Genomic DNA, 115,526 nt, shown 5'->3' with positions numbered 1-115,526 from the left:
GCATACCCTGACCCTCAGAAGAATGTCACACCTACAGAACCAGAATTGAGGGAAACCAGGTATGATAGCTCCCAGGGAACTGACTTTGAATCAAATGGATTCCCAACTACCTCATAAGGAACTCTGCACTCATTCAGGAAGACTGATGAAAGCACCAAGGAGCACATCCCTTTAAAAGCAGAGACTTTGGCGGGGAGGTGTAGGAGCATGTGGATATAATAGTAATGAGGATAAAGACTCAGGGGAGATATAGAGTCTTAGTGACTGTGTTAAACCAGCCATCCTCAACCTTCTTGACCTCACAACAGGCTTTGATGTGTGTAGCCACACCATCCTCCTCCAAACTTCTCCTCCCATTTCAGTGAGTCATCACTGATTCCACTCTTGTCTGCCCAATTGTAGCCAAGACACCTCCAGTATTGCCTTCTCTTCCCTCCTGCATCTTTAGTTTGCTAATTGACTAACAGAAGGCCTAACTGCTTTAGATTCCGGCCCAGGACCCAGGAGATAGGTTTGTTCTGTCCCTCCTGTGCCTCAAATTAGAAAGCTAAGAAGATTAAAATCGGCACCTGTTGGTGTGGAATTTACAATGATTACTGCCCTAGATAGTTAGGAAAAGAACTGCCATATACAAAAATTGATAATAGCATCGTTTTAGTATGAGCTACCAGCTTTTTAATTAGTTTCTACGAACCATGAGCTAGCAACATAACAATTGTAAGAATCCCTGTTATGCTGCTGTTATTCATTTGTTTTATTACTGGATAATACATTTGTTTGGCAGTTAAAGCTCAGAACAAGATCTACCGTGATGATTTTCTGCTGCTTTGAGCAATAAGCAGCATCTGTGCAGAATGGAATGGGACCAGAAATCAAAGTAGTCTGACAGAAAAAAAAGATTCACAGCTTGTTATTCTAGGCACGTCCCCTGCCATTTTCCCTTGAGATCAGGACAAGTGAATACACTGTCTGATATATGAGATAGGAGGGGAAAACATAATGCAGAAACCAAAAATCTTTAGCATGAAAGAACACCAATCAGAATTTAAATTAGCTATGTTGCCAGCTGTGTTCAAAGGGTTAATTTTTTATATTTAAAGTTGTCTCTATTTGAATTGAAAATTATTTTATCCAACATGGCAGCGAAAGTGAAAGGTAAGAGGTCGCATATATATAGGATCAAATCATACCTTCACAATATGTTTCATGGACAGTGAGTTATGTGCAACACATGGTCATGGAGCTAACTCACTACCTTGGCATTAATGGCAATGTGCTCAAACCAACTGAGTTAACCAGTCCTTCATTATAATGTAAGGGGTTAATAGATGGGATATGCTAATGTATGAAGTAGATGATGGTGTACCACTGATATCAGTCAGTCATGTGTTAGACTCTCAAGAAAGAGAGAGGTTGGAACTATGCCTAGGAGCAATGTGCCTACTCTGTAATATGTTCAGATGTAGTACCAATAAAAGGGTATTCAGCAGATACCAGAGTATGTCTACAGTCTACTAACCAAGTCCCACGCCCAGAGCCCAAGAAAGAAGGACCATCTCAGAATATTCATGATACAACATGTTCCCTGACCTAGAATACAAACCTGGATATGGTGGTGAAAACACTGAATCCTAACTATTCGACCATCAGGGAATCACTCTCGTGTAAAGACTGAGCCTAACACATTCTTACAGGCTGCCACATTGAGAGGTTGCTATGGACACTACACCCATACCTGCTTGTTTGGTACCCAATCCACCCCCCCCTCCAAGAATCTCACCTGAAGGAAATCATCATTAAATCCCTCAGTACTGTGCAAGAGTGTTGGCCATATTATATGCCTAAGTCTCTGGAGTGGGGCTTGAACCACAACCCTCTGACTCAAGCGAGAGTGTTACCACTGAACTTTGGCTGGACAGTATATAATAAAGTATAAGGCCTCTAATGTTGAAATTTTAATTACACATCAGGTCACAATCTTTTGAAAAAGCCTAATCCAATCATTTATAGGATATCTAGTAGCCTTGCTAAAGTTTGAATAATGTTTCCATAGAGAAAGCTACAGATGCAATTAAGATAATGCCCTTAGTCCAATTCACTTTAATCAATCCCTTCAGGATAACCTGGTTAAGAGGGATTGATACACATGCAATGAGTAATGGTTCTCATCACATTGGTCACCAGCAATATTTCATGTTCATGGATTCCAGAAAATAGCAATAAAACTCTATCTGCTCAAAGCTGGGCAACTCATAGAGCTTATCTCAAACATTAATGCTCTCTTACTGCAAGGGATTTGAAAAGGCAATTTATTGAAAGTCAGATAACCATATTTCTGCTGTTCTTTCTCTCTCTCTCTCTTTTGATAACTGATAAAGTACAGCTGGACAGATAAGCCATAGATATTTTCTGGTTCCTGAACTGTAGACAAGACAATATTTATTGTCCATTCCTCACTGCCCAAGCTGCATTCAAATGAAGGGATAAAGGAGAACTTGCATTTATATAGCACCTTCAATCAATGATATCAATGGTTTGGTTGAGTGGCTGGAAAAGTGGCAGATGGAATTCATTCCAGAGGAGTGTGAGATAATGCATTTTGGGAGGGCAAACAAAGCAAGGGAGTACACAATAAATGGGAGAATATTGAGAGGGGTAGAGGAAGTGAGAGATTTTGGAGTGTATGTCCACAGGTCCCTGGAGGTGGCAGGACAGTTGGATAAGGTGGTAAAGAAGGCATGTGGAATGCTTTCCTTTATTGGGCGAGGTATAGAATACAAAAGCAGGGATGTAATGATGGAAGTGTATAAAACACTGGTTAGGCCACAGCTGGAATTTTGTGCACAGTTCACATTACAGGAAGGACATAATTACTCTGGAGAGAGTACAGAGGAGATTTACATGAATGTTGCCAGTGCTTGAAAATTGCAACTATGAACAAAGATTAGATAGGTGTTGTTTTCCTTGGAACTGAGGAGGCTGAGGGGTGACCTGATTGAGGTGTACAAGATTATGAGGGGCCTAGGTAGAGTAGACAGGGATGCTCTGTTTCACCTCGCAGAGAGGGCAATTACCAGGGGCACAGATTTAAGGTGATTGGTGGAAGGATTAGAGGGGACATGAGGACAAGTTTCTTCACCCAGAGGGTGGTAGGTGCCTGGAATTCACTGCCTGGTTTGGTGGTTGAGGCTGAGACACTCAACTCATGCAAATGTCACCCGGATCTGCATCTGAAGCGCTGTAACCTGCAAGGCTACAGACCAGGTGCTGGAAGGTGGGATTAGAATGCACAGCTAGTTTTTTATTTTTTATTTTTCACAATGGGCTGAAGGACTCTTTCTGTAACTTTTCTATGGTTTTATGGTTCTACCTTTCACAACCTCAAGATGTCCCAAAGCACTGTATTGCCAATGAAGTTCTTTGAAGTGTAGTCATCATTGTAATATTGAAGACGCAGCAATCAATCTGTGCACAGCAAGATTCCACAAATAACAATGTGATAATGACCAAATAATCTGTTTTTACCAATGTTGTGTGAGAGATAAATATTGGCCAGAACACTGGGGTGCTCCTTTACTCTTTTTCAAAATAGTGACACAGAATCTTTTACTCTGAAGAAGAGTCATACGGACTCGAAACGTTAACTCTGTTTCTCTCTCCACAGATGCTGTCAGACCTGCTGAGTTTTTCCAGCATTTTCTGTTCTTATTTCAAATTCTTTTGCCTCCACCTTAGGAGGGCAAACAGGGCCAGTTCTGTTGAAGGGTCATGAGGACTCGAAACGTCGACTCTTTTCTTCTCCGCCGATGCTGCCAGACCTGCTGAGTTTTTCCAGATAATTCTGTTTTTGTTTTCCACGTTTTAATGCCTAATTTGAAAGACGACACCTGCAACAGTGCAGCACTCTGTCAATACCTCACTGGCGTGTCAATCCCGAGATTTCATGCTCGTGTGCCTGGGATGAGACAAGATCTCACGATACAATGCAGGACTTCAAGTAGGAGGTAGCAGTTTCCCCTTCCTGAAAGACATCGGTGTGGTAAAGTGGAGTACCATGTACCTTTAAGAGAATGCAAGTGGACTAAGCATATGACAGTACTGACCAAACAATGTACAGCGCGGGCTGTTGGTTAACTGTAAGTCTAGAGCTGGAGCTGGTTGTGGGAGCACGCAAGGATTTAGTGCTCTGCCTTATGGTGCAATAAGCAATCACAGTTTGTTCTTATATTGGTTCTTCTCCGTTATTGATAGCAAGCATCAACTAACAGGTGTGTATGAAGATGTGCAATTCGAGTTTACTCGACTAGTGAACTCATAGACTCAAGACATAAAACTGGCGACGAGAATTAAACTAGCAAAATTGTAAGACCCATGAGTGAGAATCCACAAGACAGGTGAGCAAAACATTAGAAAGAGAATCTGTACTTAAGTTGTCAAATAGGCGGCAATCAGAGCAGAAAGCAGTGCTGCAGTCTTAACTTTGAGAAAAAAACCCTGCAGAACCGTGATCATGGGGATTCCACCAAAACTCAAAAGGAGCGCGAAACCCAGCTCAGAAAAGCCGACAGCTGCGGAGACGGAGTTAAAAAAAGCAGTGACTGCTTTTAACGCGGCAATACATTTAAAGGCGTACATGCAAGAAAAATGGCTATGGACAGAAAATTATAAGAGAACCCAGAGAGAGGGCAGCTCTGCAGAAGGCAAAACACGAATCGATCGACGGCAATCAAGAAAACCACAGTAAACCTAACACCTGAATTCACCATTAACTGGGAAGCCTATCAGAAGCGCAGTCCCCTTGCAGTCGTTCACGATGCCGCAGTTCGGACGTGTCAATCCATTCAACCCCATTTCAGATGACTGGTCTCAGTATGTCGAAGGCCTAGCATTCCTTTTTATCACTAACGACATCGCAGGGGAGGAAAAGAAAAGGGCAATTCTTTTGCCCTCATGTGGGAGCAAAATGTAGGGGCTGATCCGCAGCCTCACGTCACCTAATACCCCCAACTCAAAGACTTTCGACGAGTTAATAAAAATTATACAAAACCACCTGAGACCACAGCCCTCAGTCACTTTGCAGCACCTCAAATTCAATTCAAGTAATAGGCTTCCAGAGGAGACAATAGCTGACTATGTGGCCGTTTTAAAGGCATTAACTGAGCATTGCGAATTCGGAACGTCCATTAGTGATATGTTGAGAGACTGACTGATCTGCGGGATTGGAGATGATGCTATTCAAAGGCGTTTGCTAGCCAAACTAATATAGACTTCAATAAGGCATTAGAATTTGCCACAGCCATGGAGAGTGCTGTTAGAAATTCAGAAGTTATAAAAGATGCACAAAATGGCGCCGTCCATCTGGTAGGGCGGGACATAGAAACATAGAAACATAGAAACTAGGAACAGAAGTAGGCCATTCGGCCCTTCAAGCCTGCTCTGCCATTCATTATGATCATGTTTGATCATCCAACTCAATAGCCTGCTCCTGCTTTCTCCCCATATCCTTTGATCCCTTTCGCCCCAAAAGCTATATCAAACTCCTTCTTGAAAACATACAATGTTTTGGTCTCAACTACTTTCTGTGGTAACGAATTCCACAGGCTCACCACTCTCTGGGTGAAGAAATTTCTTCTCATCTCAGTCCTAAATGGTCTACCCCATATCGCAGACTGTGACCCCTGGTTCTGGACTCCCCCACCATCGGGAACATCCTTCCTGCATCTACCCTGTCTAGTCCTGTTAGAATTTTATAGGTTTCTATGAGATCCCCCCTCATTCTTCTGAACTCCAGTGAATATAATCCTAATCGACTCAATCGCTTCTCATATGTCAGTCCCGCCATCCCAGGAATCAGTCAGGTAAACCTTCGCTGCACTCCCTCTATAGCAAGTACATCCTTCCTCAGATAAGGAGACCAAAACTGCACACAATATTCCAGGTGTGGTCTCACCAAGGCCCTGTACAATTGCAGCAAGACATCCCTTGGTGAGGAACCTTGGTGAGGCCACAGCTGGAGTACTGTGTGCAGCTCTGGTCGCCACATTATAGGAAGGATGTGATTGCACTGGAGGGGGTGCAGAGGAGATTCTCCAGGATGTTACCTGGGATGAAACATTTAAGTTATGAAGAGAGGTTGGATAGACTTGGGTTGTTTTCGTTGGAGCAGAGAAGACTGAGGGGCGACCTGATCGAGGTGTACAAGATTATGAGGGGCATGGACAGGGTGGATAGGGAGCAGCTGTTCCCCTTAGTTGAAGGGTCAGTCACAAGGGGGCACAAGTTCAAGGTGAGGGGCAGGAGGTTTAGGGGGGATGTGAGGAAAAACGTTTTTACCCAGAAGGTGGTGACGGTCTGGAATGCACAGCCTGGGAGGGTGGTGGAGGCGGGTTGCCTCACATCCTTTAAAAAGGGCCTGAATGAGCACTTGGCACCTCATAACATTCAAGGCTAAGGGCCAAGTGCTGGTAAATGGGATTAGGTAGGTAGGTCAGGTGTTTCTCATGTGTCGGTGCAGACTCAATGGGCCGAAGGGCCTCTTCTAAACTGTGATTCTGTGATCCCTGTTCCTGTACTCGAATCCCCAGGCTATGAAGGCCAACATACCATTTGCCTTCTTTAGTGCAGACCGGTAACAAAAGGCGTGAAAACATCAGACCCCACAGAAAGGCGGGAAACGCCCCTATGTACAGATCAGTAAAAAACAGCAGTACTACAGCGAAAACCCACAAAATGAATGAGTGAAATGCATCCAGGCATCCAGTGGGTGATCGACAATTCAAACAAGTCCAATGCTTTTTCTGCCACCGCTATGGTCACATAAGGCGGCACTGTAGTGATAGGCTGGGACAGCATTTCAAAGACAAAGGGAGAAATCGTGACATATGTCTCACGGAAGAACCAGAAGAAATAGAATCAGACATCCATTCATTGGTAGAACCGAGCCAATCCAAGTAGTCATTATAGTCAATGGACAACCCATTAAGATGGAAGTTGATACTAGAGCGTCGATGTCCGTCATTGGAAAACTTACGTTCAGATACTTGATTTAAAAAACCCATTCTTTAAGATTGGAAGTTTTTGACACTAAACTGAGAACATACATGGATCAAGAAATAAGACCAAAAGGGATATATCAAGTCAAGGTGTAGTATGAGGAACAGTCTGCAAAATTACCCCTATTTGTAATGTCAGGTGTGGGACCGAGTCTCCTTGGAAGGAACTGGCTGGGAGAGATAAACCTTGAGGGCCCGCTAAGTTCCCAATTGGAAATCAAAAGGTTTGCTGCAAGAGAAAATGAATACGCAAAGACCCAATGGGAGAAGCCTGTAGAAGTGTTTCACCGAGACAGAGTTCAAGCTGAAGTCAGCATTCTTTGAAAAGAAAAGGAAAACCTATTAAAGGACTTTTGAGTGCTACAAAATTCAATCAGCTCCCAATTTGCACGACTGAAAAGATATGAAGAAGAAAAGAAAGTGTTAAGCCTGTCTCTGGCCAAGTTAAGGAATGAATTAGGTGAGAAGGGGCAATGATATAAGATTGTCCCAGAAATTATTAATGAGAATAGGGAAGAATTGAAAGAGCTGAAGCAACAGCTGCGTAAAAGCCCTGAAATTTTAAAACTAGGAAGCCCTGAGTTCTCAGAAGAGCTGTCGGAAAACCCAACTATTGAGCTCACTCATGTTCAGCTCACACCTGAGTCTAGTCCAGCCAATAGCAAAATTAAAGAGAAGACCGAGATATGGTTCAATGCTACCAAGAAAAGGACTCACAGGGAGAAAAAGCGGAATTATTGACAATCCTCGAAAAGAGAAACAATTTTTTTTTCTCCTCTCTGTGTTGCTTTGTGCTTGTTGCCCTTTATCTGTTTCAGCTTGGAGGGGAGGGGCAGAGGAGTGAACATGACCGCTCCCAGAAGATGGTGAAATCATCCACAGGGGAATCTAGTGGACAACTGTCCCCTGAAGAGGCGGTCCCAGAAAAACCAGCTGAGGTTGTTGAACTGTGACGCTTAAAATGTCCGAGAAAACCTCCTGAGAGACTTGATTTGTAAATAGTTATTAGTGTAAATAGTTCACATGTTATTAAGTTTGTCAACTGTATTTTTTAAGGAAAGGGGGAGGGATGTGGTAAAGTGGCAGTACTGACCAATCAATGTACAGCGTGGGCAACTGGTTAACTGGAAGCCTAGACCTGGAGGTGGTTGTGGGAGCATGCAATGATTTAGTACTCTGCCTTATGTTGCAATAAACAATCACAGTTTGTTCTTATGTCGGTGTCTCTCCACTACTGATGGCGAGCATCAACTAACAATTGTATATGAAGGCGTGCAATTTGAGTTTACTTGACTAGTGAACTCATAAACCCAAGACAACAAAATCGGTGAACTAGCTGGGTGTTTATAACAATTACGGTAGCTTTCATAACCTTCTGCCACTTCACAAACAACTAGATTTATTGAATTCAACTTGCCATGGTGAGATTTAAATTCACAGGGTGAGAAATTAGGCTCAGTAGCTCCTGCTAACTATGTACTGTTAAGGATTCAAAATGGTGTACTTTGCACAAGGCATTTCTGAGACGAAACATGGCCTTTTTGGTGGAGGAGTTCACATAAACACAAATAGCGTCTGCTAGAGGTGTGCAGAACAGCCAGTTCATGACATCAATCTGTTAGCAATGTTGATTTGGTACCAGAGATGCCATTTTGGAACTCAACTCTTCAGCCAACAGCCTCTCGTAACCTCACAAAGCGGAGCCCCTGGTAACGGGAATGGAGACAGCGTTTGACAGCCAGGGAGCTTCCCAGGGCTGGCCTGCCGCCTGGGGTGTAGATTGGGCAGTCAATTGGATCAGTTAAGGCCTGAATTAGGGGCAAGTTGCAACACCGCTTCCATTTTGATGGTGGTGGAACTGACCCACCCGTGCCAACCCCCGCTCACCCCTCCCCCCTCCCCCCCCACATCCAACAATCGCTGTGTGGAGGGGCTGCTCACTCCATGGAGGTGGCCTTCCTGCGGCATTCTGGGGGCAAGTGAATAAGAGGCTCCATCCCCCAAAGAGGTGCCCCATGGGCAGGAAAGGACAAACCTGCTGCCACGACAGGAGGGATTTCCTCTGCGATATGAGGGCCCTGCCGCCTCCGCCCACTAAAATATTTCATTAATTTTAAGCTTCCATTTTTAGGCATCCTTGCATTGTCAGATTTGCCTCAGCACCATCCACCTCACCCAGTGGGCCTGCCTAGGCCACAGAGCTGTGATTGGGCAGCTTCAGGAGCTGCCATTCTTAACAGGACGAGTGTGGAGGTGGCCAATCAGGAGGCTGCCGCCAGGAAAATAGTTCCGCTGCACAGATCCTGGCAAGTGTGGGCTCAGAGCCCCCATTTGGTCCTGTTGTTGAGGTTCTGAAGTAGTGGGAAAACCCTGCCCATGTTCAGCAGTCTGAAAGACAACAGCCCCATCAGTGCTACTTAGAGAGATCATCATATACTTCCAGCTTGACGGTTGGTTGATTCCTTCTACTTGTTGCGATGATTCTATACAGCGGTAAGCTGTGGAGGACGAGCATAAGGATGAGGATGAGGAAACAGAGGAGGAGGAGGTGGGGGGTGGTGGGGGGACAAATGGAGGCAGTTAGACAACCTCCTTCTGCTTGGGCTGTACTTAAAGAGCTCATTCAAATGTGATCCCAGCAAACACAACCCCAATTACCCCATTCACCAACAGTCCTACACATTCTCTAACCACCAACCATCACAACTCCCATAATGCAAGAATAAAAACCATCACAAAATATCAATCTGAACCAAGTTTACCAATGAAAGTGTGTCATATTGAATGTAAATGTAAACCAATCATCCTTGTGTATTCCCTTAGTGCCCGTTTTCCCTGTCTTAGGCCTGGATTTGTGCCATGTTAGAGAGCCTCTCCTTCTTGGCAAAACTGATGGACAATCCTGGAAATCGGAAGCCCCGCCCCCAAACACAGCACTTCCTAATTCCGTGGGGCTGGGTTTCTCGCAAACGCAGTTTACAGAGGCAGCTGGCCAGTCAAACCATCAGCTGCCTCCACTGAGGTGGGACTTTGCTAGGCCAGGAATGTGAAACCTGCAGTGTGCAGATCAGACCAGGTAAGAGCTGATCTCAATTCGGTGGGTTTGTTTGGATAGCCAGGGTGCCCATTTGGAGAGGTGAGGTACCCGTTTGGATAGGGTCCCGGGATACCTTTTGGGGAGGTCAGGTGCCCTTTGGAATTGTTAAAAGTAGGAATAAATGTGCATAGAAAATGCAGAAACTCAATATTGTCAAGCTCATTGGAACTATCAACAGACCTGTCAAATCAACTGTCAAAACTGTCAAGAGGACTTGTCAAAAGCAACTGTCAAAAGGAACAGGCAAGGCATTTAAAAACACTGCAACTCCTTTCCTAACAGCACTGTGGGTGTACCTACACCACATGGACTGCAGCGGTTCAGGAAGGCAGCTCACCACCACCTGTTGTGGTGGGCCAGCTCTTTAATTTTAAAAAAATGCCTGTAGTGTAAAAAAGATTGTTTGCTATGGGTACAGGCCATAAGTTGGCAAGGACTTGGAAATATATCACCGTTCCTTCACTGTCGCTGGGTCAAAATCCCGGAACTCCCTCAGCACAGTGGGTGTACCTACACCAGATGGACTGCAGCGGTTCAAGACGACAGCTCACCACCACCTTCTTAAGGGCAACTAGGGATGGGCAATAAATGCTGGCCCAGCCAGTGACACCCACATCCCATGAATGAATAAAAAAAATGAAGGGCATGGGAGGTCCATGGAGGGTGCGTACAGGGTCATAGGTTGTCATGGGTTGGCATGGATTGTGTGGGTGGTTGCGGGGTGAGGGCTGGACGGATGTTTTTTTGTTTTTTTTTCAATCCTTCACAAAGTGAAGCACAGAGGCAGCCCGATTCCACACCCGACAGCCTCCCCATTCGTTCCAGGAGCAGTGGGCCTGGCCCAAATCCAGCCTGCCCCCCTTCCTCAGAACAAAAATACCAACTTCAGGGCCTCTTTTTCCTGGATTGGGTTCGCAGAGCCAGGAAATGTCCCAACTCTGCACACCTGACCTGGGAGCGAAAATCCAGGCCTTAGTGTTCCTGCACAGCACTACTCCAGTGGCTGCAGCAGGGCTGCAGGAAGGCTATTGGCTTTAAGTGTAGGAGACTGCACATGACCTTGAATGATGCCTGTGAAGGAATGGCGATATATTTCCAAGTCAGGATGTGAGTGACTTGGAGGGGAACTTCCAGGTGGTGGTGTTCCCATCTATCTGCTGCCCTTGTCCTTCTAGATGATGGAGGTCACAAGTTTGGAAGGTGCTGTCTAAGGAGCCTTGGTGAGTTCCTGCAGTGCATCTTGTAGCTGGTGTACACTGCTGCTACTGTGCGTTGGTGGTGGAGGGTGTGAATGTTGAAGGTGGTGGATGGGGTGCCAATCGAGTGAATGGTGTAAAATATTTTGCCCTGGACGGTGTTGGACTTCTTAAGTGTTGTGGAGCTGCACTCAACCAGGCAAGTGGAAAGTATTCCATCACACTCCTGACTTGTGCCTTGCAGATGGTGGACAGGTTTTGGGAGTCAGGAGGTGAGTTACTCACTGCAGGATTCCCAGCCTCTGACCTGCTCTTGTAGCCACAGTATTTACATGGCTAGTCCAGTTCAGTTTCTGGTCAATGATAACCCCGAGAATGTTGATGCAGGTTTCAAGGGCCATCAGCCAATCCGTTTGTGGAATTTTTGGAAGGCTGTGTTGGCACAGCTGATTCAGTGCTGGATCTCCACTCCAATGATCACCTATTGAGAAAGGTAGCTGGTGAGATAGAAGTGTTCAATGGCTTCTAAAGTCCCCCCATCAGTAACAATAGCTGGAGATGTAGGTGCTTATGTGGAGGGGGATTTTGGCCTTGCTCCTGCTGAGTGACAGACCAACCCTTTTGTATGCGGAGCTGAAAAATTTGAGGGTCACAGTCATTGGCATATGTTGAGAGGTGGACGTGCTGGAGGATCACCTTCATCTCGGCACTCAGCCGGTTGAGATTGAAAAGCTTTCTATCAAGTCACAACTCAAGCATGAGCCCTTGTGGAAGTTGGTCACGAATGAGTTCCATGACCAGGCTGAGGTAGATAGTGAAGAGAGCGGACACAATCACACAGCCTTGCATTACGCCCGTCCAGGTATGAAAGGTCTCAGTCTCCAATCCATTGCAAAGCACGGTTGTGTCATACTATCATGCAGGAGTTGCAGGATTGTAATAAATTTTACTGGACACCCAAGTCTCTGGAAGACTTTCCAAAGAGCTTTACAGTTGATGGAGTCAAAGGCCTTTGACTGATCAATGAAGATCATGTTGAGCCCTCTGCGCTGTTCTAGACACGTTTCTTGTCAAGCGCCAAAGGTCATATCTGTGGTTTCCGTGGATTGCTGGAAAGCACATTGGATCCCTGGAAGGATGTCTTCACTGATGGCTACAAGGCAGTTCAAGAGGATTTGTGTGAGAATCTTCCACATAGCAGACAGGAGAGATATTGTTCCCACAAATTGATTTGTCACCCTTGAAAAGTGAAACAATGATGGCATTGTGGAAGTCAGGAGGTAATATCTCTTCTTCCCAGATTTTTGTAAAAAAGCCTGAGAGGCTGAGTGAGAGTTCACGACCAGCAGCTTTACAGATCTCTGCAGGGATGTTGTCCAGACCGCAAGCCTTACTATTCTTCATCTGTTGGATAGCCTTTACCTCAGCAAATGTTGGCTGCAGGCTTATCTCTTAAGCTGTTGAGGGATTGTTTTGATGGTTTTGTCTGATACAGTTGACTCCTGATTGAGAAGGGTCTGGTATTGTTCTTTCCAACAGCTTCCTGCCTCACGAGGCTGACCTTCCGCAGGGCTTCGGGTTTCACTGAGAGCAGCAACATTGATGTTATACCTCACAAGCTCCTGAGAAACTGGTGCTTCTCCTTTCAGGGCATTCACTGCTTTGATTGTCCACAAGGGAGCGCACATCCCACGTGCAGAAAATTGTGTGTTTTATTACTTTTGTGTGTTTTCAACTTCGAGGGTTGTGATCCCACTGGGATCCCATCTGCTCAGGACAGTTTGGGACAGCCTATGTTTGGGGCACCAATTCTAGCCCCTTCCTCAAGGTGGGTGAGCTGAGGGGAACCTAGTAAGAGCTATTCAGGGAACTCTTTATGTCCAAATCCAAGACCCCAGCGACCATCAGGCATCCACCGCCCATGTGCAGATTTGTGACCAGAGACCTCCGAGTTCACAGCTCTGTCTCTGACGCCACACATTCATCGCCGTAGGGTTTTTCAGTGTCCCTGGCAGATGAGTGCACATGTCATCTTTTAATGTGAGGAAGTCAGTACGCAGTTGACAACTGCACAATCTAGATGGGATGGCAATCTTTACCCAATGGCATGGCAAGCCATGACAACTTGAGAGTGCCAATCCCACTGCCATCTTCATCCCTCTTCACAGCCATTGATGTGCACATGTGCCTCATTCTGCCTGTTGAGGACTTGAAGCATATGTTTTAATAGGGGTTCACCCCTCTGGATCAGCCTAGCAGGCTCACCTTGTGCAGGCCTTAGCAAGGACTGTCTTGGTGGAAAGACAAGCTGTGCAGAGTGCAAGAAACAGTCCATCTCCGTGGGAGCTGAGGACCAGTATCAGAGGGATGGTATTACTCTGCAGAGCCCTGGAGCCCCAGCCCTGTTTGTACCAATAAGGAGTCCTTTATTTTCTTCCTGGTTAACTTTCTGCATGCCAAATGCACCATCAGTGATGAAAAGGTGTGCCAGTGTCTTGTTCCCCAGCACTGCCACACACTCAAACACAGTGGGTGGAATTTAATAGTCCCGGTGATGTGCCTGTCATTGGCTGGAGAGCCAGTGGAAACGCTACCCTGGCCATTCCGGCTTCCCGGCCCAACTTAGTGCCAATCAGGCTCTTGGTTGGCGATGGGGTCCTTGGCATCTTCAGGGTGGATGTGCTGCCTCCGAGGGCTGCCAGCCTATCGGAGGCCGGCAGCTCTCCAGTACCGGCAGTGGCACCAGGAGCGGTGGCCACTGCCGGAGCTGCAGGAGGGCCCAGGCTGCAGGATCACCGTGTGGATTTCCTGCAGTACCCCATGTGGTTGGTACACTGACACATTGTTGCTTTACAACTGCCTGCAGTGCAATAGTGAAAGGTGCTGTATAAATGCAAGTGGTCTTTCTTCTAAACTCTAAGTTTCCTTATCAGAAGATAATCAAATAAAACCTGAACTCAGGAATTTGCATGATCTGTGCTAATATAAAACCAACCCAAAGATATCCGGATTCCTGTATTGAGAGGATCAATTGAACTAATTACCACAGGGCAATTACTTTTACAAGATAGTTCCACGGTCTCACCAAAAAAGTTGATTTTTATTTCAGTTACCTTCAAAACTTTGCAAGATGTCAAGCACCAGTAAATTAATGATTGGAAGGCAGATATAAATCAGCCTGAAGTTAGAGACTGGAGTTGGTCAGAAACCTGTGCTCTCATCCCGGTTACCTGTTGTAGGGTGGCCGAGTTGTACTATTAGTGATAAAGTTGATCCGCAGACACTTCTTGAGTGGAAATATTCAGTTTATTTGCAACATGCTCAGCAGCAACTACACGTGTGCTTTCAACTCCAACTCCATCTCTACACTGACGCTGAGGTAGCCTGCGCTATTCTCCTATTGGTTACTACAGATCATGTGATCTCGCCTAACAAGTATTATTCTTAAAGGTACATTTCACAATAAATAAAACCATAATTACTACATTCCTCCCCCTTTAACTCGGCCATACATATTATATTTAAAAATACATATTTTTCAAGACAGCATAATATTTACACCGGGTAAGGAGTTTACCAGTTCAGTCTTTCAGGTGGTTTCTTGGTACATGTGGAATGTTTCAGCTCCACAACTTCAGATTCTTTGTCAGGAACCTCCTTTTCCAGAGTTGCCTGAACATCAGATGCTTCGGTGGGCACTTGCAGTTCTGTACCCTCAACTCTTACAGGAATATCAGACATGTCAGTCCTGGTTGTGTATCCTCAACAGGAAACGCAGACCCGGTCGTGGTCACTGGTGGAGTCAAATCTTGGTGATTTGTCTTTCTCTTCCTTGAATGGTCCACGTGTTTATGGATGATCCGGCCTTCCACCTCCACATGGTAAGCTAGAGGTCCAGTCACTGCACTTATTTCATCCGGTAACCACTTTGGTCCTTCCCTGAAGTTTTTCACGTATACCTGTTCTCCCACGGTAAATTTCCTACCACTACTATGCCAGTCGTGCCTAGTTTTCTGGCTTCCCTGACTCCTTTCCACCTTCCCCTCTAAATTTGGGATTATTAAGCTTGATCTCGTCCTGAGACGGCGTTTCAACAATAACTCCGCAGGTGTGACACTTGTTGTGTGAGGGGTAGGTCTGTAATGAAAAAGAAAGCGTGCTAGCTTGGTTGCCAAGGAATCGCCTGTTAGCTTTTTCATGCCTGTCTTGAACGTTTGAACTGCCCTTTCGGCCAGTCCATTTGAGGAAAGGTGGTACAGTGCAGCTTTCACATGAGTCTGATAAGCCGTTTCAACTCAGCACTTGTAAATGCTGTGCTGTTATCAGAAACAACTACTTCTGGTAATCCGTGAATGGCAAAACTCTGACGTAGTTTCTCAATTGTAGTGGCTGACATTGGTGACTTCACCTCATGTACATCCAACCATTTTGAATGGGTATCGACAATGAGCAAAAACATTGCTCCCAGGAAAGGTCCAATGTGGTTAATGTGTAACTGCACCCAGGGTCTACCTGGCCACTCCCATGAATGTAATGGAGCTGTCACTGGCAACTTTTACAGTTGCTGATATTGCATACAGTGCTTTTACTAAACTCTATTTCGCCATCCATCCTAGGCCACCATAGATAGCTGCGTGCTGTTATTCCTGGATGGGCACTGTGTAGTTCAATTAAAAGTGGCTCTCTTCCCTTTGGAGGAACTATCACTCGTGCTCCCCACAATAAGATGCCATCCTGACTGGTTATTTCATGTCTCCTGTTGAAGTACGGTTTCATTTTGTCAGATACGGGCTCCTGTGACCAACCATGTAGTACTTGTTCTTGTATCGGAGATAGGATTGGATCCTGACTTGTCCAGTCTCTGATCTGTTGAGCACATACTGGCGAGGAACCTAAGAAATTTAACAATAAAACAAGTTCCTGTGGAACTAGGACGTGCTCAACATTTTCTTGTAAAGGGAAGCGGCTAAGGTCATCGGCACTTGCAATGTGATTACCAAGCCCATTTACGAAAATGTATTCGTATGCTGCCAGATTTAAAGTCCATCGTTGTATTCTTGCCGAGGCTATGGGTGGTATAGCCTTGTCCTTATTAAACAATCCTAGCAATGGCTTGTGGTCTGAAACGATTGTAAAATGGCGGCCGTGTATGTACTGGTGAAATTTCTTGACACCAAAGATGATGGACAGGCCTTTTTCTATCTGCGAGTATCCCTTTTCCACTGTGGTGAGCGTTCTTGATACGTAACCTATTGGCTGTTCCGTGCCGTCGTCCATCGATGAGAGAGAGCACTGCTCCCACTCTGTCAGGAGATGTGTCACATGTCAGCACCAATTTCTTCGTCTGGTCATAATGCACTAATAGATTGTCGAGTGCAACAATTGTTTCACCTTTATGAAAGCTTCTTTCTGGGGCACCTCCAAAGACGTTGGTTCTTTTTGAGTAGACAATGCAGGGGGGCCAGCACTGTAGACAAATTGGGTAAGAACCGCCCATAATAGTTGATCATTCCTAGGAATGATTTGAGCTCTGAGGCGTTCTTTGGCTCAGGTGCTTCTCTTATGGCTCTCACTTTCTCCTCAACTGGGTGGAGACTCTGTGAATCTACCTGGTGACCCCTAAATGATTACCTCCCTCGCTTGGAAGCACTCCAGCTTGCAAGAAACGTTTTAAGACTTCTTCTAAGTTTACCAAATGCTCTTTTTCAGTGAATCCTGTCACCCATACAGTGTCTAAATAGACTATAGCCTGGGGCAGTTGCTGCAGTAAGCTTTCCATTGTTCTCTGAAAGATGGCACAAGTGGAGGAGACACCAAAAGGCAATTGTGTATTTTGTACAGCCCTTTGTGAGTATTAATTGTGACAAATTCCAGGAGGCATTATCCAACTTTAGTTGTTGATAAGCATGACTCATGTCAAGCTTTGTACATTGTCCCTCCTGCCAGTTTGGTGTACAGGACTTCAATTTTTAGTTTGGGGTGCCTGCCTAGCTTAGCTACTTTATTAACCGTCAGTTTGTAGTCTCCACAAATTTGGACGCTTTGGTTGGGTTTAAGGACTGGAACTATGGGTGCTGCCCATTCTGAGAACTGAACAGTATAATGCCCAGTTTCTCTAGTCTGCACAGTTCAATGTTGACTTTTTCCTCATAGGGCATATGGCACCAGTCTCACCGTCATGAAGCTTCAGGACCCACGTGAATCTTGGCCTGTAGGCTCTGGATTTTCCCCAGTTCATCCTTAAAGACTGGCATACTTTCTAAGTAGCTCTGGTAGCCCACTTGCTCTCAACTGGAAAATTTCAGACCATTCCAACTGAATCTCCTTTAACCAATTTCACCTCTGGAGGCTTGGCCCTTCACCTGCTACCACCATCAAGGGTAGCTTTGCCGATTGGCTTCCATAATGGACATTTACTCTGCTTATGCCTTTTACCTGAATCTCGTCACCCATATACATTTTTAGCTTGGCGGCTGTTTCTTCTAAATTTAATCGATGTTTACCATTATTCAAATATCCGAAGGTATGTTCCCCAATTATTGTAGTGGACGCTCCCATGTCCACTTCCATTCTAACAGGTGAGCCATTTACTTTCACTGTGACAAATATTGGTTCTGTCTTTCCAACTTTCAGATTAAACAATGAGGTAAATGTCTGAATTTGTTGTTTCAGGTTCTTCTACACTGTAGATTTCATTGGGCTTCTTCTATTGTTTACAAGCCTGCTTGAATCTTTCCTCGCACTGCCTCATCATATGTCCATTTCTGTGACAATAATAGCATTCAATTTTTTTAAACTGCCAATTGCTAAAAGACTGATTGTTTCCACCTCTATCAAAATTATTCTTCAACTTTGCTGCTAAGTTATTTTTCTTTATTCCGCATCTAGTGGGGGCTGTTTCCCGCTTCTCGGTGGAGTCTCGCTTTTTCGCACCTCTTTCGGTTGAGGTTTGCCGCCTGATGTGGAGGACGGAGCCATTTTGTGCACCCTGTATTGATTTTGAATCTCTTACTGTGCTTTCCATGGCCAGCGTTTTCTCTAGTGCCTTCTTGAAATCCAGGTTCACTTTGGACAATAATCTTTTCTGAATAGTGTCCTCTTTCACACCACACATTAAACAATCTCTGAGCATGTAATTCAGAGTCGTGCTGAGCTCACAATGTTCCATTAGCTGCTTCAAATTTTCCATGTAGCATGAAATTGTCTCATCCAGGGCTCAATTTCGTGAATTAAATCTGAATCTCTGCATTGTGACTTAGGGCTTGGGTTAAAAATGATCCTTCACGAGGCCCACCAATTCATCGAAATTCTTCGAATCTGGGGCACTGGGTGCTGTCAAACTTCAAATCAGATTGTAGGTTTTGCTTCCACAAGTACTCAAGAGCATCGCTCACCTCTTCTCTTCCCCTCGATCGCTTGAAAAAAGAATGTGAGGTGTTCTATGTATTGAGACCAATCATCTGTGGCTTGCTCAAAAGGATCAATTCTCCAAAATTGTGGCATTTTGAGAGGGGATAACTTCTTCAATTCTAACAGAGCTTGCTACTTACAATCACTGAGCGAGGTACAGTGCCGATTTCTTTGTTAACTTGATTTCTTATGTTCAATTCTGTTTTATCCTCATCGCTAGTTTGTTGTAGAGTAGCCAAGTGTACTATTAAGGATAGAGTTGATCCGCAGACAGTCATTGGGTGGAAACTTTAAGTTTATTCACAATATACTCAGCATCAACTACACGTGTGCTTTCAACACCAACTCTACCTCTATCTCTACACTCACTGCTGAGGTAGCCCACGCTACTCTCCTATTGGTTACTACAGATCATGTGATTTTGCCTAACAAGTATTATTCTTAAAGGTAAATTACACACTAAATAAAACCATAATTACTACATTACCTCAACACATTCAGCTGGTCCTCAGATAAATAATACACTGGCCTGTGAAACTAGATCACTAGAGCCTGCCAAGCCCAATAGAGTCATCGTATTTGGGTCTTCTCATTGGGAAAATGTTCTAGTGCTGCTGGTGAGAATATAAGCTCTATCTAACTTACTGTTGCCCTCACCTATGCATGTCATATTCAATTGAGCTCTAGCAGATATGCTGCATTGACTACAACAGTAATCAGGGCAGTCGATGGGGGAAGATTTTTAAGGTTAAAGTTAGACTGGTATTTAAAGAAGGATATATTTGCATTGGAGGCAATACAGCGAAGGTTCACTAGATTGGTCTCTGGGATGAGGTGTTGTGAGCCTCTATGATGAGAGGCTGAGTAAACTACTTGGATTTCAGCACGGCTTTTGATAAGGTGGGCGACTGATAATGAAGGTAAGAGCCCATGGGACCCAAGGCAATTTGGCAAATTAGATCCAGAATTGGCTGAGTGGCAGGAAGCAGAGGGTGATGGTCGAGGGGTGTTTTTGTGACTTGGTGCCTGTGTCCAGTGGGGTTCCATAGGGATCGGTGTTGGGTCCCTTGCTGTTTGTGGTATATATAAACGATTTAGACTTGAATGTAGGAGAGTTGATCAGTAAGATCGCGGATTACATGAAAATTGGTGGGGTGGTAAATAGTGAGGAGGATAGCCTTAGATTACAGGAGGATTTAAACAGGCTGGTCAGATGGGCTGATCAGTGGCAAATGGAATTTAATCCAGATAAGTTGAGGTGATGCACTTGGGCAGGACAAACAAGGCACGGGAATAAACGATGAATGGCAGGACCCTGGGAAGTACTGCAGATCAGAGGGACCTTGGTGTCCTTGTCCACCGGTCCCTTAAGGTAGCGGGACAGGTAGATAAGGTGGTTAAGAAGGCATATGGGATACCTCCCTTTATTAGCCGAGGCATAGAATATAAGAGCAAGGAGGTTATGCTGGAACTGTACAAAATGCTGGCTAGGCCACAGCTAGAGCATTGCATGCAGTTCTGAAATCTGCATTATAGGAAGGATGTGATTGCACAAGAGGAGATTTACTAGGATGTTGCCTGGGCTGGAGAGTTTTAGTTATGAGGAGAGATTGGATAGACTGGGGTTATTTCCCTTGGAGCAGAGGAGATTGAGGGGAGACATGATTGAGGTGTATAAAATTGAGGGGCAGAGATAGGGTAGACAGGAAGGAACTTTTCCCCTTGGTGGAGGGATCAATAACCAGGGGGCATAGATTTAAGGTAAGGGGCAGGAGGTTTAGAGGGGATGCGAGAGAGAATTTTTTCACCCAGAGGATGGTGGGAATCTGGAACTCACTGCCTGAAAGGGTGGTAGAGGCAGAAACCCTCATAACATTTAAGTAATATTTGGATGTGTACTTGCAATGCCATGGCATACAAGGGCTATGGGCCTAGTGCTGGAAAATGGGATTAGAATAGTTAGGTATTTGTTTGACCGGCGCAGACTCGATAGGCCGAAGGGCCTTTTTCTGTGCTGTGGACCTCTATGACTCTATGGCTCTATAAACTGGGCTTATATTCTCTGGAGTTTAGAAGAATGAGAGGTGATCTCACTGAAAATAATTCAAGGTTCTGAAGGGGTTGATAGGGCGGACGCTGAGAGATTGTTTCTGCTGGTCGGGGGATCTAGAAAAAGAGGGCACAGTCTCAGGATAAGGGGCCAATCATTTAAGACTGAGATGAGGAGAAATTTCTTCAATCATAGGGTTATGAATCATTGGAATTCTCCATCCAGAGGGGGTGGATGCTCCATCGTTGAATACATTTCATGCTGGGATAGACAGATTTTCGGTCTCTCGGGGATTTAAGGGATTATGGGGAGCGGACTGGAAAAAGGATTCTTGGCATCCACACTATTACATCATGTATTAATACACACTCGGTAACCTTTACTCTTATTTAGAAAATAAACCTTGTAATGTTTTTGAAATGTAGCTTGTGACTTGTGACAAGTGTAACCAGATCAAAGTAAAAACTCCAGCCCAGGCCGTGGCCTTTGCTGTGTGCCTTACTGGGGGAGGTTCATCAGCCAAAATTTATCCACCAGCACTGCCCGCCTGCCCCCATCCCCATCAGCTCCCCTCTTGCTTCATAGACCTGTGGAACCACATTTATTTGGCTCTTTTAATGTAAGATATGTTAAGGCCATTGGTCTTTGATCTCAACGTCGTCTTCATAGTCGAACCTCTGGTGGCCTCTGGGATTGACCTCTCCAGGGTCAGTGCAAGGACCCTCAATTTAATTAAGCAGGTTTTTTCCTGTTCCACTAGGAGCACATCTCAGGTTCTGCTCTTGGAGCCAATGGAATATTATAGAATAAGATGCCTCATCTGGGAACCAATGGGTGTTGGTGAAGGGTGAATTTTGAGGAGAGAAGCTTCATGTCCCTAATTGATTTCCATTGTAATGTGGACAAAAGAAAGTGCAGAAGTGTTTAAAATCATTGGGAATCCATATCATGACTTCCCAGTTGGCCCAATATCTGGTGATCAGCACCTGGACATACACAATGTGCCAGTCAGTCGATGCTGTAGCAGGCCAGGGATGCGGAACCTCTCCTTGCACCTCGATGGGCCCCCTGCTCTAGGCTGTGTGAGGATCTCCTCCAGTGAGGCACACAGGAAAGACCAAGACCTGGGACAGTGTTACAGCGGGAGGATATTGATAGGCCTATGGATTATTCTGTGTCATTGTTCTTCTGGAAGACATCAGGGATAGTGATAGAAAGTCAGCATTCTGTTTTACATCTCTGCTCACTTTCCTTCCCATGGGAATGGAAAAAATTGCAGAAATGGCGAAGGATGAAGGCAAAGTCTGTTAATTTGGAAGATGAGGATAAAGTCCTGGGAGGGCAGAAAGAGGTAAGGATGGAAATGAGGGTAATGAGACAGGCATAGTCAAGAGGCCTCTCAACCAGGCTGGAGAAGAATCCTCGGCTGAGGTTAAAGGGTGACATGTCAGAAGCTGTGGACACTAACCCTGAACCACAACATGCCACAGGCGGAGGGATGAATTTAGGAACATAACCTGTGAGCAGCATTTAATAGCAAAATATTGGAAAACTGTGTGCAGCACACCATGAATGGCAGGTTATTTGGAACTCAGATCCTGCATTCTTTCTCACATTCACAGAGATGCCCCAGAGGTCATTCTCAATATACCAGCTGCCAGAGTAACAGGGGTCTGGGTGGCAGGTCAGGCATTGAACTAGATATCTGTGTCCCCTCTCAATGACACACATTCAACAAAGTGTCAGCTCATCTACTACAGCAGGATTAATATAATTGTATTTATGTTATAAACAGAAGCAAAATATTGTAGATGCTGGAAATCTGAAATGAAAGAAGCATTGCTGGAAAACACACAGCAGGCCAGGCAGCATTTGTGGAGAGAGGAAGAGTTTCAGATCAATGACCTTTCATCCAGACTGGAAGATGTTGAAGGTGAGCAGTATGCAGCGATGAGGTAAAAGATGGGGATGGGGGATGGGTGCGGAAGATGAGAGGGACCCTGTTGAGGATGTTGTTAATCTTGGTGGAGAGGAATCTTCGGTTGAGGAAAAGGGAAGACATTTTTTAAATTCATTCATGAAATGTGGGTGTCATTAGCAAGGCCAGCATTGCTAGCCTTTCCCTAACTGCTCGTCAACAGGCTAGGCATTAGGAAACCAGATGGGTTTTTAAAGACAAACAGTTACTGAGACTAGTTTTTAATTCCATCAGCTACTATGATGGGATTTGAACCCACACCCCAGCACATTAGCCTAAATCACTGGATTACTAGTCCAAGGATGTTACCACTATGTCACCATCTCCCCATATGTGCATAATGGAATATATACCAGCTGTTCTGCTGTAGAAGGTGGTACTCTTGGAACTCAATCACCCTTAAGCCAAGTGACTGACCCTGATTCAATGAAGAGTGTAGGAAAGCATATTGGGTGTAGCATCCAGTGTATTAAACATTGCATATGGGGGGGATCCAGTTAGTATTGCTCTGTCCATTGTTTTAGTATGCATGTGCATAGTGTGTTAGACTTGGCAGTGTTAGCATTCTGGGATCAAGCTCCACTAACAAATTTAAGAACACATTTTAGGATGGGCCTGCAGCGCAGTATTGAGGAATTGCTGATGCTGCCTTTTTTGGATGAGAATGTAAGCCTCTGCCTGCTCTGCTGGGAATAAAAGATTCCTTGACCATATTTGTAGAAGAGCAGGGGTGTCCTCCCAGGGCCTGACACAACATTCATCCCTCAGCCAACTCCACCAAAAGCAGATTAAGTGGTCATTAACCTCATTTGTTCTCAGTGGGATCTTGCTGTGTACACATTGACTGCTGTGCTTGCCTACAAAATAACAGTTTTTACATTTGAAAAAAAACCCACCAGCCGTGAAAGACCCTGGGAGGTCCTATTTATGTGATAAATACACGTTCCTTTCATTCTTTGAAGAAGTAATGAAAAACGAGGATAAAGGGGAACCTGTAGATTTGGATTTCCAAAAGGCATTTGATAAGGTGCCACATCAAAGACTACCACACAAGATAATAGCTTATGGTGTTGGGGGTGATATATTAGCATGAATAAAGGATTGGCTAACTAATAGGAAACAGAGAGTCAGGATAAATGGGTAATTTTTAGGTTTGCAAACTGTAACCAGTGGAGTGCCACAGGGATCAGTGTTGGGTCCTTGACTATTTACAATCTATTTCAATGACCTTGATAAAGGGACCGAATGTATGATTGCTAAATTTACTGATGACACAAAAATAGGTAGGAGAGTAAGCGGTGAAGAGGATATAAGGAGTCTGCAAAGGGATATAGATAGATTAAATACATGGGCAAAAATTTGGCAGATGGAGTAAGATGTGGGAAAATGTGAGGTTGTCCACTTGGCAGCAAGAATAAAACAATAGTATATTATTTAAATGAAGAGAGACTACAGAACTGCACGGTATGGAGGGATCTGGGTGTCCTGGTACATGGATTACAAAAAGTTAGCATGCAGGTACAGCAAGCGATTAGGAAGGAAAATGGAATGTTGGTGTTTATTGCAAGGGGAATGGAGTTTAAAAGTAGGGAAGTTTTACTACAGTTGTACAGGGTATTGGTGAGACCACATCTTGAGTAATTTTGGCCTCCTTACTTAAGAAAGGATATAATTGCATTAGAAGCAGTTCAGAGAAGGTTCACTTGACTGATACCTGGGATGGGGGTATTATCTTATGAAGAAAGGTTGGACAGGTTGGGCCTGTGACCATTGGAGATTAGAAGATTGAGGGGCAATCTTATTGAAACATATAAGATCCTGAGAGGACTTGACAAGGTGGATGCTGAGAGAATGTTTCCCCTTGTGGGAGAGGCGAGAACTTGAGGAAACAGTTTAAAAATAGGGAGTCTCCCATTTAAGACGGGATGAGATTTTTTTCTTTAAAAGCTCATGAGTCTGTGGAATTTTCTACCCCAGAGAGAGGTGGAGGCAGGGTCATTGAATGTTTTTAAGGCTGAGTTAGATAGATTCTTGGTTGAGAAAGGAGTCAAAGGGTATAGGTGGTAGACAGGCAAGTAGAGTTGAGGCCACAATCAGATCAGCCATGATCTTATCAATCGGTGGAACAGGTTTGAGGGGCCAAATGGCCTATTTCTGCTCCTAATTTGCATGTTCACTATTGTAGTCAAACCAGCAACATACCAATATTTGTGTAGAGACTTTCAAGGGTGGATTATTTTGACCGGTGTCTGAAAATGCCTCTTGCCAGACTCCCTTTAAGAATAGCTTTAATGTAAGGTAAGTAAAACAAACGCAGTGATCAAATCTCGGAGTATCTTTCCCTTCAGAAAACAGAAAGAGCCTGTATTAATTGCTGCGGTATGCAGAGTTCTGGATAGATGAAATGAATTTCAATGGAGCTTTAGCATTACGTTATCAAACATGTAGAGGCAGTGCATTTACAGAGTAGCTTATCCATTGCCTCCATCGTGTGGAGTAAAGAGGGACTGCAGCAGCAATGGATGCTGAGGATGGACATGAACTTCAGGAGTATGTGTCGGCCTGTGGGGTTTAGTTAGAGTTTCCTATGCCCAATGACACATGAGGTAATCGATTCCTACCAGTCTGTCCAGAACAATTATTTAACTCCAATCGTTTACCAGTCTGTAACAGATCCACTTCCATAAAAAATGCCATTTTTACATGGACAGGACATTAGTTTGACTCCTTCATCCCTTCTAGGACCCTTTGGTCTGGTATCTCTTGTTTGACTTGTCTGGCTTATGTGTCCCTACCAGGAGTTGTACTCCTGCCAGCATAGCTCCCAGGGTTGTAAGAGCATGTAGAATTCTCATTGTGCAAAGGTGCAGTTCCTCTGGAAATCTGTGGGGAAAGTCAGCTGAGTGAAGTTTCTGCCTTATAGGTTTTGGATGTTTAGATTAATTTGGCATGGCACTTCATTGTTCATTTTATGTTTTTCAGATATATCTTAGCAGGTGGTGATGGTGGCGCAGTGGTAATGTCACTGGCCTAGTATCAGAGTCCCAGGCTAATGCTCTGGCGTTCAGGTTCCAAACCCAACATGGTAGCTGGCAGGGCTTAAATTCTATTAATAAATCTGGAATTACAAGCTAGTCTCAGTAATGGTTTCCAAGAAACAATCATTGGTTGTTATGAAAACCCATCTGGTTCACTAATATCCTTTTGGGAAGGAAATCTGTCATCCTTACCTGGTGTGGCCCAGATGTGACTCCAGACCCACAGCAATGGGATTGACTCTTAAGCCTTGCAAGCTGCTCAGTTCAAGGGTGATTAAGGATGGACAACAAATGCTGGCTTTGTCAGTGTCGCCCACATCCCATGAAAGAATAAATTTTTTAAAAAAGTGTAAGCATCAAATTATGTCACCAGCTATATGATTTTCCCCTCCTCTACATGAGACGTTAATGTCCCTACGGTAACTTAAAAATAAAATCAGGATTGCAATATATTCAAATATATCACTGCGATCATATTGTTCACCTATTTTGTATTTTGAAAATCTTTTCTCCCTTTTTATGAGACTCCCCCATGGTTTTATTCATGCATCATCACCATATCAGGGGGGGATGTTGGTGTAGTGGTAATGTCACTGGACTAGTAACCCAGAGATCCAAGTTACTAACCTGGAGGCTTGGGTTTAAATCCCTGTCTGGGAGCTGGTAGAATTTAAGTTCAATTATGTATTTGGAATGTGAAGCTAATCTCAGTGATAGCAACCATGTTGTTATAAATCTGGAATTACGAGATAGTCTCAGTATTGGTGACCATGAAACAATCATTGATTGTTGTGAAGACCCATCTGGCTTGCTAATATCCTTTAGGGAAGGAAATCTGACATCCTTACCTGATTTAGCCTACATGCGACTCCAGGCCCACAGCAATGTGGTTGACCCTGAAGTGACCCAGCAAGCTACTCAGTTCAAGGTTTAAGAGCTGTTGCATGGGCCAGCTCTGGACTGGGCTTGTGTCATCAAACATGCAAATTTAGTCCCTCCTTATAAAATTGCAAAAGACTCCCAGCATCTGGAGGACAAACACATGAAATCCATAAAAAAATGTGAAGGGAATATGTAAAAAATATCCAAATCCGAATGCATGCATTTTCAGTGATGTAGGCTGTTGGTTACACTTCAGTAGGCCTAAAGAAGTCTTTGTAGGTTAACTGTAAGTCTTTATTGACACGTAGAACTATTTACAAATATAAAGTGAAAGGCACAAGCTAGAAGCTGTCTCCATGCTCACTCAGTCCAACACCACACTGACCCTGGATTTTAATCATGTGCTCTCTGACATCACTGCGTGGGCGGTACTGTACTCAATCCCATATTAACCCAATATGTGTTGCACCGTTATACTTTATCTAATGTATTTTAAGTGATTATATTTACCTTATGTCTTGCATTGTTTTTACTATCCTACATTTACATTTTTATTGCTACATTATCACTTCCCTATTTCCTGCCTCCACGTCTTTCAATTCAGAGATTCAGGAAGTCTGGAGGCCTTATAACCCTTCCATACCTCGCTCGCACTACTGTCAGAGGAGTGGTAGGCTATGTCGCTGCTGGTTCTTCCCATAAGTTTGGAGGTTGCTCTGGCCCTGAGTTTGTTTTCATCCTTTTCTTTCATGTTGAACCGCCCTTGGTCAGTTTGGCTGGTCATTGGTTGCAAACCTAATGCATTTCTTGCAGGGCTGGACAAACATTGTTGTCGTCTCCTTGTCGTTTCTTTCACTTCTTCTGTCATCGTTTGGGTTGCGGTGACAAATGTGGAAGTTTACATTTCAAAAACGGAATGCTCATTTCCACATGTTTCACAATTTTACCCAAAGTTTTGAGTACTTTCTTCTTTTTCAGTTGTTTTTTGAGCTTATGGCCTGAATTTTCGGCTCAGTGAGAGGGCGTGATCTGTGGGCCCAGGAAAGGTCAGGAAATGGACCACTGACCACAATCGGCCCCTGACCGCGATTTTATGCTGGCTGGACAATTAATAGCCAGCCAGCGTGAAGCGTGCGCTGAAAAGCTCAGCGCTGCCAAGGTGGGGGCGGCAGGAGGGCGGGTGATGACGTCAACACGGGTACGGGCGGGCACTGGCAGAAAGCTCCCTGAAGGCAGAGAGCTGCCTCGGGGAGCTGGAGACCCAAAACCCAGGAAATTAAGTTTTTAAAACCAGGAAAGAAATGCCCAAGCATCACAATCAGGCAGCTGAACATATAGATTATAAACATGGTGTCCACACATTTCTATTTTTATTTTATTTAATAACAGAAACCTCATCCTGTCCTTGGATGAGTTTTGCTGAAAAATGTAAAGGCTGCTTGGCCAATTCGCCCGTCCGCCAACCATAAGGTCGGATGGGCTACGTAAAATGACAGACAACGGCATCGTTAGGGCTTAATTGCCCTCTTAATTGTTGGTGGGCGAGCTTCTGACTTTTGTGCACGCCCGCCGACCGAAACATCGCGTGAGCGACGGGATGCGTCAGGATGCTTGCCCGATCAGGTCGGGTGCGTGCCCGCCCAATCAGCATAAAACTCAGCCCACAAGAATCTTTTCATTTAGCTCAGCAACTATGCTGGTAAGTTGAGTTGTCTTTGTTTCAGAGTTATCGGTAGAACTCTATATAAGTTTGACAACGTCACCTGGCTATTCAGCTCTGTTTGGAATCTTTCTTCCGTGCTCACTGACTGCTCCTTGGACTCTTTCAATTCACTCATTAGATCATCATTCTGTTTCATAGAATTTCTCCTATCTGCTTTCAAGTCTGGATTTGCTCTTTCATATTGTATTTCTTAACCTTCACATTGCTCATATTAGATCGATGTTCAAGACGTTTTATCAGTTTTGGTTGTTAATTCTGCTTTCAAGCAACTGTTCTGATGCATCAGCAATTCTTCCTCCTATTCCAGACATTTTGCGCCTTGCTTATTAAATGCTTCGGATGCTTAAGTTCATTGAGTTTTAATTGAAGATCTATCCTTGTTGAACTTGCTTCTGCAAGTTTGTCATTTATCTGTTTCAAGTCCTCTTTCAAGTGTTCTACTTCCTGTGAGCGACATTCCAGTGTTCTCATCAATTCTCTTTTTTCCTTTACAGACTCTCCTTTCGTATGTGAAAGTTGGTTCTCTATACTGATCATCTTTTTTTTAACAGAGCATAATTCCTCTGCACTATCCTTTAAGCTCACGTTCTGGAATCGCACTTCTGCCAATTGTTTCTGAGACTCTTCAAGCTTTACTTGCCCTTGCCATTCTAGGTTCTTAATTATCATCTCTTCAGATATATCTTCGGATATGTAATGTTTTCCCAAGTTTTCATCAAATGTCCAACCATTTTTTCAGCTCTGTGGTCTCTTTCTTGTACCTCTTGGCTTCCTGCTGGAATATAGAATATTCCTGAGTCTTCTCTGCCAGCTGGTTCTTCAGTTCTTTCAAAGTGGAATTAAATTCATTTTGTTTCACTTTGTAATTTTCCAGAGGAACAAAGTTTAACCTGAGGGATCCTTATAGTGTATGAAGGTTCTTCAACAGGTTCTCCTATTCATTGCAAAGCTTAATTATTTTGTCTTGAGTTTCCTTGTAATTTAGTAGAGTCTCATCAAGTTTGTTCTACTCTTCCAACATTCTTCTATTCAAGGTAGTCTTTATTCATCATGCTGCTAAAGGTTTATGTGCTGTTTTTGAGTTTGATCCTGAAAGATAACTAACTGTTCTTTCAACAGTTTATTTTCTTGTTCAGCTCTTGCCTTCTCACTCTGTGCTTCAGGGTATTGCTTTGTCACTACTGATAGTTCAATCACTGCTTTTTCTGAAATAGCATTCAATTTCTTTTTTAAATCCCCAGGTTTCTCCAGGGGCATGCATTGTTTCTTAAAAGAGCCTTTCAAGGCTGCAGTTTCTTTGAGTACCTTTTCTGCCTGCAGTTGTGCCCGGCTGTACATCTGGTTGAGTCTTCCCAACTCCCGTTTCGATTCATCTACCATGGAATGCATGGCTGTTGTTTTCACCCAGGGTGGAGGGGAGGGTGGTGGAAGGGACTTTTATGCTTCTTTGTAAGCGTTGTGCACTCCACAACTTGAAGATTAAAATATTTGTCAAAAGCTTTTAATATTTCATTGAGGCTGGTTGAGGACTCATCAACGCATTGCATTAGGATTACTTCATCAGCAAGTTCACCAAACGAATATAAAAACGTATTAATATGGACCTTTTCTGACTTTCTACTTAAACCTGATGTACTCCAGTAATTCAAAAATTCTCTTCTCTAGGATGCCTAATTTTGTGATTGACCTGGGTCTTGGATAAGTCCAAATTGATTGGGAAGTGTGGAATTCTGATCCATTATCCAATTTTTAAAAGTGTAGTTTTGGCTTTAAGAGCTTTCTGAATTTCAAAATAGTGTTGCCATTCACTTGGAGACAAGGGAATTCCCGCACTTTCCAGTTTTGGTGCACTCTGCTACAATGACAATCACGCTCAGCTGGGAAAAACTTTCAACAAAAGCTGCCTGGATTGACTGCCTACAGAGTTCTCTTGCTCAGTGTTTTACTTTAAAGTCACAAATGTGTAAAATCCTGGCTCTAGCTTTCTATTAACTGAGTTTAGAAGTCGCAATTCTCCCAGATTATTTATTTAATTTTTTTTTACGTTTCGGAATGTACACCACAATGACTTGGGTTTTAGTGATGGTCTTTTTCAAACTGTACTTCCGACTGAATTATTTAAAGGTTTCTCAGGACTTGCTGTATCCTGGTGTTTAAAAGATTTAGCTCACCCCTGCTGACTCTGCACTCTGGAATTTGAAGCTGGACTTCCTAAGGAGATGCAATGCAGTCTTCTGCTGGAATAAATAATTTTAAATTTCTGCCTTCAGCTTCCAAGCCTTTCTTTGGGTCTTGTTCCTGGTGGTTTTTTCTCTGCACTGATGCTTCTGGGGCTTCTTGTCAGGTCAGACTGCTTTGCTGAGGTTTTTCTCACTCTTCCAGCATTTTAGTTTTTCTCTGCATTTTCAGCAAGGTCTTGGGATTTTCCACAAGCTGCCACCATGTTGTGGAGTGTTGGTTGCAGTTCAGTAGGTCTGAAGAAGTCTTCGCAGTTATACGTAGATTAACTGTAAAACTTTAATGACTCTTAGAACTATTTGCAAATATACAGTAAAGGGTAGAAGCTAGGAACTGTCCCCATTCTTGCTGGTACACGTGGCCTTGTCCAACACTCAACTGACCCTGGGTGTAGGTCGTGTGCTCTCTTACATTACTGTGTGGGTGGTACTGCATGCAGTCCCATGTTGACCCCATATGTGCCAGACCCTTAGACTACTTTCAGGAACCCAGCACACTGGCTTATTAATTGATCCAAAGCAATCAATTTAATAGTTCTTCATTAACATAGCCCCTCTGTCACAAGGAAGCTGATGCTAATTAACAACACAGGCAGCCTTTGGTATGTTTGTTTTCCACCATGAATTATGGCTCACAGTGACTGATGTTCACACCCCTAACCTCAATCCTACTTGCAGGAATCAAGGAATTTGACTCCATTAGAGTTTAGAGGATGTAATGATTGGGATTTAAAAATTGACAATTGGTTATCAAGCTAACAAGAGTTCAGACTCAGTTACCGATGAAAAGCCCATTTGACAGGATTTCTGACTTCAACAACTGGATCAATTTGTGCAAAAAGAGGCAAACATTAAAACTACTACTTTATTCTGCAGCCGTAGATGAGCTGACATGTTGGGTGGAATTTTACAGCACCCGTTGTGGGGGTCATAAAATGTGGCTAACTATTCAAAAATCCATTGACTGGCAGGACTGTAAAATCCCACCGGCGTAAAATTCCTCCTGTTGTTACTGAGTATGTGTAGTTGAGATAAGAAATAGCTATCAAGTTGATGCCTAACCTGCCACCCAGAACTCTGTCACCTTGGCAGCTATCATATTGAAAATGATAGGGGCATCTCCTTGAATCTGAGAAATAATACTATCTGAGTTCCAAATTACCTGCTATGTGTGCAGCTGCACACAGTTTTCCAATGTTATGCTTTTGATGTGTTATCTCTCTTCTAAGCTCATCTCCCTCTCTCCACGGTGTCGGCAGTGGCTCAGTGGTAGCACTCTTGCCCCTGAGTTAGAAAGTCATACACTATTGAACTTCCAAACTCTGCCTGAGAGACTTGAACAATCTAGGCTGCAATATTGAGAGACTGCTCAACTGTCGGAGGTGCTGCTTTCAGTTGAGATGTTAAGCCGAGGTCTCGTCTGCCCTCTGAGGTGAACCTGAAAGACCCCATGGTCTTGTGTTGTTAATAATGATATAAAGGCACCAATCACTCATAACGGATTGTGCGAACCCGTTGTGCGTTCATTTATTTAGACGTATGAACATTTATACAAAGGTAAAAAGCTTGAAGACATCAACAGCAGGGCTGTGTGTGCTGTGCTCTGCTCAACAGGCCAAAGTGAAACTGAAACTGAATTACATGACACACTTCCCTTTTAGTGATGGCATGCTGCTATCCCTTAAAGGCATATTACAGCCGGTATCTTTCAAAGAAGAGCAGGTAACTTTCTCTCCAATGCCCTGGTCAATATTAAACCTTCAAACAACATCACAAAAACAAATTATCTGATCATTATTGTGATTTGTGTGACTTTGCTGTGTATAAATTGGCTGCTACATTTTCTACAAGGATTGCACTTCACAAAGTATTTTATTGACTGTAATGCATTTTATGGGAAGAATTATCCCCCCATCGGGGAGGAAGTTCAGGAGCGGGCACGGGCGGGCGGGGGCAGGCACGCCTCCGATCAGTGCCCCTGATTGGGGGCGTGCCACCATTTTGCATGGGCGGGCCAATTAAGGCTTGCCCAGCGTGACGTCTGCAGGAAGCGCTATGCGCTCCCTGTGCCGGGGTGGGATTCCCTCAGCCGTGAGTGTGCTCTTTTGTACATGCGCATGAAAGAGCGCACTCATCTCCCTGAGGCTAAGTGCTGCCTCAGGGAGATCGGCTCCAAATTTAAAAAATGTTAAAGAGACAAAAGCAAAATTTCCCTGACGTGCCCTCATGTGACACTGTCACATGAGTTGGGACATGTCCATCACTTTTAAATCAAACTTGTATTAAATATTTAAAAATCCTCATGAAACCTCATCCTGCCCATGGATGAGGTTAGATGCTTTTTCTGAAGCCCCCCACGGCTCCTGGCCTGCCCGCCAGCCTTAAGGTTGAACGGGTAGGTCCATTCATTCTGTTAAGTACTTTTTTAATAGCCTCAAGGATGGCGGGTGCACAGCTGATCCGGCTGCGCCCCCCACTGGTCTGAATATGGAAATGAGGCGGGGTGACATTGGGAGTTCGGGAGTTCCGCAACCCACCCCCCCCCGCTCACTGACCTAAAGATCCTGCCCTATGTCCTGAGGTTGTGAAGGCTGCTACAGAAATGCAATTTCTTTCCTCATTTTCTTTCTCCCAAAGAGTGTAATGGGCCAGTGTTTGTCAAATCATCCATCCTAAAGCCTTTGGGACTCTCGACTCCTGATAGTGACCCTGGGAGATGTGCGGCAATAATCGGTAATAGCTTCTTCTCTTCTGTCACCTCAGTCTAAAGAAAAAGCTTCCTGAGGTTTGGTGCCTTCCCCAGGAGACTGTGATCAGAGTGTCAAATTTGCCTTAACAGCATCAGAAATATGAGCAGATAGAAGCCATTCAGCCCTTGAATATAATCTTGGCTGGGCTTTCACCTCAACCCAGCCTCCCACAGTATCCTCATGACCCTTGATTGCCTCAGTATCCAGAGGTCTATAGATCTATTGATCTTGAATATGCTCAATGACCGAGCATCCACAACTTGGTGGGGTAGAAAATTCCAAAGATTCACAACTGTTTGAACGAAGAAATTTCTCCTCATCTCAGTCCTATATGGCCTTCCCTTATTCGCTTGGAGTGTGCACACATGCCTCAGAAGCAGCTGATGGTCCACCTGAAGAGGAGGTAAGTGTCCCTGCATGTTTGGGCCCCAGCCTGGGCTGCTGCCATTCAAGATCACACCCTCTAAAATAGGGAACTGCCCCACCCCTTCAGACATGCCACCTTCTAGCCCAGGGGTCAGCCTGATGTGCTGAATGCTTATGAGGGTCAGCCCTCAACTCAGACCAGGTCTTCTGCCAGGAATATTGGCTAATGGACCAGGAATTCCAACTGGGAGTATTGAGTGATTGACCAGGAATTTCAGCTGGACTGTCAAATGACAGACTGGGAATCCTGCCTGGAATATCAAGTGATGGACCAGGAATCCCTCCAGAGCTGGGAATTCTCCAAATATTCCAAGCAATGCTCCTTTCTCAATCAATATCACCAGAAACAAAGGAAGATGGCTTTGGCTGTTGGAGGCCAATCATTGTTGCCACCAGTCCTTTCTGCAGGAGTTCCTCTGCCCAAGCATCTTCTGGTGCTTCATGAAGGATCTCTCCATCAGTCAAGCTATTCACATATGATGAACTCCATTTATAACTTCTCAAATGGTGAAGCAGCTGTTCCAGGACCTGGACAACACCCAATTCAGGCTGTCAAGTGGCAGCTAACATACTTGTCACATAATATCCAGAAAACTGAATCTCCAACTGGAAAAGGCTTCAACATCTCATCCTGCAGTCCCACTATCAACACCCTGAGAATCAACATTGGTCAGGAGTTTAACTGGTTCAGCCACATCAATATGGTGGCTACAGGACAGAGAGTGGGGAATCTCCGATGAATGGTTCACCTCCAGCCATTCAAAGCCTCTTTGCCAACTACAAGGCTCAAGTCAGCGGTGCGATGGAGCATTCACCACTCACCCAGATGGTGCACCCACAACAACTCTAAAGAAACCTCACTGCATCCAAGATAGAGCAGTTCATTTCATTGGCACCTCTGTCACTGGACTCGATACTCGCTGGTACATTATGATTGCATTATGTCCTATCCACAGGGTGCATACAGGAACTGAGCAGGGTCATTTTGAGTGTTCCGCTTTCCCTGTGATCACTGAACAGAATTAAACAGCAATGTTGTCGGAAGAGATCCCTCCAAGATCCTTTTCAAGTCACACACTATCCTGTCTTGGACATTTATCGTGATTCCTTCATTGTCATGTGTCAGCATTCAACAATTCTCTATTTAACATCAGTGTGAGAGACCCTGCACCATTGGTATGAGAGACCCTACGCTATCAGTGTGAGACACCCTACACCATTGGTGTGAGAGGCCCTGCACCATCAGTGTTGGACGCCCCACACCATCACTTCTTTGGAGTCTGTCTCTATTTAACTAATAGGCTGCCTTTTGATTCTTCCTACCAAAGCGCATGACCTCACACTTTCCTACATTAAACTCCATCTGCCAATTTTTTGCCCACTCACTCAACCTGTCTATATCCTCTTGCAGATTTCTTATGTCCTCATCACAACATGCCCTCCCACCTATTTTTGTATCATCAGCGAATTTGGATACATTACACTCTGCCCCCTCCTCCAAGTCATTAATATAGATAGTAAATAATTGAGGCCCTAGGACTGATCCTTGTGGCGCTCCATCTTTCCAACTGAAAAAGACCCATTAATCCCGACTCTCTGTCTTCTACATGTTAACCAACCCTCAATCCATGCTAATACATTTCCCCAATACTGTGAGCTCCTACCTTGTGCAATAACCTTTTACGTGGAACCTTACCAAAAGCCTTCTGGAAATCCAAATAAATTACATCTACTGGTTCCCCTCTATCAACTCTGCTTGTTATATCCTCAAAGAACTCTAGCAAATTTTTAAACATGATTTCCCTTTCACAAAACCATGTTGACTCTGTTTGATTGCGTTAAGCTTTTCTAAATGTCCTGACATTTCTTCCTTAATGATGGATGATGGTCATTGAAGATTTTTAAGGCAGGGGTAGATAGATTCTTGTTAGGGGAGGAAATCAAAGATTATCAGGGAAGGAATATGGAATTTGAAACACGAACAGATCAGCCATGACCTTATTGAATGGCGAAGCAGGCTCAGGGGGCTGAATGGCCTAATTCTGCTCCTATTTGTTATGTTTGCATATTTGTATATATGTAAGTTCTGACCCCACAAGTCTTTGTACAGTGGAGGTCCAATTGGAAGGGAGCTTGTGGGGGCTGGAGGGAAGCACTCCTGTTCCTCCTGGCCCACAAGCAGTACTGTAAAGGCACTTACCATCTCTCCAAGCTGTCCTCGCCTCCATTCACCTGCTGGGTTTCACAAGAGCTCAGAAACCCAGCTACCCACTGTAAAACAGCAAAGCAGCTTAAGTAAGAGGCTGACAGCCTCGTTAAAATATTTTAATTGCCAACTCACCTCCTGGGAGCTGGAAGATGGCTGCCTATCTGTTTTCCCAAGCGAGGGTCAGGTTTCAGATTTTTAAAATTTTATCATCTTACTGGAACATAAGCTGCATGTTTTAAGTGTTAGGACTCACTCCATGCTGTGATGTTTGTGAGAGGTGTGATAAACTGCGAGGGCCCATTGAAAGCTCACTCATTTCCTATGTGCATAAAGAAATAAACAGACTTTGATAAAGTTTTTTTTAAATTTAAAAACAAGCCACATAATTTCTCATGGCTGTGAACACTAAGATAAGAAATTGGAGACTTTTAACATGGTGATAAAGAGCAGTGGTCATTCTAAGGAAGGAAATTGTACAATGAGTTGTACTGGCATTCAAAGTGCTCCCTCATTTTGTACTGGAGATTGTTGCTATGTTGGAGATGCTGACATTGAGTATTGAAGAAACCATACTCTCCTGCACTTTCCTTCATCCTTCAGTAGTTCAGTAGCCTTGGTTTCGAGGATGTCCCTCCTTTGTGTGAGTATTGTTGTCAGCTCGACTTTAAATGGAAGATTGTTGTCTGATGTTGAGGAGGTCCAATTCCCATGCCTATGCTCACTGTTTTGATGCCTTGTCAGGGTGGAAAGGATTGTCATGTCCCTTGTTAATCTTTGATCTATTTTAAAAACAAAACCCAGCAGTTATGTATAGTTAGCAGAGAAGGGAATACTGTAGCCCCACATATTGAGTTAAATATAAAGATGTGAACGTCAATTTTAAACATTTCAACCAAGAACAAATGGTTAAATTTGATACCAACCCCCCCACACCCCTTCACCCTGCCCTGATTTGGTGTCCAGGTTTGGTGTGTTCCTATCCTGTGCCTGTTCATTAACATACAGGTAACACCAAAAATCCATGTTGCCTGCTTACTTCAATATCCGGTGCTATTGATCATCTGGATGTATCGGCATGGGACCAACACCAACACCATGAGTGGATAGCACCACTAAAAGCAAGTCTACTCTGCTTAAAGCTAGCTTAAAGGGGTGGTGCATTGTAGTCAAAGCGGGTGCTGGGAGATAGTGGTGTAGTGGTAATGTCACTGGGCTATAGGCCCAGGCTAATGCTCTGGGGTCATGGATTTAAATCCCACCACAGCAGCTACTGGAATTTAAATCCGATTAATAAAATCTGGACTATAAAGCTAGTCTCAGTAATGGTGACCATGAAACTATCATTGATTGTTGCAAAAACCCATCTGGTTCCCTAATGTCTTTTAGGGAAGGAAATCTGCTATCCTTACCTGGTCTGGCCTACATATGACTCCAGACCCACAGCAATGTGTTTGACCCTGAAATGGCCAAGTAAAGCCTCTCAGTTTAAGGGAAATTAAGAATGGGCAACATATGCTGGCCTTGTCAGTGACACCTACATCCCATGAAAGAATAAAAAATGAAAGAGAATATGAGCTGGGCAAGAGTGAGGAATGGTACAATATAGGAGAAGATGCTGCACCACTGGTCTTAGGTCTTAGCGGAGTGCATGGAAAGGAGGAGAGATGTCCTGTATCTGCATGTGGCTAGGAGGACCCTCCAGGCCCATGCTCGAAAGGCAACTGGAGCTGATAGCTGCAGAGATTGACACCAAGAGTCAAGTTCTGAGGATCTGGATGTAGTGGTACAAGATGCTCAATGAACTCACATGAATGGTTAATGTTGTCCTCAAATGTCATGTCTGACAAACTATACCACAAGACTCCACCATTGTTCAATTCACCACAAACCCATCACTCACCTGTCAATCAGGGCTCATTTCTGATATTCAAAGCTTTACCTCATCCTCACACATTTAACATTTCTACATGTCTCAAACCCACAGCTTGCATGCACTGCCAGCAATTCAAACACAGTTCTGTCACCCAAAGAGATTGCAACACACTCACTGATGCACTTTACCCTCTCTTGCACAACGCGGTAATAGACAACTGGAGCTGGCAGGAACTAACTGCTGGGAGACAGGCACACCTACATTTCGTAACCCCCATGGAGGTGCTGCTCATCATTGGGATGATCATTGGAGAGGCCGTGGTCAGTGGTGGGGCCAAAACAATTGAAGACTATGGTATCCACATAATCCTCAATTCTTCTCACATCCCGCTTCCCCCTCAACCCACGCTATCTTCTGATTTGCAAGCTGCAGATGCATTCACAGGCACCTGTTACTCCACCCCCCTCACCATTATGTTACCCTTGTATAAGGGTGAATAAGGGCAATTATGAGGGCATGAAAGCTGAGCTAGCTAAAGCGAATTGGCAAATTAGGTTAAGCGATAGGTCAATAGAGATGCAGCGGATCACATTTAAGGGGATATTTCAGAATGCACAGAATACATACATTCCAATGAGTAAGAAAAAGTCTAAGGGGTGGACAGACCATCTGTGGTTAACTAGAAAGGTTAAAGATAGTATCAAACTAGCATATAATTGTGCAAAGACAGGTGGCAGGTCAGAAGATTGGACTGAATATAAGGAACAGCAAAGAATGACTGAAAGACAAATAAGGAGGGAAAAATTAGAGTATGAGAGAAAGCTAGCCAGAAATATAAAAACAGATAGTAAGAGTTTTTATAAATATTTATCAAAGAAAAGAATTAACAAAGTGAGCGTTGGTCCTATAGAAAGTGAGTCTGGAGAATTGATCATGGAAAACAAGGAGATGACAGATGAATTGAACAGGTATTTTGCATCAGTTCTCACTGTAGATGCTACAGTAACATCCCAGAAGCAGCTATAAACCAGGAAATGGAAGTGGGGGAGGAAGTCAGGAAAATTACAATCACCAGAGAAATGATACTGAGTAAATTGTTGGAGTTGCGGGCTGACAAGAGGCCGGGTCCTGATGGATTTCATCCTAGGGTCTTATAAGAAGTGGTAAGGTAGTTGATGCATTGGTTTTAATTTTCCAAAACCCCCTAGATTCGGGGAAGGTCCCATTAGATTGGAAAATAGCAAATGTAACTCCATTATTCAAAAAGGGAGAGAGACAGAAAGCAGGAAAGTACAGGCCAGTTAGCTTAACATCTGTCATAGGGAAAATGTTAGAAGCTATTATTAAAGAAGTTATAGCAGGGCAATTTGATAAGCTCAAGGTCATCAGGCAGAGTCAACATGGTTTTGTGAAAGGGAAATCATGTTTAACCAACTTATTGGAGTTCTTTGAGAAAGTGACGTGCTGTGGATAAAGGAGAACCGGTGGATGTACTGTACTTAGATTTCCAGAAGGCATTTGATAAAGTGCCACATCAAAGGTTATTGTGGGAAATAAAAGTTTATGGTATAGGGGGTAATATATTGGCATGGATAGAAGATTGGCTGGCTAACAGGAAGCAGAGAGTAGGCATCAATGGGTCTTTTTCAGGTTGGCGAGACGTAATGAGTGGTGTGCCACAGGAATCAGTGCTGGGACTCCAACTGTTTGCAATTTATATAAATGACTTGGATGAAGGGATTGAAGGGAAACTTGCTGATGACACAAAAATAGACAGGAAAGTAAGTGTGCAGAGGACAGAAGGAGGCTACAAACAGATAAAGATAGGTTAAGTGAGTGGGCAAAGATCTGGCAAATGGAGTATAATGTGGGCAAATGTGAAATTGTCCATTTTGACAGGAAGAATAAAAGAGAAGCACATTACCTAAATGGTGAGAGATTGCAGAGCTCTGAGGTGCAGAGGGATCTGGGTGTCCTGGTGCATGAATCACAAAAGACTATTATGCAGGTACAGCAAGTAATTAGGAAATCTAATGGAATGTTATCATTTATTGCAAAGGGAATTAAATACAAAAGTAGCAAGGTTATGCTTCAGTTGTACAGGACACTAGTGAGATCACATTTGCAATACTATGTACAGTATTGGCCGCCTTATTTAAGGAAGGATGTAAATGCATTTGAAGCAGTTCATAGGAGGTTTACCAGACTAATACCTGGAATGGGTGGGTTGTCTTATGAGGAAAGGTTGGACAGACTGGAGTTTAGAAGAGTAAGAGGCAACTTGATTGAAACATATAAGATCCTGAGAGGGTCTTGACAGGGTGGATGTGGAGAGGGTGTTTCCTTTTGTGGAAGAATCTAAAACTAGGGGTCACTGTTTAAAAATTAGGGGTCGCCCATTTAAAACAGAGATGAGGTGAAACTTTTTTCTCTCAGAGGGTTGTGAGTCTTTGGAACTCTCTTCCTGAAAAGGTGGTGGAAGCAGAGTCTCTGAATATTTTTAAGGCAGAGGTGGATAGATTCTTGGTAAGCAAGAGGGTGATGGGTTATCGGGGGTAGGTGGGATGCTGATTTCAGGTTACTATCAGATCAGCCATGATCTTATTAAATGGTGGAGCAGGCTTGAGGGGCTGAATGGCCTACTCCTGCTCCTTGTTTGTATGTTCATTTGTAACTTGTCCATTTCAGATACCCCAAGAAGAGCAACTTGCCAGGTATTGTAAGAAAACAATGATGATGAAGATTCACTGTCATTCAGTTTCACACTCATAGCCATCAGCTCAGATACTGACATTGCAGAATTTCATGGATAATATAGAGGCAGGGTCTGTACCCGGTGAGACACCGGGCATGAGTGACCTGCAGCCAAGGCAAGGGATAAGGATGGTGCAGGTGCCAGCTCACTGGAGGGCAAGGTCACACAAGGCGTCCGCTGCAGAGGATTCAGACAAGCACGTCGGTGGGTAGCCTACAGTTGAAGCCTGATGGGCTTACACAAAACGCTTGCTGCATTGGGAAACCTGCCAGAAAGCCTGTATTCAATGTCAAGGAGCATGGAGGAGTCAGAGAACCAACTTGGATTCCATCCAGCCACGAGTCAGCCTCTGACAGTTAATGTCTCAGCTTCCATTGGAACATAAGGAGCAGTGACCCAATGCCCAGTGTTGAAGTGAAAGCTCAGACTGTCACCATGGCTGGGATTTTATCTGCAGTCGCTGGTCCTGCCCACCAGCCAGGAAGTTGGGGCAGCCCCTCCTCCGCTGTCCCTAGGAGCTACGACTGGATTTTGCAGTCTTCAGTTTAATTACCTTCAGCAAGGCCTTTGCCCCTTTGAAGGAGCATTATCACCTCCAAGAGCTACCAACCAATCAGAGGGCCAGCAGCACATTTACTCAGACTAGTGGCCAGTGCTGGGACTGCGACAGGCTCCGGTGCAGCGACCATTGAGAGAAGATGGTGGGGTCAGGGATTTGGCATGATCCAGGGAGGGGGGTTGGTGAGGAGGGGGTTGGGGGGTGGATGGGAAAGATATTTTAGTGGGGGCAGTCCTTGCTGCTGTGGTGGGGGCCTTCTATGGGCTACAGGTTGTCCAATCAGGTGGGGCTAACCCCCCCAAGCCCACAGGGAGGCTGCCAGCTTTTAGTAGGCAGCCTCCTCAGGTAGCAAAGTGCTTCACCCTCCTCTGGTATTAACCCCCACCCCCCGCAGCGGCAAGGGGGGGCTCACCATGTGGGGAGCACAGCAAGCAAACCATAGGAGCAGGAGTAGGCCATTTGGCCCTTCGAGCCTGCTCTGCCATTCATTAAGATCATGGCTGATCTGGTTGTGGTTTCAACACCACTTTCCTGTCTACCCCCATAACCCTTGACTCCCTTGTCTATCAAAAATCTGTCTAATTCAGCCTTGAATAAATCCAATGATCCAGCCTCCACTACTCACTCGGGAAGGGAATTCCACAGACTAACAACCCTCTGAGAGAAAAAAATTCGCCTCATCTCCTGATCTTAAAAGGGAGACTACTTATTCTTAAACTGTGTCCCCTAGTTCTAGTCTCCCTCACAAGTGGAAACATCCTCCCAGTGTCCACCCTATAATGCCCCCTCAGGGTCTTATATGTTTCAATAAGATCACTTCTCATTCTTCTAAACTTCAACAGGCCCATCCTGTTCAACCTTTCGAAGGTAAACCCTTCATTCCAGGAATGAGTCGAGTAAACCTTCTCTGAGCTGCTCCTAATGTAATTATATCCTTTTTCAAATAAGGAGACCAAAAATGTGCATAGTATTCCAGGTGTGGTCTCATCAATGCCCTGTACAGCTGCAGTGAAACTTCGCCACTCTTATATTCCATTTCCCTTGCAATAAACGCCAGCGGACTGCGGGTGGATGAACTTCTATGGCTCTGGTTCTTTCCAGACTGTAGCTGGAGAAATTTGCAACATCATGCAGTATGCAATCCACTGATGCGTTAGGTTGTTCACTGTAACTCTTTACTCAACGAGAGATGACTTCATTTAATTATCTCTTTTCTGAGAGAAGCAGCTGGCGCCAGCCTGTTGCTTCGCTAAGCGTGAAGGCTTCCTCATTGGACTGGATGCCATTGGCTGTGCATACATCACTTTCTGACTGCCACATGTCAATATTGTCCTGACCAATACGGCATCCTGCATGAAGCACCCACAAGTGCATGTGTGTCTGGTATTTCGCAGACATCATTTTGGAGCTCTAAGGGCACTTGTATTGCTCAAAAAAAAGGCATAAACAATCACATTTTCTTGCCCTTGGTTTTCCAAATGTAAATTGAGTTAAATGAAATGGGTCTTTTATTGCATTTGATGATCTTGGGAGGCTGCGCAATGACTATTCTTCATCTAATCTTCACTCACTTCTGCTGGTATTGATGTAGATGATTCTCCTTCAACATTCTTGAACTTCTTCTGTTTGTAGTAGTTTCGTTTGGGAAGCATATGAAGCATTACCAAGTCACACACAATAGTTGCCTTTAAAGAAGAAGATAGTTCATTTAAAAAGGATTCACCTTCTCAGTGCTAAAATACCTTATCAGGTTTCAATGGATGGCATCCTCATCTGTTTTATTTAGCAGGACCTAGTGTCACACCAGCGTCTTGAGCTAATTATTTACGGAAAGTGTAGGTAGTTTCCTGTTGCCTTCCTTATTGTATTTAAGCTCAGAGGACATTCTCCCAGGTGGGCTGGAGCCAAAGAAAAGCTCCACTTACACTTTACAATGTGGGGTGACACCCACCCCCATCAGATGTCCTGTTGGATTCAATCCAGCGTTCAGAGCCACTTGCCAGGACTGTGCGAGTTTGGCCTCAGACACAACCCTTTTGCCAGTGGACATTGTCTGTCTGAGCACGAGTCCCCACAGAATGTTAACCCAGTATTTAGTGACCATAATCTAGCCACCGATTGTTTGGACTGTTGGGAGACTGAGGGCTCAAACCCTCCCCTTTTGACTCAGGGGGTGGGAACGATACAACTGAGGCAAAGGCTCACTCCCTCCGTGCTTGTAAGGTCCATCGGAATATTTGTTATTGTTGCCCATTTGATGATTAGTTGTCTAAAAAAAATTCATTTTTAATTAAGCAAAGAATTGAGGCAGCCCTGTGATTCCAAGCTCCCAGCAAGAAGCCTCCTGTTGCTGCTTCTGGGTGGCCAGGACTGCAGCATTAAGCCCACTATATACTGTTTCCAATTTCAGCAGAGGAGCTCCTGAGGAAGCAGGAGAGTAGCTTTGGATAAACTGAAGAACAGAGGGAGATGAAGAAGGATAGAGAATTGCTCTGCTTTGAGAACTTAAAATCATTATAAAAAATGGACTCTACAATTGGAAAAGACAAAGAGGATCATTGTAATTCTGCATAATATTAATTTGGATGTGCAGTATATGTCCCAACCCATTTTCATTTTTAATAACTTTGATGGAAGTGTCATTTGGATAGATGGTATGATAGCCATCTATTTCAAGATTGTTCATTTTACACTATGTCCTAAAGTTTACATTACCCTCAGTCACAGTTGTCATGCGTTATATGTTCATTAGGTCTCATGAAGATGTTGCGTCTTATATGGCTGAATATTAAGGGCAGAATCTTGCCCTTGTCGGGTGGGCTCAGCGGGAGCAGGCGGGGGCGGGAGGGAAGCTAACTGCCGCCCGCGATTGAGGCCGGAAGGCGATTTCACGTTGACGGGCCAATCAAGGCCCGCCCGGCCTGAAACGCGAGGGCGGAGGGTGGAGTGAGCGTGACCATCACGCATGCGCGCCAGTGAGCGCTTCATAATCTTCCTGAGGCACAGAGAGCACATGAAGCATTTTCAATAAATAAATAAATAATGAGCAGGGACAAGTTATTAATTCAGTTTCGAATTTTTTATTTTATTTTTATTTGCTATTGGAAACCTCATCCTGCCCATGGGTGTGGTTTCCTAAAAAGTGCAAAGGCCGCTTTGGCCTTTTCGCCTGTCCGCCAACCATAAGGTTGGACGAGCAGCAACTAATTTAATTTAATAACCTTGTTAATGGCCTTAATAGGCCTTTTAATTGTCAGTGGGCGCGCTGCCAACTCTGGCGAATGCCTGCCAAACAAAATATCACACGATTATGGTGTACAAGATTATGAGGGTCATGGACAGGGTGGATAGGGAGCAGCTGTTCCCCTTAGTTGAAGGGTCAGTCACGAGGGGGCATAAGTTCAAGGTGAGGGGCAGGAGGTTTAGGGGGGATGTGAGGAAAATATTTTTTACCCAGAGGGTGGTGACGTCTAGAATGCGCTGCCTGGGAGGGTGGTGGAGGCGGGTTAGCTCACGTCCTTTAAAAAGTACCTGGATGAGCACTTGGTACGTCATAACATTCAAGGCTATGGGCCAAGTGCTGGTAAATGGGTTTAGGTAGGTAGGTCAGGTGTTTCTCACGTGTCGGTGCAGACTCGATGGGCCAAAGGGCCTCTTCTGCACTGTGTGATTCTGTGACTGCACACTGACTTCAAGATGCTCGCCCAACGTCAACGCGTGTCATTTTACGCTTGAGCGGGTCGGGTGCCCACCCGCCGAGCTAAACGTTTTGCCCTAAATGTTTATTGATAACATATAATGATGTGCATATATACAGGGTATAACTCAAGCAATGAGCTAACTCCATGCTTGCTTCTACACAAGTCTCTGTCCAGTCCACAAGTGATCCTATCCAGTCCACAAGTGATCCTAACCTCTGGTCATCACACTGTGGGTGGTATTGTTTCCAAGTCCCTGCATTAACCCTTGCTATACCAGATACCCTTATACCACAAATGTATTAATGAAATAAAAATCATCTCTTTTCAGAACTTTACAATTAAGTTTTTTCTCTTCCTTCCTGACCATAGGAAGGGGAGGGATTCATTCAGCCCCTCGAGCCTGGTTCACCATTCAATTCAATCATGGCTGATCTGCACCTCAACTCCATTTAACCACCTTTGCTCCTAAGTATTAATATCCCTTCCCAATAAAAACCTACTGACCTTTGTCTTGAAAGGTCCCCCAGCACTGGTAGCCTTTGAGGGGAGTGAGATCGAGATTTTCACTACCCTTTGTGTGAGAAATTACTGCCTGATTTCCCTCAGAAATGGCCTGGCTCTAATTTTGAGATTAACTAGTGCTTTTACTCACCACCCCAAACACGCCAATGCCAGAGCCAATAGTTGTCATGGTTGGAATAATGTCAAATTTACCAGCCTGGTAAAACAAAATAAGACAATTAAACAAAGTGAGTAAGAAACTATATGCTCTAGCACACAAATGCACTAGGATACATTATAATGGAGGCTGTTTAATTACTTTGAGCAAAGGATTTTAAAAGTTATTCAGAATAAATGTAAAATGCACCCAAGCATATTTAAGCAAAATTAAGAGGCTGATTTTTAACACTACCTGACCAGCTAAAATCCAATCACCAGGGCAAGAGAAGACATGTTTAATTGAAGGATGCCTTTGTTGGATGGTTTGACTGCTAGCATTATACCTGGATGGGTGTCTGTTTAGTGGGCAATTTAAAGCACTTGGCATGGATCAAAGAGTCAAGCCATCCCAGTTAAAGTAATCAATGTCCTTTGTTTGACAGCCTTTTTCTGGGGTAAAGATGTGCCTCTGATCTGAGAGATCAGCGTGGCTAATGGTTTCTCCAGCTCCTTTAAGTGAAAGCTCAGCTCTCAGCTTGAAACCAGAAGAGACGTGGAGCTATGTGACTAATGCATTGGTAATATTCTTTTCACATAAGAAGTGATCAGCCCTGTTTCAAAAATCAGTTTATATTAAGAGGTAATGTGGGACAATTACCTCTGTCGGTTTGGCATTATGAGAGAGTGTACAGTTTGTGAATTACAATAAAGACCCCATTTGTACTGAATACTATTCACTAACCTGTAAACATATTTGACTTATAGTCTGAGTATCAATCGCATAGAGTCTATATGTATCACCAGTGGAAGAGGGAGGGAATACATTACAGAACACAGTAAGCTGAGTACAGTAACAGGCCTTCTCTGTTTGATCCCAGGTCTCATTATGCTCCCCTAAACATTGGGCAGAAAAAGGCTTGCCCTTGTTTGCGAGAGATAGAAGACTCACGTATAGGAGCGGTTTGCAACACTGAATCCAAGGAAATTTCGAGCAGAAAAACACTCCAAAACCTAACAGTTCATATAGGATTTTTTGTTTTAACTTTCCTATACTGATGAATGAATCTGAAACAAATAATTTTCTCAAGTGAAAATTGTAGATTCAAAGCCTTTGATGCAATTACACCATGCTGATCTTCCTGGGATCTAGATTTGACTCCAGACCTGGCTAATGAGATGAAAATCATTGGTTGGCTCTTGGAGCGCCCCCAGCTAACTAGCAGAAAACTCACCACAATTTGGTAAAAAGTGGAAAACTTGTTCATAAGAAATGACTGAACTGATCAGTGGAAAATTCAGCACGAGATTTTGTGAAGGGAAAAATAAAGGTATATCATTACACCAATGTAGAAAATTATTTATGCTATCTCTGGTTATCCTATCCTTGCCAGGTGGTGCCTGATTTAAATTCAATTCCCAACATTGATACCCTTCATCTGATAACCATCACGTAAAAATACAGGCATCTTACCTTGCCATTGACCATAATATCTAATCGAATTCCAAAGACCTTGTAAAGATCTCTCACATCTGTGCCATTTTCCTTATAGTATTTAGCATACCTTTGAAATAAAACATAGGGGATGTTATTGAACTCAGGCTGATCTTGTAAGAGAGACTTGCATTTATACAGCGCCTATCATAACCTCAAGACTCCAAAAGCGTTTTACAGCCAATGAAGTGCTTTTGAAGTGCAGTCACTGTGGTAATGTAGGAACAGCAGCAACCAATTTACGCACAGCAAGCTCCCACAAACAGTAATGTCCAGGTAATCTGTTTTTAATGTTAGTTCAGGAATAAATACTGACCAGGACAGAGGAAAGAACTCCCCTGCCCTCCTTTGAAATAAAGTGCCACAAGATCTGATACATCCACCTGAGAGAGCAGATGGAGCTTTTCTCATCTGAAAGACATACCTTCGGCATGTACCGTATGTTGCTCTTTTGGGACTGTCTTTGTTGTCATCTTGTTTCTGCGCCAGATTGTGCGAAAGTGGATGTGTTAAAAGCAGTACAGGAGAATTCCAGCAGGCACAGCTTGTTCAAGCTCAGCCTGTTCAGAAACCAATACTTGTGACTCAGCTTGGATGAAGTTCATTGTCCTCACATCCTATAATTTAGGACCGTTACTAGTGGTATCAAAAATCTCAAAAACAAAAGATGACCTAGGACAACACATGGGGAATCATCCCCATTTACATCACAGAGACAATAGTAGGCCATTCACCCTACTGATTCTGCTAACTCTACCAGCTCCATCTGATACTCCATATCCCTTCCAGTTAAGTATTGAGATTGGAATCTAGGACCAGGACTAGGGCATTTGGTCCCCCAAGCTTGTTCTGCTATTCAATTAGATCACAGCCGATCTTACCTACCTTGGTTTTTTTTTACCCCTTAATACTCTTGCCTAACAAAAATCTATCAATGGAGGACAAAAAAAGAGTTAATGTTTTGAGTCCTTATGATTCTTCTTCAGAGGCGTAAGGACTCGAAACTTTAATTCTGTTTTTTTTCTCCACAGATGCTGTTAGACCTGCTGAGTTTTTCCAGCATTTTCTGTTTTGTTTCAGATTTCCAGCATCTGTGGTATTTTGCTTTTATTATAAAAATCTATCAATCTCAGTTTTGAAATGTTCAGTTAATCCCCAACCTCAACAGTTTTTGGGGGAAGAGAGTTCTGGGTTTCCACTACCCTTTTGTAAAGAAATGCTTCCTGATATCATCCATGAATGGTCTAGCTCTATAGTCTCCCTCTCCAAACACCTTAATTGACTTCACATCTTGTCTGCCAGGCCAACATGCAGAAGGCGTTTTACAATCTCTTGTGTGAAGAGATTTTTTTTCTAGATCCGCCTTAGTTCAATTTTAAGGTTATGTCCCTTTGTTTTCAATTACTTTAAGGGAGAGTTGTTCTTTAATCCACCAGTGCAAATTCTCTCTATTATTTTAAACTCCGTGAGGTGAATTTTTAATTCCCCTGCTTCCAGCTGGGGCTGGACAATAACATGATGAAGCACACATCCAACCTTGTCCAGCCACCAGCCATTTTGTTGTGGGCCTTCAAATGAACAACACGAGAATCTGCTAGAAATATTGGCTCATTCAATTTGCGGTTCCCATGATGTCAATAGGGCCCCATGCAAGCTAAAAAAATAAGTTTGTTGTTTTTTTCATTCGATGTGGGCATTGCTGGCATTTATTGCCCATCCCAAATTGCCCTTGTTCAGAGGGCATTTAAGAGTCAACCATATTGCTGTGGGTCTGGAGTCACATGTAGGCCAGATAAGGAAATGACAGCAGATTTCCTGAAGGACATTAGTGAACCAGGTGGATTTTTACAACAATTGACAATGGTTTCATGGTTATCATTAGACTTTTAATTCCAGATTTTTATTGAACTCAAATTCCACCATCTGCCATGGTGGGATTCAAACCCAGGTCCCTAGAGCATTAACCTGGGTCTCTGGATTACTAGTCTAGCGACAGTACCACTACACCATTGCCTCCCTCGAAGTTTTCCAAGTACTCCTGTGAGCAGCCCCAGTTTAAGGATCTCAGGTTAAGCTCTTCAACGCTGCCATAAACATACCTCAACAATTTGAATCTGAGTCCAGTGTAACTGATTTGTATATTACACATGGCCACCTATCTCAGGACCCAAGATGGGTGAAGGTCAGAGCAGCTGCCGAACTGGACTGAATAAGCGACCAAACACCATTTTCAGACCATTACCAGCTGGAGACACTCAAAATCATCTCATGGTACCAGCAATTCACTGCCTTCTTTGGATTTTACATTTAGGTAATAGAAAGGATTATATTAATCTGTCATTGGGAAAGGCACTATACCAGGAATAACTGGTTAATGAAGGGACTAAAGTTAAACAGAAAAAATATAATGGATGAAATAAGGAGATTAAAACCAAACAGATCTCTGGACCCAAATGGTTTTTATTAGAAGCTCTAAGAAAATAAGTGAGGAAATTTGAGTTGAATTAATATTTTCCAAAGCTCGCTCAATTTTAGGGTATTGCCAGGAAATCAGAAGGTGAAGCATTAGGGCATTCTTTAAAAAAGTGGAAGGAACTAACCCAGTAACAATAGACCAGGAAACATAATGGAAACATTGTTCAAATCCGTTGCGAGAAACAGAATAAATGATTATTTGGAAACAGTTTAATTAAGGGGAGCCACCATGGCTTTATGAAAGCAGTGGGTCATAGCTAACTAATCTGGTGGAGTTCTTTAACAAAATCCCAAAGGCCCTGGATAGCGGAGGACCAATGGTTGACATATACATGGATTTTCAGAAGCTGTTTGCAAGGGGTCCACAGAAGAGACTTCTAGCAAATATTGGGTTGTGTAGAATTGGAAGCAGGTAACAGAATGGATGGGAACATGAGCTAGAGTGTTGGAATTAAAGAGGGATTGTTGGATTGAATGGAAGTGACAACACCAGGGTCAGTAATGGAGCCTTAAACTCTTCATTTTGTCCAACAAATAGTTTGGGTTTGGAATGCAATGACCGACAAATTGCTGGAAACAGATTCAGTTCAATGCATTCTTGAAGGAGGAACAATTACAGGGATATAGGGAAATACCTGGGGAGTGGGATTGATTGGATTCCTCTCCAAAAGATACAGTAAAGACTCGATGGGTCAAATGGCCTCCTTCTGTGCTGTACTGTTTTATGATTCTATGTATAAATGACCTGAATTTGGGAACACGGGAGGGTATGTCAAAGTTTACAGCAAATGTTAAGTTGGAAGGTATGGTACATACAGATATAAGAACATGTAAATGAGGAACAGGAGTCGGCCATTCGGCCCCTTGAGCCTGTTCAGTCATTCAGTAAGATCATGGGCGATCTGATGGTGGTTTTAAATCCACTTCCCTTCCTAGATAACCTTTGACTCCCTTGTCAATCAAGAATCTATCTAACTCTGCCTTAAAAATATTCAATGACCCTGCCTCTACTACTCTCTGGGTAAGAGCGTTCCACAGACTCACGACCCTCGAGAGAAAATATTTCTCCTCATCTCTGTCTTAAAATGTGTCCCCTAGATCTAGTCTCTCCCACAAGGGTAAATATCCTCTCAGCAGCCACCTTGTCAAGTCCCCTCAGGATCTTATATATTTCAAAATAAGATCTCTCATTCTTCTAAACTCCAATGGATACAGGCCCAGCCTGTCCAACCTTTCCTTGTAAGATAATGCCTCCCATCCCAGGAAATGCATTAAATTATGAAAACTGCAAAAGACATAGATTAACAGAGTGGGAAAAACAAAGGCAGGTACAATTTAACACAACAAAGCAGGAGGTAGTGCTTTTTGGACAGAAGGATGGCAGATAGAAATATAATCGAAATGGAAAACATTGGAAAGTGGGGATGGAACACTAGGTGTTTAACCAATCATAACAAAATCACAGGTGGACAATCGATAATGGCGTGTTAGACCTCATAACAAGAGACATTGGATATCAAAACAAGGGCGTACCACTTAATATTAACGAGTATTGGGGTAGATTTTCATGTGACTGTTTTCATTGGACAGGAGGAAGGAAGAGTCAATTACCTCATTCCAACCCACCTCGTGCTCCTGCTGTTGGCTGGCACTGCCAGTCCCTAATCAGCCTGGTGCCAACTAGAGAAGTGGGTGCTGTCTGTCAGGGATTATGAGGAAGGCAAAGCCTCCACCTCCACCACAAATGCCAAGTGTCTCCCAAATGAGACTGCAGCCTGATGTATCAAGATCATGGTCTCTTTCTGAGCAATTCCAGTGGGCTTTTTGCCAGAGATACAGGGAGATTCACCCAACCTCTGAGCTCTCCCTGCTGATGTAAGTCTTTTCATTCTTGTCCGACTGAGATTGGGCCCCCAGTTATGGGGAATCACAGAGTTGAATCGCATAATGAGTCACTACACCAACACACTCTACTACCCAGCAACTTGCTGCATCATTTCACTAAACACAAGTGGTATCAACTGGCCGAGGTCAAATTGTGAGGTTCTTACCTGAAGTTAAAACCTGCTGATACTTTCTCCTTGTCTAAACCCCCGTAAAGTTGATGGAAGCTATAGGTGGGTGCACAGTATTCTTCAGGCCAATCCAGGTCACAATCCCAATGGATCACAATACCAATCATGCCCCCCTTCACAAAGCAAGATACAGAAACATAATGTGAGCAGAATTACTCCATCAGCTTTTAAAAATATTCTTTCATGGGATGTGAGCATTGCTGGCAAGGCCAACATTTATTGCCCATCCCTAATTGCCCTGAAGGTGATGGTGAGCTTGAGCTGCTGCAGTCTATGTGGTGTAGGTACACCCACAGTGCTGTTAGGAAAGGAGTTCCAAATCTTGGTGTTAAAGTATAATATCATTTACAGGTGCTTTATTACCCTAAATGGTGCAGCCTAGATCATCCTAAATATGCCAACTATTGTTGCTGTTTCAGTCCCCTTGGTTAACTGAAGGCCAATGCCCCTGGAGAGAGCCTAGACTTACTTTGTATGCCAGGACAGAGAAATTCTCTTTAATTTCTTCAACAACGTAACCCAAACGAAACACAGGGCACAGAGGGTCATGGACCTTATGGTAGGTGCAATTTTTCAGAGCTGCGTTGGTTATGGATTCCACTATATTCCGCCTGGAAAACAGAGCTTTTGGTAAAGCTAAAAATGTATTGCTTTTTCCAATTCAAGATTGTGAGTTAAAAAAAACAACGTTCCTGAACATACCTTGAAACACCAAAGGCTGTAAAAGTGATCGAGTTCTTGATAAAAATGGTGAAGTTTTCTGCAGCCATCAACAATGGTGGACTGGGGGGAGATAGGAGAGAAGACGCCTGCAATCAGTACAGGGGACAAACTGCCTTGAATAACATGAATTTCCTGCTTGCGTCGACAGGTAGAATCAGTGGAGATCATTTTGGCTTTGGGTTATAGGGTAAAATGGGGTTGATATCACAACTCCGGATTTTCAGTTTTATTGACTAGGAATGAAAAAATGATGGGAAGCTGAATTGATATTATCCATTTCTCACTATTGTCCAAAATTTAAATTCCCCCCGCCCTTAAAGTCCTGAATTTACCACTAAGATCTACTAACTCTGAGGTCTTCCAAACAAACACGTGAAAATTATGGGCAGGAAAAGACCATTACGTCCATCAAGCCTATCCCACATGGCTGTCATATGTGAAATGAGAGATAGATCGGTGGAGAGGTTTAGGGAGGGAATTCCAGAGCTCAGGGCCCAAGCAATGGCGGAGTGATTAAAATCAGAGATGCTCAAGAGACGGGAAATAAGGAGGAGTTGTTTCCATGGAGGCTTTCCCCAGGAAAGCTAGTAAACACCACTGTCCAACGGCATATGGCAGACAGACGCCCCAAATTTACCCATAGTGCCACAGCCCAGCGCCAGTCCCAAGCAGAGGATGCGCTCATCCGCTGAGCGCGCCAGGTCTAGTGGGCACAATTCCCATGTAAAACAAGTGTGGCTGGATGAAATCTGATCAGAGACATGTCTCCCCTCCATCACCATACCCACTGTGCATTCATAAATGTTATTAGTCGCTCATGGAAATCTCTCCCTCTTAAGATACTGGAGCCACTGCCAATCAGAAACAGAAGAAACGAGTAACATTCGTGCCACACAAGTGCCAGGCAATGACCATTCCCAACAAGAGAGAATCTAACCATCACCTATTGACATTCAATGGTATTGCCTGGGGGTTAACATTGACGAGAAACTGAACTGGATTAGCCATATAAATACTGTGGCTACAAGAGCAGGTCAGAGGCTGGGAATCCTGTGGTGAGTAACTCACCTCTTGACTTCCCAAAGCCTGTTCGCCATCTACGAGGCACAAGCCAGGAGTATGATGGGATACTCTCCACTTGCCTGGACAACACTCAAGAAGCTTGACACCATCCAGGACAAAGCAACCAACTTGATTGGCACCCTGCCCACAAATATTCGCTCCCTCCACCACCAACGAACAGTGGCAGAAGTGTGTACCATCTAAAAGATGCACTGCAAAAACTCACCAAGCCTCCTTGTACAGCACCTTCTAAACCCATGATCTCTACCATCTAGAAGGACAAGGGCAGCAGACAAATGGGAACACCACCACCTGGAAGTTCCCCTCAAAGCCACTCACCATCCTGACTTGGAAATATATCATCGTTCCTTCACTGTCGCTGGGTCAAAGTCCTAGAACTCCCTTCCTAACAGCACTTTGGGTGTACCTACACCACATGGACTGCAGCGCTTCAAGAAGGCAGCTCACCACCACCTTCTCAAAGGCAATTAGGGATGGGCAATAAATGCTGGCCCAGCCAGCGACACCCACATCCCGTGAATGAATAAAGAAAAAGGGTACAGACACTCAGCAAGTCTGGCAGAAAGTGTTCAGGTATATATTATTCTTCAGTTTATGTGTGGGAGTGTGTGGGTGAGTATGAGTGTGTGTCTGTATGAAAGTGTGAGAGTGTGTGTCTGTGCGAGAGTGTGAGTCTGTGTGAGAGTGTGTGTCTGTGTGATAGTGTGTGTGTGAGTGTCTGTGTGAGTGTGTGAGTGTGTGTGTGTCTATGAGTATGTGTGTCTGTGAGTGTGAGTGTGTGTATGTGTGCATGAGTGTGTGTATGTGTGCCTGTGTCTGCGTGTGAGTTGTGCGAGTGTATGTGTGTGTGAGATGTGCGAGTGTATGTGTGTGTGTGTGAGTGTGTGCATGTGAGTGTGTGCATGAGTGTGTGAGTATGTGTGTGTGTGTGCATGCATGTGTTTGCGTGTGTGATCATATGTGAGAGTTTGAGAGTGCAGGTGAGTGTGAGTGCATTAGTGCATGTGTGCATAAGTGTTTGAACGTGTTTGTCTGTGTGTGTGACTGTGTAAGTGCATGTGTCTGTGTGAGTGTGAGCATGTGTGAGAGTGAGTGTCTATGTGAATGTATGTGTGTGTGTGTGTGTGCGCGCATAAGTGTTATGTTTTACTATGGGGTCGCTTTGCTCATGAACCGGTTACACGCTTATCTGTCGCCAGGCATTTCGATTACAGTACACAGCAGATGCAGAGACTAATATGAAATGAAGCACATGCTATTTATTTACACAAACAACAGAGCACTAACATAAAAACAAAAAGCTAAAAGCTACTGCGGATGCTGGAAATCCAAAACAAAATAAAAACAGAATTACCTGGAAAAACTCAGCAAGTCTGGCAGCATCGGCGGAGAAGAAATCAGTCAACGTTTCGAGCCCTCATGGCTCTTCGGCAGAACTAACATGATGTGTGCTTCTCCAACCAGACCCTACTCTAGATTAACATTAACATGGTAGCCTGTGCTACACAGCTATTGGGTCTTACAGTCACATGGTCAATCTGCTTGCATTCCCTTAAAAGTGTATTACACCTCAGATTATCACAATGAGTGTGTGTGTTTGTGTGTGCGAGTGTTTAAATGTATGTGAGTGAGAATGTGTGTGTGAGCGTATATGAGAATGTATGTGAATGTGTGAGCCTGAGTGTATGAATGTGTCTGTGTGTCATTGTTTGAGTGTGTGTATGAGTGTGTGTGATTGTGAGTGAGCACCCTTGTATAAGTGTTTTTGTGTGTCTGTGTGTGTGTGCATGAGTGCTTGAGTGTGTTTGACTCTGTGTGTGTGTGTGTGAGTATTTGAGTGTGTGTGTGTGTGAAGCAAAATACCTGTTTAAAGGGAGAGTATTTGAGTATAAGTCAGAGTGCACATGTATACTTGAGTGTGTGTACATATTTGAGTGAGAGTATTTGAGTGTGTGTGTCTATTTGTGTGAGAGTATTTGAGCTTGAGTATATGTGAGCATTTGAGTGGGTGTTTTTTACTCATCCCTCATTGCCCTCCAAACAAGGAGTCAACCACATTGCTGTCAAAGTCACATGTAGGTAAGGACAGCAGATTTAGGGCATTAATGAACCAGATGGGTTTTTACAACAATTGATAATGGTTTCATAGTCATCATTAGACTTTTAATTCCAGATTTCTATTGAATTCAAATTCCACCATCTGCCATGGTGGGATTTGAACCCAGGTCTCCACAGCATTATCCTTGGTCTCTGGATTACTAGTCCAGCATCAATACCACTACACCATTGCCTCCTCCCAATGTGTGTGCGTGTGTGTGTGTCTGTGTGTGTGTGCATGTGTGCGTGTGCATGTGTGTCTGAGTATTTAAGTGTGAGTGTATGTGAGTGAGTATTTGAGTGCATGTGTGTGTGTGTATGTGAGCGAGTATTTGAGTGTAATGTATTTGAGCGTGTGTATGTGTGCATGTGACTATTTGAGTGTGTTTGTGAGTATTTGAGTATGAGTCTGAGTATTTGAGTGAGTATAATGTGAGTGGGTATTTGAGTGTGCGTGTGTGAGTATTTGAGTGCGTGTGAGTATTGGAGTGTGTGTGTGTGTGTGTGTGTGTGTGTGTGAGTGTAAGCATTTGAGTGTGTGTATTTGAGTGTGTGTGTATGTGGGTATTTGAGTGTGGTTATATGTGAGTGAGTACTTGAGTGTGTGTGTGTGTGTGTATTTAAGTGTGCGTGTGAGAGTATTTGCATGTATGTGTCTGTGTGTGAGTATTTGATTGTGTGTGTGAGCATTGGAGTGTGTGTGAGAGTGTAAGCATTTGAATGTGTGTATTTGAGTGTGTGTGTGTATGTGAGTATTTGAGCGTGAATATATATGAGTGAATATTTGAGTGCATGTGTGTGTGTGTGAGAGGGGGTTTGGGACGGTGTGTGTTTGTTTGTGAGTATTTGAGTGTGTGTGAGTATGAGTGTGAGTAAGTGTGTATGTGAGTATTTGAGTGTGAGTGAGTGTGTGTGTGTGAATAGTTGAGTGTAAATGTGTGAGAGTTCTTGAGTGTGTGTGTGTGAGTATTTGAGTGTGTGCGTGTGAGTATTTGCGTATGTCTGTGTGTGAGTATTTGATTGGATGTGTTTGAGTATTTGTGTGTGTGTGTGAGTATTTGAGTGTGTGTGTGTGTGTGTGTGAGTATTTGAGTGTGTGCGTGTGAGTATTTGCGTATGTCTGTGTGTGAGTATTTGATTGGATGTGTTTGAGTATTTGTGTGTGTGTGTGAGTATTTGAGTGTGTGTGCGTGTGTGTGTGTGTGTGTTTGTGAGCATTTGAGTCTGAATCAAGTCATCTTGTAGATGGCACACATTGCTGCTACTGTGCGTTGGTGGTGAAGGGAGTGAATGATTAAACTAGTCTGAACACCAGGATCAAGAGCCTAATAACTTAAAAAGCTCATTATGGCCTCAGCACAAAATATTTCTTTGTGCTAAATTTCTTTGGGGTGCTGTAAACAGGAAGAAAATAGATGTGGTTTCGATGCCAGGAAGATATTTCTCTCTTGGGAGCAAGACAAAAGTTGCTATAGACCTGGAATCAGATAATCCTTACTTTGAAATGTTGTGATCATTTTCAGTTGGACACCATCCAAAGATTTCACATGTCTTGTTTCCTTCAGCGTTGTTCCGACATTTCCCATTCATAATGCCTGACAAGGCCAAAAATTCCCATAATTTCAGTCAAAGAGCATACACTGTGTTCTAGGCATCATGTTTCATTTGTTTATTCTGCCTTATCTCTTAATAATTTTTACATTGCTCTCCATTTTTAGTACAATGTGTAGTTTAACACTTTTGGCTTCCATGTTCCTTGGCTGGGATGGGGGAAGGGGGGGTTTCTAGTCTCAATCAGTAGCTCTGATGGGAGAACAGTGAATCTCCAAGGGAAATGGCAGAGAGATGATTATGCTGCTCTCCTGTGGTTCCAGGAATTTTCTTGTGAAATTGCAGTTTTTCCCTTACAAATGCAAACAGTGAGGCGTTAGTTCCCACCCCTGGCCCTGGAAGAGCCCTGGTGTCATAATGGTGGCAGTCAGTACACATGGGGACTGGTCTCCACAAGGGTTAATGTGGGTCCCGCCAGTGGTGTTCAAGGAAGGCAATTGTCCTGGTCTTCTCCCCAGGGCTTGTACAAGGGCTGGATCAGTGCACTGCCAGATTAGTGGGTGAAGGAGGCTGGGTATACCCTTCCTACTCCCACTTAGAGCAAAGCCTAGATATGGGCTGGGCAGGTGCCAGAGGTGTTCCTAAAATAGTTCCCATGGGCTAACATGACCATTCAGGATCACAGTGCATGGAATTTTAAGGGTCTATAAATGGGTAAAATTTGCTAGATGGTGAAGTCTCCATGTTCTGCAATACAAAAGCAAAATACTGTGATACTGGAAACCTGAAATAAAAACAGAAAATGATGAAAGGTCATCGACCTGAAACATTAACCCCCATGTTCTGTACTATCCCTGTGTTAGCCTTCTCCTGGTCCTAAGGCAGTGCATGAAAACAGCCTGAACGAATTACTTTCTTTTTCCCTTTAGCAACATAGAAACAAGTGTAGGCCATTCAGCCCCTCCAGCCTGTTCCACCATCCAACTATCCATTTGATCCATCTGCATACCCCGAGCTAACAAAATTCTATCAATCTCACTCTTGAAAATTTCAATGGAACTTCCCCAGCATCTACCATCTTTTGGCAAGAGGGTTCCAGGTTTCCTCTCTCTTATAGTGTTGCCTGATTTCATTCCTGAATGACCGGATCTAATTTTAACACTGAGTCTCTTCGTTTTGAATTTCCCCACCAGAGGTTTCTCTGAGTTGATACCCTATTGAATCACTTTATCATTTTAAACGCCTCAATTAGATCACACCTCAACATTCTAAAGTCAAGTGAATACAAACCAAATTTATGCAACCTGTCCACTTAATTGAACTCTTCAAGCCTTGGTATCATCCTGGTGAATGTGTGCTGCACGCCCTCCAAAGCCAACATATCCTTCTGAGGTTCAATATCCAAAACTGAATACAGTACTCCGGATGGGGTCTGACCAAGGCTGGACATAACTGAAGCATAACCTCCAGCCAAAGTCCATTAACCTTTTTGATTACCCTGAATCATTAACTCTCCATGGATGCTGCCTGATCTGTTGAGCATTCCCCGCATTTCGTGTTTTTATTTCAACATTCCCTTTATCCCTACCTCCCAACCAATTACCAAACCCTATCACAAAGTTACCTCCAATCCCAAGCCCTGCAATTTTTTTCTAATAATAATAATGTAGGTGCCTCCTGAATTTCCATCTTGACAACACTCACTCCCCTATGTGCTATTCTAATTGTTTCCTCAAATAAACTCAACTCCATTACTCAGATGTAAAATATAAGTCAGACAAATAGAAAGGGAATAGTGCATTTATGGTGTGGTCCACACTGCAGGCCTGAGTTAATGGCAGTGGGGGTACCAGGCAGGGTCCCAGGTCTAGCAGCTGGGGGAGGAGTGGGGGGATGGGTGTGGGAACTGTCTCACGTCTGGGCAAGGTGACAAAATCCAGGTGGGGGTAGAGGGTGGAGAAGGCAGAGGGATGATTGAGTAGGGCCTGAGTGAAGAGGGAGGGAGGGCATGGGCGAGTGTATTGGAGGCATAATGATCGCATTTGATACTTTGGAGTGCTTTTAATGACTTTGAGCACTTTTGATTACATTTGATGTCAAAGATGGCAATGAGCACTGCTGACCACATGAAAAACCCATTCCAAATTGATCTTTTGATGTCAAAGGGTCTTTTTGATTATATTGAGCGCATTTGAATGCAAAAGTGATGTCAACATTTTCTGGCAGGGCAGTGTCTCTGGATCATTTACCCAGTAAAATAATTGCTCCTCTCCTGTATTCAATCAATAGGGTGGGCCTTTAATTGTTAACCCTGCCCCCTCCTCATTTCACCCCATGGTATTGATAATACTGGACGCCAGACACGATGGTTTATGGACGTTCAACTTTCCTAATGAAAAAAATTTGGATATAGTTCATTCTTTTTGGACCAAATGTTTCACTGAATGTTGATGAAGGTCTTTCTGCATTGAGAGGTGAATTGTTTTATAATTCAGCTTTTCTGCCTGTGTGTGTACTCTGACATATCTGAGCAAACTGTGTTCCAACACTTTGCAGCACTTTACTATAGTTACAAACCACAAACCACAATGTTACCATGCAGCCCAGTGCTGTTCTCTGGCGATAGGATGAATCCAAGTGATACATCTTAGACTGCAACAATTGCAAGCTTTCTAACAAGATAAATTTTAGACAGCATATCATCCCAGGGTCAATTATCTGATCCTCAAACCCTTCTCAGTAGTCACTACATCTGACATCAAGAAGAGTTATCCAGAGGTTTATACTGAAATTTTAAAAGAATTTGTAGATAGCAGTCTGTATTTTTTTCTCCTCCTTGCTGGTGTTCTGCTCCCCAAGCCATTTATGGAGAGTTGACGTCACTGTGCATCGCGATAAGCTTTTAGGGCTGGTACAAAGTGGTTTGGCCTCAGTTATTCATTTGACCCACATCTATAAACAGTGTAGGGCTGGAGGTTTCACTGGAGATAAGTCAACTCCTGGAAGTAACTCAAAACCTTTCAGGAGCTGCTGCATTGACTCTTGCCCCACCCCCTCCACTTTTGGCATTCGCTGTTTTGCCACTTTCTCAGCAGCTGCCTAAAACAGGCGCTAGGACCCTAACATTATAACAGTGACGGCGCTTCAGAAGTAATTTAATGGCTAGAAAGTGCTTTTGAACATTCTGAGGTTATGAAGGATGTTAAGTAATTGGAATTCCTTTCCTTTCTTACATATGGAGGGGACCTAACATCTGTTTTGGTTCTCTGCTCTGACATTGGTTGCTGATCCCACTCTGTTTAGCATCCTTCAGGTGTCAGTATGGCCTCACTGTGTCACCTATCAGTGCTGTCAGGTCAGGAGGGGCAGAGACAGCCTGTTCCCACTTCACCTCCCCATCTCCAGGGACTAACAGTCACTGCTGGACAGACAGACGGCCTGATGTTGATTCTTTCCACTGGGAAAGTTGTGCAGCAACCAGCAGCTCATCTAGATTATTGCAAAGAGGCCTGAGGCCCAATTTCTGGCTGGCCTCAGGCCTCTCAGCTGGGGTGAGTGCTGTCCTCATGCTGTTGTTTATGGATCTGAAACACATAACCAACTTCCCACTCTGAAAAGTTTACACAGAAGTGGTTAGTGTAGCTCATCAGCTGTTATATTGTTATATTGTTCATAAAGAGCTAGAACTAATTGTTATGTGGACATATATATCTTGGGGTGCCATATTCACTGTCACACTGCAGTAATGTGCCAAGCAACAATGTATCAGTCTACCAGCCACATGGAGACCAGCAAGAAATACACTTGATAAAGCAATACTTAGAATCTAAAGTGATTATTTTTAACTTATGAGAAGGCATAACATGGTGGCAGCGGGATGTTTGTGAGTGAAACCCCAAACATTTTAAACAAACTTAATGCTGAATTGGATTGAAAAATTAACCAGAATTAATGCCAAGGGAAGAGAGAAATACTGAGTAAATCGCACAAAAGTTAAATGGCTGTTGCAGCAATAAATACACAGCTCTAGCCTATGATGAATGGCAGGCTGATAATCTCATACAGGCTTTTGAGAAATTTAAACAAAAGTGCAGACTGACATTCAGTAGCCTTGTAAAAGGCACTAGCAAAGAGGAAAGGGGTCAGCTACATTCTGTTGTGAGTAGGTGAGAAAGGGTTAAATTTGTTTAATAACTGGGAGGATCACAGCAGAAACCCAGACAAAACTTTTGAAAAGTTCAGCACACTTCTCCCACCAAAGCCAAATCATCGGAACTACTGATATGAATTTCAAGGCCTGTGGCGGGAATCAGATGAGCCTGTTGACATTCTTATAACAAAATTGAGTGGAGAATTTTCTCCCCGACGGGGGGTTGTGCAGGGGTGGGTGCGGGCGGATGCGCAGCCGATCGGCCCAATTAAAGCCGGCCAGTGTGACGTGTGCCTGGAAGCGCTGAGCCCTCCCTGTACGGGCAGGGGTTGCCTGAATTGGGGCCTGCGCTCTTTTGCGCATGTGCGCAGAAGAGTGCAGAAATCTCCTGAGGCACAGAGGTGCCTCAGGGAGATTACTTTCACTTATAAAACATTGAATAAAGGTAAAAAAAAAATTTAAGGACATGTCCCCTCATGTGAAACTATCACATGAGCTGGGGCATGTCCATTAATTTTAATAAAAATTTTTCACTTTAAAAACCCTCATGAAACCTCATCCCTCCTGCGGATGAGGTTCCATGAAAACTGCGAAGCCCGCCTGGGCTCTTTGCCTGCCCGCCAACCTTAAGGTTGGATGGGCAGCTCAGCTAATTGTTTTATTGGCTTTTTAAACGGCCTTTGACAGTTCGGCGAGTGCGCAGCCGACTCGGCATGTGCGCCCGCCAAACTGAAAATCGAAATGAAGCGCGGTGACGTCGGGACGCACGCCCGACATCACTGCGCATCATTTTACGCCTCAGTGAGCGTGCCCTGCCCCCGCTCACCGAGCCGAAGATTCTGCCCGGAAAAATGCAACCAGGAAATGTAAATTTAAGGCCACAGATGAAAGGCTGCCAGATCAGTTCATTTGGGGCTCTCCACATCCTGAAGTGAACAAAGATTTAATTGGAAAAGGTGAATTCACAATATTGCAGACTGTAGTCACTGCTAGAGCACATGAAGCCACGAGTAGGCAGGTGAAGATGTTGACTACCTAAACGACTAACTTTCAGTCAGGTTAAGAGAAAGGCAGAAGGGTGGATGCGGTGAAACAGCAACAAAAGAATGGACAGCACACAGAGAGAAAGGTGTGCAAGAAGTGTGGAAATCCATCTAACTGGTAATGTCTAAAAACCTTGGGCTTCAATATATAACACTTCAGTGAATGATCAGCTCTGCTAGCTATCTCAATGACACCTCAGTGTCTTTATGTGGACAAGCCTGGCCTGTGTTGATATGATTGAGTCTAACATTTCAATAGCTGGTGCCCCTGTGTTTAATTAGTGAGGTCTCCATAACAGTGTCTACAGCTGTCCCTGCTGATCAGTCACAGAGCACCATTAACCAGATCACAAAGTAATGATTTCAGAAACTGACTTAATATTGATGTTTGATTTTTCAAAAATGGATAACAAATCATGAGCACAGCAGTTACCTCATGAGAGGATATTCTGTGCATTGAGGGATTAGATGTTACTGAGGTAGGAATGATCAGTGCCAGTTTGGGGTGTGAAGGAAATAGTAAGGCTCCAAATTGCATCCAAAACTGCGAAGCCTGGGGCCTGTTTGAAATTGGACATCGACACTGATCTACATCTGGGGGACAAGCTGTTGGGGCCTGTCGCCACGCCAAGGGTAGCTCGCCCTTCAGCCGGATCAAAGTCTCAGCAGGACATTGGATGGCCAGTGAGCAGACAGGAAGTGGGCAGTCAGTAGGCAGTAAGTGGGCAGTGGGGATGTGCAATGGCAGGTGCCATATTTCAAATAAAAATGGTAATTTTTAAACTGTTTTTTGGTGGCGGCTAATTGCTAGGCCACATCCTATCCCCTCGTCTCTTAGGGCTGTCCAATTCCCTAGAGGGGCCCTAGAACAGGTGTTAGGCCTCTCATTAGCATGCGTAAGGGGTTGAACACCTATTTGAGGCTCCTTGAGGAACAAGACATTGACCTAGGAACTTTCCAAGCAATGGTACCCATTTTAAGCTGGTAAAGTGGGCCCAACAATGTCCAATTTCTGGGCCCATGGTTGTGAGTTCTCAGTTGCAATTAAAATGGCCTAGTAAGCCACTCAGTTCAAGGGCAATTAGGGGTGGGCAACAAATGCTAGCTAGGACTATTATTAGGGATTTCTTCTTCACGCAGTCTGTGATCAACAAATGGAATGGACACCCCCACCCCCACAATAAAGGGCTGGAGACAAAATCCACAGAATCGTCTAAGCTCCTGCAGCCAGGAGCCGAGGGGTCTCAGATGGGCCCAGTGACCTTCTTCAGCTGTGGTTATCTTGTGGTCACTCGGACCACTGATGTGATCCAAGGCTGACATCCTCTGAGTTTCTCTCCAGTGTGATTTACTGCATGGATACCACTATTTTGCATAAAAGCTTTAGAATCTGGGTAAGTTTGAAGGGCAACATCTTGTTCACATCATTTAGTCCTGAATTTCTGTAGGGTTCTTTTGATCATCTGCCGTAACCTCAGTGAAGGTTGGCAGAATCCCTGTCAATTCAGTGTAAATGGCCAATATTGGTTGTTCCTGACATAAAGTGAGATGATCCAGAACTCTCCTCTCATGACCCAACTTGCACCAAGTCCCGTTCACCTATTTCCCCTATGCTCCCTGGCCTACATTGGTTCCCAGTTGAGGAACACCTCGATTTGAAAATAAGCTTGAGAATTTTAATTCTCATGCTTATTTTCAAATCCTGCCATGGCCTCGCCCCTCCCAATGTCTATAGCCTCCTCCAGCCCCACAATCCTCCGAGATATCTGCGCTCCTCTAATTCTGGCCTATTGAGCATCCCCAATTTTAATCACTCCCAACATCGACAGCTGTGCCTTAAATTCTGGAATCCCCTCCCTAAATCTCTTCTCTCTACGCAACTTTCATCCTCTCAGATGCTCTTGAATCCTACCTCTTTGACTAAGCTTTTGGTCATTTACTCCACACTCCTGTGAAGTGGCTTTGGGATACTTTATTACGCCATACATGCTATATAACTACAAGTTGTTATTGTTTATTTTTCCAGGGCTTCCACCAACCTCTTGTCAATCCCTTACCCCTGAAACATCCAGACATTTGTCTTTAGTACCTGTGTTGCACTTTACAATTGAAAAAGATAAAATTGTAATGATTTTGATGTATGATTCAGCTGGGAAAGTCTTGTAGACCACTTGGTGAAAGCACTGATTCCCTGTGATGTTATTTGTGTGGAAAGGTGATTCAGATTTTTCAATTTTGCACTTTCAATAGTCAGGTTGTTGAGTGACTGGGGAAGAGCTCATGGTTGATGAGTATTGTTGTTTTACCTTGTCCATATCGGCTAAACGCTCCTGCTGTGCAGTCACTGTCAGATTCACACTCTCCAGAACTTTGGTGCTACGGTAAAAGCAACAGAAGAAATGACAGCTTACCACCATTTAATTTATCAATACCCAGTCTGTGGAAATCATACACCCTCCAACCAGAGCTTGGGCTTCAGGTGTAAGCCTTGGCTCAGTGAGTAGCACTCTCATCTTTGAGTGAATGTTATGGGTTCAAGCCCCACTCAGTGACTCAGGTACCACCTGACTTGAGTGCAGGACTGAGGGAGCTTGTATTTCCAAAGGTGTCTGTACTGGGGAGACAGAAGTTACACCCCATATCAGATCCATTCCCAATGTGGTTACCATAGAATGTTTGAGCTCTATGAAAGATCTGCTTTTCATAGTTTTTATCTAAAACACTTGGAGTGATGTTTTTGTGGTTCATCTTCTGGTGTTTTTAAGAGGACAATATCCACATACATGTTTTAATGTAATAATTCAAATATATGAGTCTGGCCTATCCCTGTCCAACCTTATGAGGGATAATATAAAGGATCATCTTAAGGGGGTGTGACCCTTATTTGTGTAGGTCATGCTGACTAATCTCTTTGAAGAGATGACAAACCCTTATAGATAGGACAGATACAGTGGATGTTATTTAACTAGATTTCAAGAAGGCATTTGACACCCTCCCACATAATAGACCACTTAATAAAGCCATAGGATAGATAAACATGTATTAACATGGATTGGCAGATGATTGGTTGGTAGACAACAATGAGTCGTGGTGCATGGGCTGGTATTTGCTGGCAGCCAGTTACCAGTGGAGTGGCACAAGGCTTAGTGTTGGGGCAGCTGTTGTTTAGAAATTTTATAGCTTATTCAGAATAAAGAATTGTGTCCAAATTGTCCAAATGTGTAGATGATGCCAGATTGAGAGCAGCGGCAAGTGATGCATATCAATGGTATAAATTTAAAACGAGCTTGATAAATTCAATCAGCAAATGGAGACATGGAAGATGCAAGCTAATACAGTAAGGTATGAGCATTGATGATGTTGATCGTATGCTATATAGGAAGATAATTGATGTAGTATCGTAGCAGGAGAGAGAAAGAACAGGGAATGGTGTATGAGGAAAGATTGCCAGCCCTGGGTCTCTTCACTCTTGAAAAGAGGAGAAAGGGCATATGATTAAAATTATGAAAGGTTTGGACAAATTAGAGTTTAAGAATTTAAACACAAAGGGTCATCTTTAGAAACTAACGACATCAAAAGAAAAGAGAAATGCAAGATGAAGGTTACACTGAAAGGGTGGTGAATGTGTAGAACAGGTTACTGACACAGAACATGGAACAAGAAACCTTAGTGGGTTTCAAGAGGGAACTAGACTGCTTCTTCTCAACAGATGGAGTTCAAAGTTATTAGAAATGCACTAAAGGAATACTGGGGATAGCTGGGCCAAAGGCCTTTGCCTGAAACTGTTGCTATGCGGTTCATTTTAACCCGACCCACCCAAGGTTGTTTGAATTAAAGGTCTACTTTACCCATGGAAATCCACCCAGTGTAAAATGACCAGGATGTAAAACATCCGGACACAAACCCACCTCAGCCCCTGCAGGTTAGGTTCAAGTTATGCCCTATGTTACCGATGGAGTTGTTCATTGGGAGGATATCCAGTGCAGCTTACCTGTGTACAGTGTGTCAAGGTCTGATTCGGAGTAACAATGTAATTGGTCATAATTACAAAGGAGTCCGATCCCTAAAGAAAGGAAATATAGTTACATGGTGAAGGGTCACAGCGAGATGTTTAATTAGGCCCTCCCCGTCTAACACTGATGTGTTAATCATTCCCAGTCGCTGATTCAGAATTCCAGCATTCGACTTGGTTATTTGAAAATTATTTTATCCATTCTCAGGCTGTGGGCATTGCTGGCACCACTGGCACTTATTGTCCACATGGTTGCCCTGAGAGGATGGTTATACAACTGAGAGGCTTGCTAGACCAATTCAGAGGACAGTTCGGAGTCTTGGTGTGGGACTAGATTACAGATGGGCCAGACATGGGGAGGGAAACAGGTTCCTTCTTTAAAGGGCATGAGTCAATCAGTTGCATTTTCACAACCATGGTGACTTTTAATGATATCAGACTTTTATTTCCAGATGTTTTAGACTGAAATCAAATTCTCAAAACGGCCATGGTAGGTCCAGTACACCATTGTTTCCATGTAAACATTTATTTAAATACGAAAGGGTGTGAAAATGCAGCTTCAAAACTCACATAACAAAAACCTTGTTTATGTTGCTTCCTCTTTAACTTTCCCAATCAATTCTTTAATGTTTGTAACGCCCCACCCATGCTCCCAGTCCAACAGACTGAACAATCTAGCAGAAATCCAATCCCCTGGATAAATTTAGGCCATGCTGTATTTACTGGTTAGGGCTGAGTTTTGGGCATCAGGTGCCCTTAGTTGAAACGGGTGAGAGATTCGCTGATGGAGGGTGGGTTGAAAGGGCATTGTCCCACTTCCCCAACCTGGGGGCATTATCAAGTTCACAGCAGCCCCAGGAAACCAGGCCAGAACCAGGTGGATATGGGGTAGGAATTTAAAATACCCACACATTTTAAACAGATGTTTCCAGGTCCTTGGCATTTGGGCTTTTTTGTGCCTATTAGCAACATAGGAAATACCAGTTAAGGAAAGATTGAAAGGAAATCTAGTTAGCATTCTACCACCCTGCTAGTCACATGATATAGCAGCAATGGACTTGTTGACCAGTTATGGCAACCAATCTCTATCAATTATATCATTGTAAATTGTTTCTCTTTTTCCTCTAGCTCAATGTCACCAATGGGAATCCTCTAAACCGATGTGTTTAAATGCAAAGCAAAATCTCTAGAGGGTGCTGGCAGATCGGACTGACCACCCAGGACCCCGACCACCCAGGACCCCAGTCCCCTCAAGATGCTGACATCCCAGGACACTTACCCCCTAGATATTGACCTCCAACCACCCCCCCCCGACCCCCTCAAAGCTGATCCCCAGGTTCTTGAACATAAGACACTGACCCTGTTCCTAATCCCTAGGATCCTGACCTTCAGGACATTAATCTCCCCGGGACCCAAACCCCAGGATGCTGACCACCCAGGATCTTGAACGCCATAACCCTGACCCCTCTCCAGGATCTAGAGCACAGCACCCTGACCCCCAGGACACTGAGTCTCCAGAACCCAAACCCCTAGAACTCTATCCACCACCCCCACAGTGTCCCCCTCCCCAACAACCAGACCACTGACCCTCAGGATACTGAGCTCCCAACACCGAAGTCCTCCCACTGGGACCAATGCCCCAGAACCCTGAACCCCAGGAGTCAGAAGGAATTTGTATAAACCAGTAATTTGACAACATTTCGAGACTGTGTGGAGTTTTGGGTGGCCCGTTATAGAAAGAATAATAAGGCCATTTAGTTCATCATCACAGGTTCCCTTCATTTCTGGATTGATCTTACCCATGATGGAAAGGCATAATCAACTGCATCCAAGATCTTGGGCCCGATGTTGGAGAGGTTGGTGAAGCCAACGCCTTTCACTTTAACCGAGACAGAGCTTATGGTGGTATCCGTGGACTGATAACCTTTCTCATAGATGAAAACCCACCTGCGACAGAAGAATGAAAACTGAATGTTTATTCTTTCTAACACCCCATCCCCTTCAGTAAAGTATACATAAACAACGATGGACAGGAAAAAACCCACTTCTCCATCCAATATGTCCCACACAACTTGCACATCATGATGTACAGACAGCACACCCCACTGAAAGGTGAGAAACCAGATAAAAATCCAAGCTAATTCAGGGAAAAACAGCTTCTCCCTGGCATTGGAGGCAGTTCAAAAGAGATTCACTAGGCTGATTCCTGGGATGAAGGGGTTGACTTATCAAGAACGGCTAAACAGGTTAGGCCTTTATTCATTGGAGTTTAGGAGAATGAGGGGTGATCTTATTGAAACGCACAAGATTCTGAGGGGGCATAACAGGGTAGATGTTGAGAAGATGTTTCCACTAGTGGGGGATCTTGAACTAGGGGGCATAGTTACAGAATAAGGGGACGCCTATTTAAAACTGAGATGTGAAGGAATTTCTTCTCTCAGAAGTAGTGAATGTCTGGAATTCTCTACCCCAGAGAGTTGTGGAGGCTGGATCACTGAAAGTATTTAACGAGGGGATAGATAGCCTTTTGAAATATTGGGGAGTTGAGAGCTATGAGGAGCTGGCATGAAAGAGGAGTTGAGGCCAGGGGCAGATCAGCCATGATCTTATTGAATGGTGGGGCAGATTTGAGGGGCCAAATGGCCTATTCCTGCCCCTATTTCTTATGTTCTTATATTCTCCAACCCCTTTGGGACATTTAAAATAGTCCAGGAGATTAATCTTGTCCTGATTAATGTTTCCAGATACCTACATACAGAATTTATATCATGGACTGAGTTATGAGAGGCCAGTATTGGAGATCCAGTGTTGCTGGGACCACTGCTGTTTGACTGGTGTGAACCAGACCCCAGTGACCCTGCCTCACACAAAAGTCAGCTCATTGAAGTATTTCCTATGGTAGGCTTAATGCACAGGGTATCGTGATAGCATCACTGATTATAATTTCAAATTGTCGGACACCAGCACTGCTGACTGCCCTCAAAGATCCAACATGTTTTTAGTGAATGAAAGCATCTTGAGGCAAGGTTGACAATTGGCTTTCCAATCCAAGGGACAGCATGTACAAATAAAGGTCTGCCCCTTTGTAAGGAAAGGGACATCAGAAAGGAGACACGACACAATTTTGTTGGGCAGACTTTTTGTGGAGGCATTCTAGCTATGGCTCAGGTGTAGCACTCTCACCCAAGTCACCCAAGGTTGTGGGTGCAAGTCTCAGTACAGAGGTTTGAGCATATAAATCTAGGCTGACAGTCCAGTGTGGTACTGGGGAGTTCTGCACTGTCAGGTGTGCTGCCTTCCGGGTGAGACATGAAACTGAAGCCCATCTGCCCTCTGAGGTGGATGCAAAAGATCCAGTGACACTATTTCAAAGAAGAGCAGGTGATCCCCAGTGTCCTGGCCAATATTTACCCCTCAACCAATGTCATTAACAACAGATTATCCGGCCATTATCACATTACTGTTTATGGGAGCTTTCTGTGCACACATTGACTGCCGTATTTCCTCCATTACAACAGTGACTACATTTCAAAAGTATTTCATTGGCTGCAGAATGCTTTGAAATGCCCTGTTGGTTATGACAGGCACTATATAAATGAAAGTCAGTCTTTCTTTCGCCATCAGGTACTTCAGCTGGATTATGGAGCTTTAGCCTATTTAGCCTACAGGCAACAGTGGCCTATTGACCTAATGTACATTCTAAATCCCCATTCCTTATGGTGCTTGAAGCACATTGGCAGCTGTCTAGATCTCAGGCTGCAGCATTTGATAATGCAGACCCCTGATACCTGAATCATCTTGAGATTCAACTTTAGCATAGTTGATCCTGCTAAGTAACTTTTCCAAATTATTCCCACTGCATAGATAATATATAATGACACCTTGTGTGTGAGATTGAATATTGAAGAAGGGCTTAGATGGTGTGTAACTCCTTTTCCAGTTTTGGTGCATTTGGAATATAAAAAAGGATGAAATGTGAAGCAGTCTATCATACCTGTCTCTTCCACCTTGTTCACTGTCCCAGGATAGACTCCACCATATCCATTTCATCTGCTCATTGACAGTCCTGTGGAAATGCTCCTTGGTCCCCAAAGTTAATTGACCAAAGCGTTGGAAATTCATCTGCTCTAACACCACACAAAGGTCTGAGAGCAGAGATGATACGATCCTGGGGTTTCCAATGGCTGTGTGCTGATGTTTCAGTGCCATGGGGTGGGCAAGGTCAGAGAATTGGCTTTGATGTCAGCTGTAGCTCAGTGGGTAGCACTCTCACCTCTGAGACAGGAAGTTGTGGGTTGAAGCCCTGCTCCAGGGACTTGAGCACAAAAATCTAGGTTGACACTCCAGGTAACTTCAATGTGAGGTAAAACTGAGTGAGCTGCTGAAGATATAGCTGCTCTCACCCTGTCATTATCCTGCTGAGCAGATTAGGTTCAAATTACCCACCTTGGGTTAAATGTTGTCTTGGTGCGATAGAGTAACAGGATGATAGTGATTGACAATCCATCCAACATCTTTTTAATATTTACTTCTGTTAAACTCATTGAAGATAAAACTCAGGAGAGATATAATCAGGTTGCTGATGGTCTACCGCCCCTTTCAAACGTCAAGGCCTACTTTCTTGTCTTTAGCAAACTCACTGTGTTGATAAGTGATGATAAAGGCAAATGTGGGCAGGAGTTGCCAACTTGGGGATAGAAAACTAACCAAAATAAGAGAAATAAACCTAGAATTGTGCTAAGATTGTTGTCAGCTCTTTTGAGATCATGAGGTCCTTTGGTTCCCCCAGCCAAAACCTGACTTAACAGATCACCCAGTGGGTGGCATCTGACAACTCAAAGCAACACCATGTATCTGTGAAAAAAACATTCTTAATTACCTTGTGCCAATCCTCAGAGTAATTGAGGCAGTCAGCTGGAGTGTCAGCTATTGATTACACTTACTACTGTGCTCTTTGATGAGGTGCATTTTTCTCTCAGCGCTATGGTGTACAAGGCTCTTAGCAGCATGACTACAGTCCTCATTAACACTGCGATGTCATGCAAATATCAGGAGTCCTCCTGTTGGAACACACTGGGACAAAGCTCCCGTCAATCCAACTGGCTGCTCAAGTATGGAACTTGATGCCAATTAACATTAAATTATCAAGTCGCAGACATTTATAAAAAGACTGCAAATTCTCTGGGAAGTACATAGTGATAGGTAAAAATATTTTATGGAATGGTTCCCCCCACCACCCCATCACCCTCCAGCTCCTGCTGGCCACAGCAACCACTAACCCCAATACATTGGGATTCACTCTTACCTCAGGTGCTGAGGTTCCCACAAGCTAACCTTCACTTCCTACATGACCAGTGCACTGTCACAAAGGACCTCACAGCTAATTAATTACTTTTGAGGTGCATGCATTTATAAAATTACCATCCCAACACTAAGGAAGATGACATTATCCATCACACCTATGTTCCCTTACCTACATTGGCTCCCGGTTGAGAGATGTCTCCATTTTCAAATTATGACCTTTGTTTTCAAATCACTCGATGGCATCACCCTTCCTTATATCTCTAACCTCCTCCAGCCCTACAACCCTCCAAGAAACCTGCGCTCCTTCAAATCTGGTATCCTCTGTATCCCCAATTTTCATCACTCTGCCATCGGTAGTTGTGCCTTCAGTTGTCTATACCCTAAACTCTCGAGTACCCTGCCTAAATGGTAGTAGAAGGGTCTGGCACATAAAGGATTAACATGGGACTGAGTACAGTACCATCCACACTGTGATGTAAGAGAACACATGGCCCACACCTAGAGTAGTGTTATGCTGGACAGAGCCGTGTGTAGAAGCAAGCATGGAGACAGCTCCAAGCTTGGATCTTTGCAGCACCTACGTATATAGTTGCCAGTAGTTAATGTATATTTACTATTGAACTACCTAAGACTACGAATATCTTAATAAGATCTACCGAACTATTCCTAACACCTTACAACATAAACCTCTCCAACTCTCTCTCCTTATTTAAGCTGCCCCTTAAAACTTACTTCTTTGACCAAGCTTTTTCTCATCTGTCCCAATATCACTTTAGGTGGCCGGGGGTTGAATATTATCTGATAACACACCTATGAAGCACCTTTGGATGTTTCACTGCATCAGAGGCACTATCCTGGTGCAAAGGGGCTGTCTCACAAGGAGAGGTTGGACAGGCTTGGTCAGTATCCATTGGAGTTTAGATGAAAGAGAAGTAATCTTATTGAAACATAAGATCCTGAGGGGACTTGACAGGATAGATGATTCCCCTTGTGGGGGAATCTAGAACTAGGAAACAATTTAAAAATAAGGGGTCTCCCATTTAAGGCATAGATGAGGAGAAATTTATTCTTTCAGATGGTCACTAGTCTGTGGAATTCTCTTTCCCAGAGAGTGTTGGAGGCTGTTCTGCCGAAGGGTCATGAGGACTCGAAACGTCAACTCTTTTCTTCTCCGCCGATGCTGCCAGACCTGCTGAGTTTTTCCAGGTAATTCTGTTTTTGTTTTGGATTTCCAGCATCCGCAGTAGTTTTTTGTTTTTATCTCTGTGTTGGAGGCTGGGTCATTGAATATTTTTAAGGCTGAGTTAGATAGATTCTTGTCTGTCAAGGCAGTCAAAGGCTATGGGGGGATGGGCCAGGCAGAGAAGTGGGGTTGAGACCACAAACCAGATCAGCCATGATATTATTGAATAGTGGAGCAGGCTCAAGGGGCCGAATGGCCTACTCCTGCTCCTAGTTCAATATGTTCATATGTACATAAATGCAAGTTGTTATTGGTGTTGTTACAGTCTGGAAATTCAGTGGAGATTGTCCTGATCTCTGCTGTGCCCCTTTCCCATTTCCACCTTTGCCCTAGAATGGTGGCAGGAAGCTGCCATTGTCCCTGTAGGGTCTCAGGATCCACGTCTCATACAGTGTATTGAGAAAGGACAACTTTCATACAAAATTGCCCAAGCAATGTTTGCCCATAGGTGTAATGTTCATAATCTGTTTGGAAATGTAATGAGAGGAGATTAAAAATAATGCCCGGTGAATAGGCAGATTACTGCATTTGTGTCTGCAGTGAACATATCAAACACTGCAAGGCATACTCTGTATAAATAATGCATCACCCCTGATTACATTGTGTGGTTATGGGTGACCAGTTTAGCTGGTGTGCCAGCATCACATGGGCTGGCAATTTTCACACAACAGAAGTATTGCACAAAGCATCCCAACACACCAAATAATGAAATCTGTTCCGGGTGGAGTCAGCATTCTGGGAGCAGAGTCTTTGTTTTACAGAGGCTACCTGGCACTCGTAAATCTACAGAGCTCAAAATCAAGAAAAGTATGTTACACGTTTATAAATCACTGCTCAGGCCTTAACTAGAGTAGTGTGTCCAATTCTGGTGCCACACTTTAGGATGGATGTCACAGCCTTGGAGCGGGTGCAGAAGAGGTTTTCAGGATTGATACCAGGGATGAGGGAAGGGTTCTTGTGCCTCATGTGGCAGCATCCCTGCCTCTGAACCAGAATGTTCCCAGTTGTGTTCCACTCCAGGACTTGTTAGTCACAGAAAAATCCAGCCACTGGTACAGGCAAGCCAGCCTGTATTGTGTCAGTCCCAAGCCAGATAAATGGGCGGGGGCGCACTTAGTGGCAGGAACGGCATTCAGCCGTAAAACCACCCAACAAATCCAAAAGAAAAATGAGGCTTGATATGAATGGAGATGGAGAAGGGCCAACAACCAGCATTATGGCCACCTTGTGTGACATGGAAGAAGCCAAATGAGAGAGGTAACAGGGATGAGGGCCTTCAGTTAATGTGGAGACAAGATAAGATGGGATTGTTATCCTTACTGTAAAGAAGGTTAAGGGGGGTCTAATTGAGGTATTCAAAATCATGAGAAGTTCTGAGGACACAGAATTAAAATGAATTGCAAAGAAACCAGAGGCAAGATAAGGAATAAATGTTTTCTGTGAGGTGTAATGATCTGGAATGCATTGCCTGAAAGGGTGGTGGAAGCAGTTTCAATAAGTTTTAAAAGGAAGTTGGATAAATATTTGAACAGAACAATTTGCAGGGTAATGGGGAAAGAGATGGAGCTTGGGATTAATTGGACATGATGGGGCTTCTTCTCCACTGTGAAACTCTATAAGTCAATGTCAAATCTAGTATAGCATATCAAGAAGTGAGGTGAGAATGACTGCCCTTGATATCAAGACCACATTTGACCAAGTGTGGTATCAAGGAGCCCTAGCAAAACTGGAATCAATGGGAATCAGGGGGAAAGCTCTCCACTGGCTGCAGTCATACCTGGCACAAAGGAAGATGGTTGCGGTTGTTGGAGGGCAACCAATTCAGTCCCAGGACATCACTGCAGGAGTTCCTCAGGGTAGTGTCCTCAGCACAATTATCTTCAGCTGCTTCATCAATGACCTTCCTTCCATCATAAGGTCAGAAGTGGGGATGTTCGCTGATGATTGCACAATGTTCAGCACCATTCGTGGCTCCTCAGATACTGAAGCAGTCCATGTCCAAATGCAGCAAGACCTGGACAATATCCAGGCTTATCAGTAGCAAGTAACATTTGTGCCATACAACTGCCAGGCAATGACCATCTCCAACAAGAGAGAATTTAACTATCGCCCCTTGATGTTCAATGGCATTACCTGCACTGAATCCCCCACTATCAACATCCTGGGGGTCACCGTTGACCAGAAGTGGAACTGGATTATCCATATAAATACTGTGGCTACAAGAGCAGGTCAGAGGCTAGGAATTCTGCAGCAAGTAACTCACCTTCTGACTCCCCAAAGCCTATCTACCATCTACAAGGCACAAGTCAGCAGTGTGATGACTGGTTGAGTGCAGCTCAAACAACACTCAAGAAGCTCGATACCATCCAGAATAAAGCAGCCCGCTTGATTGGCACCCCATCCATCACCTTCAACACTCACACCCTCCACCACTGACGCACAGTGGCAACAGTGTGTACTATTTACAAGATGTACTACACAACTCAATAAGCACCTTAGACAGCTCCTTCCAAACCTGCTACCTCTACTCCCTAGAAGGACAAGGGCATCAGATGCATGGGAACACCACCACCTGCAAGTTCCCCTCAAAGCCACACGCCATCCTGACTTGGAAATATATCGCTGTTCCTTCACTGTTACTGGATCAAAATCCTGGAACTCCCTTCCTACACCACATGGACTGCAGCGGTTCAAGAAGGCAGCTCATTACCACCTTCTCGAGGGCAATTACGGATGGGCAAAAAATGTTGGCCCAGCCAGTGACACTCCCATCCCATAAAGGAATAATAAAACAAACTGATTTGTGACCAATTAATTGAAAATACTTCAAATCCATGAATTAGGGAATGTTTCCTCATGGAGGATGAACTTTGGAATAAAGCCACAACCTTGGCAGTCCAAATCAAATACTGCTTTGCTTGATTTGAAGAGGTTACACAGAAATGCATCCTCAGACTCAGGGTCACAAAACAGCTTATCGATGAGCTCAAGTGCAAGGGCTACGGACAAAGGAACCTCAGCAGCCTCATCAACATGTGCCCCAGCACGGTCAGATATCTTCAAAACTGTGCCCAAATGGTGGAGGTGCCCATCAGTTCCAAATGCCATGTCCAGCTCGAGGGAAAAAGTGTCACTTAGACTTAAAGTGGAATCAATGTGCAAAGGTGTGCAGGTGGTCAAAGAAAAGAACTTCATCAGTTTAACATGTGGAGGAGTCTCTTCCTGACAGTGAGGTATGACATGTGTATACCAGAATGAATGGCAAAGTTCCAGGTCATTTTAAGGAGCGCTCAGTTAGGTTGCAGGAATCTCAGTGTCACTCCTCATTGATATTGGAATTAAAGTATCTATTTTGAATGACAAAATCTACCATCATCATTTTTCACAACTTTCTGTCACTCCTGCAGCAGACACGGATCAAGCTTGCGACACTCATTCTGGTATTACGAATGATAGTAGTCCCAATACACCACAGAAGCATCATCCTACAGGCATGTTCTACATAGCCAAAAGCAGAGGCCTTATGGGGGTTCAATAAGTTTCGCTTCAATCTTAAGATCCCACAGGATCACAAAGTGATTGATGACGCAGACTGGATACAACTGCATTCTTCCTTATTTACTGGATTTGAGGAGATTAAGGGGCACTGCCATGCTCCTCGTGTGACACATCAATTTTGCCAGTTTCACAAAATTTGAGGCAGTTGCCATTTGCAATCCATGCTGTAGTGTTGGATGAGCTGAAACAATTTGAAGCTGATGGTATCACCGAGCGAATCAGCCCATCAGGGTGGATATCAAACCAAATGTTTGCACGATGCAAAAATGGTGACTATGCATCGACATTAAGACGGTCATCAAAGTAACCATTCCAGACAAGTATCCACTTCCTACAATCCAAGAACTATCAGCATCATTCCACAACTCCATAGTCTTCACAAAGCTCGACATACAATGAAATTATCCTTAGATACCACTGGAATACTCTGAACTTGCCTGGATGAGTGCCACTAATAGTGCAAAGCTGATACCTTACAGCTTTTGTTATTCATGAAGGTCTGTTTCAGTACCGAAGAATGCCGTAGGAATTAAGTTCAGCACCTAACGCATTCCAAAAGATCTTTTCTTCGGTTTTCTCAGGTGCTGAGGGGAGCTCAACCTATTTAACGATGCTGTTGTCCATGGAAGGGACAAAGAAGAACAAAAGGATATTAACTCAAAACACAATGTGATGCTCCACAAGGGCAAACACACATTCATGGCACCCGAGATTGACTGGCAACACCTGAGCAAAGCCCACACACAACAATGCCAAAGCCAATAATGCGCTTCCGACTTCATGCAACATGAATGAGTTGCCATTGTTCTACAGTGCTATCATCTTTTATCATAAATTTGTTCTTAAGTACACAGAATTGACGGAACCTCTTTGAAAGATACACAATGGGAATGAACAATCAGACAGCAAACAGTGTTTGACACGTTAAAGGTGATAATAGCATTTCCACCAGTCCTGGCGATACGTTAAAGTTGAAGATAGTGTGGTAATCTGAGGTGCAATACACCTTGAAGAGAATATGAGCAGATTGACCACGTGACTGTTACCCAATCATTGTGTAGCGTGAGCTACAATGTTAAGAAGCAGTTTAGATTAGGGTCTGGTTTGAGAAGCACATATTGGGCAGAATTTTGCCCTTGATGGGCGGGCGGGCCCGACCGGCTCGGCGGTGGGCGGGCAGCCGATCGTCGCTGCTGAAACGGGCCCCCCCCGCCATTTTGAGTGGGCGGGCCAATTAAGGCTCGCCCAGCGGGCTGCCCGATGAGAAGCGCTATGCGCTTCCTGTGCAGGGGAGGTGGGGGGGGGATTCCCCAACTGTCAAAGTGCACTCTTTCACGCGTACATCTCCCTGAGGCTAAGTGCTGTCTCAGGGAGAGCGCTGAAAGTTTCAGAAACCTCAAAAATAGAATAATAAAAAAATTATTAACATGTCCCCCTCATGTGACAATGTCACATGAGATGGGACATGTTAATAAATATGACAAAAACTTTATTAAAGATTTTTTAAACAGACATGAAACCTCATCCTGCCAGTGGATGAGGTTTCATGTATTATCAGAAGCCCGCTGGGGCTCCTGGCCTGCCCACCAACCTTAAGGTCTTTAATTGGCTTAATTATCCTGTCAATGGCCTCAATTGGCCATTGACAGGTCGGCGGTCAGCTGATTTGGCTGTGCTCCCGCCTTCCTGAAAATTTAAATGGGGCGGGGTGATGTCGGGGGTCCCCCCAACATCATCCCGTGTCATTTTCATGTCGGCGAGCGGGCCCCGCCCCCAACTCGCTGACAGAAAAATTCTGGCCAATGTGTTAGTGCTCTGTTATCTGTGTTAATAAACAGCATGTGCTTCATCTTATATTGGTCTCTGCATCTGCAGCATCTTGATTACCAACTCACTCACCAGTAGATAGGCAAAGCGACCTGATGGAAGGAACATAACAACTGGTGACGAGGCAAAACACGACCAGCTGACGACACCAAAGAAAGCTGTGAAAATTAGGCAGAAGTAAATCAGCCATACTTTGCAAGGTGATTGAAAGAACCGCCATCATCATAGTCGTCGAAGTTATCTCCCTCCAGTCTGCCACAGTTTGGTCGTATCGAACCATTTGATCAGGCCACCGATGAATGGTCACATTAAATTTAACGCCTAGCGTTCCTCTGCCTGGCCAATGACATATTGGGGGAGGAGAAGAGGCGAGCGATCCTCTTATCAACATGTGGCAGTAAAACATACGGCCTAATTCATAGTCTAACGGCACCCAATGCCCAAGATTCCAAGAGCTTTGATGAGTTGGTAAATCTTGTGAAAAGCCACTTTCAGCCAAAACCCTTGGTAACAACGGAGCGTTTTAAGTTTAATTTGAGGTGTCGCGCCCCTGGAGGGAGAGTTGTTTGCTATGTAGCAGCCTTAAAACAATGGGCAGAGCACTGTGAGTTCGGGACATTGATTAATGACATGTTAAGAGACCGATTAGTATGTTGGATTAATAAAGACCCCGTTCAAAAAAGGTTGTTGTCAGAAATGAATTTAGACTTCAGCAAGGTGCTAGAGTTGGTGCTCACAATGGAGAGCGCAGTCAGGGATTCAGAAGCAATCAAAGGAGCTCAAAATGGTGCCGTCCTTCACGTCGGGAGGGAAGCACCGGTTAGAAATGGTGCGGAAGTGCAGGGCTCTGAGGAAAGGTGGTAAACAGCTACCATTAACAGACCAGCAAAAAGCAATGGTTTAACCGAGAAAACCCACAGTAATAATGGCAGAAATGGGGCAACAATGTCCGCCTGTCGGAGGGGGAGTGCGGGAGAACTTGGCACGTCATGACATTCAAGGCTATGGGCCAAGAGCTGGTAAATGGGATTAGGTAGGTAGGTCAGGTGTTTCTCATGTGTCGGTGCAGACTTGATGGGCCCAAGGGCCTCTTCTGCACTGTGATTCTGTGATTCTGTGAGCGGGCGTGGGTGGGCGGCCCTCCGATCTGTGCCCCCAATTGGGGGTGCACCGTCATTTTTCGTGGGCGGGCCAATTAAGGCCCGCCCAGCGTGATGTTCGCATGGAAGCGCTATGTACTCCCTATGCGGGCGGGGAGGGGGATTGCCAAATGAGGAAGTGCACTCTCCGATCCCCCTGAGACTAAGTACTGCCTTAGGGAGATCAATTCCCAAAGTGAAAAAGTTATTCTGTCGAAAATTTCATTAACCATCCATGTCCCCTCATGTGACAATGTCACATGAATTGAGACATGGACATAACTTTAAATAAAAGTGAATCTTAATTTTTTAATTCAGTCATGAAACCTCACCCCGCCCGTGGATGAGGTTTCATGCTTTTTCAGGTGGCTGCCAGGGCTCCTGACCTGCCCGTCAACCTTAAGGTTGGATGGGCAGGTCCACTAATTGGTTTAATTGTTTTGTAAATGGCCTCAATAGGCCGTTGACAGGTTGGCGGGCGCACAGCTGATTCATCTGCGCCCCCGCCGACCTGAAAATGGAAATGACGCGGGGTGACGTCGGGAGTTCCGCCCAACTTCATCCCGCGTCATTTTACGCATCGGCGAGTGGGCCCTGCACCCCCGCACGCCGATGGGAAAATTCTTCCCACGGAACTGGACAGCCTGCCAGCAAATGACAATTTAAAAGAATCGAATGTTTCTACTGTCATCGTAATGGGCACATTATGGAAGTAGATACAGGGGCATCTTAAACAGTTATAGGGGAACCTCCATTCAGATATTTGAATGTACGAGACCAGTCATTAAGTCTGGAAAATTCAGATGCCAAATTAAAGACGTATACTGGTGAAGATATAAGAGTAAGAGGTACATGCAAGGTTCCAGTACAGTATGGAAATCAGTCTGTTAATCTATCCCTAATAGTGGTAGTAGGCAGAAGATCAAGTCTCCTTGGAAGAAACTGGGTAGGAGAGATTAATTTTGAGAGATTAATCTTGAGAGATTACTGAGATCTCAATCAGAGGCAGGGAATGGTATTTTTTGGAAAAGGGAGTATGTAAAGACTCAACAAAAGGAACTTGTAGAGGTGACGCTTCAGGACAGAGTTCGAGTTGAAGTCAGTAACCTCCAAAAAGAGAAAGAAAACCTGCTGAAGGACTTTCGCAAATTGCAAGATTCCCTTAGATCCCAATTTGTACCAATAAAAAAGGTATGAGGAAGAACAGAAAGAATTCAGCATATCTCTGGCAGAGATGAAGAATAAATTAGCTGAGAAAACACGACAATGCTTAATTCTCCAGGGAACAACTAACAAATATAAAAAAGAAATGGAACAGCTGAAGAATTTTAAAGCCAAGAAGCTTTAAAAAGAGATCCCTGAGTTTTCAAAGGTGCTGACATCTGAGGAAATGCTTGAAGACTGAACCACCGAGTTCACTCAAGTTGAGCTCATACCTGAGCCTAGTTTGGCCAATAGGGAAATTGAAAAGAAGCCGAGATTAAAGTCAGCTGCCAAGAAGAAAACCCATCAAAAGAAGACACGTAGGAAGAAAAAGCAGAATTACTAACAAGGCCCTGAAATCTTTTTTAAAATTTTTACACAACAGGAAGTTGATAATACTGTGTTGAATTTAGCCTTGCGCAACATCCTGATTTTGTGAACCTTCCTGACAGTTGACCTTCATACTGTTGAACTTGGAGTGGAGGGCAGCAGGAGTGCATGTGATTGGGCCCGAAAGAGGGTGAAGGCATTCCTGTTGGAGTCCACTCCACATGTGGAAGGAACCCCACTTGGTTTGGAAGTGCCTGCAGGATCCGTTGAGCCTGAGAAAGTCGAAAAGACAAACTTACAGGTTCCTACTGGGGAGCCTAGCGGACAAATGACTCCTGAGAAAGAGGCCTCAGATAAACCATCCAAAGTCATAGAACTACAACGTTCGACACGTTTGAAGAACATGAGACTGAATTTGTAAATAGTTTATTTGAGTAAATAGTTGATATATTGTAAAGATTGTAAATTGTACTTTCGAGTAAAGGTGGAGGGATGTGGTAATCTGAGGTGCAATACACCTTTAAGAGAATGTGAGCAGATTGACTGCTTGAGTGTATTACCCAAATGCCGTGTAGCGTGGGCTACAATGTTAATCAGTAGTTTAGAATAGGGTCTGGTTTGAGAAGCACACATTTTGTTAATGCTCTGTTACTTGTGTTAATAAACAGCATGTGCTTCATCTTACATTGGTCTCTGCATCTGCAGTATCATGTTTGCCAACTTGCTCACCAGTAGGTAGGCGTGCAACCATGTTCACTGAGTAAAGCAACCTGACAGAAGGAACATAACAGATAGCATCTCCACCAGTTCTGGCTGCACGTTAAAGGTGAATATGGCAGCTCCACTAGTTCTGGTTGCACGTTAAAGGTGAATATAGCATCTCCACCAGTCCTGGCACATTTCAACCCACAGGTGGAAAGATATGTCACAACAGGTGCATCAGGAAATGAAATTGGAGCTGTATTCTCACAGTACATTGAAGAAAGCAAATGACCAATTGCTTATGATTCATGCTCATTGTTGGAAACTGAATGCAAATTCTCTACTGGAGAATGCAAACACTAGCCTACGTTTGTGAACATTGGCACATTGACATTTTACTCTCTCTACCAATCACCAAGTGCTAACTACATTGTTAGTCACATCAGGATCTGGTAATCAATGTCTTCGCATCTACAGTTGGCCAAATCATCTTCATCAGAACAATTTCGAGGTCGAGTATCTCACAGGTTCACGCAGCCGAGTAGCTGACATGCTTCGCTGTACTACTATTGTAGACAGTGTTAGCAATAGCGAACTAACTTGTGACATTGGAGACTACATGATCGTGGTGATTTTACATGTGACCACGAACCTAGTTACGCAAGAGGAATTGGGGGCAGAATCTCCAACAGACAGCGTACTACGGAAAGTGAGCCAGTACCAAAAAACCGAGTGGCCTTATGAAATAGCGGGAGAACTGATCCTGTACTACAGTGTATGCAATGAACTCACATTGTTAGATGATAATAGCATTGCACGTGGAACTCAAATGGTTATACTGAAAGTTCTACAGCAATGGGTATTGCATCTTGCTGATGAAGGACATCCGGGTGTTGTTAAGATGATCCCGGGAAGTTGTCTGGTGGCCAGCAATAGATTGCTGCACAGAAGAGTTCATCATAGAAGAGTTTAACATCTGGTTCACTAATGTCCTTTAGGGGAAGAAATCTGCCGTCCTTACCTGGTCTGGCCTACACGTGACTCCAGACCCACAGCAATGTGGTTGACTCTTAAATGCCCCCTGAACAAGGGTGATTAGGGATGGGCAATAAATGCTGGCCTAGCCAGTGATGCCCACATCCCATGAATGAATTTAAAAAATCAGAAATTGCGTAGCATGTACGCTGAGTGAAAAATCTGTTAAACTGTATCCAGCACCTCCAACAACTGACTCAGAGCCAATAACATCATGGCAACAACTCTGAGTTGATATTTTTGGAAAAGTACAAGAAACCCCTAGCAATCAATGTTTTCAGTTTGTTGTCCATGATCTGCACAGCAAATGGCCAGAAATCATTACAACAAATTCCATAACTATCACTTTTCGGTCATTGACATTCTAGACAAATTGTTAACAAAATGGAGTTTGCCAGAGATTATCACTACAGACAATGAGCCAGAGTTTGTTTCCAGTCAGTTCAGAGTTTCTAGCAAGCTACGGAATTCATCGCCATCTGACATCATATGCAATCCATGATCAAATTGTGGCATTGAAAAATTCAACAGGGTGATAAAGGACAGTCTGAGGGCTAGTATATTAGAGGGAAAAACTTTTGAACAGTCCATTCATATCCTACTTTGCACATGTCTATCCACCCCACACTCTGAATGGAAAGACACCGGCCAAACTTATGACATTGTAACTTTCGCAAGCCACTGACAATTTTTAAGCCATCACCACCAGTCAACGAGAATGTCAGAGTGCCAGCAGAAGAATCACAATTTCTGTTGAATGATGGAGCAGGCTCGAGGATTGGAAACTGCCAAACAGCCTGCAAATGCGAAGATGGTGTGCTTTAAATTTAGTCTACAGGCCAAATGAAGGCAACAAGGTCAGGCCAAGAAGCCAGAAAGAAACACAGTCATTGACAAGACAAGAGAGAGCAGAAATAATGTGAAAGCTAAAAGGAGTTACTGAGATCACTGCTCTTATGTCCTGCAGTGTGCTGGCAGTGGGAAGTAATGGAGGCTTTATTTTTATCCAAACATTAAATAGCAAACAGAGAAAAATCCCATGGAACAAAAACCAGAGCCATAAATCTGTGGCTCTGACCATAGCAGATTATTTGGAAATGACAGAACCATTGTTTAAATGTTTTAGAAGGTGACATGGGGCTGAATTTTCGTTGAGCGGGTGGACGCACACCAACGCACGCACTCAAACATAAAATGACACGCGATGACGTTGGGCGAGTGTCCCGTAAAAAACCCATCTGGTTCGCTAATGTCCTTTAGGGAAGGAAATTGGCCTACATGTGACTCCAGACCCACAGTAATGTGGTTGACTCTTAAATGCCCTCTGAACAAGGGCCATTAGGGATGGACAATAAATGCTGGCCAGTGACACCCACATCTCATGAACGAATGAAATAAAACTCCCAACTTGTGCTTTGTAGATGGTGGGCAGGGTTTGGGGAGTCAGGAAGTGAGTTACTGGCTGCAGAATTCCCAGCCTCTGACCTGCTCTTATGGCCACAGTGTTTATAAGGCTAGTCCAGTTTCAATGGTGACCCCCAGGATGTTGATGGTGGGGTATTCAGTGATGCTAATGCCATTGAATGTCAAGGGGAGGTGGTTAGATCCTCTCTTGTTGGCACCTGTGTGGCGTGAATGTTACTTGTAAGGGATGTAATGTAAGGGATTAATAGAGTTAGTGATTGTTTTGGAGGGAGATAAGAAGGGAGGGCCATATTCAGAGTTTCTCATTAGTTAGTACAATGAATAAGAAACGGATGGTGCTGCACAGGTGCATTGAAAGAGATTACCTAATTAACATTGCATTTATACAGTGAAGGGACAGACTAGCTTACTCCTATTTATAAGCAGGCATAGGTTGGACATGTAACATATTAGCTTCATACTAGGGGACGTGATTAATCCTATAAAGATAAAACACATTTGCTGAGTCTTGCTGAGGTTAGCATGAATAGGCAAGACAACACATGTCGAGAATTGTTGCTGAGGGCTTTCAATGTGAATTACAATCACTACCAGTCTCATGGGCACTGCATGTAACCAGTTGTTTTATACAGTGATTTGATAAATAAAGACTATTAACCAGACATCCCAGTGTTTTATCACCCTTGGCTTTGTATTAGAGGTGAAGGATATATATGACAATGTCCTATAAAAACCCAGCAGGGGATTTTCTGACAAATGGTGCCAATCAGTGTGTGATGCTGAGCGATGTACAGCTTGCTATTACCTCAGTATGTAGCTGAAAATGTCTCCTGTTCCTTTCAGTAAACCAGCCCAACTAACATGCCAATGATCAATGGCGAGCCCTATAGGTGCCTGGAGTTGGCTGGGTAGAGACGACAGCCCCTTCCTTGAATGACATCAGTTACCTACATTTCATTTTCAGAATTTTCCTGATGTCAACACACACGTTCTCAAATTGATTCAATTTAATTTCACAGCTTTCCATGAGAAGATTTGAACCCATGACCTCTGTGTTGCTGATCTGATACCTTTAGGCTACTGTAACACAGAGATTGTGCATAGCTCCATTCAGTCATGCTCAATAATACAGCCCATATGATTTTGTACAAAAGGATAGGGACCAAAATGCATATTTTGAGCATTACAGGGTTCAATTTCCTTGACTAACATCTTGGCCAATCTATTTACACAAACATTCCAATGTGTGCTATTTAATCGCAGTCCCTTTGAGGCCACAAAATCTAACACTAGGGGAATATGCAAGCTGGTTTATCTGTAAATTACAGAGATTGAGAGAGCCTATTGCTGCTTGGCAAAACTCCAGTTTAGGAACAGCACCATCAAATTATTGTTGGGCTTTTCAAAGATTGTTTTTGGACATCTGAGGTGACAAGATAGTAATGGATGAGCAATGATCTTCAGCCCATTCAGGTGATGTGTTGCGCTGCAGTATGTGGGAGCTGGTGGACGCCAGTGTGATCCATCGCAACCATACCTGCAGTAAGTGTCTGCAGCTCGAGAAACTGCAGCTCAGGGTCAATGAGCTGGAGGCCGAGCTACAGACACTGCGATGCATCAGGGAGGGGGAAAGTTACCTGGACACTTTGTTCCAGAAGGCAGTCACACCCATTAGGATAGGATCATCTGATTTAGTCCATGGTCAGGGACAGGAGGGTGTGACTGTGAGGCAGGTAAGGAGGTCAGGGAGATAAAAGTAGAGGAGCCTCAACCCTTGCAATTGCCCAACAGGCTCAAGGTTCTTGCAAATTGTTTGGATGAGAGCAGGGACTGCAAGATGGATGAGTGAACTGACCATGAGACCATGGTACAGGAAGCCATCCAAGTGGGGGGAGTAAATAGGAATGTAGAGGTGGTAGGGGACAGTATAGTCATGGGCCTAGACTCAGTTCTCTGCAACCAAGAGTGAGAGTCCAGAAGGCTGTGTTGCCCGGGTGGTGTCAGGGTTCAGGACATCTGCTCTGGATTGGTGAGGAACTTGCAGTGGGAGGGGGAGGATGCAGTTGTCAGGGTCCATGTAGGTACCAACAACATAGATAGAGCTAGCAGAGAGTTTCTGTTTAAGGATATATGAGTAGCTAGGGGCTAAATTAAAAAGCAGAACCACAAAGGTAGAGGCCAAGCATGAACCTGAGCCATGAGCAAATTGGCATAGGGAAATAAGATTAGAGAGATGAATGCGTGGCCCAAAGATTAGTGTGGGAGAAATGGGTTTTGATTCATGGGGCACTGGCACCAAAATGAGGAAAGTGGGAGCTGTAGATTTGAGACGGTCTTCACCTGAACTGTGCTGGGACCAGTGTTCTGGTGAGTTGTATAACTAAGAGGAGGCTTTAAACTAAATAATCAGGGGAAAGGATCATGTGAGGGAGGTTGTGGTAAATTAAAGGGAAATGACAAGATAATAGAGCAGAGTAGCAATGTGGGTAATGATAACCAGAGTGTGGCAGGAACGGTTAGAGAATGCAAACTTAAATGTATACCAAAGATAAGGCCAGAGGTTGCAAAAATGTTAAAAAGACGGAGTGAAAGGCTTTGTATCTGAATGTGCTACATTTATAACAAAATGGATGAATTGATAACACAGATAGAGATAAATATGTATGACTTAATTGTCATTACAGAGACATGGTTTCAAGGTGGCCAAGGCTGGGACCTGAATGTTGAAGAGTATTTGACATTTTGGAAAAGTAGGAAGCTAGGAGGAAGTGCTGGGGTAGCTCTGTTAATTAAAATGGCATTAGTGCAGTAGTGAGAGATGACCTTGGCTCGAAAGAGCAAGATATCGAATCAGTTTGGATAGATATAAGAAATAGGAAAGTCAAGAGGTCGCTTGCGGAAGTAATTATTGGGCCCCCTAACAGTAGTTACTCTGTAGGATAGAGTATACAGGAAGAAATAAATTGGGCGTGTAAAAAAGGTACTACAATAATCATGCGTGACTTTAACCTATATGAAGTTTTGATGAATTAGAATGGCAAAGGTGACCTGGAAAATGAGTTCATAGAGCATGTTCAGGACAATTTCTTAGAGCAGAACTTTCTAACGCCAACCAGGGAACAGAATATTCTAGACCTGGTAATGTAAAATGAGACAGGATTAATCAATAACCTCATAGTTAAGGACCTTCTAGGCAACAGTGATCACAACATGATAGAATTTCATGTGCAGCTTGAAGTTGAGAAGACTAGTGTTTTAAACCTAAATAAAGCTAATTATAAGGGTATGAAGGCAGAGCTGGCTAAAGTGAATTGAGGAACTAGTTTAAAAGGAAAGACAGTAGAGAAGCAGTGGCAGATTTTTAAAGAGGCTGTAAGAAATTGGGGTCTTTAATAAGTGTGTATTTTCTGCATTTTATGGGATTAGCTAAGCAACATTGATTTTCTTCCTGAAAAAAGGATTCCTAAACACTTTGACCTCTAAACGATCTTATTTTAGGCTGTCATTCCTGAGCTGTTAGATAGTGCCCTGTGCACCCTCTTATCTCCCAAGTGTTTAGAAAAGATCAAGATATGACCTTCAGCAAGATGTAAACCAAAAAAACTGATCTTGAGCGGGGTGATGCACATGGTGGGGGTAGTAACCCATCTGATGTTTTGAGTACCTTTTTTTTATTCATTCATGGGATGTGGGCTTCACTGGCTAGGCCAGTATTTATTGCCCATCCCTAGTTACCCTTGAGAAGGTGGTGCTGAGCTGCCTTCTTGAACTGCTGCAGTCCATGTGGTGCAGGTACACTCACAGTGCTGTTAGGAAGGGAGTTCCAGGATTTTGACCAAGCGACAGTGAAGGAACCCGTCCTGTATCAATTGGTCAGAATAATTAGACAGATGATTGAGACTGGGTAAGTTACCAGCCCCCAGGAAAAAGGGTAGAAAGATTGGTATCATACTGGTGGTGAGCAGCTGAGGTACTGCTGAGGTGCTGGTGAGAGGGGCTGCTGAGGTGGCAGTGCTCGTTGGGCTGCTGCCTTCTTCAGATGGAAGATGGACCACAGGAGGAGGAGGAGGAGGGTCGAGGGATTGAGGGAAGAGTTTCCAAACACTTTGACGAGAGAGCAGAATGCTGTAATCACAAGCTGTTACGGGTCGTATACTTTTTTTTCTGTCTAATTAATTAATGTATCATATCTAAGCTGTTGTTTCTTAATAAATTCAATAAACTATCTTAAAATTACTTATGACTAGTCGACTGCCTATTTAGGTATCTGTGGCTCCAAACCCTGAAATCTTACAAAGCCTTTGATAACTCTCAACAAAGACTTATCACGTGAGAAAGGAAGACTCTTTGAGAAGGATACATCATCCATGGCTAAATAAGGAAGCTATGAATATTATCAAATTGAAGAAGCACTGTATAAATCTGCAAAGATTCATGGCAGGTCGAAAGATTGGTCAGTTTTTAAGAACCAGCAATGAATGACTAAAAAAATAAAGAGGGAGAAATTAATGTATGAGAGAAAGCTAAGTGGAAATATACAATCAGATAGTGAGGGTTTCTACATGTATTTAAAAAGAAAAATAGTAACTCAGGCGAGTGCTAGTCATCTAGAGAGTGATTCTGGAGAATTAATAATGGAAAACAAGGAAATGGTGGAAGCACTGAACAGGTATTTTGTGCCTGACTTCATTGTAGAAAACATCCTAAAGATACTTGAAAATCACGAGGTGAAAGAGAGGGAGAAACTTAAAACAATCACCATCACCAGGGAAAAGATACTGGAAAAAATGTTAGTCGTACAGGCTGACAAGTTCCCAGGGCCTATTGGCCTGCATACTAGTGTCTTAAAATAAATGGCTGCAGAGAAAGTAGAGGCATTCGTTATAATCTTTCAAAATTCTTAGATTCTGGAAGGGTCCCAGTGGATTGGAAAATAGTAAATGTAACTCCTCCATTCAAAAAAGGAGAGAGAGACAGAAAGCAAGAAGCTACAGACCCCCTGTTAACCTAACATCTGTCATTAGGAAATTGCTAGAATCCATTATAGGTTATAGCAGGATACCTAGACAATCACGGGATCAGGCAGAATCAACATGGTTTTGTGGAAGGGCAATTGTGGTTAACTAATTTATTAAAGTTCTCCGAGGAAGTAGGAAACAAGGTGGATAAAGGGGAACCTGTAGATGTGGAGTACTTAGATTTCCAAAAGGCATTTGATCAGGTGCCACATCAAAGATTGCTACATGAAATAAGAGCATAGGAGGTATCATATTAGCATGGATAAAGGACTGGTTAGGTAAACAGGAAGCAGAGAGTAAGGGTAAATGGGGCTTTGTGGGTTGTAAACTGTATCTAATGGAGTGCTACAAGGATCAGTGTTGGTTCCTCAACTAATTACAATCCATACCAATGACTTGGGTGAAGGGACCAGATGCATGGTAGCTAAATTTGCCTATGACACCAAGATAGGTAGGAAAGTAAGTTGTCAGTGGCAGGGTTCGTGGCAGGTGGGGGCGGACAATACATCGGGAGCTGAAAAATCGGTTTCATAACAGCGTGAAATGATTACATGAACTTGTGGTGCTGACTGTCATGGCAGTATAATGGTGGGTCAGCAGTCCCACCAGAGGCTGTCAGGAAGCCATTTTGCATTCCATGGTGAGAATTCAAATGAACGCCCAGCCGGAATTTACCACCCCACCCACCAACCGTCCAATCAACTGTTCCACCAGCGGGATTTCACACCAGTCCAGAACACATCCAGACCAACATGGCATGCACGAGTTGGGATTTACCTGGATGGACACCTGGAGCAGCAGAGGAGTCTAAAGTCGGTATCAGGGCCAGGAGCTGCAGGTAGACCCTCCAGCAGAGGGTGGAGCCTTGACCAGGTGGAGCCCCGATCAAGTCGAGCATCTAGCAGCAGGTGTACGGTTGCAACAGGTAATGGTGCACAAAGGGCCTTTTTGGGGGGTGGGGGGGGGGCGGAGTAGAGGCAGAAAGAGATGGGGTGGGTTTGGATGCCAAAAGTGCAGGGGTGAAAGATTGAAGCCTTGCAGGGCAAGGAGGCCTCAATGCATCACATTGAGACCTGCTGTTATGCAAGGGTAGCGCAGATGGTGGCCTTGCCAATGAGGCCCATGTCTCAGTTCCCGTTCAGCGGCGTAAGTTTGAGCAGGTGAGGCAAAAACAGAAAATGCTGGAAAAACTCAGCAGGTCTGAGAGCATCTGTGGAGAGAGAAAAAAACAAAGATAACATTTCAAGTCCGTATGACCCTTCTTCACCTTTTTTAGCACCAATCACTACCATTAACAATCCCTTTGTCCTCTTGTTCATGACAGGGCCTTGGCGAGATCACATCTAGAGTACCGTATACAGTTTTGCTCTCCTTATTTGCGTTAGAAGCTGTTCAGAGAAGGTTCACTCGACTCATTCTTGGGATAAGGGGCTTATGGAGAAAGGTTGAACAGGTTGGGCCCACAACCCATTGGCGTTTAGAAGAATGAGAGGTGGGGCAGGATTTTCCCCTCATCGGGCGGGTGGGCCGGGGAACGGCTGTGAAACCAGCTTCCGCCCGTGATCGGGCCCCGACATCGATTTCATGCTGGCGGGCCAATTAGCGGTCAGCTAGCATGAAACGCACACTGCAGCGTTCAGCGCTGCCGGGATGGGGGCAGGAGGAGGCCGAGCACGGAAGTTTGCACATGACAGTGAATGTGCACAATGAAAGATCCCTGAGGCACAGAGCTTCCCCAGGGAGCTGAAGGTTTAAAAAATCAGAACTAAAAAACTCAGCAATGTTAAAAACATGTCCCCTCATGTTCCAAGACTCTGCCACATGAGCGGGGACTTGTTATGAATGAAACTCAAACATTTACATTTAATTTTTATTTGCTATTGGAAACTTCATTCCACCTGTGGATGAAGTTTCCTATAAAATCCAAAGACTGCTTGGCCGATTCGCCTGCCCGCCAACCGTAAGGTTGGACGGGCAGTGAAAAATTTCATTCAATTATAACTTTAATGGCTTTAATAGGCCTGTTGATTGTTGGCGGGCGTGCTGCTGACTCCCAAACACGCTGAAAAAAAAAAATGACTGAAATATCGCGTGAGTGCGCCATGACGTCTTGGCGCTTGCCCGATGTCATCGCGCATCATTTTATGCTCGAGTGGGTCGGGCCTGCCCGCCTGCTCAACGTAAATTTCTGCCTGTGATCTTATTGAAACATATAGGATCCTGAGGGGACTGGATAGGGTGGATACTAGGAGGATGGTTCCTCTTGTGGGGAAGGCTAAAACCAGTGGTTTAAGAATAAGGTGTCTCCATTTTAAGACAGAGGCGAGGAGAATTTTTTTCTCTCAGAGGGCCGTGTGTCTGTGGATTTCTCTTCCTCAGAAAGCAGTGGAGGCTGGGTCATTGAATTTATTCAAGACTGTGTTAGTCAGGTTTTTGATAGACAAGGAAGTCAAGGGTTATTCAGGGGAAGACAGAAAAGTGGAATTGGGAGAACAACCAGATCAGCCATGTTCTTATCAAATGATGGAGCAGTCTCGAAGGACTGAATGGCCTACTCCTGCTCCTAAGTCCTTTGTTCCAACACAGTCTATCCATGCTACTGACCTTAAAGTTCCAGTCTAGTGTTCAGTTGGTTCCTAGATGAATCCAAAATTGTCATCTTCACTTCTTTATCTAGAAGTGGGTTCCATGAGAACTTCAGTCATATATTGACTTTGTTTAAACATGGCCTTTATCCTGCTCTCATAGTTTAATTTAATGTAATTTTCCAGATTTCTAATTGCTTCACACACTCTTCCAAACTCCTTTTGTCTTTCCTCCCAACTCATATCTCCAACTCCTCTCTGTACTGTCACCAACACTTAAATAAGAACATAAAATAGCCAGAATTTATAAAAGGCATTACATGCTTGACTAATCTAATGGACTTTTTTGCACAGGGAAAGTTGATGAAGGGAATGTAGCAGATGTTGTCTATATAGGTTTTAAGAAGGTGTCTGACAAAGTACCACATAAAAGGTTGGTTTACAAAATTGAGGCTCATGGAACAGGGACGTCATTGTCAACTTGTCTTCAGCACAGAAAGCAGTGAGCCATTTTTACATGGTTATTTTTCAGACTGGAAACTGGTAGACAGTGGTTTCTGAAAGGGTCAGTGCTATAGGACCACTAGCCTGGAGGAGTGGCAGACAGGGCGGATGATACCAATCGACCGTGACAGGGCAGAGATATACTAGCAGAATGGGCGGATGGAATTTAATGCAGAGAAGTGTGAGGTGATGCATTTTGGAAGCCAGGATAGGAGAAGCAATATAGACTTAATTGTGCAATTCTAAAGAGGGTTCAGGAACACAGGGACTTGGGGATGCATGTGAAGGTGGCAGGACAGATTGAGAGAGCAGTTAGCAAAGCATATGGGAACTTGGCTTCATAAATAGATGTATTGAGCATAAAAGCAGAGAAGTTATGCTGACCCTTTGTAAAGCTCTAGTTAGGTCCCAACTGGATATTGTGTCCAGTTTTGAATGCCACACTTTAGGAAGGTTGTGAGGGTCCTTGAGAGATTAAAGATCTGAGATATGCCTATGGTGGATACTGGGTGAGTTGTAGGTGTAAAGGCAAGGATGGTGGGTGCGGCATGAGTGGCATTAAATTGGCATATAAGATATAAAGGGCCATGGCGGTGGGTGGAGGGACATAGGTTGGCATGGAGGGTATGAGGATCCATGGGGCAGTGGATGGATAGACATGTGTTGGCACGGATGGAGCATGGGCAGTGTGTGGCAGGTTGAGGGGGTTTGAGAGCTGCAGGGCTGTTTTTTGTTCTATTTGTTTTTAGATATCTTCGACAAAGTGCCAGAACACCAAGGCAAGCCTTCCGCCCAGCCCACCTCTGCACCCAGCGCACTTTCTGGGGTCACCTGTCAGTCCCCCGATTTTCACCACACCCCTACCCGCCCGGAGCGTAAATCAGAACCGCTCGTGTCGGGTCATGGAGCCGGGAATTGTCCTGACTCCGGGCTCCTGACTCAAGTGTCAAAATTCAGGCCCAGGCCTTGATTTATAAAACCCAACATCCCATTTCCTTTATTAACCACAATCTCAACTTGCCCTGCAATCTCTGCCATCTTCATTGATTTGTGCACTTATACACCCAGGTCCCTCTGCTCCTGCACCCCTTTTAGAATTGTACCCTTTAGTTTATATTACCTCCCCTCATTCTTCCTACCAAAATGCATCACTTCACACTTCTCTGCATGAAATTCCATCTGCCACATGTCCGCCCATTCGACCAACCTGTCTATGTCCTCTTGAAGTCTATCATTTCTTCAGTGAATTCAATTAGATTGGCTAAGCATGGCCTTCCCTTTGAAATCAGTAACGATCACCCAATTTTTTTGGTTTCTAGATATTTTTCTATCCCATCTTTGAGTAAAGATTCCATTATCTTTCCTTACTGATGTTAAGCTAACTAGTCTATAGTCCCCTCAATTTGAGTATCTCCCTCTTTAAATGTAGAAATATAGGGCAGAATTTTGCCCTTGATGGGCGGGCGGGCCCCACCGGCTCGGCGGCGGGCAGGCAGCTGATTGCAGCTGCCAAAACGGGCCCTGCTGCCATTTTAAGTGGGCGAGCCAATTAAGGCCAGCTATGCACTTCCTGTGCGGGGGCGGGGGGGGGAGATTCCCCAACTGTCAGAGTGAGCTCTGTCACGCATGCACGTGAAAGAGCGCACATCTCCCTGAGGCAAAGTGCTGCCTCAGGGAGATCGTTGAAAGGCTGGCAAATATAAAAAACAGAACAATAAAAAAGTCATTAACATGTCCCCCTCATGTGAAAATGTCACACGAGATGGGACATGTTAATGAAATAAACAAAAACTTTATTAAACGTTTTTAAAACCGCTATCAAACCTCATCCCGCCACTGGATGAGGTTTGTAAAAAAATCACTTACCCGCCTGCCCGTTGGGCCCGTGCGCCGAGCCGAAGTTCGCACAGGCCCCTCAAAATCGTCGACAATTGGCAAGTTAAGGGCCTTAACGAGGCCTTTAATTAATGGCGGGTGCCCGTCCCGCTGCATAGCATGCCCGCCGACTGAAATATCGTGATGCCGCGCGCTGACGTCGGGACGCTCGCGCAACGTCAGTGCGTGACATGTTAAGCACTGGCGTGTGGGCTCCGTCACCCGCACGCCAGCCAGAAGATTCTGCCCCATTGTTACTCGCCCACCCTGGTGCTATCCCCTTACCTATTGAATTTATAACTATAATAGTGTTTTTACTCTCTTCCCTAACTTTTTCTAAAATGCACGGATGCAATCCATCTGTAGGTTTGTCTAGTTTTTCAATTATCTCCCTTCTTTCAATCTTAAATGTTTTGACACCCTTTCTGATCTTTTCTTCTAATGTCATGTTCACCTTATTAGTCTCCATGGTAAATACTGAAGAAAAGTCAGTGTTCAATATATCTGCTATTTTATTAGTTATCAGTTTTTCTCGTGCATCTCTTAGTGTCCCAATCCCTACCTTCATACTCCCTTTTCTATTTATGTGTCTATAGAATAATTCATTGTTTCTTTTTAAATTCTTTGATAATTTAATTTTGTAGCTCCTCTTTGCCTTCCAATTTTTTTTGTCTTCTTTCCTAACCTGTTGGCATTCCTGCTTGTCATTCACACTATTCTTGTGTGTTTGTGTGTCTTTTAATTTAACCTTTATCTCTTCATTATTTGTTTCAAAACTGATTTACTTGTTCTTGCATTTCTGTTAAATCTTGTTGATTATCTTTTAAATATTTCCCATTACTGTTTCACCTCTTTGTCAATATTGTTTTCCAGTTTAACTTGCTCAGTTCCATTCTCATCCCATCCCAATTATCTATTTTCCAATCAATTGCTTTGGCCTTTGGCTGACTTATGCCTCATTCAATCATTATTATACTGTAGAGAGCCCTGGTGACCTCCCTGACACAGGGGTGGACTGTGAACTGGGTGATGTTGCTGGTGTCATTTGCTGCAGCCTGGAAGGAACCCATGACATACAAGTCCAGGGCGCATTGTGTTTTGTAAACACAGGCAGTGCTGGCCATGCCCTGGCCTAATACTCAGGCTGTGGCTGTGGCAGCTGATATATCTTAGCCTCCGCCTCTGTGGTGAAGCGACAGTGCCTCATACATTGCTGCGCAGTGAAGCTCATGCAGGAGAAGTACCCGCTATGTAGATATCTTCCTGCGCAGTGCCCTCCTCCTCCTCCTCACTCTTGTGACAGCTGTCAGCTGCCTCACCACTGCACCCCTCATCCCTCACCTCCACACCGTTCATGGAAAATGCCGAACCAGTTCTGAGGCAGATGACAACAGTGCGGCATCAACAAAATCTTGTCATGTGGAGGAAAACTGAACTTCCCAGAGTGATAAAACACACCAAGAAATGTTGAGGAATTAATCAGCAGCTGGATATGGGAAAAAAAAACAGCAACTAATCTGTAAGGACCTGCGCGGTGACTTTAAGTAGCACTGCAGGCGGGACTTGCCTCCTTCTTAACACTACAAGTTGTTGAGTGAGCTCAGGGGCTGGGGTAGAGCAAAATTCGGTAAAGGGTCCATCGAGAAGCACAAGGCCCTAATTTCCTTCTGCCTGTGGGGGTGGGGAGGGGGGTCAGAATGCTATTTAGTGCCTAGAAAATGGGTGCTGCATCATTGAATTTCTAGACCATTATTATTGTAATATATGCCTATACTGTTGTTTGGAATGCACACTATGTGCACTGTATATTTGTAATAGATATGACTGGATTATATCCCAATTATTGACTGAAGATTATACAGAATCCTTTATTTTTATGACCACAAGTTTTGGACTACCCCACAAGCACAAGCATTTTTGCTACATCTATCCTAACAAACTCCATCATCGTTTTAAAGACCTCTTTTTGGTCACTCCTCAATCTTCTCTTTTCTACAGAAAGGATTCCCAGCCTGGTCAAACTTTTCTGATAGTTTAAACCTCTCAGTTCTAGTATCATTCAGGTAGATCTTTTTTGCACTTACCCCAATGCCTTTATATCCTGTCCACAGCTATGCAAAATACTCCAAGTGTGGTCTAAACAAGGTCATATTCAAGTTTCACATAATTTCCATGCTGTTCCACTCTAAGGCTCTTGAAAGGAATCCCACTGTTTTCTTTGTATTTTTGATGACTTTGTTAACCTCTGTTGTTACTTGTGTTCATTTGTGAGTTGTGAATTTGTGAGTTGTGAATTTGTGAAATCTATTTGTCTGTAACTATTTATATTTTCAGATGTGATGTATCATTTCTGTTGGAACTTACCAAGGATTCGCTTTCTAGGCAGTACCAGCATTGCCTTGGTTTGTGCTAACACCTGTCTTTAAGCATTGAGAGCAACAAATCCTCAGGAATATATTCATTTTTGCATGGGGTCCTGGAGAGTGCATTAATACTCCCAGACCCATAGAAAAAAACTCTGATCCATACAGAGTACGTCAGCATTGGCTTCAGTTGGTGCTGGCAAAAAGCAGAGGCAATAGGGAATAAATCCAGCCAACAAAGCTGAGAGGATAAAAATAGCTTACAGCAAAGGGTTATTTTAAAGAATTCAGAATACGATTCCAAGGCTTTGTAGTTTTATTCCTGTATTGATCTGAAATTGCTGGTTATGTGATTACTTGTCTTGTTCTGTTTGTTTCAATGCTCCAACAACACTGAAGAAGCGCGACACCATCTAGGACAAAGTTGCCCGCTTGATTGGCACCTCATCCACCACCTTCAACAGTCACTCCCTCCACCACTGAAACACAGTGGCAGCAGTGTGTACCATCTACAAGATGCACTGCAGCAACTCACCAAGGCTCCTTCAACACCTTCCAAACCAACAACCGCTACCATTTAGAAGGAAAAGGGCAGCATGGGAACACCACCACCTGGAAGTTCCCCTCCAAGTCACTCACCATCCTGAACTGGAACTATATCGCCGTTCCTTCAGTGTCACTGGATCAAAATCCTGGGACTCCAGGAAGGAAGTGTGGCCTAGTGGTAATGGCACTGGACTGGTAATCCTGAGGCCCAGGTTAATGCTCTGGGGACATGGGTTCAAATCCCATCATGGCAGCTGGTGGAGTCCAAATTCAACTAGTAAATCTGGAATTGATTGCTGTAAAAGCCCATCTGGTTCACTAATGTGCTTTATGGCAGGAAATCTGCCGTCCTTACCTGGTCTGGCTTACATGTACTCTGAAGTGGCAAACCATTAGGAAGCCTTAAAGGAATGAAACTAGACGGACCACCTGGCATCAACCTATGAAACAACAATGGCAAACTCAGCCCTGTAAAGTCCTCCTTACTAACATGTGTGAGCTTGTGCCAGACACCACCATCGCCATTCCTGGCAGCACAGTGGTATACTGTCATGGGGAGAGGCCCTGGGAGTCCTCAACATTGACTCTGGACCCCACGAAGACTCATGGTTTCAATCAAACATGAGTAAGGAAACCTCCTGCTGGTTGCTACCTACTAGATCTGCAGCAGGTAGTGAGGGAACCATCAAGAGGGAAAAAACCTACTTGCCCTCATCCTCGCTAATCTCCCTGTTGCAGATGCTTCTGTCCATGACAGTATCGGTAGGAGTCACCACTGCACAGCCCTTGCGTAGTTGAAGTCCCATCTTCATAGTGAGGATACCCTCCATCATGTTGTGTGGCACTACCACTGTGCTAAGTGGGATAGATTTCGAACAGATCTAGCAACTCAAGACTGGGCAACCATGAGGTGATGTGGGCCAACAACAGCAGCAGAATTGCACTCAACCACAATCTGTAACATCATGGTCTGGCATACCCCCCACTCTACCATTGTCATCAAGCCAGGGGATCAACCCTGGTTCAATCAGGAGGGCATGCCAGGAGCAGCACCAGGCATACCTACAAATGAGGTGTCAATCTGGTGAAGCTACAACATAGTTGTGAGCCAAGCAGCAAGTGATAGACAGAGCTAAGTGATCCCACAACCAACTGATCAGATCTAAGTCCTGCCACATCCAGTTGGCAATGGCAGTGGACAATTAAACAACTCACTGGAGGGGGCTCCACAAATATCCCCATCCTCAATGATGGAGGAACCTAACACATCAGTACAAAAGATAAGGCTGAAGCATTTGCAACCATCTTCAGCCAGAAGTGCTAATTGGATGATCCATCTCGGCCTTCTCACAGATGCCAGTCTTCAGCCAATTTGATTCACTCCATCATGAAGAAACAGCTGAAGGCACTGGATACTGCAAAGGCTGTGGGCCCTGATCACATTCCAGTAATAGTATTGAAGTACTTGTGATCCAGAACTTGCCGCGCCCCTAGCCAAGCTTGTTCCAGTACAACTATAACACTGGCATTTACCTGGCTATGTGGAAAATTGCCCAGGTATGTCCTGTCCACAAAACACAGGAAAAATCCACCCCAGCCAATTACCGCCCCATCAGTCTACTCTCAGTTATCAGCAAAGCGATGGAAGCTGTTGTGACATTGCTATCAAGCGGCACTTATTCAGCAATAACCTGCTCACTGATGTTCAGTTTGGGTTCTGCCAGGGCCACTCAGCTCCTGACCTCATTACAGCCTTGGTTCAAACATGGACATAAGAGCTGAACTCCTGAGGTGAGGTGAGGTGAGAGTGGCTGTCCTTGACATCAAGACTGCATTTGACCGAGTGTGGCATTAAGGAGCCCTAGCAAAACTGGAGTCAATGGGAATAAGGGTAAAATTCTCTGTGGTTGGAGTGATATCTAGCACAAAGGAAAGGTATCCCTACTCTGTGCCAATTGCCTGCAATAACAGGATGTGCTCTGGGCCAGGATAATATTCCACCTCTGACAGCGTACACCTTATGGATAAGGAATGACATCAGAGGAAATCAGGTGCTTTTATAATTTTAACTAACTTTTAAGGAAGTCTTTTCTTTATTCTGCAGCTCAATTGTTCAGCTTGGTCAGTATCAGTATCAGACATCACAGGAGTGTGATATCCTCTATTGTGTCGGCAAGAGAGGCTCTATCACATGAACGCCACCATACTGCGGGGCTATTAACTCAGTAAAGAATGTATCTTTCCATTCACAAACATATTAAAAAACAATGATCGGGCTTGACTTTTCTGTGTTCTTTGTGTGTAAGGCTCTTGCTATCAGACTTATAATTAAATCAAGAATATAAATAATTCATAACATTGGTTACAACAGGTGCCCATATTGCAGATGCTGATTGAAAGGACATATATATTACTTCACTTGAAAAATATGAAGTGAAGTGCACCAAACTCATCAGTGGCAGATAGAAAGATTTATATTTACATACCACTGTCCACAACTCAGGATGTCCCAAAGCACTTTGCAGCCAATTGAGTACTATTGAAATGTAGTCATGTTATAATATTGGGAAAATACCAGAATACATAGAACAAACAGCTGTCAATGCTCTTCAATCCAGTGTGTATTTTGGTTCTATGACCCAGTGTTCCTCAGGTTGATGGGTAATATGGTCAGTACAACATAGAGAAAGCTAGAGTGTCCAGTGTGAGAGGGTGTAGCACCAACTAGTAACATCTATAGTCTGTAAAACCAGTGGGAAGGAGCGTCAAGTAACATCAACACACACACTCACTATACATACACACACTCAACACACTCACACACACACATACATTTAATACACATACACGGTCACACAACAAACACTCAATGCACATACTCAGAACACACACACACTCAATACACATACTCGACATATACACAGACACACACACACACACACAATACACATACACAGGCCTGAATTTTGAGCTCCGTGGACGGGTGGGTGTGTGTGTTCAGCAGGCCTGGGAGTGGTCAGGAATCGGACCGCCAACCACAATCGGCCCCCAACCGCAATTTCACACTGGCTGGCCAATCGGCACTGCTGGGATGGGGGTGGGAGGAGGATGGGCAATGACGTTGATACGGGCACAGGCGGGCACTGACAGAAAGCTCCCTGAAGGCAGAGAGCTGCCTCAGGGAGCTGAAGACCTGAAACCCAGGAAATAAAGTTTTTAAAATCAGGAAAGAAATGTTCAAGTATCACAATCAGGCAGCTGAACATATAGATTATAAACATGGTGTCCACACATTTCTATTTTTATTTTATTTAATAACAGAAATCTCATCCTGTCCTTGGATGAGTTTTGCTGAAAAATGTAAAGGCCGCCTGGACAATTTGCCCGTCCACCAACCATAAGGTCGGATGGGCTACTTAAAATAACAGACAATTGCGCTATTAATGGGTTTAATTGCCCTCTTAATTGTCGGTGGGTGCACTACCAACTTTTGCGCGTGCCAGCCGACCGAAATATCGTACAAGTGTGGGATGACATCAGCCCGCCTAATCAGCGTACAATTCTGCCCACAGTCACATAACACACACACATTCAATACACATACTCAATGTGCGCACACACACACATTCAATACACATACTCAATGCGCACACACACACACACATTCAATACACATACTCAATGCACACACACACACACATTCAATACACATACTCAATACACACTCACAAACACACTCAATACACATAATCACAACACAAACAATATACATACTCACAATACATACAACACACACTTAATACACATACTCAACACACAAACACAGTCACATAAAAAACACACACTCACAGCACACACACTCAATACGCATACTCACAGCACACACACACTCACTACGCATACTCACAGCACACACATTCAATACGCATACTCACAGCACACACACACTCAATATGCATACTCACAGCACACACACTCAATACGCATACTCACAGCACACACACACTCAATACGCATACTCACAGCACACACACTCAATACGCATACTCACAGCACACACACACTCAATACGCATACTCACAGCACACACATACTCAATACGCATACTCACAGCACACACATACTCAATACGCATACTCACAGCACACACACACACTCAATACGCATACTCACAGCACACACACACTCAATACGCATATTCACAGCACACACACACTCAATACACATACTTACAGCACACACACACTCAATACGCATACTCACAGCACACACACACTCAATACGCATACTCACAGCACACACACACTCAATACGCATATTCACAGCACACACACACTCAATACGCATACTCACAGCACACACAGACTCAATACACATACAGCACACACACACTCAATACACATACTCACAATGCGCACGCACTCAATACACATACTCACAATGCGCACACACTCAATACACAATCTCACAACATACACACACTCAATACACATACTCACAACACAGACACACACACAATACACATACTCACAACAGACACATACTCAATACACATACTCACAACACAGACACACACTCAATACACATACTCAACACACACACATTCAATACACATACTCACAACACACACATATACTCAATACACACATATACTCACAACACACACACATACTCACAACACACACATATACTCAATACACATACTCAACACACACACATTCAATACACATACTCAACACACACACATTCAATACACACACATACTCACAACACACACACACTCACAACACACACACACTCACAACACACACACATATTCAATACACATACTCACAACACACACCACTCAATACACATACTCACAACACACACACTCAATACACATACTCACAACACACACACTCAATACACATACTCACAACACACACACTCAATACACATACTCACAACACACACACTCAATACACATACTCACAACACACACATACTCAATACACATATTCACAACACACACACTCAATACACATACTCACAACACACACACTCAATACACATACTCACAACACATACACACTCAACACACATACAACACAGACACATACTCACAACGCGCATACACTCAATACACATACTCAACACACATACACAGTCACACAAAAAACACACACACACACTCAATACACAGTCACATAACACACACGCACACTCAATACACATGCTCAACACACGTACACAGTCACACAAAAACACACACACTCAATACACAGTCACATAACACACACGCACACTCAATACACATATTCACAACACATACACACTCAATACACATAATCACAACACATACACACTCAATACACATACAACACAGACACATACTCACAACGCGCATACACTCAATACACATACTCAACACACATACACAGTCACACAAAAAACACACACACACACTCAATACACAGTCACATAACACACACGCACACTCAATACACATGCTCAACACACATACACAGTCACACAAAAACACACACACACACTCAATACACAGTCACATAACACACACGCACACTCAATACACATATTCACAACACATACACACTCAATAGACATACTCACAACACATATACATAGTCATAACCCACACACACACTCAATACACATACAACACATACACAGTCACACAACACACATGCATGCTCAATACGCATATTTACAACGCATACACACTCAATACACACACTCAACACATGCACACACACTCAGTACACATATTGACAACACATACAGTTACACAACACACACACTCAATAAACATATTCAACACACACACACCCACATCTAAATCCAAAAACCACATTTTCAGCCCATTCCTCTATGCGTGAGCACAGATGAACCCCCCCAAACACCTGATTGTAATTAAGTAACCAGTTAATATACAATTGACACACTGTTCCTAATTTCTTAGGACGGCATTAGCATTATTCAGTCATCTATACAGATGGAACATTTTCCTTCAGCTTCTAGTATTCCACTCAATTTTTGGTCAAAATGATTTTAAGTAAAGCTACAGAGTAAATTTCAAAATCTTCATTCAAGTAAAATTCATGCTTAGTTTTATTTATAAAAAGATGAAGAAACTATATGCATTTCTATGTGTCCATTTCTATGTTCCTCTGTTTTGTTTACATCCTCATTGCATTTGTTGTTTTGTGTTCCATGAAGTGAAGAAGTGTGTTAAGCTTTGTGAGAGAGGAAGATAGACAAAAACAATTCCTTCCTCATGTTTTTATGAATATGAGTTAAATTGAGATGGGAAGTGACTAACGCTATCCTTTCCAGGTATCTTCGACATCCTGTAGTCTTCTGCTTATGGCAGGATCTAGGTACAGAGGGGCATCATAGCAATTACTGTTGAGGTCTCTCCAAATGGGGAGGGTTAAGAACACCTCATTGTAGAGACCCTGTCAACAGCGTATGTTAAATTTAATTATTAATGTTCACACAGGGCTTCTATCCTATAGCAGGGAGCTGTGGGATTGGCCTCCTGCATTTTTGTAATGGTTACTAGGGATGAAAATCACAAAAATATAAAGGACAAACCTTTATTCTTCTATGTGAGCTGAATGGCTCCTGTCAGCTACGGAGGAAGTTGGCTAGAAAATCAGTTACTGTGGTAGTAGCAACAATAAAAAGCTAAATTCGAACTTTCCAAAAACTTCAAAAATAGTGAAAAGGTCACAGTCTGAAAACTGCAGTGTGGAGGAAATTCCAACTTTTTTTTTCTTTATGCTTTCATGGGATGTGGGCATCTCTGGCAAGGCCAGCATTTGTTGCCCATCCCTAACTGCCCTTGAACTGAACACTTCAGAGGGCTGTTATGAATTAACCACATTGCTGTGGGTCTGGAGTTACATATCAGTCAGACCAGGTAAGGACAGCAGATTTCCTTCCCTGAAGGACAGTAGCAAACCAGGCAGCTTCATGGTCGCTCACCATTACAGAGGCTAGCTTTCAATTCCAGAATAATTCATTGAATTTAAGTTCCACCAGCTGCATTGATTGGATTTAAAACCATGCTCCCCAGAGCATTAGTCTGGGCTGCTGAGTTACTAGCACAGCAACATTACCACTATGCCATCATCTGCCCGAAGCTTCAAGTCCTAAGAGCATTTTTTATTAATGGTTCAAATCCTGCTGCTGTCATCCAAATTGAAGTGAGTGACATAGGCTGGACACTGGAATCTGTGTCTATCATTCGGGATTGGTCACTCTGTAACATAATTTACTTATTCTGTTATTATTCCACTATCTGTACAAAAAATTCATGTTGGTAAATGTCTTGAACCAGCATTGAATTCATAGTGTCATGTTGCCAAACTGTATTCTTACCACTGCGTTACAAACATCCAACTTTGCCAGATGTGATCTCAGTCTCTCCAACACCCACTGGCTCCTGAAGCCATTATCCAGTGATGCAGCCTGTCCCCAGGGGTTAAACAGAAATCTATAACTTACAGACAGGAAGAGATAATAAATGCTGTTGTGACTTCCTAGCCTTCAAACAGGGAAAGGGTACATAACACACGATAAGGTCATTTGGCTTAAGCTGTAGACCACGTGTTAGTTTTATTGAAAGTGAAAATTAACAGTAGCAGCATATCAAATGTCACTTGATTACTGAACTTAACCGAGACCTGCAAAGGTAGGAAAATGCTATGGTGTAACACGTCACTAACACATGTACTAACACACTTGAACAAACTTTACACAGAATCTTTAAACGTGAGGTTTTATCTACCTCCCTCTCCCAGGTGACTTCAGGGGCTGAATTTTACGCCGATCGGGCGGGCACACGACCGACCTGATAGGCGTGAAATTGCGCGAGATGACGTCAGACAAGTGCCCTGATGACACCCCATGCCCGCGCGATATTTCAGTCAGCGGGCGCGCGCAAAAGTCGGAAGCGCGCCAGCCAACAATTAAGAGTTAAGAATTAACCAACAGTTAAGCCCATTAATGGCACAGTTGTCTGTCACTTTACGTGGCCCGTCCAACCTTATGGTTGGCGGACGGGCAAATCGGCCAGGCGGCCTTTGCATTTTTCATCAAACCTCATCCACAGGTGGGATGAGATTTCCGTGATGAAATGAAATATAAGTAAATTTCTGTGGACAGTAATTTCATTAGCTAAATTTTCAGCTGACTGATTGCGATGCATGGACATTTTTTTTCAGCCTTTGAAACCTTTATTTTTACTATTCAGGTCTTCAGCTCCCTGAGGCAGCTCTCTGCCTTCAGGGAGCATTTTGTCAGTGCTGACCCGCGCCCGCGTTGACGTCATCACCCGCCCTCTTCCCGCCCCCACCCCGGCAGCGCTGAGCTTCTCAGTGCGCGTTTCACACTGGCTGGCCGGTAATTGGTGTGAAATCGAGGTCGGCGGTCTGTTTCCCGGCCAATCCCGGGCCTGCCGATCATGCTCGCCTGCTGAGCTGCAAATTCAGGCCCAGGTATTCCATCTGCATTGCTGAATTCAGATGAGGTAAAGATATTCTATAGGGTTGGCTTGAGATTTAATACCTCAGTTACCTTTGAAGTTCAAACTAGGGCAAAGGAAATCAAAAAGAAGTATCTTAAACTATTGGCTTCGGAAACACAGTTTGCCAACTGACCTGGATCAGCAGGCTTGTTCCTACCTACTTACGAAGTTAATTATTTCTAACTCCCAGATAGGCAAAGGTATCTCAGTATTGTTTGCTTGTGTCAAATGGTAAACAAAGTTACAATTCAATTGCACTAAGGGCACTTTATACTTCACCTTACAAAGTTCCACTCCCAGCAAGGAGCTTCTCTAGATGGGAGCACCTGTTATAAGAATCAGCCTTATCATGATATTCTCATCTCTGATCGACACCCTGTCTGATGAGGCTTAGAATATTGCTGAAAAAACACATGTTGTTGAAGCTTTTCATCTTGCACACCTCAGGACAATTCGCAAGCCTGCCAAATGTATAGGGAGCAACAATTTGTAGCTTGTTATAAATTGTTGTTCCCTTTACATTTGGTATTCTTGCGAATTGTCCTGATGAGTACAAGACGAAAAGCTTCAACAACATGTGCCTTTTTTCAACAATACTCAAGTTCTGTACAACCAAATGATTATAAGGCTCAGAATCTTACAGAACAGAAGGGCCATTCAGCCCATCAGTTCTGTACTGGCTCTTTGAAAGAGCTATCCAATTTAATCCTACACTCCAGCCTAGAATCATGATCATAATCGTGCAATTTTTAAATTTGATACTTTATTTTTACTTTAATGATTGTTTATAACTGTGTTATGAATTGTGATTATTTACATCATCATCACTATTCAGCACCTGTCACCATGATGATTTTTCGACAAACCAAATATCTATCCATCTATAACCCTGAAAATTACTTCTCCCCTAATGCATGTCCAGACGCCTTGTTTTCACAATGAGTCCTTAGGAATCTGTTTACATTTTTGGGTTTTTATTTAGGTTGCCTGCTAATCTTTTCTCAAACTCTCTGTTCACCCTTTTGATATTATTTTCACTCTTTTTCCTCCATTTCCTTATTCTACCTGGTTTTTGACATGTTCTGTACCTGGCATTTATTATGAACCTCCTTTTGCTGCTTTGTTTTGAGTCTCCCATTTCCTCATCCTCATCTTATTGCTGGCTTCTGCATCTGGCCTGACTCTAAGGATAAATATGCAGGCTTGATCAAAGACATAACCTCCAGACTGAATTATTTTTGAGAGAACCTATTGTCACTCCAGAAGTACAATACAGAAAAGGTAAAATAATACCATGTACAGAGCGCTCTGGTTGTACTTTGTCCTCCCATGGCTAACCTGATCAAAGTTGATGTAGATCACTGATTCAATGGTTAAAGAGGTGGTGATGCCCAGTAAGTACTGCCCGCTGCATTACACAGAGGAATTGCCCCATTTACTTATCCAGGTGAACCTGGTACTGGCCTAGCAACCCTGAGCTCAAGTTGCACCATGACATGTTGCAAAATTGAATTCAATAGATCTCGTAATTTGTGAGCTTAACCACAATCACAAAAACGCAAAAGGTTCACTAATGTCCTTCAATGATGGGAGTCTGCTTCCCTTATCCTGGCTGGCTCATGTGGTTGACTCTTTACGCCCTAGGGATAACTGGTGTCCACATCCCAAGAATAAATAAAAATAAACTTAGAGTCATAGTCATTATGGCACAGAAGGAGACCATTTGGCCCATTAAGTCCATGCCAGCTCTGTAGGCAAATTCAGTTGCTCCCTTTCCCCCTCTCTATCCCCGTAGCCCTTTAGTTTATTTCCCTCAAGTGCCCATCCAATTTTCTTTTGAAATCATTGATCACCTCTGCTTCCACCACCCTTGTGGGCAGGGTGTTCTAGTTCATTGCCACTCGCTGGATAAACAAAGTTTTGCCTCCTACCAGCTTGCGCTGGCTGAAATTGACTTCATATTCTGGGAGTTTGTGCTAGCTCCTAAACCTATCTGTCACTGAATGTGTGAAGACACAGTCTGACCCTATAAGAGTGCTCCACGTTTGGTAGTGTTGGACTGGGACTGCCAGAGACAGGTTGCAGAAAGTGAAAATGCCCCATTTTAATAATATTCCCAGCTTAGCTGAGTTTTGAAGTTTGGATTTCCTGCAGCCCCCACCCCGCACCACACCACCTCCTTTTCCAGTTATTCCTCATCTGATTATCTTGAATTGTAATGTCGGGGCCCTCCACATCCCCAGTTCACTTGGATTCACACTCCCCTAAGGCGTTTGATGAGTTTCTGCACGAAAAACTCCTAATCAGGCTGAAGGCACATGAAAAACTGGTGATTGGAAAATTGAACTGGACATGAAGCTGAGGACAGGTGGAGAATACAGACTTGGCACTTATTCATGAAATGTTAGCTTGTGTCTTCTCTCTACAGATGCTGCCTGACCTGCTGAGTATTTTCTGGTACTATACTCGTGAGGCTTATTTAGCTGAACTGGTGGGAGTGAATGGAGCTCTACAGGGGTTACTGTTTACACTGCTGTGTCTCAAATATTTACATGGTTTTGAAACCAATCTGAAGATTACAAGCTCATGGTTAACACTTAGAGGGGAAATATAGTCAAATCTCAGGGTGCAGCTAGGTATTTGGATCAATTATACAAATGGGCTGATGATGTAAGATGTAATTTAATACTGATAAGCATAACATTTTTGGAGGAAATAATGTGCAACATGAGCACAGAATCAGTACAGAACAGCTTAGAAAAGCATCTGGAAGAACATGGACTCTGTCAACATGCAGACAATGAGATGAGTTGATCATATACTATAAAAACACAACAGTAGCATTTAGCAACTGAGGTTATGCTGAAATTCTACATTATAATGAGCAGACAACAATTACAGGAAATGCAGAGTTGCGATTGGAACTTGCAGCTTGTATAAACGGTCATTACCTACAGGAATAGATTCAAAGATGGGGGATAGAAATTCATGTTGGGCTCTACATGGCACAAAACGGTTCAGACGCTCTTTAGAACCAGCACTTGATAGTTCTGAGGAAATGGTAGCATAGTGGTAATGGCAGTGGACTAGTAATCCAGAGGCTTGGGCTAAAGTTCTGGGGGCATGGACTTGAGTGCCACACAGAAACTGATGGAATTTAAATTCAATTAATAAAAACTGGAATTGAAAGCTGGTATCAGTAATAGTGACCATGAAACCATCATCGATTGTTGTAAAAAAAACTCATCTGGTTGATGAATGTTCTTTAGGGAAGGAAATCTATCACCCTTACCTGGTCTGGCCTACATGTGACTCCAGACCCACAGCAAAGTTATTGACTCTTATCTGCCCTCTGAATGGCCGAGCAAGTCACTTGGCTCAAGGTCACTTAGGGATGGGCAACAAATGCTGGCCTTGCCAGTGATGCTCACATCCCATGAAAGAATAAAAAGGAACTTCAATTTGGAACTGTCTATGATGGGCAGCTGACCCAAAAGAATTTTTTTTGCACCACCACCAAGAGGTGAATTTCTCCCCTTCAATCTCCACAGCCCAGAGAGAGAGACAATGAAGCAGAGACCTCGCTGAAGGCCGTGTTAAAGGACCAAGAGATTATAGGATCAACTTTATTGAATGTGCCATTCCAACCTGGAACCTAATATGAGATATCCATTACTGACTCACTGTCCCTCAATTTCCTCTGGAATTCCCAGAAATTGCTTCCAGCATTTCCCAAAATGCAGGACCAGCAGCGGAGCCTTCGATAAACTCGTCCTTATATAGAGAAGCAGAGAGAAATAAACTTCAATCGGATAGCAGAAGGAATGATCTCACATAAAGGGTGATTGATGCCCGGAGTAATTTACTAGGAAGATTGGTCGAGACACAGGGATTGAATATACACTCTGTGAGAATAACAGACTAAGAAATTTGACATTCGCCCTTCAACATTAATCAGTGCCAAGTGTCATTTCAGCATGGCGGTTTTACTGACTGTTTAAGGTCAGTCTCATTGCTGACACTTTCCTTGCAATTAATAATGTGGCAGCAAAGGCAACTGACTAACTTTTTTCACAACTTATGACTCCAATCCAACCTGGCGATTGGTTAGTACTCCAAGCCTCACTTAGTGCAGAGTAAAGAGTTAAACAAACTTTCTCTTACCCGATGATGTAGGCAAGTACTCCTAGTTGGATCAATCGAAAAATTAATCCAATTCTTCTGTTTTTTACAGTTACCATCCGAGGGGTATCATACTCAAACAAGAAGTTAGAAATACATGCAACCAGTTTGTTAGCTTCCACCATTTCTGGAGAGGCAGATTCTACATGAAGTGAAAGCTCTGGTCTTCGATAGAGGGTGCAGTGCTGGAAGTTTCACTGAAACATCTGCAAACTTATTGCTGATAACTTGTTTAACCCTGATGGGCGGAGCCTGTTGACATAGCCATTTCTACAGTAACAACCAGCCTTTCCACTTATGGTCGGAGAGCATCTGGAACCTACCACAAGTATGCAAAAAAAAAATCAGTAGTAAATAATTCTTTTTAACTCTTTGTTAACTGCAGTGGCTTTCCGCACCAGAGAAAGCAAAGACCAGCAGAGATTGGACAACGGGCTGCAGCTATCCTGCAGAACCCATTCAGCATCTGCGTGAAATGGACGAGGAAGACAAACTGAATTCTCAAACTGATGTGGTCAGAGCTGTTTTTGAGCTGAACTGATGAGTCCCTGATTTGGGCCTTGAGATTCTTTGAGGAACAATTGGTGGTGGGAATCTGAAAACTGTTCATTGGCTGTCTGCCGTAACAGGCAAAGAAAGAGGCCTGGGAGTCTTGCAGCAGGTATATTACATAATGTCACACTGAAGCAGCAGAGGCAGAAGGGTTTAGGGGAGGGAATATTGCCTAGCCCTTTAAAGGGGAGATGATAGCATAGTGGTAATTTCACTGAACTAGTCAATCCAGAGACCTAGGCAAATGCTCTGGAGACACAGGTTCAAATCCCACTATGGCAGCTGGTGGAATTAAATTCAATTAATAAATCTGGAATTGAAAGCTAGTGACCATGGAACCATTGTTAATTGTTCTAAAAACCTATCTGGTCCACTTAAGGTCCTTAAGGAAATCTGCTGGCCTACATGTGACTCCAGACCCACAGCAATGTGGTTGACTTCCTTCTGAAATGGCCCAGCAAGTCACTCAATTCAAGGGCAGTTACAGATAGGCAGCAAATGCTGGCCTTATCAGCAACACCCACATCCCATGAATAAATAAAAACCTCCTGGTCAATCAACACCTCAAGTTTAAAATTCTCATCCTTGTTTTCAAATCCCTCCATGGCCACTCCCTATCCCTGTAATTCCACTAGGTCTCTTCCACTCCATCAATTCTGGCCTCTTGAGCATTCCCGATTTTAATCACTCCACCATTGGTAACTGTTGTAAGAGTGGCCGAGTTGCTACTATTATTGATAGAGTTGATCTGCAGACACTTCTTGGATGGAAACATTAAGTTTATTTACAATATACTTAGCAGCAACTACACGTCTGCTTTCAACTCCAACTCTATCTCTACACTGACTGCTGAGGTTGCCCATGCTACTCTCCTATTGGTTACTACAGATCATGTGATCTTCCCTAACAAGTATTATTCTTAAAGGTACATTACATACTAAATAAGACCATAATTACTACATTCCTCCCCCTTTAACTCGGCTATACATATTATATTTACAAGTACATATTTTTCAAGACAACATAATATTCCCACTGGGTAAGGAATTTACAAGTTCAGTTTTTTACTTGGTTTCCTGGTACGTGTGGAACATCGCAGCTCCACAACTTCAGATTCTTTGTCAGGAACTTCCTTTTCAGGAGTTGCCTGAACATCAGGTGCTTCGGTGGGCACTTGCAGTTCTGTATCCCCAACTCTTACAGGAACATCAGACATGTCAGTCCTGGTTGAATATCCTCAACAGGAAACGCAGACCCGGTCATGGTCAGTGGTAGAACCAAATCTTGGTGATTTGTCTCTCTTTTCTTTAAATGGTCCACATGTTTATGGATGATCTGGCCTTCCACCTCCATGTGGTAAGATAGAAGTCCAGTCACTGCACTTATTTCACCCGGTAACCACTTTGGTCCTTCCCTGAAGTTTTTCACATATACCGGCTCTCCCATGGTAAATTTGCTCTCGCAACTATGCCAATTGTGTTTAGTTTTCTGGCTTCCCTGACTCCTTTCCACATTCCCCTCTAAATTCAGTATTATTAAACTCAATCTCGTCCTGAGACGATGTTTCAAAAATAACTCTGCAGGTGTAACACCTGTTGTTGTGTGAGGGATAGTCCTGTAATGAAAAAGAAAGCGTGCTAGCTTGGTTGCTTCTTCATGCCTGCCTTGAATGTTTAAACCGCCCTTTCGGCCAGTCCATTTGAGGAAGGGTGGTACGGTGCAGTTTTTACATGAGTGATACTGTTGAGGCTGATAAACCGTTGAAACTCAGCACTCGTAAATGCCGTGCTGTTATCAGGCTTCCCCTGAGCCCTCTTCAATCACCAGGGCTTCCCTTGAGCCCTCTTCCCATTTCTTCTGCTGTGCTTCCATTCTATTGTTTGAGACAGTCTTCATTTCTTCATGTTGCTGAATGGTTACACGTTCCTTTTGTATTTGATCTTGAAGGACAATCAGCTGTTCTTTCAACTGTTTAATTTCTTGTTACCCTCCCTCTAGGATCTCCTGTTGCCCTTGGTGGAGTTGCCCTCTCTCTGGGGTCTCTCATTCTCTTCTGCAGAGTTGCCCTCTCTCTGGGGTCTCTTCTAATTTTCTGTCCATAGCCATTTTTCTTGTATTTAACTCTTTAAATGTATTGCCACTTTAAGAGTCTCTGCAGCTGTCGGCTTTTCTCTGCTGTGTTTCCTGCTCTATTCGAGTTTTGGCGTGATACCCGCGATTGTGGGCCTTCTTCTCCTTCAACTTTGTAAAACTTCATTTCCTGTTTGGAAAAACCACAGCCCCAATTTCTTCCCCCTTTTCTGGGTGATTCTGCAGGGTTTTTTCTTTTTTTTTAATGTTTTGCTCACCCGTCTTGTGGATTCTCACTCAGCACTCTTGCGATTTTAGTATTATTTTTTAAATGTCGGGGGTGCTCCAGGAGATTTCTCAGCCATTTGGATTGGGGCCTGTTTTTTCTTTAACTTAACACAACAGCATACCTGGTGAATATATCTTCCTTTCTTTTTAATTATCTTAAACACTCTCAATCACCGAGCAAGGGGCATCATCGAATCTGATCCCATCCTCATCACCAGTTTGTTGTAGGGTGGCCGAGTAGCACTATTAGTGATAGAGTTGACCCACAGACACTTCTTGGGTGGAAACATTAAGTTTATTTACAACATACTCAGCAGCAACTACACATGTGCTTTCAACTCCAACTCTATCTCTATACTGACTGCTGAGGTAGCCCACACTATTCCCATATTGGTTACTACAGATCATGTGATCTTCCCTAACAAGTATTATTTGTAAAGGCACATTACACACTAAATAATACATAATTACTACAGTAACCATACCTTCAGGTACCGAGACCCAAAGCTCTGGAATTCCCTCCCTAAACCTCTGCCTCTCTACTCTCTTTCCTCCTTCAGATGTTCCTTAAACCCTACCTCTTTGACCAAGCTTTTGGTCATCTGGCCTAATATCTCATTAAGTGACTTGGTGTCAAATTTTGTCTGACAATGCTCTTGTAGAGGGCTTTGGGACTTTTTTAATGTCAAAGGCTATATAAATGCAAGCTGCTCTTGTTGATATTATCATTTTCCTCATGTGCAAGCAGTCAAGGATCAATGTCCCTCCCTACTTTTGTCCTGAAAACCCAATAATTGCGATCTCCAAGGTAGCACTCTTACCTGTGTCAGAAGATTGTGGTTTCTAGTCCAACTCAAGAAACATAATCTAGGCTGAGGGAGTGCTGCACTGTCAGAGGTGCCATCTTTCTGATGAGGTTTTAAACCAATCTGCCCTTTCAGTTGAACGTAAAAGATTCCATGGCATCATTTTCAAGAAGAGCAAGGGAGCTTTGGCCAATATTTATCCCTCGGCCAACTTCATTACAACAGATTATTTGGTCATTGTCAGATTACTGTATGAGGGATCTTGTGAAAATTGACTGCTATGTTTCTTGCATTATAACATTGACTAGACTTCAAAAGTACAATGGCTGTTTATGCACTGTCATGTCCTGAGGTTGTGACAGCTGTTACAGCATTGCAGTTCTTTCCTTCCTTCCCTCTGCCTGGCAAAGGGTTCCCAATCCTCCTGGAATAACCAGAAGTTTCCCAGAATCGAGCATTTCTGATTACTAGCCCCAACACCCTGTGAGATCAGCTATTTAGAAGTCCTGCCTCAGTGCACCTACTTGAATGAGCGCTATGTGAAGCACTGTAAATAAGGACTAACTGTTAGCCTGGCATCATGAGTCTGAAAATGGTTAAAATTCATTAATTTTAAATAGAGTCAAGTCTCAGCCATTCTCAAGGAGTTCATCATCGGTTGGTGCTCAGGCAGATAAGGAATGGGATCTAAAGGCAAGGGAGGGAGAGGTGGGGAATGGAGGCTGGGAGAGGAGAAAGGGAGAAGCTCGAGAGGGTGGTTTGGGGAAAAAGAGGGAAGGAGACTGGGGAATGAGGGCTTAGAGAGGAGAGAGGGAGAGATTGGAGAATGGGGGCTCAGGGAGTGAGAGACATTGGGGAATAGGGGTTGGGGCAAGGTAGGAATACTGGGGAATGGGGTCATTTTGGGGAGGTATGGCTGGGACAGAACAGAAAAGGTTATGAGGAGATTGGATGGAGGTGTTCAAAATCATGTATGGTTTTAATAGTGTAAATAAGGAGAAATTATTTCCAGTGATCTCTTGTGCATCATTGATTTTAATCGCTCTACTGTTGGTGGGCATGCTTTCAGCTGCCTGGGCCCCAAGTTCTGGAATACCCTCCCTAAATCTCTGTACCTCTCTATCTTGCTTTCCTCCTATAAGACACTCAATAAAAGTTACAACTTTGACCAAACTCGCCAAGGCTCCTTCAACAGCACCTTCCAAATCTGCAACCTCCACCATCTAGAAGGACAAGGGCAGCAGATACATGGGAACACCGCCACCTAGAAGTTCCCCTCCAAGTCACTCACCATCCTGACTTGGAAATATATCGCCGTTCCTTCACCGTCGCTGGTCAAAATCATGGAACCCCCTCCCTAACAGCACTGTGGGTGTACCTACATCACACGGACTGCAGTGGTTCAAGAAGGCGGCTCACCACCATCTTTTAAAGGGCAACTGGGGATGGGCAATAAATGCTGGCCTAGCCAACGACACACACATCCCACAAACGAATAAAGTAAACATTTCTGTCATTGGACTTGGTATTTTTGTATGTGGCTCAGTGTCAAATTTTGTTCTTTAATGCTTGTGAAATGCCTTTGGAAATCTTACTAAATTAAAGGAGCTATCTAAACACAAATTATTCCTGTAACGTCATAGAAGATTAGCTAATTTATAGGTATATAGGGAATCATCGCAAGTTAGAAAGCTGATGAAGTAGAGATGTTGGAAACATATTCTTTGCAAATCAGCTTGAAGCGTTGGCAGGCGCAAAACTGAGGTGCAGCAGTGTCATCCACTGGTGGGAGCACAGAATTACAGCATGACACATTTACATAGGAAATTTCCATTCTAAATGCCGACATAGGAAATTATAATTGGAAAAAGTTGGATTAAACATGTGCAAAAGACTTTGCGGACAGTAAGAAAGATATTACATATATTTCTAGTTGATCTCCTGTGGGACTGCACACATGGGGGCTGGTGAGAAAAACGGGATCCCTGATCCCACCCAATTTCAAGCAGGATACTGGCAGAAAATGAAGGAGATGGGGGCAAATTCCAGGGTGGTGCCTATTGCTACCTCATCTCCCATATCACCACCACCATACCACCCACCCCCAAGCCCCGCACCAGGGCTTCCACTGGCCATGTACA

At 43.8% G+C, this 115,526-nt stretch overlaps 1 protein-coding gene across 2 annotated transcripts; it reads right to left on the bottom strand.

Moving 5' to 3' along the window:
- Positions 1 to 36,393: 36,393 nt before the first annotated feature.
- p2rx1 (purinergic receptor P2X, ligand-gated ion channel, 1) lies at positions 36,394 to 109,894 on the bottom strand. Of its 2 annotated transcripts, XM_078548725.1 has the most exons (12): positions 109,652 to 109,894; positions 68,097 to 68,244; positions 66,277 to 66,348; positions 64,592 to 64,661; positions 57,040 to 57,136; positions 52,341 to 52,421; positions 52,108 to 52,249; positions 51,615 to 51,751; positions 47,068 to 47,158; positions 45,589 to 45,654; positions 42,807 to 42,920; positions 36,394 to 36,827 (listed from the first exon to the last, which is right to left on the bottom strand). In XM_078548725.1, the coding sequence occupies exons 1-12, from the start codon at positions 109,792 to 109,794 to the stop codon at positions 36,816 to 36,818; spliced, it is 1,173 nt and encodes a 390-aa protein (XP_078404851.1). In that variant the 5' UTR covers positions 109,795 to 109,894; the 3' UTR covers positions 36,394 to 36,815. The 2 variants fall into 2 exon arrangements, with proteins under 2 accessions (XP_078404851.1, XP_078404852.1); XM_078548726.1 differs by lacking the exon at positions 45,589 to 45,654.
- Positions 109,895 to 115,526: the final 5,632 nt, after the last annotated feature.

Source organism: Cetorhinus maximus, chromosome 9 (genome assembly GCF_964194155.1).
Source record: "Cetorhinus maximus chromosome 9, sCetMax3.hap1.1, whole genome shotgun sequence".
Taxonomy (NCBI): domain Eukaryota; kingdom Metazoa; phylum Chordata; class Chondrichthyes; order Lamniformes; family Cetorhinidae; genus Cetorhinus; species Cetorhinus maximus.
Note: the sequence above shows the minus strand (reverse complement) of the source record. Positions and strands in the feature narration are given on the sequence as shown.

Excerpts from the sequence above, each read along its gene's own strand:
- p2rx1 (XM_078548725.1), bottom strand. The coding sequence starts at position 109,794 with ATGGTGGAAGCTAACAAACTGGTTGCATGTATTTCTAACTTCTTGTTT. Across the intron at positions 66,349-68,096 it reads ATTATGCCTTTCCATCATGG|GGATCGGACTCCTTTGTAAT; the intron begins GTAAGATCAATC and ends TCCTTTCTTTAG. Across the intron at positions 47,159-51,614 it reads TCAGCAGGTTTTAACTTCAG|GTATGCTAAATACTATAAGG; the intron begins GTAAGAACCTCA and ends TTTATTTCAAAG.